The 144,179-nt window shown below is 47.7% G+C and overlaps 1 protein-coding gene and 1 long non-coding RNA gene across 2 annotated transcripts; one reads left to right on the top strand and one right to left on the bottom strand.

Moving 5' to 3' along the window:
- Nucleotides 1-24,798: 24,798 nt before the first annotated feature.
- LOC144122922 (uncharacterized) lies at nucleotides 24,799-25,308 on the bottom strand. Its single transcript, XR_013312948.1, has 3 exons — nucleotides 25,180-25,308; nucleotides 24,938-25,108; nucleotides 24,799-24,854 (listed from the first exon to the last, which is right to left on the bottom strand). It is a non-coding gene; the product is annotated as an uncharacterized LOC144122922 (long non-coding RNA).
- A 34,312-nt stretch (nucleotides 25,309-59,620) lies between these two features.
- Nucleotides 59,621-122,886, top strand: LOC144124543 (heparan-sulfate 6-O-sulfotransferase 1-like). Its single transcript, XM_077657285.1, has 5 exons — nucleotides 59,621-60,177; nucleotides 63,050-63,227; nucleotides 76,149-76,462; nucleotides 114,310-114,416; nucleotides 114,956-122,886. Exons 1-4 carry the CDS (start codon nucleotides 59,687-59,689, stop codon nucleotides 114,398-114,400), a joined length of 1,074 nt encoding a protein of 357 aa, XP_077513411.1. The 5' UTR covers nucleotides 59,621-59,686; the 3' UTR covers nucleotides 114,401-114,416; nucleotides 114,956-122,886.
- Nucleotides 122,887-144,179: the final 21,293 nt, after the last annotated feature.

The raw sequence follows: 144,179 nt of genomic DNA, 5'->3' as shown, positions 1-144,179 counted from the left end.
GCACTGCACTGGGAGTGTGTGCAAGCACCGGGTGGGGGTGGGGAGCCACAGTGCACTGGGAGTGTGTGCAAGCACCGGGCGGGGGGAGGGGAGCAACAGTGCACTGGGAGTGTGTGCAAGCACCGGGCGAGGGGAGGGGAGCCACAGTGCGCTGGGAAAGTGTGCAAGCATTGGGTCAGGGGAGGGGAGCCACGGTGCACTGGGAGTGTGTGCAAGCACCGGGCCGGTGAGGGGAACCTCGGTGCAGAGGGAGTGTGTCTAAGCACAGGGCGGGAGGGAGGGGATCCTCGATGCACAGGGATAGTGTGCAAGCACCGGGGCGAGGGTAGAGGCGCCTCGGTGCATTGGGAGTGTGTGCAAGCACTGGGCGGGGGGAGGAGAGCCGCAGTGCACTGGGAGTGTGTGCAAGCACCAGGCGTGAGGGAAGGAAGCCTCGGTGCACTGGGAAAGCGTGCAAGCATTGGGCGAGGAGATGGGAGCCTCGGTGCACTGGGAGTGTGTGCAAGCACCGGGCGGAGGGAGGGGAGCCACGGTGCGCTGGGAGCCAGTGCGAACACCGGGCGAGGGGAGGGGAGCCTCGGTGAACTGGGAATGTGTGCAAGCACCGGGCGGTGGGAGGGGCGCCTCGGTGCACTGGGAGTGTGTTCAAGCACCGGGCGAGGGGAGAGGAGCCGCGGTGCACTGCGAGCGTGTGCAAACACCAGGCGGGGCAGGGGAGCCACATTGCACTCAGAGTGTGTGCAAGCACCGGGCGGGGGAGGGGTCCCTCGGTGCACTGGGAGTGTGTGCAAGAACCGAGTGGGGGAGGGGAGCTACAGTGCACTTGGAGTGTGGGCAAGCATCGGGCGGGACGAGGGGAGCCACAGTGCACTGGGAGTGTTTGCAAGCACCGGGCGGGGCAGGGGACCCTTGTGCACTGGAAGTGTGTGCAAGCACCGCGCGGTGGGAGGGCAGCCTCGGTGCACTGGGAGTGTGTGCAAGCACTGGGCGGGGGAGGAGAGCCACAGTGCACTGGGAGTGTGTGCAAGCACCAGGCGGGAGGGAGGGGAGCCACGGTGCAATGGGAGATTGTTGAACCACCGGGCGGAGAGAGGGGAGCCTCGGTGCACTGGAGTGTGTGCAAGAACCAGGCGGGAAGGAAGGGAGCCTCGGTGCGCTGGGAAAGTGTGCAAGCATTGGGTGAGGGGAGGGGAGCAACGGTGCACTGGGAGTGTGTGCAAGCACCGGGACGGGGGAGGGAACCTCGGTGCAGAGGGAGGGTCTGTAAGCACCGGGAGGGAGGGAGGGGATCATCGGTACACTGGGAAAGTGTGCAAGCACCGGGCGAGGGTAGAGGAGCCTCGGTGCACTAGGAGCGTGTGCAAACACCGGGCGGGAGGGAAGGGAGCCTCGGTGCACTGGGAAATTGTGCAAGCATTGGGCGAGGGGAGGGGAGCCACGGTGCACTGGGAGTGTGTGCAATGACTGAGCGGGGGAGGGGAGCCACAGTGTACTGGGAGTGTGTGCAAGCACCGGGGGGGGGAGCTACAGTGCACTCGGAGAGTGTGCAGAAGAACCGACAACTGAGCTAGTTGGTGCATCTTTAAGCCTTGTCCGTCTTCTTCTGTCTTCTCTGTGTCTGTCGTCGCTGCGCTGTTTTTACCACGGCTTGGAGAGTGTGCAAGCACTGGGCGAGGGGAGAGGAGCATCGGTGCACTGGGAGTGTGTGCAAGAACCGAGTGGGGGAGGGGAGCTACAGTGCACTTGGAGTGTGTGCAAGCGTCGGGCGGGAGAAGGGGAGCCACAGTGCACAGGGAGTGTGTGTAAGAACCAGGCGGTAGGGAGGGGAGCCACAGTGCACAGGGATTGTGTGCAAGCACAGGGCGGGGGGAGGGGAGCTACAGTGCATTGGGAGAGTGTGCAAGCACTGGGCGAGGGGAGAGGAGCCTCGGTGCACTGGTTGTGCGTGTAAGCACCGGGCGCGAGGTAGGGGAACCACAGTGCACTGGGAGTGTGTGAAGCACCGGGCGGGGTAGGGGAGCCACAGTGCACTGGGAGTGTGTGCAAGCACCGGGCGGGGGCAGGGGAGCCTCAGTGCACTGGGAGCGTGTGCAAGCACCGGGCGAGGGAGGGGAGCCTCGGTGCACTAGGGGTGTGTGCAAGCACCAGGCAGGGCGAGGGAGTCACAGCGCAGTGGGAGTGTGTGCAAGCACCGGGTGGATGGAGGGGAGCCACAGTGCACAGGGAGTGTGTGTAAACTCCGGGCGGGGAGAGGGGAGCGACAGTGCACTGGGAGTGTGTGCAAGCACCTTGCGGGGGTGGGGAGCCACAGAGTACTGGGAGTGTGTGCAAGCACCGGGCGGGGGGAGGGGAGCCACTGTGCACTGGGAGTGTGTGCAAGCACCGGGCGGGGGAAGGGGAGCCTCGGTGCACAGGGAGTGTGTGTAAGCACCAGGCGGGAGGGAGGGGAGCCACAGTGCACAGGGATTGTGTGCAAGCACCGGGCGGGGGGACGCGAGCTACAGTGCATTGGGAGAGTGTGCAAGCACTGGGCGAGGGGAGAGGAGCCTCGGTGCACTGGTTGTGTGTGTAAGCACCGCGCGGGAGGAAGGGGAGCCAGAGTGCACTGGGAGTGTGTGCAAGCACCGGGCGGGGGGAGGAGAGCCTCGGTGCACTGGGAGTGCGTGCAAGCACCGGGCAGGGGGAGGGGAGCCACAGTGCACTGGGAGTGTGTGCAAGCACCGGGCGGGGTAGGGGAGCCACAGTGCACTGGGAGTGTGTGCAAGCACCGGGAGGGGGCAGGGGAGCCACGGTGCACTGGGAGCGACTGCGAACACCGGCGAGGGGAGGGGAGCCTCGGTGCACTGGGAGTGTGTGCAAGCACCGCGCGGGGAGAGGGGAGCCTCGGTGCACTGGGAGTGTGTGCAAGCACTGGGCGGGGGGAGGAGAGCGACAGTGCACTGGGGGTGTGTGCAAGCACCGTGCGGGGGGAGGGGAGCCTCGGTGCACAGGGAGTGTGTGCAAGCACCAAGCGTGAGGGAAGGGAGCCTCGGTGCACTGGGAAAGTGTGAAAGCATTGGGCGAGGGGAGCCTCGGTGCACTGGGAGTGTGTGCAAGCACCGGGCGCGGGAGGGGAGCCACGGTGCGCTGGGTGCCAGTGCGAACACCGGGCGAGGGGAGGGGAGCCTCGGTGAACTGGGAATGTGTGCAAGCACCGGGTGGTGGGAGGGGCGCCCCGGTGCACTGGGAGTGTGTGCAAGCACCGGGTGGGAGGGAAGGGAGCCTCGGTGCACTGGGAAAGTGTGCAAGCACCGGGCGAGGGGAGGGGAGCCGCGGTGCACTGCGAGCCTGTGCAAACACCAGGCGGGGATGGGGAGCCACATTGCACTCGGAGCGTGTGCAAGCACCGGGCGTGGGAGGGGACCCTCGGTGCACTGGGAGTGTGTGCAAGAACCGAGTGGGGGAGGGGAGCTACAGTGCACTTGGAGTGTGTGCAAGCATCGGGCGGGAGGAGGGGAGCCACAGTGCACTGGGAGTGTGTGCGAGCACCGGGCGGGGGAGGGAACCCTCGGTGCACTGGGAGTGTGTCTAAGCACAGGGCGGGAGGGAGGGGATCCTCGGTGCACTGGGATAGTGTGCAAGCACCGGGCGAGGGTAGAGGAGCCTCGGTGCACTGGGAGCATGTGCAAACACCGGGCGGGGCAGGGGACCCTTGTGCACTGGAAGTGTGTGCAAGCACCGCGCGGTGGGAGGGCAGCCTCGGTGCACTGGGGGTGTGTGCAAGCACTGGGCGGGGGAGGAGAGCCACAGTGCACTGGGAGTGTGTGCAAGCACCAGGCGGGAGGGAAGGGAGCCTCGGTGCACTGGGAAAGTGTGCAAGCATTGGGCGAGGAGATGGGAGCCTCGGTGCACTGGGAGTGTGTGCAAGCACCGGGCGGAGGGAGGGGAGCCACGGTGCACTGGAGTGTGTGCAAGAACCAGGCGGGAAGGAAGGGAGCCTCGGTGCGCTGGGAAAGTGTGCAAGCATTGGGTGAGGGGAGGGGAGCAACGGTGCACTGGGAGTGTGTGCAAGCACCGGGACGGGGGAGGGGAACCTCGGTGCAGAGGGAGGGTGTGTAAGCACCGGGAGAGAGGGAGGGGATCCTCGGTACACTGGGAAAGTGTGCAAGCACCGGGCGAGGGTAGAGGAGCCTCGGTGCACTGGGAGCGTGTGCAAACACCGGGCGGGAGGGAAGGGAGCCTCGGTGCACTGGGAAAGTGTGCAAGCATTGGGCGAGGGGGGGAGCCACGGTGCACTGGGAGTGTGTGCAATGACTGAGCGGGGGAGGGGAGCCTAATTGGGAGTGTGTGCAAGCACCGCGCGGGAGGAGGGGAGCCTCGGTGCACTGGGAGTGTGTGCAAGAACTGGGCGGGGAAAGGAGAGCCAATGTGCACTATGAGAGTGTGCAAGCACCGGGCGGAGGGAGGAGAGCCTCGGTGCACAGGGAGTGTGTGCAAGCACCAGGCGGATGTGGGGAGCCATGGTGCACTGGGAGTGTGTGCAAGCACCGGGCGTGGGGAGGGGACCCTCGGTGCATTGGGAGTGTGTGCAAGCACCAGGCAGGGGGAGGGGAGCCTCGGTGCATAGGGAGTGTGTGTAAGCACCGGGCGGGGGGAGGAGAGCCTCGGTGCACTGGGACGGTGGGCAAGCACCGGGTAGGGCAGGGGAGCCTCAGTGCACTGGGAGCGTGTGCAAGCACCGGGCGAGGGAGGGGACCCTCGGTGCACAGGGGGTGTGTGCAAGCACCAGGCAGGGGAAGGGAGCCCCAGTGCACTGGGTGTGTGTGCAAGCACCGGGCGAGGGGAGGGGAGACTCGGTGCACTGGGAGTGTGAGGAAGCACCAGGCGGGTGTGGGGAGCCACAGTGCACTGGGAGTGTGTGCAAGCACAAGGCGGTGGAAGGGGAGCCACACTGCACTGGGAGTGTGTGCAAGCACCGGGTGGGGGTGGGGAGCCACAGTGCACTGGGAGTGTGTGCAAGCACCGGGCGGGGGGAGGGGAGCCACAGTGCACTGGGAGTGTGTGCAAGCACCGGGCGAGGGGAGGGGAGCCACAGTGCGCTGGGAAAGTGTGCAAGCATTGGGTGAGGGGAGGGGAGCCACGGTGCACTGGGAGTGTGTGCAAGCACCGGGCCGGTGAGGGGAACCTCGGTGCAGATGGAGTGTGTCTAAGCACAGGGCGGGAGGGAGGGGATCCTCGGTGCACAGGGATAGTGTGCAAGCACCTGGCGAGGGTAGAGGAGCCTCGGTGCACTGGGAGTGTGTGCAAGCACTGGGCGGGGGGAGGAGAGCCACAGTGCACTGGGAGTGTGTGCAAGCATCAGGCGTGAGGGAAGGAAGCCTCGGTGCACTGGGAAAGCGTGCAAGCATTGGGCGAGGAGATGGGAGTCTCGGTGCACTGGGAGTGTGTGCAAGCACCGGGCGGAGGGAGGGGAGCCACGGTGCGCTGGGAGCCAGTGCGAACACCGGGCGAGGGGAGGGGAGCCTCGGTGAACTGGGAATGTGTGCAAGCACCGGGCGGTGGGAGGGGCGCCTCGGTGCACTGGGAGTGTGTTCAAGCACCGGGCGGGAGGGAAGGGAGCCTCGGTGCACTGGGACAATGTGCAAGCACCGGGCGAGGGGAGAGGAGCCGCGGTGCACTGCGAGCGTGTGCAAACACCAGGCGGGGCAGGGGAGCCACGGTGCTCTGGGAGCGACTGCGAACACCGGGCGAGGGGAGGGGAGCCTTGGTGCATTGGGAGTGTGTGCAAGCACCGGGCGCGGGAGGGGAGCCTTGTGCACTGGGAGTGTGTGCAAGCACCGCGCGGGGAGAGGGGAGCCTCGGTGCACTGGGAGTGTGTGCAAGCACTGGGCGGGGGGAGGAGAGCCACAGTGCACTGGGGGTGTGTGCAAGCACCGGGCGGGGGGAGGGGAGCCTCGGTGCACAGGGAGTGTGTGCAAGCACCAAGCGTGAGGGAAGGGAGCCTCGGTGCACTGGGAAAGTGTGAAAGCATTGGGCGAGGGGAGCCTCGGTGCACTGGGAGTGTGTGCAAGCATCGGGCGCGGGAGGGGAGCCACGGTGCGCTGGGAGCCAGTGCGAACACCGGGCGAGGGGAGGGGAGCCTCGGTGAACTGGGAATGTGTGCAAGCACCGGGTGGTGGGAGGGGCGCCACGGTGCACTGGGAGTGTGTGCAAGCACCGGGCGGGAGGGAAGGGAGCCTCGGTGCACTGGGAAAGTGTGCAAGCACCGGGCGAGGGGAGGGGAGCCGCGGTGCACTGCGAGCGTGTGCAAACACCAGGCGGGGATGGGGAGCCACATTGCACTCGGAGTGTGTGCAAGCACCGGGCGTGGGAGGGGACCCTCGGTGCACTGGGAGTGTGTGCAAGAACCGAGTGGGGGAGGGGAGCTACAGTGCACATGGAGTGTGTGCAAGCATCGGGCGGGAGGAGGGGAGCCACAGTGCACTGGGAGTGTGTGCGAGCACCGGGCGGGGGAGGGGAGCCTCGGTGCACTGGGAGTGTGTCTAAGCACAGGGCGGGAGGGAGGGGATCCTCGGTGCACTGGGATAGTGTGCAAGCACCGGGCGAGGGTAGAGGAGCCTCGGTGCACTGGAAGCATGTGCAAACACCGGGCGGGGCAGGGGACCCTTGTGCACTGGAAGTGTGTGCAAGCACCGCGCGGTGGGAGGGCAGCCTCGGTGCACTGGGAGTGTGTGCAAGCTCTGGGCGGGGGAGGAGAGCCACAGTGCACTGGGAGTGTGTGCAAGCACCAGGCGGGAGGGAAGGGAGCCTCGGTGCACTGGGAAAGTGTGCAAGCATTGGGCGAGGAGATGGGAGCCTCGGTGCACTGGGAGTGTGTGCAAGCACCGGGCGGAGGGAGGGGAGCCACGGTGCAATGGGAGATTGTTGAACCACCGGGCGGAGGGAGGGGAGCCTCGGTGCACTGGAGTGTGTGCAAGAACCAGGCGGGAAGGAAGGGAGCCTCGGTGCGCTGGGAAAGTGTGCAAGCATTGGGTGAGGGGAGGGGAGCAACGGTGCACTGGGAGTGTGTGCAAGCACCGGGACGGGGGAGGGGAACCTCGGTGCAGAGGGAGGGTGTGTAAGCACCGGGAGAGAGGGAGGGGATCCTCGGTACACTGGGAAAGTGTGCAAGCACCGGGTAGGGCAGGGGAGCCACAGTGCACTGGGAACGTGTGCAAGCACCGGGCGAGGGAGGGGACCCTCGGTGCACAGGGGGTGTGTGCAAGCACCAGGCAGGGGAAGGGAGCCCCAGTGCACTGGGTGTGTGTGCAAGCACCGGGCGAGGGGAGGGGAGACTCGGTGCACTGGGAGTGTGAGGAAGCACCATGCGGGTGTGGGGAGCCACAGTGCACTGGGAGTGTGTGCAAGCACAAGGCGGTGGAAGGGGAGCCGCACTGCACTGGGAGTGTGTGCAAGCACCGGGCGGGGGGAGGGGAGCCACAGTGCACTGGGAGTGTGTTCAAGCACCGGGCGAGGGGAGGGGAGCCACAGTGCGCTGGGAAAGTGTGCAAGCATTGGGTCAGGGGAGGGGAGCCACGGTGCACTGGGAGTGTGTGCAAGCACCGGGCCGGTGAGGGGAACCTCGGTGCAGAGGGAGTGTGTCTAAGCACAGGGTGGGAGGGAGGGGATCCTCGATGCACAGGGATAGTGTGCAAGCACCGGGCGAGGGTAGAGGAGCCTCGGTGCACTGGGAGTGTGTGCAAGCACTGGGCGGGGGGAGGAGAGCCACAGTGCACTGGGAGTGTGTGCAAGCACCAGGCGTGAGGGAAGGAAGCCTCGGTGCACTGGGAAAGCGTGCAAGCATTGGGCGAGGAGATGGGAGCCTCGGTGCACTGGGAGTGTGTGCAAGCACCGGGCGGAGAGAGGGGAGCCACGGTGCGCTGGGAGCCAGTGCGAACACCGGGCGAGGGGAGGGGAGCCTCGGTGAACTGGGAATGTGTGCAAGCACCGGGCGGTGGGAGGGGACCCTCGGTGCACTGGGAGTGTGTGCAAGAACCGAGTGGGGGAGGGGAGCTACAGTGCACTTGGAGTGTGGGCAAGCATCGGGCTGGAGGAGGGGAGCCACAGTGCACTGGGGGTGTTTGCAAGCACCGGGCGGGGGAGGGGAGCCTCGGTGCACTGGGAGTGTGTGCAAGCACCAGGCGGGAAGGAAGAGCATCGGTGCACTGGGAAAGTGTGCAAGCACCGGGCGAGGGGAGGGGAGCCTTGGTGCACTGGGAGCATGTGCAAACACCGAGCGGGGCAGGGGAGCCAGAGTGCACTGAGAGTGTGTGCAAGCACCGGGCGGGGGGAGGGGAGCCTCGGTACACAGGGAGTGCGTGTAAGAACCAGGCGGGAGGGAGGGGAGCCACAGTGCACAGGGATTGTGTGCAAGCACAGGGCGGGGGGAGGGGAGCTACAGTGCATTGGGAGAGTGTGCAAGCACTGGGCGAGGGGAGAGGAGCCTCGGTGCTCTGGTTGTGCCTGTAAGCTCCGGGCGCGAGGGAGGGGAGCCACAGTGCACTGGGAGTGTGTGCAAGCACCGGGCGGGGGGAGGAGAGCCTCGGTACACTGGGAGTGTGTGCAAGCACCGGGCGGGGGGAGGGTAGCCACAGTGCACTGGGAGTGTGTGAAGCACCGGGCGGGGTAGGGGAGCCACAGTGGACTGGGAGTTTGTGCAAGCACCGTGCGGGGGCAGAGAGCCTCAGTGCACTGGGGGCGTGTGCAAGCACCGGGCGAGGGAGGGGAGCCTCGGTGCACTGGGGGTGTGTGCAAGCACCAGGCAGGGGGAGCGAGTCACAGTGCAGTGGGAGTGTGTGCAAGCAGCGGGCGGAGGGAGGGGAGCCACAGTGCACAGGGAGTGTGTTCAAGCTCCGGGTGGGGAGAGGGGAGCCACAGTGCACTGGGAGTGTGTGCAAGCACCGGGCGGGGGTGGGGAGCCACAGTGCACTGGGAGTGTGTGCAAGCACCGGGCGGGGGAGGGGAGCCACAGTGCTCTGGGAGAGTGTGCAAGCACCGGGCGGATGGAGGGGAGCCACAGCGCACTGGGAGTGTGTGCTAGCACCGGGCGGGGGCAGGGAAGACTCGGTGCACAGTGAGTGTGTGTAAGCACCAGGCGGGAGGGTGGGGAGCCACAGTGCAGAGAGATTGTGTGCAAGCACCGGGCAGGGGAGGGGAGCTACAGTGCATTGGAAAAGTGTGCAAGCACTTGGCGAGGGGAGAGGAGCCTCGGTGCTCTGGTTGTGCGTGTAAGCACCGGGCGCGAAGCAGGGGCGCCACAGTGCACTGGGAGTGTGTGCAAGCACCGGGCGGGGGAGGGGAGCCACAGTGCACTGGGAGTGTGTGCAAACACCGGGCAGGGGGAGGGGAGCCTCGGTGCACTGGGAGTGTGTGCAAGCACCGGGCGCGGGAGGGGAGCCACCATGCACTGGGAGCGAGTGCGAACACCGGGGGAGGGGAGGGGAGCCTCGGTGCATTGGGAGTGTGTGCAAGCACCGGGCGGGGGAGCGGAGCCTTGTGCACTGGGAGTGTGTGCAAGCACCGCGCGGGGGGAGGGGAGCCACGGTGCACTGGGAGTGTGTGCAAGCACTGGGCGGGGGGAGGAGAGCCACAGTGCACTGGGAGTGTGTGCAAGCACCGGGCGGGGGGAGGGGAGCCTCGGTGCACAGGGAGTGTGTGCAAGCACCAGGCGCGAGGGAGGGAGCCTCGGTGCACTGGGAAAGTGTGAAAGCATTGGGCGAGGGGAGCCTCGGTGCACTGGGAGTGTGTGCAAGCACCGGGCGGGGGAGGGGAGCCACGGTGCACTGGGAGCGAGTGCGAACACCGGGCGAGGGGAGGGGAGCATCGGTGCACTGAGAATGTGTGCAAGCACCGGGCGGTGGGAGGGGCGCCTCGGTGCACTGGGAGTGTGTGCAAGCACCGGACGGGAGGGAAGGGAGCCTCCGTGCACTGGGAAAGTGTGCAAGCACCGGGCGAGGGGAGGGGAGCCGCGGTGCACTGCGAGCGTGTGCAAACACCAGGTGGGGCAGAGAGCCACATTGCACTCGGAGTGTGTGCAAGCACCGGGCGGGGGAGGGGACCCTCGGTGCACTGGGAGTGTGTGCATGAACCGAGTGGGGGAGAGGAGCTACAGTGCACTTGGAGTGTGTGCAAGCATCGGGCGGGAGGAGGGGAGCCACAGTGCACTGGGAGTGTGTGCAAGCACCAGGCGGGGGAGGGGAGCCTCGGTGCACTGAGAGTGTGTGCAAGCACCAGGCGGGAAGGAAGAGCCTCGGTGCACTGAGAAAGTGTGCAAGCACCGGGCGAGGGGAGGGGAGCCTTGGTGCACTGGCAGCATGTGCAAACACCGAGCGGGGCAGGGGAGCCACAGTGCACTGGGAGTGTGTGCAAGCACCGGGCGGGGGGAGGGGAGCCTCGGTGCACAGGCAGTGTGTGTAAGAATCAGGCGGGAGGGAGGGGAGCCACTGTGCACTGGGAGCGTGTGCAAGCACCGGGCGAGGGAGGGGAGCCTCGGTGCACTGGGGGTGTGTGCAAGCACCAGGCAGGGGGAGGGAGTCACAGTGCAGTGGGAGTGTGTGCAAGCACCGGGCGGAGGGAGGGGAGCCACAGTGCACAGGGATTGTGTGCAAGCACCAGGCAGGGGGAGGGAGTCACAGTGCAGTGGGAGTGTGTGCAAGCACCGGGCGGAGGGAGGGCAGCCACAGTGCAAAGGGATTGTGTGCAAGCTCCGGGCGGGGAGAGGGGAGCCACAGTGCACTGGGAGTGTGTGCAAGCACCGGGCGGGGGTGGGGAGCCACAGTGCACTGGGAGTGTGTGCAAGCACCGGGCGGGGGAGGGGAGCCACAGTGCACTGGGAGAGTGTGCAAGCACCGGGCGGGGGGAGGGGAGCTACAGTGCATTGGGAGAGTGTGCAAGCACTGGGCGAGGGGAGAGGAGACTCGGTGCACTGGTTGTGTGTGTAAGCACATCGCGGGAGGGAGGGGAGCCACAGTGCACTGGGAGTGTGTGCAAGCACCGGGCGGGGGGAGGAGAGCCTCGGTGCACTAGGAGTGCGTGCAAGCCCCGCGCGGGGGGAGGGGAGCCTCGGTGCACTGGGAGTGTGTGCAAGCACTGGGCGGTGGGAGGAGACAAGCGATTGCGGGTCGATAGGCTGGAAACGCTGATTGGCCCAAAAAAAAGTGACGTCACGCCTCTAACGTCATGGCCACGTGACTTTTAATGACGTCATGTCCGGTTGGGGACAGACACATTTTCCCTAGAGTTTTCTCAGAATTCCCCACGTTTGTGACAGCGTGCGTGGGATAAAGAAACGCATCTTTACCTCCACCCCACCCAGTTCGACCACTTTGCCCAGCGGGGTGCAGTTGAAGAACCCTTGCCTAAATGCTCCCGCCATTCACGTTCACCCCCGCCTCCCCCCCCCCCACACTACACTTTCCTGAACTCGGATGTTTTGTCGCCTTTTTTATTTTTATTTTGTGTGTTTGTGTTTGCATGCACAGCGCACGTGTCTACTTAAGCTAACTGCGCCTCTGATTCCGCATTGACTATTCCTGCCGAAGAGGCTCCAGGGAAGACTCCTGCCATGTCTGCGTTTATTCTGTTTTTTTACTCGTTTTGGCAAGGGGCACGCGAGTACACGCATCTCCGCGAATCCGCCACCGTCTGTTTCTGTACTCGCCGCCGCTCTGCCTTGAGGGGCGACCATTCTCCCCTCCCACTCCTCGTTTTCTTTTTTTTCTTTCTCTTTTTTTTTCTGCACGCTCCCAGAGGCTTTTCGGTGGACAGGGTGCGACAGCGCGTTTCCTTTTTCTATTTATTACTCTTTCTCCATTTTCTAGTATTTTTCTTTTCTGTCCATCTTCTTTCCGGCACCCGATTGCTTGTTGCTATTTTCATGTGGCGGACATGTGTGCCAATTACAAATCCTCAAGAACGGGAGGAAGATCGCTGTAACTTCAGTCTTGAGAAAGGACAGGCTCTGTCCGAAATGTCGACTCCAAATAAATCTGTCTAAATGAAGCGTCTCTCAACTTTGCATATATATATTTAGTTACCCTTGATGTAGTGTCTCTGTACACAAACATACCGCGTGATGATGGCTTCCGATTCTGGTCGCATCCTATGGAAAACACAAAAACGATGATGCTCCTAGCCAAATTAAGTACCATCGCTGCACTTACTGATCTGGTCCTCAAGCTCCACTTTTTTGAATTCAACAACTTCTTTTACCTACAAACGAGTGGTACCGCTATGGGAACGAAAATGGCCCCAAACTATGCCAACATATATATGCATAGCATTGAATCGGAGTTTATCCGCTCATACCCAACAAAAACGGCTTTTTACAAACGCTTCCTAGACAACATATTCATGGTATGGACGAAAACAGAGGACCAATTCATCCAGTTTATTTCAGCATTTAACAACGTACATCCAAACATCTGTTTCACACACCCTTACTCCACCAGTCAAATTAATTTCTTGGACGTCTCAATTCGAATGGAGAAGGGTACCTTAATCACCAGTGTCTATAGAAAGCCCACGGATAGGTAACAGTACCTTCATTAGAAGAGCTGCCACCCACGCCACTGCAAAACTTCAATTCCATATTCCCAAGCCATCAGATTCAAACGGATCTGCTCACGACCAGAAGACTTCGAGAAAAATTCTAGCCGTATGCGGGAGGTTCTGAGGGACCAATGCTATCCGGCCTCCATTATTGATGATGCCGTTACGAAAGCGGAAGCAACAGATCGTAATGAAATGTTTGGGGATCCCCCATTAGCAACCGCAAATGAACACCGCTCTAATCTCGTCTTAACCTTCGCAAACAACCTTCCTAATGTCAACAAAACTCTAAAAAAACATTTCAACATAATCGAACAAAACGATCGACTGTCAAAAATTTTTCCAACAGTTCTACAGGTTACCTATAGACTACCAAAAAACATGCAAAATTATAAAGTTCACTCTACTGTCAATAAGTAAAACCCTGTGGCTTGCCTACCTTGCAGGAAGAATCGCTGTCAAGTTTGCCAGCACATGCGGACAACAACACTAGCTCAAAGCACACACTCTAGCTTCAAACACTCCATCCGTGAAAACTTGAACTGTGACAGTAGTAACATAGTATGCATGCTCGAGTGTGGCGATTGTCAGATGCAATACATTCGCCAAACAGAGAATTCCTTCCGAATTAGATTCAACAACCAACGCGCGCACACCAGATCTTTTTCTCTCCTCCCCCTGTCGAAACATCTTTCCCAGGAAGGTCACGAGTTTCACAAACTAAAAGTTACGCTGCTACAGAGCGGCTTCCAAAATACCCGTGAGCGTGAGCAACGAGAGTCATACTTTATATATCAGTTTAATACTGTGCAAGCCGGTATAAATGAAAACCCTGGTACTCTCTCCACACTTCAGAGATCATAGTCCTAGCCCTACTGAAATTCACAGCACCCGGACTGCATCGCCGGAGGTCATGCCAATTTGCGTGCTTGCTTCCACATGCCGCCCTTCTCCTCCCCCTGCCATTCTTTCTTGCTCATGACCATAGAAAACAGTTCTGAGAGCAAAGCATATTGCCTATTCCCCCCCTCAACTTTTTATATTTTTATATTTTTTTTATTTCTTTTTTCCTGCTTTGCAGATAATAGAGCGTGATGCTCCATATAGGGCAGTAACCCATTGCAATAACGCACACTTGGTCGATTTCGCGCCTTCGTTCCCCATTTTCTTTCTGTTACTCTCCCCCCTCTCTCAGTTTTTAGGAAGGAGCCCTCTTTTTGTCTCCGCGACTGAAGGCGGGCGGAGGCACCTTCGACGCATCTTCGCGTTTTGTAACTTCACTTAATTGAGGTATCCTTCGATTTAAAATTGCGCTCGTGGCGGGAGGCGTTCCGGAATGACGCTGACCTCCGACGCCGCGCGAATGCAGAAGCATCTATAGCTTTGCGCCGGAATGCAGGAAACTCAGGCGCCAGACGCCTCTAAGTAGGTAGAAAACAGTGCCTTCCACTGGTTCCATATTATTGGTGGCTGATCCGGGGTTTTCAGGAATGTACGAGGGGGCGTAAGATCCCGTGAAACTCATAGTAAAGATTTACCTCGTCGGCACGTTGTTGTATTGTAGATGCAAGATCGAACGACACACCGGAGCGAGCGATGTCATGCTGACGCCAAGGTTCCTCCGACCCCCCCCCCTCTACTTTTCCTGCGTCACGTATACGCGGTGTCAAGCAATATGCATGTGACAGAAACTGAAACTCTGAAGAAGAGAAACTGAAAGTAAGAGAATTGAATTTGAAAATAAGAGAAGAGAAACTGAAACTGCCGCACAGTTTATTTATTTTATTTATTTATTTATTTATACACAGTACCTACAGCGCCCTTTTTGGGGCATTATTGTAGGGGGGAAACATCATAAATAAGAACAAACATCTAGTACATAATAAATTAGGCAAATGATGCGGTCTACACAGAAAATACAATAAACCCATGCACACGGAAGCAAAAACAAACAAACAAGCAAAATAAAAACCATTGCAGAAAGGCAAACATACCCTAAACACACACATACACACACAAAAAAAAGATACATATTAAAATACAGCACTGCTAAAACATAATACACTCGGACAAGAATTATTGCACTTATATTGACAGGTGGCTTTGCAAATCGGTCAGAAACGATGTAGGACGAGCGGTAGCGACCCGCGAAGGGAGACAGTTCCAATCATGCACTGTTCGTGGGAAAAAACTATATTTGAATACGTTTATACGGCAATTGTACTCGCACACCTTGAGTGGGTGGTCAGTGCGGGCGGAAATGTAGCTGGGTTCACTAATGTATTTCTCTTTTGGAATTCCAGTTTTATTATTAAGCACATTATAAAAGAAAGAGAGTCTCAAATATTTGCGCCTGTTTTCAAGTAACGGCCATCCCAAGTTCTCGCGCAAACCAGAAGAACTTTTTTGGAAATTGTAATCGGTGGACACAAACCTAGCAGCCCGTTTCTGGACGCGCTCCAGCTCCTCAATATTCAGTTTTGTATGCGGGTCCCAAACCGTGGAAGCATACTCAAGTATCGGACGTACAGTAGACATGTATAATGTCTCCTTCAGCGTAAGGGGAGCGTCCTTAAAGTTACGTCTGAGAAAGTTTAATGTGCGACTGGCTTTAGCAGATATGTAATTTACGTGTGTATTCCATGATAGGTCAGTAGAAAAAAAGACTCCCAAGTACTTATAAGTTGAAACTGCGGATAATTCAGTGCTACCAAGGAAATAGTCTGTTTGGAGGAATTGTTTCTTTTTTGTAAACCGGACCAGATTACATTTGGAGATGTTTAGCGCCATATTCCAGTTGTTGCACCAAGAGAATACAGAGTTGAGGTCATGCTGTAGTGAAATTGCATCTGCTTCAGAAGAAATATTGCGGTAGATACAACAGTCATCAGCATAAAGTCTGATTATACTTGAAATGTTACTAGTGAGGTCATTTGTAAAAATGAGAAATAGAAGAGGGCCCAAAACCGACCCCTGCGGAAAACCTGAAGTTACACCCACACTTTCCGAGCTGACACCGTCGATAACCACGCACAGTCTCCTTTCCGCAAGATACGCCTCAATCCAGGATAAGAGTGAGGTAGGAATATTTAATTTTGAAAGCTTCTGTAACAATAGGTTGTGAGCAACTAAATCGAACGCTTTTCGAAAATCTAAAAATATACAACCTACCTGACCGGCGGAGTTTAAGGAAACAGAAATGTCATGTGTGAATTCCACGAGCTGTGTTTCACATGAGAAGCCGGACCTAAATCCATGTTGTGTCGAACAGAAAAAACTATTGTTTTGTAGATGGCTAATTAACTGAGTATAAATGACATGTTCCAGTGTTTTGCACGACATGCTCGTCAGCGATATGGGCCTATAGTTACATGTTTTAGTTTTATCACCACTCTTATGAATCGGAACGACATTGGCACTTCTCCAGTCAAGGGGCAAAGAAGAATTCTCTAACGATTTCTGAAATAATGCAACGAGATACGGGGCAACTGAAGCTGCACAATTTTTCAAAACGTAATTGGAAATGTTGTCAGGCCCTGGTGCTGATGTAACGTTAATTTTCTGTAATAAAAGCATGATCCCCCGTTCAGAAATTTCTACGTCATTCATTCTGGTCAGGGTGCTGGAAGATTGAAAGTCAGTATGTGTATTAATGGGATCGGAAAACACCGATTGGAAATAAAGATTGAAACTTCTCGCTTTACCTTTTGAATTCCTTCCAAAATCAGTTGCGTCTAGTATATCAGGCGCAGAGACCCTGCTGTTTCTCTTATTTTTAACATATTTCCAGACTGCCTTTGGGTTTGTATTTAGTTGTTGGCCTAGTGTGCTGAAGTATGCCCTTTTCGCTTTACGGATTTCTTTCGATAAGTTCTTAGTTTGCTTTTTCATCTCGGAGTACAAAGTTAGTGCGGGCGTATCACAATATCTGCGAAAGAGCCGTTTCCGCCGGTTGATCATTGCCCGCAACTGTCTATTCATCCAATGCATATCGTCACGACGCTTGGCTGAAATCAAGCGGGATGGGATGAAAGTCTGCGTCAGTGACAAAATTTTAGTTTTAAACAAGTTCCAGAAGGAATCAATATTCAGGGATGGCTGATGTGAAAGAAACTCAGGAAAAAATGCGTCGAGTTCCTGTGATAGCGAAGCATAATCCCCTTTTTCATAAAAAGACACTTTGCGTGGTTGGGTGTGGTGGGTCTTCATAGCATTACAGGATACTTTTGCTAAAACTACATCATGGTCGCTTATGCCTGGCAGCGTTATGACAGACGAGACTAGGCTAGGGTCATTGCAGAAAAACAAGTCTAGCACATTAGCACTGGTAAGGCCGAGTCTGGTAGGGGTTTGAACAAACTGAAATAATGAGTGAGCACCAATTACTTCACGGAAAGCGGTATACAAGAGGGATGCAGTGCGAATTACTGGTTTAAAACAAGACCATTCTACGCTGGGCATATTAAAATCACCGGCAAGGATAATATGTGTTGCGTCTCAGGCTAATAATGTGTTGCTAAGTTCAAAAAATGGCTGTGCGCAGGTTGAACCGGGCGTCCTATAAAAAGAGCCAATTGCCAAAGAAGTACCATCGCCCAGCCGTACCCTGCACCAGACAGCTTCAGAGGAATCGTTGTCTAAGTTAACAGACACGCTTCTCAAACTGCTATGAACGAGGATGAACACACCACCACCGCGTACATTGCGATCCTTCCTATACGTGGTATAGGATGGAGGAAATATTTCACCATCACTTAAGTTGCTGTCCAGCCATGACTCGGTTCCAATTACCACATGTGCGCTCGTCAATACCTGATGGACACAACAGTATCACGTATTACTTAACGTCTTCATAAAACCACTGTTTGTTCGTCTATAACATTAGCAGCATTAGCATATGTTTGCTATTAATGACACCCAGGTAATGAACATGATTTACCAACTTAAATAGTGTTGGTTCTGGTCACGGTGTAAGAGAGAAAGCTACTTCTTACACCGTGGTTCTGGTGTAACGCACGAATAATTTATAGACATGCCTTTGTGTATACGCCAGAAATTAAATTGTGAAGCAAGCCTTGAAACTGCCTTCCTGATGGACACAACAGTATCACGTATTGCTTAACGTCTTCATAAAACCGCTGTTTGTTCGTCTATAACATTAGCAGCATTATCACATGTTTGCTATTAATGACACCCAGGTAATGAACATGATTTACCAACTTAAGTAGTGTTGGTTCTGGTGTAACGCACGAATAATTTATAGACATGCCTTTGTGTGTACGCCCAGAAATTAAATTTTGAAGCAAGCCTTGAAACTGCCTGTGCATTTCTCATAAGGAAAAAAAATTATCTTGCTTTCATAGCATGCGTGTCATCTATATCAGATGTGATTGTAATCTTGAGCTATAACTTGAAATGACCCATGCTGGCTGCCAAGAAAAATCACTTTTTTAATTGTTCAACAAACCTCATAACTCATTTATGCCACGAAAGGAATGAAATGCTTCACTTATGTCTCATTGCTTTGTTACAGTCATGGTTCATTATGCAATGTAAAATCTGATTTAGGAATATTTTATTACTTGTTGCATGGTTTGTTCCTGAAATTCAGCACATCCGCCAGTGTTGCGTTCCCGGGTGGTTTTCTTTTTTGTTAATTGAGTACAGATGAATAGCCACCGGATTCTTCGCCGATCGCCCAGTGTGGGTATGTGCCATCTTTTGATAGGCTAACAACAACAGCAACATTGGCCAGGCTATCAGGTTCCGCAAGCTAGGTTCACGCAAGCTCCGCTTCAGGTTGATCTGATCTCCTTGCAACGAGTTGCTGATACGCAGGCTGACCCCGTCTTCTATTACGACCATATTTACCCGTTCCATGCGAAACATATGCCCGCAAATATCCTAAATGGTCTTCTTTCTGAACACCTACACAATTTTCCTCATGATACTGTTCTCTCCACTGATGCCTCCGGCAGCTGTGAGAAGGCGGCGATTAGGATATATTCGCAGGATCTGGCTTGGAGCTATTCCGTTCGTATCCCTGATTACACTTCTAAATTCTTCGTAGAGTTTTTGGCTATTGGTTTGGATCTTCTCAAAATTCCCAGACATGTAGCACGGGTTCTTATTCTTGCGGACTGCCTTTCAGTTTTAGGCTCTCTCCAAAACTCCGGAAAATCTTTATTGAATCGGCCGCTTAGGTTTTTTGTTCCGTGCACAGTGCGTGAGATCCGCTTTGTCCGGGCACCTGCAGGCATTCGGGTGTCTATTTTAACGAGGTGGCTGATTTATTGGCAAGGGCAGCTCTCAGCGCTCCTGTAATCTTAATCTATCCCGTCCCTCACCTCATTCTGTTGGAAACTTCACGTTTACAGTGGTTACAACATATTTCAGCCAGCTTGAGTGATCCGTTGCTCAATACCGTGGATTTTCACCACTTAAAGTACCCATGGGATGTCCGGTGGTGTAAATCAAGGCGTTTTGAGGTGTCAATGACGCTTCTGCGATGCAGAATCCCTCACTTAAATTTGTACTTACGCAGATACGGGTTCCCTGCGACAAACCTTTGTGTCTCATGTGGGCAAGTTGAAACATTAGACCATTTTCTCCTCACTTGCCGGCGGTTGTTCAAGGAAATCAGTATTTGGAGGTCCCTCTTCCAGTCTCTTCCAGTTCTTCTCTCGTTCGGTGCGAGCGCCAAGGAATTCCCGTTAAGCAGTGTTTGTGGCTACCTTCATGATTACTGAAGTGCAACTGATCGGTTACCTTGTTACCTGTATACAAAATTCTGTCTCATGTCCGAAATGCTTGGTTCTATTCCTGGTAATTCATATTTCTTAAATTTAATTGAATTTTCCTATCTTTATCTTGATTCAGTCTTCTACGCCGCCGCCTCACGTCTTTTTTCCCGTGCAAATACTTCATTGGCAAATCTCCACTGTACCTTGGCCAGTCCCCTCGCGTGGGTATGTGCCATATTTACTGATGTGAAGAAGAAGAAGAGTGTGGACTACAAACACTATCTGTACTTGTGCTCCATGTGTTTTTTTTGTCTGCTTGCAATGTAAGCCATTACTAGGTGGAAAGGCATGCACGTAATGGACATACCCTGTGCACATGAATGCGGAAAGCTAGCCATGGTTGTCCAAGCATTGCCAACAAAGCAACGGGACCTTCAAGAAACAGGATAAGGTTGTGACCCCTCACATGCAATGATTTTCATACAATTTGAAAATGTGGCAATTTACAGCAGTCCCGTGGTTATATTGTTGCAATACAAGCCAGCTCACTTAGGCGGAAACTTTTTTAGAGGCTGCCAAAAAGGAACACGTCAAAAAGTTACACATAGCATCCTGTTTCATTGATGTTGTTTATATGTGTGGTAAACGATATGAACAAGCATCTCTTTGTTGGTTAACTGCTTTGCTATCCACGCACTGTCATGCAGTACATACACAATCACAGTTCAGTGACTGCAGAGCGGTCTGCAACCAGTAACTTGCAACTATACTATGCAGCAAGCTTCTTTGCACGGTATTTGTTATATTTATCGAACGATGAGATGGAATTGGTATGGCTATTTCTACACAGTGAATTTCCTAAAGACTCCTTTCTGCCATACTGTACTTTTTACCCAAAAAGCTTCCTACAGAGTCATTTAAATTGCTACGTATAAAGATGTTTGTAGCAGGTGTGTGAGCCCGAACAAAAAAAAATGTTTTAATTTTCCTTAATTCTTCAGTATTCCTGATTATCACGACATGGGCATCTATATGTTGGTACAACTTTTTTCAGGCATTACAACTGATGTACCGATGTGTTTGGTACTAATTCATCTTCAGACCTTTCATGTCTGTTGGGTAAAAAAAAGAAATAATAGTTGGCTGCATTAGTTTTCACTGAGATAACTAGCATCACACAGCATGCACTTGAAATTCCTCTAGCTGTCTGTAATTGGCTTCATTGTATAGCTTCATACTTGTTTAATTTAAGCACTGCACACTGCTCTTTTCACCGCACATGCGACGTGGCACGAGGAGCTCCGTGGGAATGGGCGAGGAGGATTCAGAGGTCGGCTGCTACTTCCCTGGAATCCAAACAGAGCTATAGGCACCTGCAAGTCACGGTTAATTTCGGAAAGGCAGCTTTCCCCGCTTCCTTTCGTCGTCTTGTCCGTCGTGCGTCGCGTGTTGCGGCGAACCCGACAAAGGGGAGGCCATCAACCCCCTTCCCCTCCCCTCCTGAAGCAGAGGAAAGATCCCACAAAAAGTTTCCTAGAGAGGTCCTTTTTTTCCCTGCGGTCAACGAGGGGTCAAACGACAGGCCCAAGCAGTGTGAGGCAACGTTCTCTGTTCATTCTAGAGACGCAAGCTTACACTGCAAAATGAAACCTTGTCTTTCTCTTCTAAATGCAATTTCATTTCATTTTTACAAAATGCAAGTTACATGCTACAGAGATGCAAGGGCTAAAAGCTGCTAAAAAGCAGCTTGACTGGGCCCAAGCGCCTCTGAAATGGCAGTATACGACAAACGCACTTCAAGCAAAAAAAAAATGTTTACATATACGTATAAAAAGCATTAAAAAATGTTTACGTGCTCTTAACACAGCGCTATCCACGTTCTTTTATTGATGACGCCATAAGCAGAGCTTCAAATCTGAACCGTATTCAAATACTCCAGGGCCACCGAAGAGATAACCGAAATGATTACACTACAAACCTTATTCTCACCTTTAACAGTGACGCACCGAACATAAACAAAATTCTTAATAAGCACTTTAATATTCACTAGCAAAGTCAACGACTATCGAAAATATTTACATGCGCACCCCGCGTGATTTACAGGCGTGCCAAAAACATTCAGAACCATCTAGTCCACTCCAAGGAACACAAACCCCCCAAAATATGGATGCCAGCCCTGTGATAAAGGTCGCTGCAAAGTTTGCAAGCACATGAAGACTACGTGTTCCGCAACTAGTACGAGGTCAGTTTTCCAGCATTCAATCAACGGCAAGTTTGACTGCGACTCATCAAACATTATTTACCTTCTTGAATGCACTGTGTGTAACCAGCAATACATAGGAGAGACAAACACTGCATTCCGCATTCGATTTAACAACCACCGAGCACACACCAAGTCACTCCCCAATCTTCCCGTATCCAAGCATGTAAACTCAGAAGGACTCCCATTTGACCAACTAAAAGTAACAATTATTCAAGGGGGCTTCAAAAACAGGCGAGAACGTGAACAACGTGAATTCTATTTTATCCACAAGTTTAATACTATTCAAGAATGTCTTAACGAAAAGCCTAGTATCCTTTCTTTTATTCACGACCTCCAAACAAAATAATAATGCACCTCTCGTTAATTGGCTAACTCAGATATACCCTTTATAACTCCTAGTGTATATCCCAGGCAATCATACCCCTCCTTACTAATACCCCTGTCACACGGGCATTTCGAGGGCCCTCGAACCGATAGTCTATCGACTCAAAGGCGATCGAGCGCTGCCACACGGGCAGTTTCAATGGCGATCGAGTCAATAGTCTATCGAGTCAACGGAGTAGCGCAGAACTCCATCGAGATTTCGAGGGCCTTCGAGCGCTGCCCAAGGTTGCTAGCGTTGCTTCGAGCGGCGCCAAGCGCACTTTCGTACACGACACATTCACAATGCAAAAACATGAACAAACATTATTCGCATAAAATTTAATGCAAGCAGCCTGTAAAATTATTTTAAAATTACATTAGCCTGGTTTTAGGTGCATTAAGCGCATTAATTTTGCGTTGCAGTCTTTGCGTTGCTTGCGTACTTAACGTTGACAACATGGCGGCACCCTGCCGCCCGCTTCACAGCGATAACAGCTTCGTCGCTAATCCCTCAAAGCAATATCGTGTTCCAAGCTGTTGTATTCGCCTTCAATTTGCCCAATCTTACCCTCGCATAAAGCTTCAAGAGGCAAATAGCTCTTGTTTTTCAGATATCATGGCGATTTCCCAGGTCTTAAGCCTGACGAAGCAGCGCTCCGACGCAGTTGGACTGGCTTGGTTTTGGCTCGTCTTGTATTAGTGTGGCTATAGCAGTGTATGCATATGTCCGTCGCGTACGTGCAATTAAAAGGGTTTTGAACTACTTTCGCGTATGCCTGTATTTCAGCATTTGGTATACATTTATTAAATATTTTTGTTATTTTTCCAAAATCCAAAGTAGCGATTGTGGCGCCACACATCCGTGGCGTAAGACACGAGAACCATTTCAATGGCCATTGAGATTTGCCGTGTAGCAGCGGCGAGTTCGATGGCGATTGAGAATCTCGAAGACCCTCGACTCTAGGGTGATTGAAACTGGCCGTGTGACAGGGGTATTACACTATCCTGCCTCGTGCAGTATTAATAAGCTTTGACGTTCTTTCCTTACTTTTTTCCGACAATTTGAAATATTTGTACACAGCTAGCCCAGCCCTCCTCCACTACAACCAAGTATTCCCGACGAAGTCGGTTCAACGACCCGCCCAGGGAGAGGGGTGCACCGTTCAGTGAAACCCAGACCTCCTGAGTAAGTTCTTACACATGTGCTCGTTAACGTAGCCCACTCCTTCCTTAACGTTCTAGTCCTCAGCTCACCGGAAATTAGTGAGACCACCCCAAAAGGCGCCTGGTTTGGCCTGTTCGTCGCTGCCAGTGTCATTTGCGCAGCGGCGCCTCTTTGGCGACGCATCTGCAGCGGCGCCCATCTTTGTGTTTGTGCATTTAGTTTGTGTCTTGTTTGCACGTTTTGCTTTCGTACGCCGGTGGTTGCCGCGCTGCCCATATCGCGGGCACCGTCTTCCTCTCCCTTTCTCTCGTTTCGCCATCTCCTTTTTTTACCCCGTTTTTCCTTAATAGAATAGGTCCCCCCCCCCCCTTTTTTCTTTTCTTTCTATTTTTTGCTTCCTCCCCCAATCTTGTCCCTGCCTGCTCCCCACACACCTATCTTTATTTTTTTTACTTGTTCAATTTTTTGAACTGCAATGAAAACAATGAACATGTATGTTCACTAACAATAGTTTACAGACGCATGAAAACAAAGAGAAGACACGAGAAAAATAAGGAGAAAAGAAACACTCAATAGGCATACATGGCACCGGCAGACAACAAAGGAACATTAAATGCAACCTGGCTATATATTAACAAAATACATTTTTAACTCGCTTGGTTTAACACTATCCAAAACTTTCTGCTTATTAAGAGTGGTCGGTAAATTGTGTTCAAGCGTTTGTAGTTTATAATTAATTCGAAAATATGGAATATACCAGAGATCGGTATTTCAGGTGTAGAGTCGATTCGAAGCGGTCCTTAAATGTGTAGTACGTATTAACAAAAGTAACTTCAAGGATTTTGTGGCTGTCTACAAGTTGAATTTCTTGACCTGCTTATTTAGGAGTGCGTTGTAGTTTGACTGGCTTGTTCCTTGCACGGAAAATCATTACCTTAGTCTTTGTAGGGTTTATTTGGAGGCAATTAGAAGAGGACCAGTTCTCTAGTCTCGTAAGGATTACGTTGCACTCTTCAATTAACTTGTTTATGTCGTGACCAGGGATTAGTAAACTGCTATCATCGGCGTATATAATAAATTTCGCTTTGTCATAAATATGCACAATGTCAATTATATAGATGTTAAAAAGCATCGGGCCCAGAATGCTGCCTTGAGGCACACCATTTCGTACCGCCAGAAAAGAAGACTGATGGTTGGGGATATAGACAGATTGTTTTCGATTTTGCAGGTATGATTTCATGAGGTCTAAAGGTGTTCCACGAACTCCGTTTTGAGAAAGTTTATGAGTTAAAATTTGATGGTTTAGGTAATCGAAACCCTTACTAAAATCAATGAAGAGTCCGACAGTGAGAATACCTGCTTCAGTGTTTTGCACGATACAATCCTTCAGTGATAACAAAGCCGTTTCCGTCGACTTTCTCCTTCGGAAGCCAAATTGAGCATCAGACAGGATTTGTTTTGCATTAAAAAAGTTGACTACACGGGAAAAGATTACCCGATAATTCTGCCACTACAATCAGCCTATTCTGTCACTACAATTCTGCCACTACAATCAAAGATAATTCTGCCACTACAATCAGCCCTAAAGGGCTGATTGTAATGGCAGAATTATCGTGGCCACTTTTACCCTGGACTTGCCACTGCAAAGGAACAAAGGCGCACTGGGGTCGATGCCCTGGCGTCTCGCCACGTGATATCGGTCCGCGGCAAATAAGGACAGCATCGGCTCGCCAGAAGCATCCAGGAAACGATGCTGCAAAAAAAGTTACGTTACAAGCGTCGCAATTTGGCGAGTTCTGCACGAGAAAACTTGCGAAAACGTTGTTCAACCCTTACCTCGTGATTGAGAACGTGCACGCCCGACAAGCGCTTCATCGTGGCTGTCAGACGGCGGTTCAGAAGGCGACGCCGGCGGTCCTCAAACCGCACCTTATGTGGGTCGTCGTAATGGAGTTGCAAAATTTTGAACACCAGCACGACGTGCTCCTGCAGCAGGAAAACGAGGTCCTGGAATGCGCAAGGCATGTAGGTAAGCGGTACAGCACTTCATGAAGCGAAATTTGAGATAAAATGCGTACCTTTATGTCGCTGGCGATTTCTCGCGGGTCCGCGCCTTTTGGGGGTCGTCGCAATGTCGTGGAAGCAAGAACTGTACAGAAATTTCAGCTGGCTGCGCCGACGAGCGCACCACGCAAAAAAAGCCATACCTGAACAGCTCCCGAAACGCGCGCGTCGCCGCCTACGCTCACGAAGAGAATGCCCGCAGACCAAGCACGCCCGGCGGCCGGCCGGCCGGCCCTAGCGATTCCCTAGGCACTCTAGGGACAGGCCGAGAGAGGCGCGGCGACCCCACATCCGGTTGAGAACGAGGGCGAAGCGATTAAACGTCACGCAGACACGCATCCCACCGACCAATCGGCGTTTCCAGCCCACCGACCCGCAAACGCTTCTGGTCTCAAGAGGAGCGGAATGAAAAATTCAGACACTGTGTGGAAAGTTGTAGATAACTTGTTACGTCGCAATACGAAAAATGCGCCAGCTCAAGGAATAATATATAAGGGCTCTCAATTATCCGGTCAGGCTCTTGCTGGCCATTTAAACAGCAATTTTTTAACCACCCATTTACCTATGATGCATCTACCTGAAGTTCCTTCATCTTGTAGCCCTTTCGAAAGCCTTTTCCTAGAGCCCACCAATGAGACCTTTATGAATTTGAATAATAGCAAAGTCTTAGATGTTGACAATATTCAGCTAAAACCAGTCAGATATGTACTATAATATATTGCACCTGTGCTTGCATACATCTTCAATTTGTTAATTGAAACGGGAGTTTACCCGGAATAAATGAAGAAAGCAAGAGTGACAGTTGTGTTTAAAGGGGGAGATAAAGATGTAGTGTCCAATTATAGACCAATAACTGTGATTCCAGTCTTTTCGAAGGGCTTGGAAAAAGTAATCTTTTCCCGTGTAGTGAACTTTTTAATGCAAAACAAATCCTGTCTGATGCTCAATTTGGCTTCCGAAGGGGAAAGTCGACGGAAACGGCTTTGTTATCACTTAAGGAATGTATCCTGCAAAACACTGAAGCAGGTATTCTCACTGTCGGACTCTTCATTGATTTTAGTAAGGCTTTCCATTCCCTAAACCATCAAATTTTAACTCATAAACTTTCTCAAAACGGAGTTCGTGGAACACCTTTAGACCTTATGAAATCATACCTGAAAAATCGAAAACAATCTGTCTATATCCACAACCATCAGTCTTCTTTTCTGGCGGTACGAAATGGCGTGCCTCAAGGCAGCATTTTGGGCCCGATGCCTTTTAACATCTATATAAATGACATTGTGCATATTTATGACAAAGCGAAATTTATTATATACGCCGATGATAGCAGTTTACTAATCCCTGGTCACGACATAAACAAGGTAATTGAAGAGTGCAACGTAATCCTTACGAAACTAGAGAACTGGTCCTCTTCTAATTGCCTACAAATAAACCCTACAAAGACTAAGGTAATGATTTTCCGTGGAAGGAACAAGCCAGTCGAACTACAACGCGCTCCTAAATACGCAGGTCAAGAAATTCAAATTGTAGACAGCCACAAAATCCTTGAAGTTACTTTCTCGTCGCATCTCAGCTGGGATCGACATGTGGAAAATATTTGCAAAAAGCTCACTTCAGTAGCAGGTGTTCTAACACGATGTCGATGGCTCCTTCCCACTCACGTGAAGATTCAAATTTATCATGCTCTTTTCGGTTCCGTAACTCTGTTTGGGCAACCACCACAAAAACAAATGTGATAAAAATACAGGTTCTGCAGAAGAAAATGATCCGCTACATTGCAAACCTTCCTTATCTGTCTCTCCAACGCAAACTGCTTTTAGAAATTATAACATAATTCGTTTTGAACATATATATGTTTTTCGCATTTTGAGGTTCTTTTACCATTCTTCTCCTGCTTATAGAGATTTCTTAATACGTACTACACATTTAAGGACCGCTTCGAATCGACTCTACACCTGAAATACCGATCTCTGGTATATTCCATATTTTCGAATTAATTTTAAACTACAAACGCTTCAATACAATTAACCGACCACTCTTAATAAGTACAAAGTTTTGGATAGTGTTAAACAAAGAGAGTTAAAAATGTATTTTGTTAATATATAGCCAGGTTTCATTTTATGTTGCTTTGTAGTCTGCCGGTGCCATGTATGCCTATTGAGTGTTTCCTTTCTCTTTATTTTTCTCGGGTCTTCTCTTTGTTTTCATGCGTCTGTAAACTATTGTTAGTGAACATACATGCTCATTGTTTTCATTGCAGTTCAAGAAATTGAACAAAATGTAAATAAAATAAAGATAGGTGTGTGGGGGCAGACAGGGACAAGATTGGGGGAGGAAGAAAAAAATAGAAAGAAAAGGAAAAAAAAAGGGGGGGGGGAACTATTCTAGTAAGGAAGGACGGGGTAAAAAAAGGAGATGGCGAAACGAGAGAAAGGGAGAGGAAGACGGTGCCCGCGATATGGGCAGCCCGGCAACCACCGGCGTACGAAAGCAAAACGTGCAAACAAGACACAAACTAAATGCACAAACACAAAGATGGGCGCCGCTGCAGATGCGTCGCCAAAGAGGCGCCGCTGCGCAAATGACACTGGCAGCGACGAACAGGCCAAACCAGGCGCCTTTTGGGGGGTCTCATTAATTTCCGGTGAGCCGAGGGCTGGAACGTTAAGGAAGGAGTGGGCTACGTTAACGAGCACATGTGTAAGAACATACTCAGGGGGTCTGGGTTTCACTGAACGGTGCACCCCTCTCCCTGGGCGGGTCGTTGAACCGACTTCGTCGGGAATACTTGGTTGTAGTGGAGGAGGGCTGGGCTAGATGTGTACAAAGATTTCAAATTGTCGGAAAAAAGTAAGGAAAGAACGTCAAAGCTTATTAATACTGCACGAGGCCGGATAGTGTAAGTAAGGAGGGGTATGATTGCCTGGGATATACACTAGGAGTTATAAAGGGTATATCTGAGTTAGCCAATTAACGAGAGGTGCATTATTATTTTGTTTGGAGGTCGTGAATAAAAGAAAGGATACCAGGCTTTTCGTTAAGACATTCTTGAAAAGTATTAAACTTGTGGATAAAATTGAATTCACGTTGTTCACGTTCTCGCCTGTTTTTGAAGCCCCCTTGAATAATTGTTACTTTTAGTTGGTCAAATGGGTGTCCTTCTGAGTTTACATGCTTGGATAGGAGAAGATTGGGGAGAGACTTGGTGTGTGCTCGGTGGTTGTTAAATCGAATGCGGAATGCAGTGTTTGTCTCTCCTATGTATTGCTGGTTACACACAGTGCATTCAAGAAGGTAAATAATGTTTGATGAGTCGCAGTCAAACTTGCCGTTGATTGAATGCTGGAAAACTGACCTCGTACTAGTTGCGGAACACGTAGTCTTCATGTGCTTGCAAACTTTGCAGCGATCTTTACTACAGGGCTGGCATTCATATTTTGGGGTTTTGTGTTCCTTGGAGTGGACTAGATGGTTCTGAATGTTTTTGGCACGCCTGTAAATCACGCGGGGTGCGCATGTAATTATTTTCGATAGTCGTTGAATTTGCTGGAGAATATTAAAGTGCTTATTAAGAATTCTGTTTATGTTCGGTGCGTTACTGTTAAATGTGAGAATAAGGTGTGTAGTGTAATCATTTCGGTTATCTCCTCGGTGCCCCTGGAGTATTTGACTACGGTTCAGATTTGAAGCTCTGCTTATGGCGTCATCAATAAAAGAACGTGGATAGCGCTGCGTTAAGAGCACGTAAACATTTTTAATGCTTTTTATACGTATATGTAAACATTTTTTTTTGCTTGAAGTGCGTTTGTCGTGTACTGCCAATTCACAGGCGCTTGGGCCCAGTCAAGCTGCTTTTTAGCAGCTTTTAGCCCTTGCATCTCTGTAGTATGTAACTTGCATTTTGTAAAAATGAAATGAAATTGCATTTGGAAGAGAAAGACAAGGTTTCATTTTGCAGTGTAAGCTTGCGTCTCTAGAATGAACAGAAAACGTTGCCTCACTCTGCTTGGGCCTGTCGTTTGACCCCTCGTTCACCGCAGGGAAAAAAAGGACCTCTCTAGGAAACTATTTGTGGGATCTTTCCTCTGCTTCAGGAGGGGAGGGGGAGGGGAAGGAGATTGATGCCCTCCCCTTTGTCGGGTTCGCCGCGACACGCGACGCACGACGGACAAAACGAAGAAAGGAAGCAGGGAAAGCTGCCTTTCCGAAATTAACCGTGACTTGCAGGTGCCTATAGCTGTGTTTGGATTCCAGGGAAGTAGCAGCCGACCTCTGAATCCTCCTCGCCCATTCCCACGAGGCTCCGCGTGCCATGTCGCCATGTGCGGTGAAAAGAGCAGTGTGCAGAGTTTAAATTAAACAAGTATGAAGCTATACAATGAAGCCAAATACAGACAGCTAGAGGAATTTCAAGAGCATGCTGTGTGATGCTATTTATCTCAGTGAAAACTAATGCAGCCAACTATTATTTCGTATTTTTTTTACCCAACAGACGTGAAAGGTCTGAAGATGAATTAGTACCAAACACATCGGTACATCAGTTGTAATGCCTGAAAAAAGTTGTACCAACATATAGATGCCCATGTCGTGATAATCAGGAATACTAAAGAATTAAGGAAAATTAAAACATTTTTTTTGTTCGGGCTCACACACCTGCTACAAACATCTTTATACGTAGCAATTTAAATGACTCTGTAGGAAGCTTTTTGGGTAAAAAGTACAGTATGGCAGAAAGGAGTCTTTAGGAAATGCACTGTGTAGAAATAGCCATACCAATTCCATCTCATCGTTCGATAAATATAACAAATACCGTGCAAAGAAGCTTGCTGCATAGTATAGTTGCAAGTTACTGGTTGCAGACCGCTCTGCAGTCACTGAACTGCCATTGTGTATGTACTGCATGACAGTGCGTGGATAGCAAAGCAGTTAACCAACAAAGAGATGCTTGTTCATATCGTTTACCAAACATATAAACAACATCAATGAAACAGGATGCTATGTGTAACTTTTTGACATGTTCCTTCTTGGCAGTCTCTAAAAATGTTTCCGCCTAAATGAGCTGGCTTGTTTTGCACCAATATAACCACGGGACTGCTGCAAATTGCCACATTTTCAAATTGTATGAAAATCATTGCATGTGGGGGGTCACAATCCTATCCTGTTTCTTGAAGGTCCCGTTGCTTTGTTGGCAATGCTTGGACAACCATGGTCAGCTTTCCGCATTCATGTGCACAGGGTATGTCGATTACGTGCTTGCCTTTCAACCTAGTAATGGCTTACATTGCAAACAGACAAAAAAAAAACACATAGAGCACAAGTACAGATAGTATTTGTAGTCCACACTCTTCTTCTTCACCTCAGTAAATATGGCACATTCCCACGCGGGGGGATTGGCCAAGGTACAGTGGAGATTTGCCAATGAAGTATTTGCACGGGAAAAAAGACGTGAGGCGGCGGCGTAGAAGACTGAATCAAGATAAAGATAGGAAAATTCAATTAAATTAAAGAAATATGAATTACCAGGAATAGAACCAAGCATTTCGGACATTTGACAGAATTTTGTATAAGGTAACCGATCAGTTTCACTTATGTAATCATGAGGGTAGCCACAAACACTGCTTAACGGGAATTCCTTGGCGCTCGCACCGAACGAGAGAACTGAAAGAGACTGGAAGAGGGGCCTCCAAATACTGATTTCCTTGAACAACCGCCGGCAAGAGAGGAGAAAATGGTCTAATGTTTCAACTTGCCCACATGAGACACAAAGGTTTGTCGCAGGGAACCCGTATCTGCATAAGTACAAATTTAAGTGAGGGATTCTGCATCGCAGAAGCGTCATTGACACCTCAAAACGCCTTGATTTACACCACCGGACATCCCATGGGTATTTTAAGTGGTGAAAATCCACTGTATTGAGCAACGGATCACTCAAGCTGGCCTAAATATGTTGGAACCACTGGAAACGTGAAGTTTCCAACAGAATGAGGTGAGGGACGGGATAGATTAAGATTACAGGAGCGCTGAGAGCTGACCTTGCCAATAAATCATCCACCTCGTTAAAATAGACACCCGAATGCCTGCAGGTACCCGGACAAAGCGGATCTCACGCACTGTGCACGGAACAAAAAACCTAAGCGGCCGATTCAATAAAGATATTCCGTAGTTTTGGAGAGAGCCTAAAACTGAAAGGCAGTCTGCAAGAACCCGTGCTACATGTCTGGGAATTTTGAGAAGAACCAAACCAATAGCCAAAAACTCTACGAAGAATTTAGAAGTATAATCAGGGATACGAACGGAATAGCTCCAAGCCAGATCCTGCGAATATATCCCAATCGCCGCCTTCTCACAGCTGCCGGAGGCATCAGTGGAGAGAACAGTATGATGAGGAAAATTGTGTAGGTGTTCAGAAATAAGAACATTTGGGATATTTGCGGGCATATGTTTCGCATGGAACGGGTAAATATGGTCGTAATAGAAGACGGGGTCAGCCTGCGTATCAGCAACTCGTTGCATGGAGATCAGATCAACCTGAAGCGGAGCTTGCGTGTACCTTACTTGCGGAAGCTGATAGCCTGGCCAATGTTGCTGTTGTTGTTAGCCTATCAAAAGATCGCACATACCCACACTGGGCGATCGGCGAAGAATCCGGTGGCTATTCATCTGTACTCAATTAACAAAAAAGAAAACCACGCGGGAACGCAACACTGGCGGATGTGCTGAATTTCAGGATCAAACCATGCAACAAGTAACAAAATATTCCTAAATCAGATTTTACATTGCATAATGAACCATGACTGTACCAAAGCAATGAGACATAAGTGAAGCATTTCATTACTTTCGTGACATAAATGAGTTATGAGGTTTGTTGAACAATTAAAAAAGTGATTTTTCATGGCAGCCAGCATGGGTCATTTCAAGTTATAGCTCAAGATTACAATCACATCTGATATAGATGACACGCATGCTATGAAAGCAAGATAATTTTTTTTTCCTTTTTTTATGAGAAATGCACAGGCAGTTTCAAGGCTTGCTTCACAATTTAATTTCTGTCGTATACACAAAGGCATGTCTATAAATTATTCGTGCGTTACTCCAGAACCAACACTACTTAAGTTGATAAATCATGTTCATTACCTGGGTGTCATTAATAGCAAACATATGCTAATGCTGCTAATGTTATAGACAAACAGCGGTTTTATGAAGACGTTAAGTAATATGTGATACTGTTGTGTCCATCAGGTAGGCAGTTTCAAGGCTTGCTTCACAATTTAATTTCTGGCGTATACACAAAGGCATGTCTATAAATTATTCGTGCGTTACACCAGAACCAACACTATTTAAGTTGGTAAATCATGTTCATTACCTGGGTGTCATTAATAGCAAACATATGCTAATGCTGCTAATGTTATAGACGAACAAACAGTGGTTTTATGAAGACGTTAAGTAATACGTGATACTGTTGTGTCCATCAGGTAATGAACTGTGCGGCAGTTTCAGTTTCTCTTCTCTTATTTTCAAATTCAATTCTCTTGCTTTCAGTTTCTCTTCTTCAGAGTTTCAGTTTCAGTCACATACATGTTGCTTGACACCGCGTATACGTAACGCAGGAAAAGTAGAGGGGGGGGGGGGGGGGGAGTCGGAGGATCCTTGGCGTCAGCATGACATCGCTCGCTCCGGTGTGTCGTTCGATCTTGCATCTACAATACAACAACGTGCCGACAAGGTAAACCTTTACTTTGAGTTTCACGGGATCTTACGCTCCCTCGTACATTCCTGAAAACCCCGGATCAGCCACCAATACCATGGAACCAGTGGAAGGCACTGTTTTCTACCTACTTAGAGGCGTCTGGCGCCTGAGTTTCCTGCATCCCGGCGCAAAGCTATAGATGCTTCTGCATTCGCGCGGCGTCGGAGGTCAGCGTCATTCCGGAACGCCTCCCGCCACGAGCACAATTTTAAAACGAAGGAGACCTCAATTAAGTGAAGTTACAAAACGCGAAGATGCGTCGAAGGTGCCTCCGCCCGCCTTCAGTCGCGGAGACAAAAAGAGGGCTCCTTCCTAAAAACTGAGAGAGGGGGGAGAGTAACAGAAAGAAAATGGGGAACGAAGGCGCGAAATCGACCAAGTGTGCGTTATTACAATGGGTTACTGCCCTATATGGAGCATCACGCTCTATTATCTGCAAAGCAGGAAAAAAGAAATAAAAAAAATATAAAAATATAAAAAGTTGGGGGGGGGAATAGGCAATATGCTTTGCTCTCAGAACTGTTTTCTATGGTCATGAGCAAGAAAGAATGGCAGGGGGAGGAGAAGGGCGGCATGTGGAAGCAAGCACGCAAATTGGCATGACCTCCGGCGATGCAGTCCGGGTGCTGTGAATTTCAGTAGGGCTAGGACTATGATCTCTGAAGTGTGGAGAGAGTACCAGGGTTTTCATTTATACCGTCCTGCACAGTATTAAACTGATATAGAAAGTATGACTCTCGTTGCTCACGCTCACGGGTATTTTGGAAGCCGCTCTGTAGCAGCGTAACTTTTAGTTTGTGAAACTCGTGACCTTCCTGGGAAAGATGTTTCGACAGGGGGAGGAGAGAAAAAGATCTGGTGTGCGCGCGTTGGTTGTTGAATCTAATTCGGAAGGAATTCTCTGTTTGGCGAATGTATTGCATCTGACAATCGCCACACTCGAGCATGCATACTACGTTACTACAGTCACAGTTCAAGTTTTCACGGATGGAGTGTTTGAAGCTAGAGTGTGTGCTTTGAGCTAGTGTTGTTGTCCGCATGTGCTGGCAAACTTGACAGCGATTCTTCCTGCAAGGTAGGCAAACCACAGGCTTTTACTTATTGACAGTAGAGTGAACTACATAATTCTGCATGTTTTTGGTAGTCTGTAGGTAACCTGTAGAACTGTTGGAAAAATTTTTGACAGTCGATCGTTTTGTTCGGTTATGTTGAAATGTTTTTTTTATAGTTTTGTTGACATTAGGAAGGTTGTTTGCGAAGGTTAAGACGTGAATAGAGCGGTGTTCATTTGCGGTTGCTGATGGGGGATCCCCAAACATTTCATTACGATCTGTTGCTTCCGCTTTCGTAAGGGCATCATCAATAATGGAGGCCGGATAGCATTGGTCCCTCAGAACCTCCCGCATACGGCTAGTATTTTCTTCGAAGTCTTCTGGTCGTGAGCAGATCCGTTTGAATCTGATGGCTTGGGAATATGGAATTGAAATTTTGCAGTGGCGTGGGTGGCAGCTCTTCTAATGAAGGTACTGTTGCCTATCCGTGGGCTTTCTATAGACACTGGTGATTAAGGTACCCTTCTCCATTCGAATTTAGTCGTCGAAGAAATTAATTTGACTGGTGAAGTAAGGGTGTGTGAAACAGATGTTTGGATGTATGTTGTTAAATGCTGAAATAAACTGGATGAATCGGTCCTCTGAATATGTTGTCTAGGAAGCGTTTGTAAAAAGCCGTTTTTGTTGGGTATGAGCGGATAAACTCCGATTCAATGCTATGCATATATATGTTGGCATAGTTTGGCGCCATTTTCGTCCCCATTGCGGTACCACTCGTTTGTAGGTAAAAAGAGTTGTTGAATTAAAAAAAGTGGAGCTTGAAGACCAGATCAGTAAGTGCAACGATGATACTTTGGCTTGGAGCATCAGCGTTTTTGTGTTTTCCATAGGATGCGACCAGAGCTCGGATGGCATCATCATGTGGTATGTTTGTGTACAGAGACACTACATCAAGGGTAACTAAATATATATATGCAAAGTTGAGAGATTCTTCATTTAGACAGATTTATTTTGAGTCGACGTTTCGGACAGAGCCTGTCCTTTCTCAAGACTGAAGTTACAGCGATCTCCCTCCCGTTCTTGAGCAGTTGTAATTGGCACACATGTCCGCCACATGAAAATAGCAACAAGCAATCGGGTGCTGGAAAGAAGATGGACAGAAAAGAAAAATACTAGAAAAGAGAGAAATAGTAATAAATAGAGAAAGAAAACGCGCTGTCGCACCCTGTCCACCGAAAAGCCGCTGGGAGCGTGCAGAAAAAAAAGAGAAAGAATTAAAGGAAAACGAGGAGCGGGAGGAGAGAATGGTCGCCCCTCAAGGCAGAGCGGCGGCGAGTACAGAAACAGACGGTGGCGGATTCGCGGAGATGCGTGTACTCGCGTGCCCTTGGCCAAAACGAGTAAAAAAAAAACAGAATAAAGCGCAGACATGGCAGGACACTTCCCTGGAGCCTCTTCGGCAGGAATAGTCAATGTGGAATCAGCGGCGCAGTTTGGTTAAGTAGAGACATGTGCACTGTGCATGCAAACACAAAAAAAAATAAAAAAGGCGACAAAACATCCGAGCTCGGGAAAGTGCCGTGAGGGGGGGGGGGGGGGAGGGGAGGCGGGGGGTAAACGTGAATGTCGGGAGCATTTAGGCAAGGGTTCTTCAACTGCACCCCGCTCGGCAAAGTGGTCGAACTGGGTGGGGTGGAGGTACAGATGCGCTTCTTTATCCCGCGCACGCTGTCACAAACGTGGGGAATTCCGAGAAAGCTCTAGGGAAAATGTGTCTGTCCCCAACCGAACATGACGTCAATAAAAGTCACGTGACCATGACGTTACAAGCGTGAGGACACTTTTTTTTGGGCCAATCAGCGTTTCCAGCCTACCGACCCGCAATCGCTTGTGCAGGCATCCCTCTGTTTTTGCCACGCATGCGCACGGGACGCACAACTCAAACCCAAAGCCTAACGTTAAGTGGCGCTGACTTGCTCCACGGAGCACCGTCGTCGCGCTCTAGACAGGGCTGCTCATTACTGTACTGCAAACACACACATTACTCCAGACACACGGTCAACAGATCACCCGACTGATTCGCCGCATAGCGAGCCGCCGGGCTGACCTCCGCGAGCGACACACGACTCGCCTCACCCAGGCTTGCGTCATAAGCGGCACCACATATGCCCTTCCGCGCCTACCCCTCACGCAGAAGGAGAGAGACTGGGTAAATGCGCTCCTGCGAAGTCGCACGAACACGGCTCTACGTCTTCCTCCCAGAGCATCAAACGACCGACTCTTCAAGCTCGGTGTCCACCACACCTCAACCTCAAAAATAATTTGCCGACCTCTCTCAGACTCATCAGCTGAGGTTGAGGTCTCCTTAGACGCCCTCACCCCACTTTTCCTGAGGCCACTGCTGGCCTCACTCAACCTCACCTCATCCTAATTGTGAGGTTGTGGTCGGCTGCTCGACCTCAGAAAACAAACGAAAAACAAAACAAAAAGCGATTAAGAAGTTTTTCAGTTAAAAACAATTGTGAAAATCCTGTGAGACAGGAAAGCCAAAATGATGATGGATTATTTAATAAGGTGTGTACAGACACTATTGATGTGCACGCTGTAGGAGAAGCTTATAATCTGGGATGAACCCTCAGAGAGTATATGGCCTGCGGGCAGGGGTGTCCCATACGCGGTTACCTCCGGTACGTCGGTGAGTACTTTATATGTGTCAATATTTGGCAATCTGCTTCGTGTATACTTGTTCGTATTGGAGGCCTCTCGCTCATTCACGCACGAACCGGCAATTCACAAACACAGCCCTTCAACACCATCTACCAAAAATTGGGAGGGGGAAGGTATTCACGATATTATTTTCAGGCTTGAGAATAGTTACCGAATATAAAGAAGCTGATCGTCGATGTACCTTCCAATGCGACGGTTATGCAGACGCATATCAGTATATTCAGATTTTCTAGCTATCTCCGGCATAGCGAGAATGCTCTTTTCAGTCCTCTGTATGTTGCCTTCGAAAACACTTAACAAGCTTCGACTGCAGTACACCAACAGAGGCACGTTGTATTTATGTCTATGTAGAAGCGAACGGCTTCTTTTATTAATGCGAAAGTATTAGATGGCTCACTTTCAAGGTCATATCTGCAAAAAAGTGTCCGCAAGAAACGCCGCCATGCGACGTCAGGAGCCGACGAGTCACGCGACGAAGATGATGACGTCGCATAACTAATTAACGCTAAATATTATAGTCAAGTAACACTAAGAATAATTAGTATAATTACTGATGACATCATGTGGGAGTGACGTCATACCAGGTCAAGTGACAGCGATGTAATGTGCCATCAAACCTAGTCACGTGACGACGCTGTAATATGACATCACACCTACTCACGTGGCAACGATGTAACTTCTCGTCATACCAGGCCCCCATCCACCCCCTTCTACTCCATTTCAAGATCCATATCGATCCCACATTACTACACATTCGCGCATGACGCATTACAAAGAGTGACCAAAACCCGGTCTCCATTAATGACATTCGGATTGTCCAGCAGGTAAACGCTCCGGTTCTCATGTATGACATACTGCAAAGACCATGCAACTACACATGCCTTTGGCTCTCGAGATGATAATGATGATGATGCTAACAATGTATCCTTATGAGCCCGGTGGAGTCTGATATGCCGCTACCAAATTAAATGTGATGAAATATTGTAAATTACCCAGCAACCGAACACAATTTTTGTGCGGGAAAATAGGAATACCTGCAGCTAATAATTAAGGATGATGATGTTGCTGTTCCTGGGAGGTCAAGACCCTCCCTCGTTTCCGCCACTTCCCTGCAGGTGGCGTGGTAATGGTTTCGAAATCCTGGGAATTCTCCGGTGACTCGGTGAACCCGCGGCATTATGAAAGAAAGGGCTAAACTACGTCTTCGAACACTGTGCCAACTATTAAAATCACACGGGTCAAAACAACTGGCCTAGAGTGGGCAGCGTGAGCCGCTCTCTCTGTCAAGAGCACCATGGCTCTCCTCTCAAATTTCCCCACAGCGAAATCTTTTCGTGAGCCCCCTCACCACCGTGGGGGGGGGGGGGGGGGGGAACGCTTAAATACTCATATGCCTCAACAGAATTTTGGGTACCATTTCGTCATCCAGTCTGAGACAAGCTGCTTTAGGTCAATCACTTGTTTTTCTTCAAAACTGAACTAACCAATGATACGCCAGCATCCTCGACGTTTTTTACCCATGAGCACCGAGCGAGCATTCTGCGAAGCCGTTTAAGGTGAACGATGGGTCTCTGCAATATAGGTAAAGGAAAGATAACGTGTAGTGCCTGATCGTCTGCAAGGTAGGCCGCCAACCTGATTCCATACGAGAAAAGAAAAAATAGACAATGATTAGAAACATACAACCAAAAATCGCACACTAAAAACAGAAGCGAACAACAGTGTGCCCCATTAATCGTCATAATAGCAGGTTTGAAACAGCGACTCAATTAATTAATAATTAAGCACAGCGCGAACATGTAATCAGTTCCAGTCACACATCTTCATTAAAGAAAAGGAAAAGGAATCAGGCACCACACCACCATACATTCATTATAGTTTTGTACTTTTTCGCCGCTGCAACACTGCTACGCTGGTGCGTTTGCCTCGTGTCGCGGTGTTTCAGCATAATAAGCGAATTTTCGAGAAGGAACAAGGAACCGGAGACCGAAAGATAAGTTTTTCGAAGGATAAAATGTGAAATAGTCGAAATTATACCGGAGCCCTCCACTACGACATCTCTTTCTTCATTTCTTCTTTCACTCCCTCCTTTATCCCTTTCCTTACGGCGCGGTTCAGGTGTCCAACGATATAAAGACAGATACTGCGTCATTTCTTTTCTCCAAAAACCAATTATTATTAATTATTATTATTGCCCCTGCTTGCATTACGGAACGGGAATTTGTATACAGAATTAGTGTGAGATTCGAAAGGGGAAGACACCGATCAAAAGCTTCGACGGTGTTATACAGGTTTTTCTGGCTTCGTGCTTTTTTAATCAAATCAGGAGGTGTCCATTTTAGGAACCACCTGAATCACATTCTGTCGCCTGTGCCTACTACTCCAGTTTCTATTAAGTCGGCTTGCAATGTACAGCAGGACCCCCTTTATTCGACTGCCATTCAAGAGCCATGACGTCAGCGCCGGCAACGAGCATGAACACGAAGCAGTCTTGCTTGGGGCCATCCGCGCTGCGACGAATTTATTTGCTTGTTGGAATGAACTTATTTGTTTGCGGCATCAAACAAACCTACCGCTGGTCAACGTGAGTTACGTGCTTTGCGCGCTCCCGGGAGTTTGAGCCGACCGGCAGGCAGCCGGGTGCTACGTCAGCGTGGCAATGGGGAGGGAGAGTGGCGTGCTGTGACAGTAACACTCTTTCCGGGAAGACCAGAGGGTGCGTCTTTCTGTACGCTTGGACTGAACGGACACTACGGCGCAGCACCGGAAGGTAAGAGGGAACTGTCGCATCCTGTTGTCCAAACAAGGGAAACCGAACACGAAGGGTCATTGCATGGTCACTGCGGTGATGCGCTGAAACTCCACTTCGGAAGCGGCACTCGTCGGAGTAAGACGTAGCAACTGCAACAACTCTCGACCTCAAAATTTCGGCCTCACTGAATGGAGACCTCACTCAACCTCAAACTCACGCATGAGGTTGAGGTCTGATCTGCTGACCTCACTAAGAAAATTTCGAGCCGTCGCCGACCTCACCTCAACCTTATTACATTGAAGCTATAGTATGCTTATGTGAGCTAAATTATTTACAGAGCTTATAGGAAACGCCACGAAACAGATCGCAAAAAGTCAAGAGTAACAGAGCACTATAGACGCGAGGTAATTCTGAGCACGTCACCGAGAGGGATTGCCGCTCCGGTTTAAATTCGGTCACTTTCCTCAGATGAACAGTCAGTTGGGAGAAATCTTAACATCCTGCCTGTACAAACTGCAAAACTTGTTGTTGTTGTTGTTTGCCTATCAAAAGATGGCACATACCCACACTGGGGGATCGGCCAAGAATCGGGTGGCTATTCACCTCAACGCAGTTACCAAAAAGGAAAAGCACGTGGGAGCGCAACACCGGTGAATTCTTCGTCATGAACAGAAAAGGGATGAAAGTTTTGATTTCAAAATTATAAGAATAATAATAAATAGAGGAATTAAATAATAATGTTTTAGTCAAAATGTAACAATTGATAGAAAAGAAAAGTTTGGAACACTTAGCAAGGCAGTCGGTGAGATTCTATCAGGAAATTTAGAACAGCGGTACAAACAGATCTGTGGCTGAACCCAAATATGGTGGCGCCAAATGATAGCAAGAGCGGGCTGCTCAAACTAAGGCCAAGATGCTGCAAGGAATCCTCCAGCAACCTTTTTCTCATAGAGTTGTATCGGCGACAATACAGCCAAAAATGTTCTATAGATTCAGGCTCACGGCAAAATGCACAAAGGGGAGAGAGCGCCAAACCCGACTTGTGTAAATAGAAGTTTAGAGGGGGGATGCGGCAGCGCAGCCTCGTCAGTGATACTTCAAGCTGCCGAGAGCAACAAATTTTCATGTTCCAATAATATTTAAGGTGCCCATAATCCGCCAATGTTAAAAGTGATGTGTCTTGCGTGCTTAAAAACGCACGTCGCCGAAATCTAGATGCTGTAATATAGGCTGTAGCCGGGATGATTGGCAACACGGGGCCGCTGAGGGAAGCCTTTGCGAGATTGTCAGCAATCTCATTTACTGTCACACTGCTGTGGCCGGGAACCCATACTAAATGAACAAGGCTCAAATGCGGAGGAAGTAGGGATAAGAAAGTTGTTAAAATGGGACCGTCAACATGTGCAGCGAGAGACGAACACAAAGATAAAGAATCAGTAATTACTGCAACTGCTGTAATAGAGGGGTCTAGCTTGCGTAAAGCAAGTACAACTGCTTGAAACTCTGCTTAAAAAATAGGGGTAAAATCTGGAAGACGCAGTGAAAAGGACCAGTCTAAATACGAGCAAAATATTCCCACACCTGCTTTTTCATTGCATTGCGATGCGTCAGTGGCTATTGCTATATCTGTGGGTAGGGTCCTCAGATGATCTTCTAGAAGACCATTTAGAAAACTGGGTGGCAAATGTTTTGCATTTTTTAAGAATATGTCGTCGAAAAAAATGTGGATGGCGGGCCCATTGCGAAGCGCAGGAAGGACATCATAAATGTTTACATCTAAAGGCTGAAGTAATCTTTGCACAAACACTACCTGAGGGGAATTGAAACGAGACCAGGGGACACCAATAAAGGAGGTCGACTGAGAACAGAAAATGCTTTGGGAATGGTGGAAATGGGATTCATAGATCCTGAGGTAAGTTTGCACAGTTAAAAATTGAAGTCGTGATAAGAGAGGCGGAATGCGGGCTTCAAGGTACAGCACATTGATAGCCACAAATTTTGGAAGGCCGAGGCACGTGCGAAGTGCTTCCCTCTAAAAGGACGAGAGGACGAAGTTTATATGTAGCCGAGCCTGAAAACAACACTGATCCAAATTCTAAAATTGGCCTGACATACACAGAGTAGATCATTAATAGCGCATCTCTGCGCATGCCGTACCGGGGATGGCATAATCTCCGTAACATGCCCACGGCACGAGCCCCTTTCGCCGCGACATGGTCAATGTGAGGTCGCCAGGTGAGTGTTGTCGTAAATGACCCCTAGGTATTTTAGGGATTGAACCTGCGGTATTATTTTTAACTGGCAAGTGAGAGAGACCACTGCAGGAGTGAATAGAGGGAAAACAAGAGTGGCGCACTTGCCAACATTTAACTTCAGGTGTAATGCGCTCAACCAGTGCTCAAGTGTATTCAGATATGACTGCAACAGACCATACAGAGAATGTATATCCGGCGCAGCAGCAAAAAACGCAATGTCGTCCGCATAGACGTAATTGCGTACATGGCGGTGGAGAGGAATTGAGCTCAACAGAATATTAAAGAGCACAGGAGAAAGAACAGCTCCTTGCGGTACACCTCGAGTTTGTCTGTACCTCTCTGAATGAACACCATTATGGACGCAAAAGAATTCCCTATTATAAAGAAATGTAGATATCCATGCAACTATATAATCTGGAAATTGAAGAGACTGTAGCCTATGTATCAGGATGGAGTGTTCTAAACTGTCGTAAGCTTTGGCGACGTCTAACGTAAACAAAGCCGCGACCAGGCGTTGACGACGAGCAAGGAGAATTCTGCTCTCAAGATCAGCATGTACATTCCATATCGAACACCGTGGCCGGAAACCGAGTTGGCACGGGCTGAGTATAGTTTTGCGGTCCACAATGGCTGACACCCGAATTAGTAACACCCTTTCTATCAACTTTACCACATTTTATGTTAAAGAAATTGGCCTAATAATATCCAATTCATAGCCTCCACCCTGATTTTTAAGTAAAGGGATCACCTTGGACAGCTTCCACTCAGAAGGTATCCAAGCGTGTTTGAGAGAGTAGTTTATTAGGTGCAATAAGGAGTTGGGAGACTCTTCAAATAGAATCTTGAGCATCTTTGAAGTAACACCATCAGGACCAGGAGCAGCAGCTGGCAATATCTGGACCACTTGTGAAAGCTCTGATAGATTTACTTGTGAGGCATTATCATTTGACACGACTGGTATAAACAACAATGGGCGCAAAGGTAGTAAAGACGAGAACCGCTTTTGCAGGCCTGTGGCAATTAATTCAACCGCCTGGATAGCTTCTTCAGGTGACGTAACTAATGACTGAAAATTATGAGAGGACATGAGCTGTTTCCTAGACCGTAGAAAACCGAATAGTGCACGTCGGTTGCCTGCCTTTGAAAGATAATCGAAGTGTTCTGAGTCATATTTTTCCTTCGCGCGAGAAACTGTGCGTTTAAAGGTGGCTGCAATAAATTTATAATCACTCCAGTTATACGGGCATTGGTTATGAAGAAGCTTTTTCCATGCTGCCTTCCTCCGCCTGTAATCTCCTGTACAGTCCGCATTCCACCAGTTAGAAGAATTCCTTTTTGTTGGCCTCACCAGGAACTCCGACTTTTTACGGCTTTCCTCTATAGCCAGACATATGCTTGCTGACTGGTGGACCTCGGCGATGTTAGACACTGAAGCAAGGGCAGAGCGCAACGCCGTCTGAAATCGGTCATAATTTACATGTGACCGCAACTGAGAAGACGCCGGAGTAACACGACATATGATATCAAAATGAATAGGTATATGGTCACTTGAGGTGCCGCTATCAAATGTCGACCAATTCGTTACGCCAATTCCAGGACTAATGAACGTGAGATCTAAAACAGATTGAGTGTGTGAGCGAAGATAAGTGGCCGATCCTGAATTTGAGCACATCAGGTTGTGATCAGAAACCCAGTCCCAAAGGCGCTTGCCGCATGTATTAGTCCTAAAACCCCACGACACATGGTGAGAATTGAAGTCCCCAGCCACGAGAACTGGGTTTTTACAGTTAGCGAGTAACAAGTCCAGAGGTCTAACATCCTGGACTCCATTGGGGAAATAACAATTTGCTATTGAAAAATGGAGAGCACCCAGGAAGTACAAAGTCTAGTGCCAAAATCTCACAGTCAGGAGACATTTGTTGAAACGATACCATAGCCCTGTGGCAAAACTTTGAAGAGACTAAAGTTAGTAAACCCCCGCCTCTTGACTGGCGGTCTAGGCGAAATGAACGCTAATTTTTGATATGGAAATGTTTGTCGGCTGAAAGCCACGTTTCTTGCAGAATCATGACATCCGGATTAAGCTTAGTAGAAATGCAGTGTAAATCTGTGGAAGCGGAAAGAATAGAGCGACAGTTCCACTGCAGAACTCGCAACGACGCTATGGTTGCGAAAGTCTAGCAGCAGCAACTGCCTGCTCCAAAATGGTATCCTTGGGTTTAGTTCCAAGTTGCTTCTTCTTTGATTTAGGCTGGGTGCCCAGAGAAGACAACGAATGAGACATGGAGGACTCGCTGCGCTTAAGAAGCCGCGCATCAGGCTCCACCATATCGGAATCATAAATTATACCAACATCACTCGAAGTACCCGAGGTAGGTACAGCGGAAGGGTCAGAAGTTTGTTCCTGGGGTTGTGATGCTACTGGAATTGGAGGCCGGATAAGAGGAGAGGGAATTGCTGTCGAAAGAGGTGCCAAACCGGCCTGCACGGCATGTGTAAGCGGAGTCGCTAGAACGTTTGTAAGGCACTCCGATACACTTGCGACAATCTTTTCTACCATTTTAGACATCGAAGCCTCCACAGCAGCTGCAGTTGCCTGGGACAGCGTTGAGTCTAACATGACATCTTGCCGAGCGGTCACACCGGCATAACCGTGGGCACGTTCTTTGACCTCTGAAATAGCGTCACGGCGCGAACAGCGTTTCCTGTCAATTATCTCCAGAATTTGGATTTCCTGAGCTCGAGAGGGACAATTTGAATAGTTTGCAGAGTGAGCACCACCGCAAAGGCAACACTTCTCATTCTTCTCAGTGCAGGTCCTCGTTGAATGACCATCCCCACAGTTGCAACACCTCAAGTTGGATTTGCAACCGCCGGCGCTATGTCCATAGCGCCAGCAGTTGTTACACTGCAGAGGCAGAGATGGTAATGGGTCCACCCGAAAAATTAGAGGCCATGCCTTAATTTCAGAAGGGCAGGAAGTGCCGGCAAAGGTAGCAATCACTGATTCAGTGGGCATCCGCAAGTTGTTTACATCCCGGCTACAGCGGTGCACAGCAACAACACCTGCAGCCGACAGAAGCTCAAGAGTGTCTGCCGGAGACAGGGAAGAGTCTGCGCCTCGTACAATACCTTTCGTGCACGTCAGATGTGAAGGGATGAAGGAACTTACCCGAAGGGAGGCAAAGGATGAAGAGTTTAGCAAATCTCTTACACAGGCGAGGTCTGGCGATCTGCACAGAATCCCGCCGTGTCCAATCTGGCGTACCTCTGAGATTGACTCATAATGAGAAGTCGCCGACTGGAGAGCAGCCCGAACAGCACCAGGGTTGTTCATCTTGATTGCACCACCATCCTTAGGCACCAGCGCGACAGGGACACTGCCGACACCACAGCGCAAAAAAAGCTTCCAACGGCAGGAGATCAGTGGACAAAGAAGCCGACCAGAGGGAGCTCCCCTGGCCGGGAGACTGGGTCGACATAGACCGGGCTTACTGCCTTACCACGCAATGACGCAGAGAAAAAATGCCACAACCAGCCACCCGAAACTTAGCCGATCGTTCCCAGCAGAGCAGAGCTTCCAGGAGATTCGGAACGGTCTCCCACGAGGAGTCGGTTGTCTCGGTCTGCTTCTTCTTCTTCTTCTTCTTCTTCACCCCAGGTATATGGCACATACCCACGCGGGGGGGTTGGCCAAGGTGTAGTTGAATAAACAAAGAAGTTTCCATGGAAGATGATGACAAAAAAGTAGCAGCAATCGTGAATTTTGAAAAATCAATGAATAAAAACAAGAGAACAATATTGACAGTTAAATAACAGACAGCATATTGGTGAAAAAGAAGAGCTCGTAGAATTTTAAAAGAATTAGCACATCAACCTACCAGTTGCAATTATGTAATCGTGGAGAAACCCACAAATAGAACCCAATGCAAATCCCTTGGCGTTCGCACCAAACGATAATAATACTGGCAAAGATAAAGGGTGCCCTAACCTGGAGAGAGGGACCTCCAGGTAAATCTTTCTCTGAAGTGCGAACTTTGGGCAGTAGAGGAGAAAATGGTCTAAAGATTCAACTTTCCCACATGCGTCACATAGGTTCGTCGGTGTCAACCCACACCTGCATAGATATAAATTCAAACTTGGAATCCTGCACCGCAACCGCGTCATTGTTACCTCACACAGCCTGGATTTACACAACGGACGTTCCAATTATATGCTAAGTGCTGATAGTCAGTGGTATTTAGTAAGGGATCTCGTAACCTGGCTGATATATGTAGGAACCGCTGAAACCTGGAAATCGCCAGCGGGCTGAAATTCGGGACGGGATGTGTCACTGACCCGTCAAGAGCCGACCTTGCTAAGTAATCAGCCACCTCATTTGAATGAATACCTGCATGGCCAGGGACCCAGACAAAACGGACCACCTTCAAATTGCATGGGACAAAAAATCGCAGGATACGGCTCAAAAAATCTTCTTGTGAAGTGTCAAGGGAGACTAACACTGACAATCAGCGAGAATAATAACATGAGACACATGGCATGGAATTTTGTGAAGGGCCATTCCAAGAGCCAAAAATTCCGCAAAGAATATAGGAATGTAATCTGGGATGCGGACGGAATAGCTCCATGCCAAATCCTGCGAAGAGATGCCAACTGCAGCTTTTTGGCAGTTGGAGGCATCGGTAGCAAGCACCGTATGATGGGGGTATTTCTCTATGTTATCCGAGAGAATACCGTTTAAAATGTTTGCTGGCATGTGTTTCGCATGAGATGGGAAGATGTGGTCGAAATGGAATTCCACTGCTGCCGGCGTGTCATCAACCCACTGCAAAGAACTGAGATCAACACCAATCGATGTTAAAAGGTTCTGCGTTAACATAATTTGTGGCATTTGATACCGTGGCCTATGATGAGAAAAGAATAGGGCCGGCTGAGACACAAAAATAGGAGTACTGACATCAGTCACTGGGTCCATCGACGTGAGGAAAGTTCGCACCGTGAGTATTTGAAAACGGGAAGTTAGATCAGGGATACGGGCTTCCAGATAAAGCAGGGCGTTTGAAACTGATTTTGGGAGACCAAGGCAGAGGCGGAGAGCACGCCTTTCCAGTAAGATTAAGGGTTGAATCTTGTAGCTTGCGCTACCAGAGAACAGAATGCAACCAAATTCAAGTATAGGTCTTACGTAGGCTTTGTATAGTAACAATAACGTGTCGCGGCGCATCCCAAACTTTTTATTGGCGATTCTTGTCAGCCGGCCTAGAGCGCGTTCTCCTTTAAAAGCAATGTTCTTTATATGAAGGCTCCAATCTAATGCTGGGTGATAAGTAACACCCAGATATTTTACGGATTCCACTTGCGGAATCTGGAGAGAGCGATGGACTAATGAAATGTGCAAAGGCCTGTCTGGAGGAAATACCAAAACTCCGCATTTGTCTACATTCAGGGATAAATTAATACCCTGCAACCATACTCCAAGAGCATCCAAATATCCCTGCAGAATATGGTAAAGGGAGTGGATATCCCTGGCCGAGGCGAAAAAAGCTATGTCATCTGCATACACAAAAACTGTTATATCAGGACGAATGGGGATGCCACTGACCAAAATATTAAAAAGCAGAGGGGATAGCACCGATCCTTGCGGCACACCTCTTGATTGATAATATGTATTTGAACATAGGGTTCCCTCGGCGCAGTAAAATAATCTGTCCTTCATAAATTCAGATATCCACGCATAAATGTAGGTTGGAGGATGTAACTGAGCAAGTCTGTTAAGTAAAATAGTATGCTCTACATTGTCATAGTCCTTTGCTACATCAAGAGTGACCAAAGCTGAAACTTCTCTTCTGCGTAGCGAGAGCCGGATTCTGCTCTCTAGATCCACATGCGCGGACCATATAGAGCATCCACGACGAAAGCCAATCTGGGCTGAGCTGAGACCGTTGATGTCATGAACATGTCTTGTGAGGCGACTGCGCACTATTCTTTCTATTAATTTGACTAAATTTGAAGTCAACGCAATCGGCCGAATATTATCTAAGACGTATCCTTTTCCTACATCTTTCATTAATAAAATAATTTTCGCCGTCTTCCAAATGCTTGGAATCCATGCATTTTCCAGAGAAGCATTGACCATATCTAAGAGGGCGCTTGTAAACTCCTGGGCTAAAATTTTAATCGTACCAACAGTGACACCATCTGGTCCAGGAGCTGCAGGATGCAACATTTCCAGGACTGAGAGGAGCTCTGATGCGTCAACCTCGGTATAATCTGAAGAGCGTGAAATTGTGCACAAAGGGACGTTGCTCTGCGTCTGGAAGCGTAACGCCAATCCCTGAGCAATACACTCCAGGCTCTCCTGAGCCTTTTGTGGTGATAACACTGTCGAACTAGTGAGAAGAGGGACGACAGAACTCTCGTTACGTTCCATGAATCTATACAGGGCTTTCCGATGACGAGGATTTGAAAGATATGTGTTTAAATTTTGGTTGTACTCCTCCTTGGCTTTTGCAAGTGTTCTTTTGAAAGATGCAGAGAAGAATTTGTAATTTAACCAATTAGCCGGACTCTGGTTGCAGGACAGCCTCTTCCAGGCCGCTTTTCTGCGACGATAGGCCTTCTCACATTCTTCTGTCCACCAAGGAGACGGCTGTTTAGTAGAGGCTGCTGCGGGCACAGCGAATATTGAGTGGTCTATTGCATTTTGCAAAAATGAAACCGTCTGCTGAGCTCTGTCATCCCGGCTTGTATTAACTAAAGAGGCAAGTGAGGCGGACATCAGATTTTTATAAATTTTGTGGTTGACAAATTTATGGGTTACACAACTAGCTTTAAGAGGAGATAACCGGATAGTGAAAGTTATAGGAAAGTGATAACTAGACGTACCCGAATCCTCTGTCGACCAATCAGTCACATCTAGCCTACCTGCTGATAATGTTAAGTCAATGGCTGAGCGAGCAACCCCTCGCATAAAGGTTATTTCTCTAGAATTGCAGCAGCGTACAGCATTTGCAGACAGCCACGACCAGAGAAGCTGGCCGCAGGAATCAGTACGACTTCCCCAGTCACTATGGTGAGAATTAAAATCTCCTGCGATGACTGCACTGTTTGTGCCAGTCACCAAGCTGTCTAAACAGTCTGTCCTGTGTACACCAAAAGGAAAATAGACATTAGGAATTGTAATATCAGCACAATGCGGAAATGAAATTTTGATCGCTAAAAGCTCACAGTCAGGGAGAACAATTTTCTTAGAGATAGATGCCTGATGACATAAATTTCTAGATAGCATGGTTACCAAGCCACCTCCCCTGCCAACATTTCGATCTGACCGGAAAACTCGAAATTTTCTCATTGAAAATGATTTATACGGTGATAACCACGTTTCTTGTAAAAGTACAATATCAGGCTTATGCTTGTGAATAAGTATATCTAGATCTGGAAGAGAATACAAGACGGAACGGCAATTCCATTGTAATACTTTGATACCTGCCACGATTATTGACCAACTGAAGAGGCCGAAACCGCCTCTTTAAGGATATCAACATGGGGATGAAGTTTGGGTGGTCCCTTTTTAGCTTTCATCTGTGGAGAACTAGAATTAGATGGTGATGAGGAAGCACGGCGCTTCTGCGTAGGGCACGACATTTCGACATCTGTTGTGCAGATGTCACTGCGACATTCACTGCTAGGAACAGAGATGTTAGGTGGGACCTGGGGAGCATCAGAAGGTGATGTAGAGCGGCTAGCACTAGCTGCAGAAGCTGAAGCAGATGCAGACGTTGCTGCCAGGACGGGGGTTGATGGTGACGCAGACTGAACTGCAACAAACTGCGCCAACGCCTCAGAGAAAGTGTTTAGCATTCGCTCAGCCACATTATTAAGAGCTTTTTCGACTGTGGTCACAATTGAGGCAGTCAAGTTGGACTCAATGTCCCCAACAGAAGCGCGCAAACGACTAGCATATGAATCTTTTTTCCTGTTAAGAACAGCGTAAGCATCGGCTCTTGAGCACCGCTTCTCTTTGATAATGTCCAACAACCTACGCTCTTCACTACGTTTTGCGCAGTTGGCATCATCAGCTGAGTGACTGTTGCTGCAGAGGAAACAATGAGGCTGCTCTGAGGTGCAGTGATCAGCAGAATGACCTTTTCCACATAAACGGCAGCGGGTCTCCGACTTGCATGCTTTGCCACTATGCCCGAACCGCCAACAGTTGGTGCATTGAAGAGGGCGGGGTTCTAGAGGGTCCACACGGTATACAATCGGCCAGATTTTTAGTTCAGCAGGGCAGGAAGAGCCAGCAAAAATTGTTATTACGGACTCAGTAGCAACACGCGAGCCGTTTACCTCTCTACTGCAGCGGTAGACTGAAAGGACCCCAACGCCTGCATCCTGAAATTCCTGTAGAATTTCTTGCGGGGATGATGCTGGGTCGACACCTCTTACGATACTCTTGACACATGCAAGCTGTTCGGGAATGAATGCTTTCACCGGCAGCGAGCTGAAATTTTTGCACTTAAGCAAGTCTGCAAAACAAGCGATGTCCGAGGACTTGCACACAATTCCTCAACGGCCAAATGGACGCACCTCAGAGATCTGCAGGTATCGGGCAGTCAATGATCTTAGCTCCTGTTGAATTAGTTTGGGGGTTTTCATTTTGATCACACCCTCACCGATTTGAACGATAGCCACAGGAACCGCATCAATGCCATTTTTGTGAAAGGACTCAAGTGGCAGGATTTGGGCTGTCAAGCTGGCAAACCAAGCTGCCGACCCTCCACCTGGGGAGGTCAACGACATCTCTCCGCAAAACGCACTCTCAGGTTCACATGAAGTGCCTCTTAAACTACGCCTTGGCCAAAACTCCCCAACGTAGAACGGGCTCACCAAGGATGAACAAGCCGGAACCACCAGAAGATGCAGAAAACAGCAGCGGCCAGCAAGAACACGTCAGCAAACAAACCTTATCTTCTTCTACACGAATAGCACGAGCTGCGTGAGGGGCTCGAACGGCGCGTGGTCTGCTTCTTCTTCTTCTTCTTCTTCTTCTTCTCCTCATGTAATATGGCACATACCCACGTGGGGGGGATTGGCCAAGGTATAGAGTAGAATGCCAATGAAGCATTTGCGCGGGGAAGGAAACGTCAGAAGACTGAATCAAGATAAAAAAAAATTGGAAAAATAACATGAATTCAAGAGGTATGAGTCATCCGGAATAGAATCAATCTAGCCTTTTTTGGACATGCGAAAGAATTTTGTGTATAGCTAACAAGATAATCGATTAGTTGCACTTATGTAATCGTGAAGGTAGCCGCATACACTGCTTAGCGGGAATCCCTTGGCACTCGCACCGAACGATAGAAGAACTGTAAGAGACAGAGGCAGTCCTAGTCTCGAAAGAGGAACCTCCAGATATTGCTTTCTCGCAGCTTCTTCTTCTTTCGAGCTGTACTAGCATTGTCGTCGTCTTCGTCACGTACCCGCGTTTACGCCCTGCCACTCTCTCACGCTGTAGTTTAAAAGCGTCGTCTTCATCACCTTCCATCCGTGCGCGTGGAAGCGTCATCAGACGCTTAGCACTTATCGTAACTGTCGTGGTAAACGCTACTGCTTTGTTTTCTAGATATTCTCGGCGTACATGAGTTTTTGTACACAGACACAACAACGCGCTGACTCATGTCAGGAGCGCGTTAGATAGCAATGAAATGTTATCAGTGCAGGGCATGCATGTATGCACGCATTGCATGCCAGAAGTAAAGGCAGATATATATTTTCGGGCTAAACTGGTAACTGTCCCGGTTTTGTCTCCCGTATTAGCTCAAGGAACACAAACACACGCACAGTGGTGAGCAGCCCTGTACAGAGCGCGCCGACGGTTCCCCACAGAGCAAGTCAGCGCCATCTAACGTTAGGCTCTGGGTCTCCGCGGGCATGCATGCGCGGCCAAAATAAATCGGTGCCTGCTTGTGAGTTCTCGGCCTGATTTCCGCTCAGTGCTCGCGCTTCACGCTGTCAGGGACGCGCTGAATGATCTCGAACAGCGGCCGGAAAACTAACGCGTTTCGCGATAATCACGAGGCGGCTAGGCAAGCAAGTGCAAGTCATAGCGGGCGATCGCGCGTTTCAAACACGCACCAGGCTGAGTGCGAGGATGCTCATGACCTAGTTTGTCGCTCGGTGTCTGTTTTCGTCTTGTCTGTATTTAGTTAGCGCGCATTGTTTTATGTCGTGTCTTTGCGCTCTGTTATCAGCTACAAAGAACACCGCATTTGGCATCCGTACAGATCTATAGAACTTGGATGCAGAAACGCGCGGTCGTCCGCCATCACTCGCGCTTGCTTGTCTGGCCGTTACACTCGAGAAAGACGGCGGAATGGCGACTCCTTTCTTATGAATTAAGATTATATTTGCGTTCTTCCAAGTTTCTGGTACGGTCGAGGTCATAAGGCATTGCGTATGCAGGGTGGCTACTGTTTCTAGCAGAATCTCCCCTCCGTCTTTCAACAGATCTGCTGTTACCTGAGCCTCACCAGCTGCTTTTCCCCCTTGCACTGCTCCTAAATCTTTATTTCCTCTTTCGTTACTGGTGGGATGACGCATTGCTGTGCGCTACTGTCTCCATCATTAACGTTCTGATTGCATTGGCTACTGCGTAGATTTGTGTAGAACTCTTCCGCTACTTTAACTATCTTATCCATATTGCTAATGACATTGCCCTCCTTGTCTCTTAGCGCATACATCTTGTTTTTATATATGCCTAGTTTCCTCTTGACCGCTTTTAGGCTACCTCCGTTCTTTAGAGCATGCTCGATTATTTCCATATTAAACTTCCTCATGTCGGCTACCTTGCGCTTGTCTATTAACTTCGATAACTCTGCTATTTCTATGCTGCCTGTGGAGTTAGACGGAGCAAATCAGCAGCGGGGCTGATTTATCCAAGGCATTGGGGTTTAAGGACAGTGAAAGGAAGGTAGATTTTAAGCGGGTATAAGTAAGCAAGCGAAGGTTATCTGTTTGGTGGTTGCAATCAAAACAAGAGTAAAATTTCAGAAGTCATGGCTAGGTGGCTTGAGCCACCGCCCGATTTAAATCGTTCAACCTCACCCATCCATCCATCCACCCACCCATCCATCCATCCACCCACCCACACACCCACCCACCCATACATCCATCCATCCATCCATCCATCCATCCATCCATCCATCCAATCCCATCCCATCCCATCCATCCATCCATCCACCCATTCATCCATCCATCCATCCATCCACCCATTCATCCATCCATCCATCTCATCCGTCCGTCCATCTGTCCATTCATCCAACCGAGCTCTCGATCGATCACATCATCAATCTCGTATGGGTTCCGGCTCACGCGAGTAACTCGGGAAACGACGGGGTGGACCGTCTCGTCTGAGAATTGACCAACCGGGGGACGGGAGACCTCTCGGTAACGGACACCCCCGCCGAGGAGCCTCGCTCGTATGCGAAGATACAAACTTTTATAGCGAGCTAAGGTGCACGTATCCCGCCCCTCACCCCGACCTAGACAGGGCGCAAGCCACGACACTCAGACGCCTACAGAAAAAGGCCGTTGTTAGCCCCTGCCGATTATGCTTAATCACAAACGGTGAATATGACCCTACATGCCTGCACTGTGGTGACGGGACCCACGCCACCCAAGACCATATTCTATGGGAATGCGCTGGCAAATTCCCTCCGACGGCACTCTTGCCAGCTCCCTCGGCGGAGGAATGGGACAAGCTCTTGGCCAGTTCAAGAAAAACAACGCAGCTGGCCCTCATCACGCGAGCTCAAGAGGTCGCCCCCGACTGGAGGCCACCCTGGACTCACTCTAGCCTCAGCTAATACCTTCCATTTTGCGGCAGTAAAATTGTAACCACCACCATCGCATTGGTGCAAGAGGAGGAGGAGGAGGTAAACTTAATTAAAGAAAAGGTCTTTGGCGCGGGTTGGGGTGACGTTCCCCTCCCCGCGGTGGGCACCTCTTCTAGGCCGGACGCCAGGTGGCCGACCGACGATGTCGCTCGGCGACCTCTTCGGCCCGCTCCGTGACTCGGAGTTGAACCTCCGGGTCCGAGCTGAGCAGCGCGGCCTCCCACTGCGATTGGGTAGAGAGCTGCAGACTGTTCGACGGCTTGTCTTGAGGACATGAGTGTAGGATGTGGGGTGTCTGCCTTATGGTGCCCACAGAGAGAACAGATGGGGCTGAACTGCTCTGGGAACCATATGGAGTACATGTACGGATTAAAGAAAGTGTTTGTTTGGAGCTGCCGCAAACTGACTTGTTGTGTTTTACTTAGAGATCTGTGTGGGTCTGGGAAGATTTGTCTTTCTTTCTTGAAGTGGGTAGTAATTTCTTTGTAGGTCGTCATTCGCTCCTTGGCCGACCTGAGCTCGGGGTAACGCACCTCCCGGTTAACTACGAATCCTCGGGCAAATTGGTGCGCCGCCTCGTTTCCAGGATGGCCCGAATGGGCGGGGACCCAGATCAATGTGATCTGGCGGGTATTGGAGATTTTTTGTAATATATTGATGGCTGCTGAGTAGGCCCTTCCTTTGCAAAAATTTCGAATTGCGGTTTTAGAGTCGCTGATGATGTATTTGGCAGTGGTGGAGGTAATTGCTAAAGCTATGGCAGCTTCTTCGGCCTCCTCCGGAAATTTTGTTTTATCGATCGTCGCCGATACGACGGGAGAACCTCGATGATCGACAACTGCCAGGGAAAAGGCGTCTCTGTCCGCATGTTCTGCCACGTCCACATGCGCCGTGTATTTCTGAACTGAAAATCTTTCGTGAAGTTTTTGTGCCCTAGCCTTTCTTCTGTCTGTATCATAGTGTGGATGCATGTTTTTGGGCAGAGGATGGACTATTAAGTGTTCGTGCACGAGTCTTGGAATTGGCAAGGTGTGCGCACGGATTCCTTCATATTGTATTCCTGCCTTCTTTAGGATGAAACGTCCCGTTTCAGTGCCTGATAGTCTTTCGTATTGTGCGGTGAGGTGTGCTTCCATCATTTCCGCTAAGGTGTTATGAATTCCTAACTGTATTAGTTTTTTCATTTGGGGTATGACGAGAGAGGTTCAGCGCAATTTTGTAGGATTGTCGAATTAGAGAATCCACTTCGTCCCTTTCTGTGACAATGAGGGTGACGTATGGTGTGGAGTAGATGACTCTGCTAAGAACGAAGGCCTGGATTAGTTTCCTGGTTTTGGCTTCTTTAACTCCTCCTCGCCTATTCGCGATGCGTCTGATGAGGAAGGAGATTTGGTTGACGGTGTTTCTCAGCTTCTTAATTAGTGTGTCGTTTTTTCGGTTTGACTGCATCAGCATTCCCAAGATTCTTAGTGTTTCCACTTCTGGGATGGCTGCCCCTTCCGCGTATATTTTGATCGCAGGCGCTTTATTTTTTTTTTTTGACGCTTTGGGTGTAGGATGAGGAGTTCAGATTTTTCGGGGGAACACGCAAGTCCCGCGGCTTGTGCCTCCTCTACTACTACATCTGCCGCTTGTTGTAGCGTATCTTGTATCGTGCCGATACTCCCCTTGGTTGTCCAAAGGGTGATATCGTCAGCGTACAAGGAATGTTCTAGGTCTGGAATTTTGGCGAGTTCGCGTGCCATTTTGATGAGGGTTATATTGAATAAAAAGGGGGAGAGGACCGATCCTTGCGGCGTTCCTCTGTCTCCTAAAGTGAAGGTGTCGGATTTGATTGTGCCAATTTGAATTTTAGCCGTTCTATCGGAGAGAAAGTCCTTAATGTAGTTAAACGTTATTTCGCCTACATTCAACGGTGAAAGAGAATCTAGGATTGCTTTGTGTTTGAAGTTATCAAATGCTTTGGTTAAATCTAGAGCTAGGATTGCCCTTGTGCTCCTTTCTTGCTCCTGAGATAGGACCTCGTTTGCTAGTCTGAGCCATGTATCCTGTGTTGATAAATATGGTCTAAAGCCGACCATAGTGTTTGGATATAAATTCTCTTTGTGCATGTGGGACTGCAGTCTGTCGAGTATGACGTGCTCAATCATTTTTCCTAAGCACGAAGTAAGCGAAATAGGTCTGATATTTTCGAGCGCGAGCTTTTTGCCCGGTTTTGGAATGAATTTAACGATGGCGTGTTTCCAAGACGCTGGGAGTTTTCCTTCCCTCCAACATTCATTCATTCATTCATTTTTATTTGTTCTTCACAACATGACGTACACATTGTGAAAGGGGCCAAGAAGAAAAGCCGTTCCTTTACGGCTTAAAAAAAAAATCTTGGTCCCCCCTGGCATTGACGGCAACGAAGCAACACAATCCAGAAACAAATGTACAGAAAAAAATATACAGAAATATACAGAGACAAACAAAATTATAACTTGGCATTTTTATGAAAGGTATGGCGACAAGCTCATGGAACGGTCGGGAAATAAAGACATGCAGTCATAATGAAACAGTGGCTAAATATCTGTACAAGGTGTTTTGTTTATGAAATGTGTGGTGTGTATTAGGGACATGCAAATTAATAAAACAACGCCTTCAGGTTCCGGAAATTTAGTCCTAAAATATCTGTTCCCGCTTTAATATGTTCATTTAGTAATCGAGGCAGGTTATTCCTAAGACTCCGTTCGCAAAGTCCGTGAGGGCTGTGATGGAAGCGTCGTCTAGGTTTCTGCGTGTCTTTTTGTTAATGCAGTCCTCTCCCGGAGCGGATGTCGTGCGTATCTTAAGGAGGGCTGCTCTTATTTCCGCCATCGTTATCTCAGCGTCCAGGATGGGGTTAGGTTGTCCTTTATAATCGGGTAGGGACTGCGTCTCTCGGGTTGTGCAGAAGTATTTCTGCTGGAGCGTGTTTATAATATCTTGATCCGTGCCTGGGTCTGTATTTAGAATTTTGGTGATTTCCTTTTGAGTCGTAGCTTTGTTCGATTCTGGATCAAGGAGATGCCGCAGAAGATTCCACGTCTCTCTCATGCCTAGATTGCCATTTATATTTTCGCAGATATGGTTCCACTGCTGTCTCGCGAGTTCTGCGGAGTGGTGTTGAATTTCTTCCGTGAGTGTGACTATCCTATTTCTAAGCTTTTTGTTGTATTTTTGCTTAAGCCATCTTTTTTCCAGGCTTTGCCTTGCCTCCCACATGTGTGTGAGGCGGCTGTCAATCATACTTACGCCTAGGTCATGCACTACGTCTTTAGTGGCCTTTCCCACGTCTGATAGGAGGGTTTGTGTCCACTGTGCTAGGTCTGTGATCGGTTCCTGATTTTGGTCACGCATCGTCCTAAATTTGTCCCAGTCAGTGATTCTGTTTTTTTCTGGGTTGGGGTTTGAGATTGCCAATGACGATTTTTGACATTATGATATAATGGTCACTTCCCAGATTTTGTCTTGTGTTGCTCCAGCTTAAGTCTGGGAGATTTTTGCCCATCGTGAGGTCTGGGCACGTGTCCCTGTTCACGCTGTTGCCTATCCTGGTAGGCTGCATGGGGTCCGTATATTGGGTTAGCCCTTTTTGCTGGATAAAATCCATTAGGGCCGTGCCTTTCCTGGATATGGTTGCGTGTCCCCATTGCACGTGTTGAGCGTTGAAGTCGCCCACAATTAGGATTGGTTTTTGGCCTGCAATTTGTAGGGCTTTGAGTATAGCGGCTTTCGCTGCTCCAGCCTGTGCCCTGGGGTGGCTGTATGCGTTAAGTATGAACAGAGAAGAGGAGTTTCTTTTGCTAGGTAGAATTTCGATTAATATACAATCGAGCTCTACGTCTTCAATCTCGTGGTTAACCACGGTAAGGTTTCTACGTACCATTGTAGTGGTTAATGGCTGTTCTGCGATGTGACATGGCAGAACTGCCCGGTACCCTGGCAGTTTTAGTCGAGACATTCTGGGTTCTTGGATCGCAATTACGTCAGGTTTTTCGGATTGCGATTGAATGTGTAACTGCAGATGTGCTTTTTTGTTGCGCATAGACCTGCAGTTCCACTGCCAAATTGTTATGGTTTTAGGATTGGCCATTTTGCTGGGATTGATCGATTGGCGCCCCTTGAGCTGACGGGGGAAGGCGACGTAAAATTTCCTGTAAAACGGTGTCGAGTACTCCAAACTTGTGATTTACATCTGTATGTGTTGTTCGAGGCTTTGTGTTAAATTGTCAACTCTCTGGGTTAGATTATCGAGTTTCTGGCTGTGCTCTTCCACTTTTTGTTCGAGTTCTGGGACTCTATCTTCCAGTGAGGTATTTCTTACGTCAGCTACTGCTCGTTTTTTGCGAGGTGTTTCTTCCTTGCTTACTACGCTTACTGGTGTTTCGACTGATGCGGCCACAGTAGTTTCCATTTCTATGACCTCCGGCATTGGGAGTGGTTTTGGAAGAGGGTCCTTAGATTTTGCAGGGGCTTTTAGTTTACTATTTTCCTGTTCCAAGTGTTTAATGCGGTCCGTGAGCATTTGAATGTGGTGGAGTGCCTGATCGAGTTTAGACTGTAATGACTGCAGCTCCGTCCCCTTTCCGTGAGAGGCCACTCCCGCCCAGCTCACCTGTTTCGGTCCGGGACTCTGAGTCCGGCTGCTGGTGCTGTTGCCACCTCCGCTGCGACTGCTGCTGCGCCCGCTGTCCAAGGACTGGAAGGAGCTCGAGCGGTCCTTCCTTCGGGTGGATGGTGGGTCGTCGCAGGTCCGGGATTTGGATCTTGACTGGTGCTCCGATGTTTTCGTTTGGGGTCGTTGAAATCGTTTCTTGCAACTCTTATCGCCTGTGCGGTGCCCTCCTCCGCAGACAATGCAAACTGGGTCGCAGATTTCTTCCTTTATGTGCTGGTTGCCGCAGTACGGGCACCGTTGTTGCGGTGGCTCCGGACATACGTCTCTTCTGTGTCCGACTCTTCTGCAGTTCGTGCACGCCTCTACTTTCGGAATGAAGGGGTAGACTGGGCACAGGACCCCGAAGTAGACGATGCTATCTGGTAGTTCGTCCGCGTCGAAGTGGAGCAGAAGGGACTTCGATGTTCTTCCCATGGTTCGTGCTTGTACGATGTCAGGGTTTCTTTTGCGGAATTCTGTCATCATTTCTTGGGGAGTTTCGCCATTGTAAGCCCGATAGATGATGCCTTGCAGGGCCCTGTCCGGAGGGGCGATGTACGACGTCATGACGACGTCTTTGCCTTCTAACTTGATTTGCTTGACTGCGACGTAGCGTAGTGAGTTTGCCTGCGCCGGCGTCGATATGGTGAAAACATTTTTTGCAGAATTTGTTCGAGATTGGTCTTTATCAGCCTCGGTCGCGGTGATGCCGCTCGCTGTCGCGATCGCGTGCCTGATAGACTTCTCGGTGTAGCGCGTGAAGTCGACGCCACCCGTTGGTCTGTAGATGATTTTATAGTCCTCCTCCGGGAGTCGGGGAAGCGGTTTCTTAGGATGCAGTGGAGGGAGAGGTTGCGCCTGCGGCTTCTCGGTCTGCTTATTTGGCTTCTGAGCTGTTGATGACTCAGCTTTGGGGTTCTTATTGCGGTAGGAAACAATAGTTTTCCAATCGGTCGTATTGAATTCGACTGGGGAGGCGTTAGTCCCAACTACGGCGTACTCCATGACTGCCGCCGAGGCGTTCGCGCCGCGCTAGGCCTGGCGTTCGGGTAAGTTAGAGCGCCGGGGCGACGCTGGCTTGAGACCGTCGGAGCTCGGTCGCCCGAGCTCCGATTTGCTTAAAAGAGGTCTTGAAAGGTGCCTTATACATTCACGCTTCTTGTCCGTGTGTCGGCGTATCCTGGTGTTTTCCTTTGCAGCAGGTGCTCGAACACGGAGCCCAAACGAAGCACATGCGTCGCCGTTGGCCCCCCTTGGTGCAAGAGAGAAGAGCAAACGCGGTTAATTTGAAATTGGCGCCATGGGCGTCTCGTACCATCTCGCACGTCCTCTCGCGTGCGGGACGCCTTTATTGCGACGGCGCCGCTCTCGCTGGCGTGCCGCGCCCGTTGATGTCGGCGGCGGCGGCGCGCTGGCATGGCCCGTAGCGTGGCCTTGCTGTGCGCGCTCGCCGTGCTTCTGCTGCTGGCGGCCGCGTACCTGTGTCCGCGGCTGCCGTCCAGCCCCGAGCCGGTGGGACCCGCGCCGCAGGGTTTGGGGCCTCCGCGCTACGTGACCCGCGAGGGCCGGCCTAGCAAGCTGTCGTTCGAGGACATGCTGCGCGACGACTTCGAGTTCGACATGCGCGGCTCGGACGTCATGGTGTTCCTACATATCCAAAAGACGGGCGGCACCGTGTTCGGCCGGCACCTGGTGCACGACCTGGAGCTCGAGCGGCCCTGCCAGTGTGTGCGAGGCCGCAAGCGCTGCCGCTGTGCCCGGCCACCGGGCAGCGGCGGCCAGCGCTGGTGGCTCTTCAGCCGCTACTCGACGGGATGGAAGTGCGGCCTGCACGCCGACTGGACCGAGCTCACGGGCTGCGTTGACGGAGCCATGGATCGCGCCGAAAAGGCCCCTGCCAAGCGCAGGTGAGCGCTCGTGCCGCGAGGAGTTGCCACCGTCTGCAGTGCGCTTGCGAGGGACCCTCCGTTAAGCAGTCTAGAGTGTGTCGGCGCTCTTGTTCACTCAGGGGTTGGAGTTTTCTGTTTAAAACGAAAAAAAAAATAAAACAGTAAAAGTACACCGAATTCAGTTTTCCACAATCGGTTTTCGAAAATGTCAATATTTTTTACATGCGAAGACAGGGGCGTCATGAGATGGTGTTTTTATTGAATAACCAATAATAATAATAATAATAATAATAATTGGTTTTTGGCGAAAGGAAATTGCGCAGTATCTGTCTCATATATCTTTCGACACCTGAACCGCGCCGTAAGGGAAGGGATAAAGGAGGGAGTGAAAGAAAGGAAGAATAGGTGCCGTAGTGGAGGGCTCCGGAATAATTTCGACCACCTGGGGATCTTTAACGTGCACTGACATCGCACAGCACGCGGGCGCCTTAGCGTTTTTCCTCCATAAAAACGCAGCCGCCGCGGTCGGGTTCAAACCCGGGAACTCCGGATCAGTTGTCGAGCGTCCTAACCACTGAGCCACCGCGGCGGGGTGAATAACCAACGCAGTTGTGCGATTCGGGATATTGCCCGTAGCTTACTCTTCTCTACAGACTGGAAAGCACCTTATCCTCACTACCTTCAAGATAAGAACTGTTCGCTATCATCACCCACTTAGATTTGTCAACTGCATGAAGGGTACTGACACGAAGCCGCGCATGGGCATCATGAAAAGGCATGTTTTGGCTACTGCAACCATTGAGTAGGAGTTCTATCCTTGCTGTCAACACGCAGACCACATGATTCCTGCCCTCTTGCTCAACCCATTGTGACCATCCAATGATAAGATGTCAGCCAAGTTCTAAGAATTAAACTTGCACTTTTTTTTTTTGTCTGCTGGCTATCTCATTTACTTCCAATACTTTTTTTTTATTGATAATAGTAATTCCATCTGCAAACCAAAGCTCAAATTACCATTTTTATGTTAATTACTTGTAACTAAACAGTTCACGCTGACAAAAATGCTAAGATAGACTCCTAAGTGAGTTTTTGACCACGCAGGATTACTGTATTTGGTGTATGCAGATTTAACGTCCCAAAGTGACTCGGGCTATGAGGGGTGCCGTAGTGAAGGGCTCTGGAAATTTAGACCACCTGGTGTTCTTTAACGTGCCCAGACATCGCACAGTACACGGGCCTCTAGAATTTCGCCTCCATCGAAATTTGGCCACGGCGGCCGGGACGTCTTTCGGGTCAGCCAGCAGCCGAGCGCCATAACCACTGAGCCACCGCGGTGGCTCTGTATTACTGTATTAAATCGCCAAAAAAAGTCATTCATTCGTCGAAAATTATATTAATCTCCTCGAAAAAACTAAAGTTGCATTCTGAAATAAACACAAAAAGAAAGTGCTGAATATTCAAAAAATAAAAACCTAATAAGTCCAACTGCTACTTATGAAGTGGTAACGGTAGCTTGCACATCTTGGCCCATCCTCAAGCAAGCATGTATGCCTTGTTTTCTGACTGCATTTCCTAGCTACCTGTTCACAAATTGTCTGGTGATGGCGATGGATAGTTTAATGTAAAGTTTTGCTATTTATACAAGTTTTGCTTATTAATTGAATCTGCATTCAATATTTTTGGTACACGAACCATAAATTATTTAACTTTCAAACTTAAAATTGCTTAAAAGAAGTGGGGATAATATTACTGTATTTTTCATGCAACAAGTGCAAGTTCGAGAAATTTTTCATTTTTATAGAGTAATGAAAGAGTATTCATTGTGGACTGTTCCAAAATCCGTGATACTCAATGAGAGTGAATACAAACAACTGCATCTGGTGCAGTGGACAGCTATAAAAGGCAGAGGGATGAAAGGAACTAAGCTGTGATATGAATGAGATATTGCATGACATTTAAAACTGGATCTTTTGGCTTTTCATGTTAACGAATGCTGACATTGATTGATCAAAAGAAATTTCTTTCTTTTAGCGGGTTCATTTCCATATGATGGGATAATGGAAGTGTTCAGTTTGATCTTACTGAGAGTTGAGTGCAGAGAGTTTTTAACCAGGGAAAGTCATGAATATGAACATTCACTTATATTGACTATTAGGAGAGTAGCTGGCTATATCGTCAGAGCATTGGAAACATTTAGAAAAGTCCTTGTGATTAGTTTTGTTCTGGTATATTCAGGAAGCGATTAGGACTCCTTCATTTACCAGAGCAACCCTGCAGGTATCTGCAGAACTGGACCAGTTCTGTGAAAAAAGTTGAGCTGAAATCACCCCTGTCTATTTCTACGAATCCTGCAGCATCCTTAAGTTTTATAAAAAGTGGGCGCAAAACTTGGACAAGGACAGAGGAAACACAAGTGGCGACTGACAAGCGCTTGTCAGTCATCGTTTGTGTTTCTTCTCGGTCCTTGTCCAAGTTTTGGGCCCACTTTTTATATCATGCAAAGCCAACTTGCCCTGCAACATGCTCTTCTGAACGTAATCAGTTTGTGGCACTGAACTTACGTTGTGTTTGCTAAACACTGAAATGTCTTGCAGGTGCACATCTGTTGAGTGGTATATCACATTTCTTGAGTGCAATGTTGGTCTTGAAATATTGCTCTGGAGTATTCCAGAGCGCACGACACAACGGCACGACACAACGGCAACTGGCAGCTAAAGCTTTGTTGAGAGCCATTCTAATTGAATTGAAACTTCTTGGAGCGGGTCCTCATAATCCAGCTAAAATGGTTTCGTGCAGCCAGAATGTGCTGTTTTATTTCCAGAATGCAGTACTGCTCCCCAAAAGGACTGACATCAAAAGGGTGACTGACAGTATGGGTGCGGGCCTGCAGGTACTTTTATGTGACGCTACTGCGGGAACCTGTGGCCCGGTTCCTGAGCGAGTTTCGGCATGTTCAGCGTGGCGCCACCTGGAGGGGTTCACGCCACCTGTGCGGAGGCCGCACCCCCACAGCTGAAGAACTGCCACCCTGCTTTAACGGCTCCGACTGGCGAGACGTCACTTTCCAGGTATGCCCAGAAATGCTTGGCATGTATGGGATTGGGCTGCTTTACTGGACACCTCCAAATTTGGGGCACGAAAATGCACTGCACAAGCAGGAAAAAGGGCAAGACAAGTGCAGACTAGCAACTAGTGGTTTGATTTGCAGAAGGCTATTCTTTGCTTTGTGGGAGTGCTTGTCATTTTGTTGTTCTTTCTCGTGACGTGTATTCCATGGGTGTAGTAGGCGGGCACCAAACTGTCCAGGGCTGCATTTTGCTTGCAGGCATGGCCACCTCAGCAGCTGTGGTATTACGCATTATATGTGGGGCTGTTGTGTCAGACTTCCTCAAGTGAAAAAAATACCAGGTACTGCGCATGCTGAATTGCCACTGCCGCCTTTGATTTGAATGATGGTAGAGTTGCAGCATATAGGCATATTTAATCCCCCCAGGGGGGCGCCTGCAGCTTGCAAACGTCACGACGGTGTGTAGCGACACCGCGGGTTCCCGAGCATCCGCAGGGACATCCCCGCAAGGGGATGATGGTGAACAGTGCATCACCACGGACCCGAGCACCCACGTTTCGCCGTGCGTGGCTTCGCCGTGTCCGGGGAAAAGGGGATCCTGGTGGTTGAGCCGATGCCGAGCGTTTGGACCTTTAAGGCCCCTCGGCGGAGGCAACACACCACTTTGGCCCCAGCTTCCTATAGACGGCACCTCCGGCCTGACCAGACCGGGGGAAATCGACCGGGGGAAATCGGCAGTCGCCTTTTCCTATTCTCCACTTCATCTTTCACTTTCCTGCCCCTTTCTCACAACTCTCCTATCTCCTACTCACTTCTTGGTTTTTTCCTTTTTCCTGGCGGCGAGGGTTAACCTTGTGTGGCTGACAAACCTTTGTTACGGCATATTTGGTTATAGTGATGGTGTACAGCTGGCGCGGACTGGGCTTTTTAAAGGCACCTGTCCCGTCCCCATGTAGGGCTCCATGGTGGGCGGCTGCCACCATTGCCGAACAAAGAACACATTCCATGGCTTCTCATTTTTTTCAACCCAATCTCCCTCGAAAAAAAGGGCGCACCGAGACAGATAAATTCTTCAAAAAAACGCTACAAGCTTCCCTCGATTCCACGTTGTTCACAGCGAGACAGATAAATTCTTCAAAAAAAACGCTACAAGCTTCCCTCGATTCCACGTTGTTCACAGCGAACACGAGGAACAGACTGCTAGACAAGTGTCACCATTCATTGTTACCAGGACTTGACAAGTGCCATAGGAGAAGGGTACAAAATCAAAAAACTAGCAAACGGAGACCTTCTTTTAGGAGTTTTATACACCCACCAACAAGAGAAAAAGAGAAATTGTCAGAAGTGAAGTCATTTGGAGATATACCAGTCAACCAGTCACAATCAGCACACACTGATCTTTGAATACTGTTCGGGGAGTTATCTCAGATGATGACCTCAAATATGTAACTGATGAAGAACTTCTGGAAGGTTTGAAGGAGCAAAATGTGACCAACGTGTACAGGATAAAAATGAGACGAGATAATAAAGAAATCCCCACAAAGCACATTGTCCTGAAAAGAAATCCCCACAAAGCACATTGTCCTGAAAAGAAATCCCCACAAAGCACATTGTCCTGACATTTGCATCTAGTATCCTCCCCGACTCCGTAGAAATAGGCTACATAAAGCTCCAACTAAGACAGTACATGCCAAACCCACGACGCTGCTTCAAATGCCAACGTTACGGCCACAGCTCTCAGAGTTGCCGGGGCCAACTCACATGTGCTAAATGCTCTTCCCATGAACACGATTCCGAAAACTGTGCAGTTGAACCACACCTATGTGTAAATTGTGAGGGCAGCCATCCTGCATACTCACGCGCATGTCCAGTTTGGAAACAAGAAAAGGAGATTGTCACAATCAAAGTCAAAGAAAACATAACATTTAGGGAAGCGCAGAAGAGGGTAGCTTTGATGCACAAACCTACTTTCTCCAATGTGGTGCAAAGGGGGCACAGCACCACAGCCGGTTTCGGCTCCCACTCAGGCCACACGCAGTGAGCCTGTAGCGGGGCCACCCGTGCCCAAGGTGGCAGCAGCTAGCGCTGCGCCACCACCCACAAAACAGGACGCGCGGGCCTCCAGGTCCGCGGGCCCTAAGGTCCCCCCCCACACGGAGAGGCCGAACATGGAAACAAACGTGCGGCTCGCACGTTCGTACAGCGTGTCAGAGGATGCGATGGACACGATGGACACAAGTCAAAGTAGTCCTATTGTGTCGACGCCGGAAGGGCGGCGGGGCTCTATAGACCGAAAAAAAAAAAAGCCCCGAATAAGGGCGCCTGAAAACCCAACCTAGTTCCTTTCAGTACCCACATAATACAAGATGGCTTTTATACACTGGAACTGTAGGGGACTCTTACATAACCTAAGCGACATAAAAGACATATTAGCCACATACTCACCTGTCGCCTTGTGTTTACAGGAGACAAATTTAGGCTCTAAACACGAAAACATTCTAAAACACTATAAGGTCTTCCGCTGTGACCGAGAGCAGGCGAGTCGGCTTTCGGGTGGCGTAGCCATCATTGTTAACAGTGGAATCGCAGCCCGAGAACACAAGCTTAAAACCAAATTAGAAGCTGTGGCGGCCATCCTGCACACATTTAAAACACTCACAGTGTGCTGCGTTCATATAGATCCACATCTTAAAATAACACTCCAAGACTTACAAGACCTTTTAGTGCAACTACCAGAACCGTTTTTGATGGTCGGAGATTTTAACGCCCACTCCAGTTTTTGGGGCAGTAACAAAACCGACACTAGAGGCCAACTGATTGAGGATTTTATACTCTCCAATAACCTTTGCCTCCTGAACACTGGCAAACAAACCTATTGTTCCCCTAGCTCAGGAAAATTGAGTTGCATAGATTTGTCTTTTAGTTCGTCCTCGATTTTTACAGATTTTAATTGGGATGTCTTAGATAACCCATATGGAAGTGATCATCTACCCATACTAATTAGCTTAGCACATTCACCCAAAGTAATCCCAACTAAACCACAACGATGGAAACTGCACTTAGCCGACTGGGCACTGTTCCGTGAAAAAGCCAGCCTAGATAGAATAGTATCTGACGACGAGAGTGTAGACGAACTAAACGAATTTCTCACAAACTGTATTATTGCTGCTGCACGCCAAGCTATTCCTCAATCCTCTGGAATAGTAAAACAAAATCACAAATACTAGTACACAAAAGAATGCAAAAGAAGCAAAAAGGAAACATACCAAAGCCTGGGGCATTTTTCACAGATACCCTACTCAGGAGAATTTTATAAAATTTAAAAAGGCAAGAGCAAAAGCTCGTTATATCCGTCGTAGTGCCGAAAAATCTTCTTGGAAAAATTACGTGTCGTTGATAAACTACTCAACCACATCAAAACAAATGTGGGAGAAGGTCAGAAAGCTAAAAGGCAACTACTCTCCGTTCACAGTCCCCCTTCTTACTGCTCCCGGTGTACAGACTAGTCTAGAACAACAGGCAGATATTTTAGGCAAATATTTTTCCGAAGTTTCCAGCTCATCCCATTACAGCGATTCACTTTTAAAATACAAAAAGACAGCAGAGAAACAAAGACTGCCGACAGGTTGCGGTACAAACGAACCGTACAATAGTTTAATTACAATACAAGAAATCCAAACAGTACTTTCTGCCGGTAAACATACTGCCCCCGGCCCAGACCAAATACATTACCAAATGCTAGCCCATCTTTCTGAACCTGCCGTAGAGGCACTTCTAAAGTTCTTTAACAAAGTTTGGGTATCAGGAAAAATACCCAAAGCTTGGAAAGAAGCTATTATTGTGCCGTTTCTTAAACCCGGGAAGCCACCAACCTCTCCGAACAGTTATAGACCCATAGCCCTTACCAATTGCCTCGCCAAGTCATTTGAAAGTGTCCTAAACATAAGATTAATTTTTGTCCTTCAATCCGTGAACTTCTCGACAGCCATCAATGTGGTTTTAAAAAAGGATGCTGCACAACAGATCACCTAGTCTGCCTTGAAAGTACTGTCATAGATGCGTTTATACACAGACAACAATGTCTTGCAGTCTTTTTTGACTTAGAAAAGGCATACGACATAACCTGGAGGTTTGGGATTCTGCAAGACCTTGCCGAGCTTGGCGTGCGCGGCAGGATGTTAAATTGCATAAAAGACTTTTTATCCAATCGCTCATTCGATGTGCGCCTAGGCTCGACTTTTTCAAAGAATTTTATTCAGGAAAATGGGGTACCCCAAGAATGTATTTTAAGTACAACTCTCTTTGTCATAAAAATGAATTCTATTAGGAAAATAATCCCAAGGTCCATTATGTATTCTGTCTATGTTGACGATCTTCAGATAGCATGTACATTCTCAAACATATCCACTTGCGAAAGACAAATACAGCTAACAATAAATAAACTGGCAACATGGGCAGACAGGAATGGTTTCCAGTTCTCTCCACAGAAAACAGTGGCCTTACTTTTTTCACTGAAACGGGGTCTACAGACAGACCCCACATTACACCTAAACGAAACCCAGTTACCTTTAAAAACTGAACGCAAATTCTTAGGCATAGCATTTGACCGAAAACTAACTTTTCTACCTCACATAAATGCGTTGAAAAAGAAAGCTTCTCGATCGCTGAATATACTCAAGTGCTTTCACACAAACACTGGGGTTCTGACAGGGCAAGCCTTCTACACATCTATCGCTCTGTAGTACGATCCTGCTTAGACTATGGTTGCCTGGTGTATGGTTCTGCAAGGCCATCCTACTTGAAACGACTAGATCCAGTGCACAATTTGGGGTTGCGTCTTTCCACTGGCGCTTACAGGACGTCGCCCATAAACAGTCTTTATGTCGAAACAAACGAACCATCACTTACAGATAGAAGAAGCATGCTTGCATACTTACATGCTCATACGTCCTAAAAATCCGTTCCCTTCCAAAACACATCTGTTATGAAATAGTTACAAAGTGTCCATCCAGAACAATCTTTAACAACAAACCGCAAACCACCAGGCCACTGCTCTTACGCTTTGAAGAGATCTGCCAGAATCTCGGCGTACTGAACACATTACCCAGCATTGCGCAAAGACGAGGTCCACTGCCTCCATGGTACGATTTTCCTACATTGTGCTATTTCACTCTCACACAGTTCCGCAAAAAGCAAACTCCACAACACCAAATAGTACAAGAATTTCTGGCACTTGAGGAAAAATACAATGGTTTCACAGCCTTTTATACTGACGGTTCGAAAACGGATACTTATGTAGGAAGTGCAGTGGTGCGAGGGAATTCGGAGACAACAATACGACTTCCACAGTGCGCATCCATCTTCACTGCAGAATGTTACGCAGTATATGTGACCGTAGAAAAAATACTCGGTGAGAACCTCAAAAACACTATTATTTAGACAGACTCTTTAAGTATACTTACAGCTCTCCACTCAAGAAACGCAATCACTCCTATACTTGGTGACATTATACACAACATAGTAACAGCCACAGCTAGAAGACAAAACATTAAACTCTGCTGGGTCCCGAGTCATGTCGGCATAAAAGGCGATGAGCGAGCAGATTTCTGTGCTGCTCAAGCTCGTGGCAAGGAAATAAAAAAAGTAAATATACCCTTGAATGACTGCATGAAATTAGTACAAAGGAAGTTAAGGAAAAAATGGCAGTCGGCTTGGAACAGAGATGTGGAAAATAAACCACACTTGGTAAAGCCAGTTATAGGTGAATTTAAGTCACGTGTGCACCAGGAACGTTTTAAGGAAGTGATTGTATGCCGTCTCCGGATAGGCCACACGCACCTTACGCACAACTTCCTGCTAACAAAACAAGATAAACCTGTTTGCGAGGAATGCAGAGATGAACTTACGGTTAACCACATTTTATTCTCATGTATAAAACTAGAAAAACTGAGAAAAAAGTCCTTCACTCATTTTTATCATAATTGCATTCCTTTCCACCCTACATTGCTTTTAGCTGATAATGCCATTGTTAACATACCTTCCATTTTTAGCTTTTTAAAAGTAGCAGGCGTACTTGAAAAGCTGTAATTTTTTTTACCCACTGGATTGCTTTTATACATGATACACCTCAGCCACTTTCTCATTCTTGAGAAGTAGGCTGAGGCTGTTTATTTGATTGGTTGGGAGCCTCTGGATCCTTGCTAGCCAAGGAAAGCCGCTAAGGCTGCCTGACCTTCTTTAAGGCTTCTACCATTAGCCATTTCCAAATTTCTTCCCTTCTTTTATTACTAGGCAGTACAATCTTTTTAAGTCATCTGCACCATCGCCTCTTTTTCATACTCCAAAACATTCTGTAGAAAAGCAATTCTGTACCTTGTGCTTGGCGCATGATGGCCTTAGCTGCCTATGGGCCATAAAACCCAGCACAACACACAACACAGGCATATTTAACCAGTAAATTGTTTTATTTGTATTTATATTATACATGTTATGTTTCGTGCAGATATTCATGCTTGTTCTGAATTTGAGGAGTTCAGAATTATCCACCTGCAAAAATGAAAGGCCCTGCATATAGACCAGAATCCAGAGCCGTTCTCCAGTGCCGCCATTTTCTGCCATCTGGCACGCCACGGTGCAAGCATTTCTTTGGGGAATGCGGGGTTGCAGTAGCCCTGCGCTGCTCCCCGCCTGCATGAAAGTTGCAATATACTAGCATTCGGGAGCAAGAAAACATCGCCGAGCATATTTCCTCAGCGCTGTTGTGTTGCAGCTAGTTTTGCGTTATCAGAAAGGTAAAATATGTGCAGCATAACAACGCAGTTTCTCCCGTTTCATCAAATCTGGAATATATATTAGTAGAAAGTCAGCCTTCACTTCTGCAGCCAGCAGATCAATACAATTTTTTTGGAAGCTCTCGGTGCATTGCCTAGCCATTCGGGCCTGTGTCATAGAATCTATAGTGAAATCATGTATATTTTGTTCTGACTTACTTATTGTTAGCCCTTCACTACGCTGAGTGTCCTCTAACATATGAAAAAAGCAATGTAAATTGATAGTGGTCGTGCCTACATCCCCTTACAGGAAATGTGTTTAATGTGAGCACTAGTTACCTCATCACTCGGATGCTGAAGACAAACCACGTGTGATTGAGAACACACATTTCACTCACTGAACAACCTTCATTCTGGAGCTCACTCATCCGCCAACCTCTTGTGTGTCACTAAATCATTGTGTCAGATCACTAAGTCTACATTCTGATGCATAAAGTTGTCAACCCTTTAAGAAAAGCAGACACTTATTTATCACTGACGGTAGGACATGTAAAAGGCAGAAACAAGGTAATCACCAGCACAGAAGTCTCCTTTTAAATACCGTTTTCCATTTCGTAGCCTGCCTGATTGACTGCCCTCGGATATCGCCTCAACCAGGAGCAATGCACACCAAATAAATGCAGCACTGTCTGGTACAGGAAAACATGAGTAGTGACGCACAGTTCGATGTGCGCCGCCTATGCAGCCCACAGTCCACCGGGCCACGTACGCCGAGAGGTGGTGCCTGGTGTAATGAGTAGGAGTACACCCGCAGCCCCTGAATGTGAGGGTACAGAAATCTCGTCTGCAATGCGTGTAGTCCATTGCGCAACATGGTTGCTATAGTCTTCACTCAAGTCCACTCATTGATCTGTGCCCACTCTTATATTAAGCCCAGAGATCAGAAATCTCGTCTGCATTGCGTGTAGTCCATTGCGCAACATGATTGCCATAGTCTTCACTCAAATCCACTCATTGATCTGTGCCCACTCTTATATTAAGCCCAGAGATCAGAAAACTCGTCTGCATTGCGTGTAGTCTATTGTGCAACATGATTGCCATAGTCTTCACTCAAGTCCACTCATTGATCTGTGCCCACTCTTATATTAAGCCCAGAGATCAGAAAACTCGTCTGCATTGCGTGTAGTCCATTGTGCAGATTGCCATAGTCTTCACTCAAGTCCACTCATTGATCTGTGCCCACTCTTATATTAAGCCCAGAGATCAGAAATCTCGTCTGCATTGCGTGTAGTCCATTGCGCAACATGATTGCCATAGTCTTCACTTAAGTCCACTCATTGATCTGTGCCCACTCTTATATTAAGCCCAGAAATCAGAAATCTCGTCTGCATTGCGTGTAGTCCATTGTGCAACATGATTGCCATAGTCTTCATTCAAGTCCACGCATTGATCTGTGCCCACTCTTATATTAAGCTCAGAAATCAGAAATCTCGTCTGCATTGCATGTAGTCCATTGCGCAACATGATTGCCATAGTCTTCACTCAAGTCCACTCATTGATCTGTGCCCACTCTTATATTAAGCCCAGAAATCAGAAATCTCGTCTGCATTGCGTGTAGTCCATTGCGCAACATGATTGCCATAGTCTTCATTCAAGTCCACTCATTGATCTGTGCCCACTCTTATATTAAGCCCAGAAATCAGAAATCTCGTCTGCATTGCGTGTAGTCCATTGCGCAACATGCTTGCCGTAGTCTTCATTCAAGTCCACTGACTGATCTGTGCCCACTCTTATATTAAGCCCAGAAATCAGAATACTCGTCTGCATTGCATGTAGTCCATTGCACAACATGATTGCCATAGTCTTCACTCAAGTCCACTCATTGATCTGTGCCCACTCTTATATTAAGCCCAGAAATCAGAAATCTCGTCTGCATTGCGTGTAGTCCATTGCTCAACATGATTGCCATAGTCTTCATTCAAGTCCACTCATTGATCAGTGCCCACTCTTATATTAAGCCCAGAAATCAGAAATCTCGTCTGCATTGCGTGTAGTCCATTGCGCAACATGATTGCCATAGTCTTCATTCAAGTCCACTCATTGATCTGTGCCCACTCTTATATTAAGCCCAGAAATCAGAAATCTCGTCTGCATTGCATGTAGTCCATTGCGCAACATGATTGCCATAGTCTTCACTCAAATCCACTCATTGATCTGTGCCCACTCTTATATTAAGCCCAGAGATCAGAAAACTCGTCTGCATTGCGTGTAGTCCCTTGTGCAACATGATTGCCATAGTCTTCACTCAAGTCCACTCATTGATCTGTGCCCACTCTTATATTAAGCCCAGAGATCAGAAAACTCATCTGCATTGCATGTAGTCCATTGTGCAACATGATTGCCATAGTCTTCACTCAAGTCCACTCATTGATCTGTGCCCACTCTTATATTAAGCCCAGAGATCAGAAATCTCGTCTGCATTGCGTGTAGTCCATTGCGCAACATGATTGCCATAGTCTTCACTCAAGTCCACTCATTGATCTGTGCCCACTCTTATATTAAGCCCAGAAATCAGATATCTCGTCTGCATTGCGTGTAGTCTATTGCGCAACATGATTGCCATAGTCTTCATTCAGGTCCACTCATTGATCTATGCCCACTCTTATATTAAGCCCAGAAATCAGAAATCTCGTCTGCATTGCATGTAGTCCATTGCGCAACATGATTGCCATAGTCTTCACTCAAGTCCACTCATTGATCTGTGCCCACTCTTATATTAAGCCCAGAAATCAGAAATCTCGTCTGCATTGCGTGTAGTCCATTGCGCAACATGATTGCCATAGTCTTCACTCAAGTCCACTCATTGATCTGTGCCCACTCTTATATTAAGCCCAGAGATCAGAAATCTCGTCCGCATTGCGTGTAGTCCATTGCGCAACATGATTGCCATAGTCTTCATTCAAGTCCACTCATTGATCTGTGCCCACTCTTATATTAAGCCCAGAGATCAGAAAACTCATCTGCATTGCGTGTAGTCCATTGCGCAACATGATTGCCATAGTCTTCATTCAAGTCCACTCATTGATCTGTGCCCACCGTTATATTAAGCCCAGAGATCAGAAATCTCGTCTGCATTGCGTGTAGTCCATTGCGCAACATGATTGCCATAGTCTTCACTCAAGTCCACTTATTGATCTGTGCCCACTCTTATATTAAGGCCAGAAATCAGAAATCTCGTCTGCATTGCGTGTAGTCCATTGTGCAACATGATTGCCATAGTCTTCATTCAAGTCCACTCATTGATTTGTGCCCACTCTTATATTAAACCCAGAAATCAGAAATCTCGTCTGCATTGCGTGTAGTTCATTGCGCAACATGATTGCCGTAGTCTTCATTCAAGTCCACTCATTGATCTGTGCCCACTCTTATATTAAACCCAGAAATCAGAAATCTCGTCTGCATTGCGTGTAGTTCATTGCGCAACATGATTGCCATAGTCTTCATTCAAGTCCACTCATTGATCTGTGCCCACTCTTATATTAAGCCCAGAGATCAGAAAACTCGTCTGCATTGCATGTAGTCCATTGCGCAACATGATAGCCATAGTCTTCATTCAAGTCCACTCATTGATCTGCGCCCACTCTTATATTAAGCCCAGAAATCAGAAATCTCGTCCGCATTGCGTGTAGTCCATTGCGCAACATGATTGCCATAGTCTTCATTCAAGTCCACTCATTGATCTGTGCCCACTCTTATATTAAGCCCAGAAATCAGAAATCTCGTCTGCATTGCGTGTAGTCCATTGCGCAACATGATAGCCATAGTCTTCATTCAAGTCCACTCATTGATCTGTGCCCACTCTTATATTAAGCCCAGAAATCAGAAATCTCGTCTGCATTGCATGTAGTCCATTGCGCAACATGATTGCCATAGTCTTCACTCAAGTCCACTCATTGATCTGTGCCCACTCTTATATTAAGCCCAGAAATCAGAAATCTCGTCTGCATTGCGTGTAGTCCATTGCGCAACATGATTGCCATAGTCTTCATTCAGGTCCACTCATTGATCTATGCCCACTCTTATATTAAGCCCAGAAATCAGAAAACTCGTCTGCATTGCATGTAGTCCATTGCGCAACATGATTGCCATAGTCTTCACTCAAGTCCACTCATTGATCTGTGCCCACTCTTATATTAAGCCCAGAAATCAGAAATCTCGTCTGCATTGCGTGTAGTCCATTGCACAACATGATTGCCATAGTCTTCACTCAAGTCCACTCATTGATCTGTGCCCACTCTTATATTAAGCCCAGAAATCAGAAATCTCGTCTGCATTGCGTGTAGTACATTGCGCAACATGATTGCCATAGTCTTCATTCAAGTCCACTCATTGATCTGTGCCCACTCTTATATTAAGCCCAGAGATCAGAAATCTCGTCCGCATTGCGTGTAGTCCATTGCGCAACATGATTGCCATAGTCTTCATTCAAGTCCACTCATTGATCTGTGCCCACTCTTATATTAAGTCCAGAGATCAGAAAACTCATCTGCATTGCGTGTAGTCCATTGCGCAACATGATTGCCATAGTCTTCATTCAAGTCCACTCATTGATCTGTGCCCACCCTTATATTAAGCCCAGAGATCAGAAATCTCGTCTGCATTGCGTGTAGTCCATTGCGCAACATGATTGCCATAGTCTTCACTCAAGTCCACTCATTGATCTGTGCCCACTCTTATATTAAGGCCAGAAATCAGAAATCTCGTCTGCATTGCGTGTAGTCCATTGTGCAACATGATTGCCATAGTCTTCATTCAAGTCCACTCATTGATTTGTGCCCACTCTTATGGTGGGCACAAATCAATCGTGGTGTTCGTCTCTCGTCTCTTGTGTCCTCGTCTTTTGCTGCGCTACACAGTGTATTGGAACTATGTACCAACAAGCCCAAAAAGCCACGCTACTGATCTTATATTAAACCCAGAAATCAGAAATCTCGTCTGCATTGCGTGTAGTTCATTGCGCAACATGATTGCCATAGTCTTCATTCAAGTCCACTCATTGATCTGTGCCCACTCTTATATTAAGCCCAGAGATCAGAAAACTCATCTGCATTGCGTGTAGTCCATTGCGCAACATGATTGCCATAGTCTTCATTCAAGTCCACGCATTGATCTGTGCCCACTCTTATATTAAGCCCAGAAATCAGAAATCTCGTCTGCATTGCGTGTAGTCCATTGTGCAACATGATTGCCATAGTCTTCACTCAAGTCCACTCATTGATCTGTGCCCACTCTTATATTAAGCCCAGAAATCAGAAATCTCGTCTGCATTGCGTGTAGTCCATTGCGCAACATGATTGCCATAGTCTTCATTCAAGTCCACTCATTGATCTATGCCCACTCTTATATTAAGCCCAGAAATCAGAAATCTCGTCTGCATTGCATGTAGTCCATTGCGCAACATGATTGCCATAGTCTTCACTCAAGTCCACTCATTGATCTGTGCCCACTCTTATATTAAGCCCAGAAATCAGAAATCTCGTCTGCATTGCGTGTAGTCCATTGCGCAACATGATTGCCATAGTCTTCATTCAAGTCCACTCATTGATCTGTGCCCACTCTTATATTAAGCCCAGAAATCAGAAATCTCGTCTGCATTGCGTGTAGTTCATTGCCCAACATGATTGCCATTGTCTTTATTGAAGTCCACTCATTGATCTGTGCCCACTCTTATATTAAGCCCAGAGATCAGAAAACTCGTCTGCATTGCGTGTAGTCCATTGCGCAACATGATTGCCATAGTCTTCATTCAAGTCCACGCATTGATCTGTGCCCACTCTTATATTAAGCCCAGAAATCAGAAATCTCGTCTGCATTGCGTGTAGTCCATTGCTCAACATGATTGCCATAGTCTTCATTCAAGTCCACTCATTGATCTGTGCCCATTCTTATATTAAGCCCAGAGATCCTCATCATTGTTACCACTTAGACGTATTGCACAAGTATGCGTTGTTCTTGTAATCTCAGCTTGAACATGGCGAACCGTGGTTCACCATGCTCTGTCTGTCTGTCTGGCAGGGTTAATTGAAGGTCACTGGATGTAATTTGGCTGACGATGATTATGAATATCTTGCTTCTTTGGTTCTTGTCTGCAGGAGTTCCTGTCGTGTCCATGGAATTTGGCAGTGAACCGGCAGACGCGCATGCTTGCCGACCTAACCCTGGTAGGTTGCTACAACCGGTCGGGGCTGAGCGAGCACCAGCGGGACCTGCTGCTGCTGGCCAGCGCACGGGAGAACCTGCGCCGCACGGCCTTTTTTGGCCTGACTGAGGAGCAGTGGCGCTCCCAGCACCTGTTCGAGAGCACCTTCGGTCTGCGCTTTGTGCGCCCCTTTGAGCAGCTCAACGAGACACGTAGCGCCGCCGCCCAGGGGCGGGTGCCCCCTGCTGACCTTGAAGCAGTACGCAGGTGGGTGCCCCCTTTCTTGCCATCGCTCACATCCGTGTTTTACGAGTGATCAATATTTGGGCACGGAGCGAAACTGGCAGAGAAATCTGATTTGAACATGCTGCAAGTAGTTTGCAACACTGTGAATTATATGGGGATTTAAGCCAGTCTGAACGACGTGTGCTGCAAACTAGGTTCTTTCTGGCTCCTCACCTCGCACCTCGCATCTGGCGGCCAGGGTAGAGTGGTTGTAGGATAGCCGTGGCCAGGCCTGCAGCTTTGTGCACATGTGTATACAGTTAAACCTCGGTGTAACGAAGTATTCCAGTTTTCATAACTTCACGCCCATAGAACACCATGTATTTTTTGCCTCAATATAATGAAGTAGAAGATTTTTCCGCATTTTCAATGCAACGAAATTTTATTGATGGCTGGAAAGAAACCAGTGGGGAAAATTGTATCGCAGCCACGAGTGGTTGAGCAGAGCGCATGCTGGAGCACGCATTGGAATGCATGCGTCATATGGGTGCCGCCCGGCTTTCACATAAGGAGTGCATATGCAGACACAATACGGCGACGGTCGTATTGGTGAGTGCGCCGCTGGCATGAGCAGCAGCAGAGCCTTGGCATGGTGCCAGGCAAGCCTGCAGCTCTCGCTTCTATCTTGCCAAAATTGGCGCCGAATGCAATGTGCTGCCTGTGCTCGAAGGCAGCATGCCTGCGTTTGTCACGTTTACAGGTACCCAAAGCTAGACAGACAGAAGGCCTGGAAGGCCCAGTGCCGTTAACGCACCCATTAGCTGAGAAGCCCCTCACGCGCTTCACACCCAACAACCTCGCTTCTCGCTCAGATGGTGCACTTTTGGGCAAAAAGACACACACTCGGACCAGCGGCAAAAAACATGAGAAGTGGAACGGGCCTGATTTAATTTCATTGTTTGATGTTTGGAGGACACTGTTCTTGCTGGAGAGAGAGAGAGAAACCTTTATTGCTGGAAAAGAAGGATTCCTGGATTCTTAACGGAAGGGCCGGGTGGCCGTTAGCTGATCACTGGCGGCAACCTTTTCGGCAGGAGAAAGAAAGGAGAGGAGAGAGGGGTGGGAAGGGGCAGTAGGCGTGGCCCGCCGCAAGGCCGCCACTGACGGCCACGAGGTCGCAGCTATAGCAGCGATGGAACGCGTCCTCGTGTTGGCAATGTGCTCGGGGCACTTACAAGAGGATGATGACAACAAAACCAAATCCCAAGTCGAGTGCATCATTGCCGTCACCCACAAAGTGTTTGGCGCTACAGACGTGCCGAGGCAGTTCACGAGCTCACAACATAAGCGAGACGCGCGTAATGCCGTTGCTGCTGGCGAAGAAAGGGCAGCAGTAAAAGACCACTTTAATCGCAAATAAAGGTTTTTCCCCTGAGTTATCCGTAGCGCATTTTTGGCAGATTCTTAGCATGCTAACAGAATATTGATGCTTCAAAATTTCAGTTTCACGAAGTAAAGTGTCGATTTTACTGACCTTGTTAAATCGAGGTTTAACTTAACTGTAGTTGCCTGTCTTTCTGTTGTGGAATAGGGGCATGTGGACAGACAACGACACTCACGATGTGAAAACAAGGGAACTAGAGAATACAGCTACAGTCGATCCCGTAACTCGGAGGGGATCGCGAAATAGTTCGATATATCGATAATTCGGAATATAAAATATGCATGTCAAAAGCCTCTCCAACAACTCCACACATCTCAAGGCAGTTTCCTGATGTCGTGACTGACGGGAACTTACCGATCTGTGCCTCAAAGGCGCGTAAAAAAAACAAAAGCACAGCGCGATGACCAGAGCACTTTATTTCGGAAGAAAAAGATCTGTGACCTTTGCTTGCTTTTCCTTCTGCACCAAGTTCATTAAGCTGTCCTCAAGCTTGTTGACAGTGTCCAAATGAGAAAGGCCAGCTCCTTCCATTCTGCCACAACAGCGGCGAATGACGCTGAATGCTCATGCAAGTTCAGCTGCAGTGTATGGTGGTTGGTCCTCTTCGTCGGAACCTTCGCCGCTGCTCGAGTCTGCGTCCTCGTCACCCATGATGTCAGCCACAATCTCCACATCAGCGCGATCCGCTACAGCTTGCACGCCATCGTCTGCGCTGATGAAATCGCGGGCTCTAACGCCGCTTGGGATGGCGCCTGGGAATGCCGAGAGCTCGCGAAATTCGCTGTCCAGGCATCCAGCGTCATCGTCTTCACCGTCAAGACATCTGTCACCTGCAGCTACCACAAAGCCTGCTTGCGGAAGCAGTTCACAATTGTGCTTTTCTTCTCGTCGTTCCAAGCACCAGCCAGCGTTTGAATGGCTCCAAGGAGGTCCACCTTGAGTTCGATTCCTAATCGAAGGTTGATTAGGAGCCTCTGCACCAGTCGTCATCTGTACCCAACCTTTCACAATGCCTTGGTCGAGAGGCTGAAGTTTTGCTGTTGTGTTTGGCGGCAGAAACTTGAGGGTGACCTGCTTTAATGGGCAGACGACATGATGTGCCGAACAATTGTCAAAAAGAAGACAAACTTTGCGGCCAGACTTCTCCAGTTTGGCATCCCACGCCTGTAGCCACTCAGCGAAAAAATCGCGTGTCATCCAAGCTTTCCTATTGGACGCGTATCGAACCGGGAGGCCTTTCGCGTTCTTAAAGCAGCGTGGCGACCTGCTCTTTCCGATAAGAAATGGCCGTAGTTTGCATGTCCCATCCATATTTGCAGCAAGCAAAATCGATACACGCACTTTGCTGTTCTTTCCACCATGGCATGCAGTGCCCTTCAGATGCAGAGTCTTGTTTGGCAGCATTTGCTAAAACAGTGCCGTCTCATCTGCGTTGAATATTTATGACGGCGAAAAGCTGCCAGAAATATTTGGCCACTCTTCGGACAACCACTTCTCTATGTGGCTTGTGCTAGTCGCCTCGCTTTCGCCCGAAAGGGTCTTTCCGACGATGCTGTAGCGACTTAAATCGCTGCTGCCAACCAGTGCCACCAGTGAAGCTTTCTTCTCCGAAGGCCACAGCAAACCATTTGGCCTTCTCCATGAGCATTGGGCCGTCAACAGGTATGTTCTTGGTACATGTCTCCAAAAACTAGGCGTGCCTTCTCGACCTTGTCAAAGGTTGGGACGCGCTCCAGGGCGACTGGACTGCGCTGCCTTCAGCTTAACATCGGCTTTGTTCTTGAGGAACGTACTCAGGGTGCTGCGAGGAATTCCGAATGCTGCGGCGACCGACGACTTTTTCTCACCAGCCTCCACCCGTCGAATGATGTCCACCTTTGTTGAAAAATCCAAATTCTTGCGTTTTTTCGCGGCCATGGCTCCGGAACACATGCCAAAAGCGGAAAGAAAAACGCACTGCACCACACGAGTCTCAAGCCTTCGCGTTGGCCTCAAGCCACAAGCCCAAGCTGCTCTGGCCTCGTTCGTCTCTCTGTGCCAGCGGTGTCAGCCAACCAAAACACAGGGAACGGGCGCCTGCGGTCAGCGTGGTTCCTCCCTCCCGCTTCCCTTTCACACCCAATCGCACTCCAAGTGCTCCTCGTCACGTGCCTTTTACCCATATGCCCCTTTCTCAGGGTGCGGGGCGGCGTGCGTGAGAGGGCGGGAAAATCGCGAGAGCTTCAAGAGAAGCACACTTGCCTTGCGGGGGTGGGATGCGGTGGGAGAAGCGCACTTGCAAGGGTGGGGTATGGTGGGAGAAACGCACTTGCTGGGGCGCAGCTCAGCACGGAGTTCGATGCATCGACATGCGGTGCATAGGAGTTCTATATATGCGAACAATATCGCTATACTTTTGCATGGGATTTCCAAAGGGATTTTTCAACTGTTCGATATAGACAATGATTCGATATATCCGGGTTCGATATATCCGGGATCGACTGTAGTGCTGTGAAATACGCAAAACGATTGCTTCTTGCGTGGAATGGAGCTATTGTTGGCGACATATACAGAGAAAAATGAAATCACTATGTCACGAAGGTACATTTATAGATTGGTACATAAACTCTTATGGGGAGACTCAGTTACGACGTACAAAGTTTGAACAAACTAGCCAAGAAGCACATGTCACAGTGCTTAAGGCAGTCAGTGGTGACTTGAACTGTGCGCACCATGCACCTGAAGGCATGAGCCACACAACTCATCTCACTTTGCAATGCAGTGTGCCAGGTTTATTGGCTTGGTGTAGATGGGCCTATCTACACACAGTACACTGTATATTTGTGTGCTTGTCATGGTCCCTAGGTTCCCTTGGGCACATCTAAGCCAGACACAGCCATAGGCAAGATTGGATGGTTTAAATTTATCGTGCCTAGCTGAGTGCAGTGTGTTTAACTCAATTGTTGATTGGAGTTTGGAGACATTGTAAATTAGCCCGGGCATCGCATTCTGCCCTACTTTTGGAGAGGAGAGGGTTCTCCGTTCAGGGCTGCCACAGGAGGCCATGGGGGGGGGGGGGATGGTGCTCCCGTTGTCTGCATGCGATGTGCAGAGGTCTGTGGTATCTATCATGTGATTACACGGGGGTGTGCCAACATATATGGCAGCCCCCAGGGACTGGAGAGCTATACCTCAGATGGATCAAAGAAAGCCATGCTGGGAGCGGTCATTTGCAGAGGGCCAAGAAAGAGGTCGGAAAGGGATGTGGTGCCAGTGAAACGGTTTCAGTGTTAGTTGTCCATAGCGTTAGTTTTCTTTAAAAGAGAGCACAAAAGGCTCAAATTTACAGAATTAAGCGACACGCAAGTTTTGTGTCCTTCTGAGCTTACAAGATCTACCTGGGCAGTTTAAGGTGGCAGGTCAGCTTTTCACTGCCATCAGTTTGTCTTTTATTGTGCTGTTCCTGGGTTGTTGAGTGGCAGCTCTAGTGTTCCTCGCACTACACACTTTAACTACAAAAGCATACTCGAAAAACAAAGACTTCCAACAAGTGGCAGCACAAATGAGCCTTACAATAGCTTAATTATACTGCTAGAAATCCATACCTTTTGTTCACCGGCAAACAGACAGTACCCGGTCCATATAAGATACATTTCACAATGCTTTCCCACTTCACTGAAGTTGCTGTAAAAGCTCTTCTACAATTCTTAAACAAAATATGGGAATCTGGAAAAGTACTGGAAGCTTGGAAAAATACAGTTCTTGTGCCTTTCCTAAAAGCTGGAAAGTTGCCAACCTCTCCTGATAATTATAGACAGATAGCACTAACGAGTTGTCTCGCCAAACCTTTCGAAAGTGTGTTGAATATGTTAGCTTGATAGTTATCAATGAATTCCACAAACTTCTTGATGTCCACCATTGTGGATTTTAAAAAATATGTTCTACAAATAACCATCTCGTCTACCTTGAAAACGCAGTCCATAATAATAATAATAATAATAATAATAATAATAATATCTTTTATTCACTTCAATTCGCAAGTACATGCTCCAGCCCGCGTAAGCGTTATCGCTTGTGTGCGTGGCTGGGTAGCCGGGGTGTGAAGTACATGACTCAGCAGTGAATAAAACAAAAAAAGAGCTCGAGCCAGACAGACTAAGAAATTGCTTCCGTGACGCGAGGCGAACACATGTGCAAAAACCGTTGTCACTTTCATGTACGAAATGGCAACACTGAGAACATGGAAAAAATAGATTAAAAATTTGTCATTCAATATATTACTATTCAACCACGATCGAAGAAACTTGTTAAGTTGTTTTAATCCATTAATCCATTAATAAGGAACATAATGACTGCGGGTTTTTCTTCCATAATTAGTGTAAATCCGTGGTATGACGTATTTTTCCGACTGACGGAGAGACCATACTTTAATGTTATCGATTTTAAAGACGCTGTGGAAGAAATTTTTGCGCAATATGTCAAAAATAAATTGCTTGTGTACCGGTAGCATCTCAAAATGTTCCATACTAGCTATTACTGCTTTATCATGACAGCTGGTTCCGTAGGCTAGATAAAATGCAATTCTGTACAGTATGCGGCTTAGTATGTTTAGTTTATATAATGATGTGGTTCCGTAAATTGTTATTCCATATCGCAATATGGATTCTCCTAACCCTTTATAAATCATTTTTCTAACCGACACATCGCAAATAGATCGTAGGGCATACATATAAACACACACCAGGCGCAAACGTTTGGCTAGCTCTTGAATATGAAAGTTCCATAACAGAGTTTCGTCAAATGTCATGCCAAGATACTTGAAGCTCGATTTAAGTTCCAAAGGTGGGCATGAACAGCATGTACAATTCTTATCATTAAGATATATATTAGAGCATGTTTGAAGTTTTCCGTATGGACTATGAAAACAAAGAAAGCAGGTTTTTGAGATATTAGTATAAATCTGATTAGTGTTAAACCATTCTATCAAAAAATGAACATCCCGTTGCATCCTGCCGCATGCTTCTTCATAAATTTCACTTGGTATCACCAGAGCAGTGTCATCTGCATATAAAAAAATCTGAGAGCTTAAAGAAAGATCGGTCATGTCATTGACGTAAATATTGAATAATAAGGGTCCTAAAACTGAGCCCTGAGGAGCACCAGTAGAAACGTGTAACATTGTACTATATGACTCGCCTATTCGAACACATTGTTCTCGATCAGTAAAATAGCTCTTAAAAAACGACATGTAAGGACCTCTGAAACCAAAATGATAGAGTTTAGCTAATAGTAAATTATGGTTAATAGTATCAAACGCTTTTTGCAGATCAATAAAAAGTTTAAGGACAATGTTATTTTTATCTATTTCTTTACAGATTAAATCATGAAAATCTTCTAGTAGGCTTATGGTTCTTTTACCTTTGCGGAAACCATACTGGGCGGCATTTAGTAGATGGTACTTATCACAAAGGGACGTCATGCAGGCATGTACAATTTTCTCTATGATACAAGCGATGGCAGACAAGATAGCAATTGGCCTGTAATTGTTAAAATCTCTTTTAGAGCCTTTTTTGTGCAAAGGTCTTATTAAACTTATTTTCATGTACCTATGAATGTGTCCAGTTGTGAAAGTTTCGTTGATAATATAAAGTAATATGGTTTTAAATCTGTCAAAATGCACTATGAGATCCCTCATCCTAACACCATCATACCCTGGTGTTTTTGTGATTGACATTGTTTTCAATACATTCCGTAATTCTAGCCATTCTAGCGTAATTTGTGTATGAAACATTCATACACAAATAACACTGTTTGGCAGTATTTTTTGACATGCAAAATGCATACGGTACCACCTGGAGGTTTGGGATTCTTCGCAACCTAGTAAACCAAGGTATCCATGGCAGGATGCTTAACTGCTTGAAAGATTTTCTGTCTGACCATTCATTTCATGTGCACCTAAGTTCCAGCCTTTGGTGAAGATTCATTCAGGAAAATGGGGGTACCGCAGGGGTGTATCCTAAATACAGCACAGTTTATTGTAAAAGTGAATTCTATACCTAAAATGATTCCAGAGTCCATTATGTATTCCGTCTATGTCGATCACCTTCAAATTGCATGCACATCCTCCATCTTATCAACATGTGAAAGATAGATACAACTCTCATTAAACAAACTAGTGATCTGGGGAGGCATAAATGAATTTAAGGTTTTCTCACAAAAAACTGTTATGTCCTCCGCTATGCCCTGCCTGACTATGCCGGGAAAGCCAGAGAACTTGGAAGTCAACCACCACCTCGCCTCTTGAACAACTCTCTTTGTTCTTAGTCTGCGATGAGTATATATACAGATGCATGTGTCAGCTGACATGATAATGTGCATGCCTAGTGCCATCTAGGTTATATGAACATAACTTCTGAATACCACATTTTCCCCCCTCAAAAAGAGTCACTTGGTGTAACTAACAACAGCTGTTAACACTATAAACACTCAATGTTTTTGATAGTCTTTAAACCACGATTGTGGTCTTTGCCTTGTCGGACACCTCAGTTCTGGAACGTCCCTTCCAACTGGTGTCCGAACAGATGGCTGTTGAGTTTGGTCATTCTTTTCCTGCTGTGGCTCGCCAAACGGTGTTACTGCTTCAGGCGAACAGCTTTTTGCAACTGTAGGTGGTGTAACTGTTAGAGGGCAGGGTACCAGCCGATTCCGATTCCAGGGGCGGCCATCATTAAGTTTGTAGGTGTCTTGACCACATTGGTCAACAATGGTGAACGGACTTGAGTAGCTCAAACCGCCCTTAGACACATGACCTGGCAACTTGACTCACACCAGTTGACCTGTTGTTAACGCAGAATGCTTTGCAGCTCGTCGACGGTCAGTGTAGGCCTTACTTGCTTGTTGCTTTTGCTCTACTCTGCTGCGGGCAGACTTCATCACTGCTTTTAGGTCTTGGATACCTGGCACTCCTAGAAGATCAAGATTTGTCCTGGGATCATGTCCGTGAAGAAGGACGAAAGGCTTCACTTCTGTGGTGGCATGTGGTGTGAAACGGTAGACTCCAAAGTATTTGGTGATAGCTTCCTTCAAAGGCCGATGTTCTTGTGTGCAGACTTGCACGTACTCTTTGAGTACTCAGTTAAACCTCTCTACCTGGCCGTTAGCTTGCAGGTGGTAGACTGCCGAATACGCGTGGGCGATGCCACGTTCCTTAAGAAAACTGTCAAACTCACATGCTGTAAACTGAGCACCATGTTCACTCACAATCTTGTCTGCATATCCTTCCCTGCTGAAGATGCTTCGCAGAAAGGAGATGACTGTTGCAGCAGTCACTTTCGCCGAGAAACAAACCTCTCGCTATTTGCTGAAGTAGTCTATAGCCGTAATGGCAAAACAACAGTCTGCAGGCACATTGGAAAAAGGCCCCACAATATCGATTCCTAGCTTCTATCATGGTGCCGATGAGAATGCAACTGGCTGCAGAGGTGGTGTCACCGGATTTGCAGACTTGGTCAGCAGATTGGCATACCCCGCAAAATGTAAGCCACCAGTATTGTTCATGTAGTCGCTGCTTTGTCCTTGTTATTCCTGGATGGGACTTGTGTGCTGCGTCAAAAAGCCACGAATGTGCGACGAATTTGTCTCCACAAAGCAGGAGGTCTCCAACAACTGAGAGCTCAGTCCGCACCCGGTAGAAGGTAACTGCTTCGGCAGACAACATCTTCACTGCAGGCCATGCCGAAGTCGTCTACTTCATAACCTGTTGCAGCAGTGGGTCTACACTGTGTGAACGACAAACTCCGAATCATAACGCATGTTGAGACAACACAAACGGTCTCCCCTCTCTTCATCCTCCACACAACCTGGGAGGGGCATCCTTGAAAGAGCATCAGCAACAGTATTTTTGTCACCCTTCTGGAATTCAATCGTAAAGTTGTATGCCAGCAGCCTGGCGTGCCACCTTGCAATCCGGAATGGTCAGTGACCTACCCCCTTTGTGCTTAGGAGTGTGATCAGAGCCTGGTGGTCGGTGCGTAATATTGTCGCATATGTAAATAGCCTTGTGTGTGAGTCAAAGACGAAGCCCAAAGAATTAGGCCCTGCAGCAGTCAGCAAGAATGGCCGAGGAGAAAACACGAGCCGTGCACTTCTTCCTTGGGAATCTTTGTTGCCCTCTTCAGAGCTGGTGGCATTAGCCCCCCCGTTCGGGAAGCATCGACCCGATGCTGAAGAGGACTTGCCGTGGCACAAGATCAGTGCGTCCTAGCTTGCTAAGGTTTGAGGCGGACCACATGAACCACCTTGGAGCGCTTGCGTCGTCGGGATTCGGGCATCTCATAGTTGAGCTCGCCGACACGACGAAGGATTCTATAGGGACCGAAATAACGGCGCAGGAGTTTTTCGCTCAGTCCATGGCATCTGATCGGGTACTAAACCCAGACAAGGTCGCAGGCCAGAAATTCGGCATCTTGTTGGTACACATTGTAGCGGCACGCATCTCGGTCTTGCTGATCTCGGATATGCACCCTGGCGAGCTGGTGAGCATCTTTGGTGCATTGGATAAAAGTGGCAACATCGTCACTCATGTGGTCATCCAAACAGGGAAGCATGGCGTCGAGCGTTGTCGTTACCATGCGTCCGTAAGCTAGAGAGAATGGTGTCATGTTGGTGGTTTCCGGGATGGCGCTATTGTACTCAAACGTGACATATGGTAAGATGTCGTTCCACGTTTTATGCTCTACGTCCACGTGCATCGACAGCATGTCAGCAAGTATCTTGTTGAGGTGCTACGTTAGTCCGTTTGTCTGAGAGTGGTAAGCGATCGTCCTGCAGTGGGTGCTGTGTGTGACTTAGAACAAGAGTGTGCTGCATTAGTTCAGCAGTGAAGACAGGCCCCCGGTTTGTAATCAGAAAATCTGCTGCGCCTTGCCGCAAGACGGTTTAGTGAACGAAGAAGTTGTTGATCTCGATGGCAGTGCCACCGGGGGGAGCTGCCGTTTCTGTGTTGCGCATCAGGTAGTCAGTAGCTACTATAATTGCTCTGTTTCCAGAGTTTGATGTCGGGAACGGTCCAAGCGAGTCCAAACCAATTTGTTCGAATGAACTGGGCGGGCGTGGAGTGGGCTTGAGAATACCGGCAGGCTTGAGAGGTGGAACCTTGCGTCACTGGCAGTACATAATGTGTCACAGCGGCAGATAGACTAGGCCAGTAGTACCTTTACTGAATTCTGGCGAGGGTTCAAGTGACCCTGAGATGGCCAGAAGAGGGTTCGTCGTGACAGGCTTGCAAAATTTCATCGCATAGGCTTGTTTGGGACGACAAGTAAGTACTGGCGACTGTTCAGGGCAAAATTCTTCTTTGACAAGAATGCCGTCGTGGAGGTAGAGAGAAGACAAAGCGCATCTGAAAGTCTTAAGGAGCATGGCGCGTGCACCTTGATAGAAGTCAAGTACGGTTCGGATATCCGGGTCGGTGCGCTGTTGTTTGGCGAAGTCGGTCGGACTGAGGGCGTTCACAAAGGCGCCATCGTAAACAGGAGCTTCCGGAGCTGTGTGCATGGGAAAGGCAGTTGGCGTCTAAATGTTTACGGCCAGACTTGTACGCCACAGCAATATAATATTCCTGAAGGCATAGGCTCCATTTTGCGAGGCGCGTTGTGGGATCCCGGAGGCTGGCTAACCAACAAAGTGCATGATGGTCGGTCACGACACTGAAATGTCTCTTGTAGAGGTACAGACAGAACTTCGTAATTGCCCATACGATGGCGAGGCATTCTTTTTCTGTGGCAGAATAGTTGGCCTCCGTCTTGGGCAAAGCCCGACATGCATAGGCGATCACACGTTGTTTTCCCTTCTGCACCTGAACCAGAACAGCACCCAAACCAACATTGCTCGCATCGGTCTGTACCTCTGTGTCGGCATTTTTTTCAAAATTCGCCAGAACTGGTGGCATCTGGAGGTGACATTGAAGTTCTTGAAAAGCCTGCTTCTGCGGGATTGCCCAGGTGAACAGCACACCAGCCTTGGTCAAGGGGATAAGAGGTGCGGCAATTTTTTAGAAGTTTTGGCGAACCAGCTGTAATATGCACTTAAGCCGAGGCAGTGGCGAACTTCTTTCAGATCATGCGGCACCAGGAAATCCGCAATGTCAACGGTTTTCTCTGTATCCGGGCATGTGTTCCTATACTGTGTAGAACGTGCACATTCCCGTGGGCTGAATCAAATGGCCTCCGGCAGTACATATTGCCACACTGTTAGCCATTTACTGGCGCCGCCATGCGGAGCTGCTGCCTTCCTTGTCTTCCCCGGCTCGTGCGTTGGTTCACTGAGTGTGTGTGCTTTGCTAGACCTGGTGGGCCCTTCTGCCCTTCCTGCTGGCTTTCAGTGACGTTTTGGTGGAGTTGCTGGGCATTTTCCCAATGCACGAAGAGCTCCCGGGAGCCTCCGATGACGCCCAGCTACACCCCGTTGACACGACACCTGTCCACAAGGCAAGCCGCCGCTTGCGAGGGTTGGATCCTGAGTTTCGACCCCTGACAGCACCACCCCGTGCAATGACGTCCACTGTGGCGAGCCAGACCACCCAGAATGCTGTCAGTTCCCCACCGCTGCTTCTCCATGCGAGGCACTCCCGCGTCGTTTCATGGCAACAAGTTCTTGTGCCATGCAAGTCCTCTTTAGCATCGGGTCAATGCTTCCCGAACGGGGGGGCTAATGCCACCAGCGCTGAAGAGGGCAACAAAGATTCCCAAGGAAGAAGTGCGAGCTCACCGCCCAAAGGGTAATGGTGCAGCACACAAGTGATGCAACGCGACTCAGTGGAGCCCTGGACTAGGGGCCCAACCCTGCTTTGAAGGTCAAGAGTCTGCAGCGATGAAGACGAAGACCGAACGCTAAGCCCTTAATGGACCAAATAAAGCTTTTTCTCTCTCTCTCTGTATCTGGAAGGATGCCGTCCTGGTTTACTACGTGGCCTAAAGACTTCAGCTTCTCCTGAGCAAAATGATGTTTTTCGGCTTTAAGTGCAAGGCCAGAGGACTTTATAACCTCCAGGACCATGTCGAGGCGACGAAGGTCTTCCATGAAATTTTTGGGCGATGACATTCACGTTGTCCAGATACTCAAGACAAGTGTACCACTTCAGATCGGCAAGATTAGTGTCCATGAGCCTTTGAAAAGTGGCTGGTGCGAAGCAAAGGCTGAAAGGCATGACCTGGAACTCGTATAATCCGTCTGGTGTGATGAAAGCAGTCTTCCCATAGTCCCTCTCGTGGACCTCGATTTGCCAGTACCCCGACTTCAGGTTCATGCAAGAGAAATATTTGGCGTCGCAGAGGCGATCCAAGGAGTCGTCGATTCTTGGCACAGGATAATCATGTTTTCTTGTGATGTTCAGGCGACAATGGTTGATGCAAAACCGCAATGTCCCATCTTTTTTCTTTATAAGGACCACAGGGGCTGCCCATGGGCTCCGAGATGGGCGGACAACGTCAGTATCCAGCATTTCCTGAACTTGAGCCCTGATTGCGGTGTGTTCCTTAGGCGAAACATGATAGGGTGAGTGATGAAGGCGACGGACAGTGTCATCTGTAATAACGGGGCGCTTTGCAAGATGTGTGCATCCGACACGTGCTGCCGACGCAAGGGAACTACGGTAGCGGTTGAGCAGGGTCCGGAGTTGTTCTTGACAGTGGCGAGGCAGGTCCGGATTCACGTCGTAGTTCAAGTCAGTAGGGGTAAGCAAAGCAGCAATGTGGGCTAGTTGCGTGTACATTTGGTTTGAATAACGCGCTACGCACTAACAAAACGACAACTGGAACGGGGGACACAAGACAAGCGCGCACTAACAACTGAGATCTATTTTGGTACGAGGGTACATAAAGAATTGATTGTTTCAGCATGTTCATGAAATGTATTTATGTACCCTCGTACCAGAATAAATCTCGCTTGTCAGTGCGCGTATGTCCTGTGTCCCCCGGTCCAGTTGTCGTTTTGTTAGTGTGTAGCGCGTTACTCAAACCAAATCAGTAGGGGTGTCGAATGCAATTGGCGGGCGCGCTAGTTAAACTATGTGCGCACTTAGCTTAGTTTCTTTGATGGCTTCAAGATACAAATCACAGTCATCCCTTTATTCAGGTGTTGGTGTTCATTGCTGAAGTTGGTAAGCAAGACATCAACCTTCCCATTTGCGAGGAGAACAACTGCCCGGGCAACAGCAATGCCTCTTTCCAGAAGTAAAGCCTGCTTGCTCTCGACGACACCTTCTGTTGCTTGGAGTGTCATTGTACTGACGGTCACCATGGCACTATAACATGGCGGCACGCTCACATGCTCACGTGCTCGTCAAGCTGGCAGTGTGCTGTTGGTTTGGAAAGCATTCTCAATCAAAAATGTGACAGACTTCACCTGTAGGTCGATAATTGTGCCGTATTCCATTCGGAAGTCCATACCGAGGATGACATCACGGGAGCACTGGGCTAGCACGACGAACGTTGCCAGGAAGGTTTCCCCTTGCACTGTGACTCGCAACATGCACATTCTTGTGGGCTGAATCAAATGGCCTCCGGCAGTACATATTGCCACACTGTTAGCCATTTACTGGCGCCTCCATGCGGAGCTGCTGCCTTCCTTGTCTTCCCCGGCTCGTGCGTTGGTTCACTGAGTGTGTGTGCTTTGCTAGACCTGGTGTGCCCTTCTGCCCTTCCTGCCGGCTTTCAGTGACGTTTTGGTGGAGGTGCTGGGTATTTTCCCAATGCACGAAGAGCTCCCGGGAGCCTCTGACGACGCCCAGCTACACCCCGTGGACACGACACCTGTCCACAAGGCAAGCCGCTGCTTGCGAGGGTTGGATCCTGAGTTTCGACCCCTGACAGCTCCACCCCGTGCAATGACGTCCACTGTGGCAAGCCAGACCACCCAGAATGCTGTCAGTTCCCCACCGCTGCTTCTCCATGCGAGGCACTCCCGCGTCGTTTCAGGGCAACAAGTTTGACGACGTGAAAGACAAGGAAGACCAGCGGGTGCTGTCGCACCGCTTGGTGGTGCCAGTAAATGGCTAACAGGGCCTTCCTAAGTGGTAACATCCTTGAGCGCCGCGGCAAACTGCCGACTAAGTATGGAATAGTCGGCGCCAGTATCTACAAGGGCGGTTACGTCGGTTCCGTCGACTGAGATCTGCGCGTCTGCAGTGGGTGGCGTCGTGTTTCAACAATGTCGAGGTGTTCGGTCGTAACTTTGGTGCGTCGAAGCGGTGCTCTGTCGCCGTTTGGCGTTGGGGTGACGGCGGGGATCTGCGAGTCGTCGTGGCGTCTGGTCAACCGGTTGTTTAGTCATCTGGAGTTCCGTGTTGCGCGGCAGGAGTGGAGAAGTGTCTTGCGGCGTTGGAGAATCCTTGTGTTGTAGAGCAGCCAGAATGGAACTAGCAGACCTATCGAAGTTAATAAATAAATGGGGAAGGGGGGGGCTAGCCGACATAAGGAAGTTTAATATGGAGAGAATCGAACATGCTCTAAAGGTCGGAGGTAGCCTAAAAGCCGTGAAAAGGCAACTGGGCATAGGTAAAAACCAGATGTACGCTTTAAGAGACAAAGGGGAAATGTCATTAGCAATATGGATAAGATAGTTAATGTAGCCGACAAGCTCTACACGAATCTATACAGTAGGCAATGTAATCAGAGCGTTAATGATAGAAACAGTAGAACACAGCAATGCGTCATCCCGCCAGTAACGAAAGAGGAAGTAAAGAAAGCCTTAGGAGCAATGCAAAGGGAAAAGGAGCTGGTGAGGATCAGGTAATAGCAGATCTGTTGAAAGACAGAGGGGAGATTCTGCTAGAAAAGCTAGCCACCCTGTATGCACAATGCCTTATGACCTCGACCATACCAGAAGCTTGGAAGAACGCAAATATAATCTTAATTCATTAGAAAGGAGACGCCAAAGACTTGAAAAATTATAGGCCGATCAGCTTACTGTCCGTTGCCTACAAGGCATTTACTAAGGTAATCGCTAATAGAGTCAGGGCAACATTAGACTTTAAAAGGGCCATGCCATGGCCGTTCTTCATATTGCAGTTTTGTGCTTCAGTAACTAATACAAGAGCTTATGATTCAATTTCCGAAATTTGGCTGCCCTGGACACGCTGTATATTCCAAAAAATGTGATCGAAAATAAGGCCGGGAGACTTCTCCCCCCGGCAGTGACCGCCATATTGAATGCTGTCGTGACGTCACCAGGGCATGCATGGTGCAACGTCGTCTGCTCTCGTTGCTGCAATATGTGCTGCGAGGTCTCATTCCACCCTGTGCTTTCGCGGGTGATCGAAGTAGCAGTCGTCCCCCATATATGAGCGACTGGTGCCGCAAAAGCGATAAGAACAGTAACGCAGTTTTTCTTCGGTATAGGTAGGGTCCGGTCACACTATAGGCCAATGTGACAGCGATCGACGGTCGGTGGGCTGGTCGGTATGCAAATGCCGTCGCTGACGCCAGACCGACGATGACGCCAGCACAATCAACGACCGCGTATCGTAGTAATGTTAAGAGTCAGCTTAGTGGGAACTGGCAGAGTGGTGGGGGACTAGTTGGTATGACATTCTATAAACTTAAGAATTCTAAAACTTATTGGGCCTCATGCTAGCCACGGCGACATACGCGATAAGCTTTCAATCGGTGCCTGCGCATAGAACCGATCGGTGAGGCAATCGACACGGGCAGAAAACGCCGCACGACGGTGCCGCTCGTTGCTCACCGCCGTCGCCTGGGTCTGTGCAGCCGAGCGAAAGCTACGCCCGGTGAGGCGACGACCGGAGAAACTGCGCTTGTGTACCTTATCTGTATCGAAAAAAGCAAAACAAGCGGCTACATATCATATCTTCACACTTTCTTACTAATCAGTGAGGAACTTTTGCCATATTCTTGAATTTCGCTCGATGGACCACTGGCCCCTTTCGTGACGAGGCCTAGCGAGTACGCAGGATTCGTTTGTGCGATTTTGGCGATTGCAGGGAGCGAATTCGCAAGTTTTAGTGCCTGCAAATAGCTGTCGAGCGTAGATTTGGCTACAGTGCCCTCAAAGCGACGACTGCCTACATCGCAGCTGACGCGAGTGCAATTAGGGGGAAGTGCCGATATGTGACACGGTCTGCATAACATGTGCATGAGGCAGCCAGCAGCAGCCATCGGCGTCAACTGTGGACAACAAATGTGGTTGTTTTCATTAATTCAAGTAATGTCCGAACGTATTTTTAGCTAAAGCAATCTAAAATTAAATTTGGTTATATAAGAGAAAGCAGATACAATTAGCGGGAAGCGCCAGTATCCTATGCGAAGCGTTTCCCAAGCAGGCGATATAGCATCATCGGCGCTTATTGCAGTGTTATCATAGTGTGATAATGAGTAAAAGTGCGATTTGTGAGCAAGAGTACGTAATATTTAAGATAATGAGAACCACCTAGCGTTTTATGCCACACAAACGAGTAGTACTGTTTGCGCACAGCCATGTAAACAACCTCAGTGCGGGACTGCAGTTGTCGTAATCGTCGCACTCCTGGGGCACAATGCGCAAGCACAGCAAAATGCTGTACTATTATTTTGAAGCACTCATTTAGACGGCGGTGACTATTCATTGGTGCGGCCAGTGAAAGCATTTGAGTCGCGTAGGGTTTTGCAAGCAGCTTGGTTTCTGCAAAAGTGTTCTACGAGTTGAAGGAAATGTATGTTCGACTTACAAACGTGTACATGCAGCGGGGAAGTCGTCGCATTCGGCACTTTTCTCTGCTCCTTTCGTGCCTCAAGGTTACTCTAGTGCCACCTTGTGATAATTTGGGTTTAATTATCGAGCCGATGAATAGCAGACAAGAACTTGGTAGCTAGCTGCAAAACGCCGTGGCTTTCACGGCGCACATTGGCGAAGGCATGCACGGCACGTGCCGCTTTTCACATACGGGAGCACTTGACTGCTCAAAATAGACACTACTCATAACATATGAACAGCATGCTTCTAAGTGTAAATAATAAAGGGGGGGTGCATCGATTTCTGTTTCCTCAACAATCGGAAAACGGGTGCCACAAGCGAGTGCGCTTTCCCGCGGATCACTCAGCTTGCATACTAAGTTGAAGGCTTCCCAAAAGAGAACACGGAAAATACATTTTATTTCGCTAAGCTAAAAAAAAACTTTTCGAGCGACCGCTGTCTACGGTGTGCATGCAAGCACCTCAACCGCTCGCAGCAGACGACACGGGGCGTGTATGCACTCGTAAGGTCAGGGATCAGAGGTTGCCAGACCAGCAAGCAGTTCGCAGACGAAACGAAAAAAATTCGTTTTAAAAATATTGACCGCACGGAATCAACTGAAATTTTGGGGAATTGTAATTTAACCTGTTGGGAATTAAAGGCGATAAGCAGGGTATGCGTGAAAATAGGCTGTCATGGCACCTTTATTCAACCAAATGATCAGGCAGGCTTTCGTAAAAGATATTCCACGGTGGATCATATTCACACTATCAATCAATTGATAGAGAAATGCACAGAATATAACCAACCTCTATATATAGCCTTCATTGATTATGAGAAAGCATTTGACTCAGCCGAAACCTCAGCAGTTATACAGGCATTGCAGAATCAGGGTGTAAATGAGCCTTATGTCAAAATACTGGAAGATATACCTGTATTGGAACTGCACAGCTACCATAGTCCTTCATAATGTGCATTAAAATTCCAATAAAGAAGGGTGTCAGGTAGGGGGACACAATCTCGCCAATGCTAAAAGATGACCCTCAATGGGAGCAACGTGGCTGGGAGCTACAGCGACTACGTCCGAAGCTAAGTGTTTTTGGTATTTACACTTGTATACATGCTGTCGGGCGGTAGTTTTAAACCGAGTTAAGGGTAGGGAGGCCAGCGGAGGTGTGTGAGAATAATTTTTAGCGGGTTTTTACGTTGCGCAGGGTCGAGGGCTATCGGCATAGGAATTTTGGCGGGCTTTCACAAGGCGTAGCCGGCCGGACGATGGGTCGGCAAGCTAGGAAAGTTAAGGAGGACGAGGACGGGGAGTTAGTACAGTGCCAGGAGTGCGGCCGTTGGTGTTACTTAGATGAGACTGGGTTCGGGAGCTTAGCCGAGGCGGATGAGGCTAGCTTCGTGTGTAAGATGTGCAAGCGGTTTAGGGACGCCGTTCATGCGTTAAAAGGGGAATGGGAAGCTGGGTTTAATGCACTTAATGCGGACTGGCAGGTCGAACGAGAGGCACGGATTAAGCTGGAAGCTCAGGTCGCCGATTTGATTAAAAAGGAGGAGAATAATGCCGCCCTGTTGAAGCGAATGGTGGGCGAGATTAAAGAAGAGCGGGAAAAGCGGATCCAGCTAGAAAAACAGGTTGAAGCGCTCAGGTCGCGGCCGGCTGGGCACCCCAGTTCGGAGAAGTGTCAGATGGGGGACGAGGCTCGTCAATCGTACAGTGCTGTAGTGCAGCGAGCATTGAGTGAGAAAAATGAGAACGAAATGAAAAAGGTTAAAGCGGGCATGGAAACTCGCGACAATAGCGTACAGCGGCAGGAGAGGCAGCTAGAGCGATCCGGAGGCCAACAGATGGAATTAGGAAGCGAACGTTTGGGGCGCAGGAGAGTTCTGGTGGTCAGGGACTCGAATGTAGCGAGGGTTGAGGGAGGCGTTCTGACGGCAGTGAAGGCAGACAGGCGGGTGCAGGTGGAGGCTCAGTCGGGAAAGTGCATGGTGGATGCAATGGCCAGAGCCCGGGAGGTGGTGGTGGGCAGCATGGATGGCGAACACCTTGTGGTCATCCATGCTGGTCTCAATGACGTACTGCAGGGGAGGAGCCAGAATCTTGAGACGCAGTTGGAGGTGGGGATGCGTAGGCTTAGAGAGGCCTCTGAGAGTGTGCATGTGACCATATGCACAGTCCCAGAGGTCCAGAGACAGGCTCGCGAAACGGAAAGGAGGGTCGTGGAGACTAATCGGGTAAGTAGGCTATTGAGTCGACGACTAAGATACGAGGTGATGGAGGTGAACAGGGAAGTGTACGAGGTTAGGCCCCACCCTTTTGCACAGGATGGCATCCACTACGGTGGTGCCACTGGCAAGAGGGTGGGTAGTAGGATAGGTCGCCAGGCAACAGCTTTTTTGGGGGGACCCAGAGCTCTGAAGGAACCAGTGTAGAGAAGGAAGAATTAAGATCAAACGGACAATGGAACCATAGGGGAAGAAAGAGACGCAAGCGCCAGGGCCAAGTTAATTCAAATATAGGTTTCATTAACATGCAAGGTGGCAGGAATAGACTGAAATGGGAGGAAATAGAAGAACAGTTAAGACAGGAGGAATTAATGGTATATGGTTTAGCGGAAACACATCTTAGAGACATGGAACAACCACCCTGTAACCCAGACTACGCATGGGAATATTGCAATAGAACAGAGGGCAGCAGAAAGGGAGGTGGAATTGGGGCATTCATTCATAAAAGTATGAATTTTCAAAGGGTTAGACTGGGATGCAGGGAACATTTATGGCTAAAAGGAACAGTGGCAGGCAAGCTAACACTCCTTGGCTTTGTATACCTGTGGACAGGGGTCAATGCCAAAGAGGAAAACAGGAAAATGGTAGAATGTATTGCAAGCGACATTGATGAGCTAGGAGGACAGGGCGAGATAATTATATTAAGTGACATGAATGCACACATAGAAGACCTGGATGAGTACACGGATTCGACAGGAAGCATGCTGCAAGCCATGTGTGACAGGCATGATTTAGTTGTATGCAACAGCACCGAGAAGTGTGAAGGGCTCATAACATGGGAGGCGGGGAGTCTGCACTCGACGATAGATTTTGCACTAATGTCACAGAGGATGTATAACAGATTAGGGGTAATGAGCATAGATGAAGATGGTTCCAGAAGTCTAGGTAGTGACCACAAGCGTATCAAGTTGAGCTTCAGAGGAAAAAGCAATGTAGGACTGAAGCAAGATGAACAATCAGGGGGAAATTTTTACTCAGAAAAGCAATTGGAAGTAGCAGCCAAAAGAATCGAGAAAGTAATTTTTGAGGATAGTGAAACAGAATGGACTTATACCAAATTAACTCGATTGCTGGAGCTAGAGCTAGCTAAGGTGCGAGTAAAGCTAAAAGGGAAAAGATGCAAACCCAAGAGTTGGTGGGATGAGGAGGTCAAGAGGGCAATAGAAAAGCGCAAGGAAGCATCCAGAGAACACAGATATTCCAAGAAGAGGGGGGAACCAAAACCCGAAATAGACAGAAAATGGGATACCTTCATAAAGTGTAGAAGGGACGCATCCTATTTGATTAATGAGAAAATTAGAAGAAAGGGTGCCCAATGGATGTCAAAAGTAAATAAAAAGGATAGAAAAGCAGCCCAAAAATTCTGGAAACATCTAAATGCAATGAGTAATAAAACTAGGCTAGAACAAAGGTTTATTGTTACAGATGAGGGTATTCGACTAGAAGGGGATGAAGCAATAAAACACATAGGAACAAGGATGACGGAAAAATTTTCAGCAAAGCACGTGGTACATAGTTTATCGAAGGAGGATAGACCGGTTACAGCAATAGCTTCACTTGAGCAAGGAGAGTGGGAAAGGGCAGAGAAGAAGGTTCCTAGTGGCACATCAACAGGACCAGATGGTATCCCGATTATGTTGATAAAGAAGTTAGGACCAAAATCCAAGCAAACATTAATACAGGTAGTGAACAAAATGATAGTGGATGAGAAAGTCCCTGATGAATGGCGATTAAGTAGAATGAACATGATATATAAGGGAAAGGGGGACAAAGCAGACGTAAGTAACTATCGCCCCATAACAGTGACATCTGTGGTTTACAGGGTGGTGATGCAAATTATAAAGGATAGACTGCAGGCTTGGGTGGAAAACGAGGGGGTGTTAGGGGAACTACAGAATGGGTTCCGGAAACAAAGGAGGTTGGAGGACAATCTATTTTCATTGACACAGTGTATAGAAATTGCAGAAAAGGAACATAGGCCCTTATTGCTAGCATTTCTGGATATTAGGGGAGCCTATGACAACGTTACTCAGGAGCATTTGTGGGACATATTGGGCACATTGGAGGTGGAAAATGGAGTAATTAATCTTTTAAAAGATATATATAGAGGTAACAGAGTGCTCATAAAATGGGAAAAAAATGTATCAGGGCCTGTAGAGATACAGCGGGGTCTTAGACAAGGATGTCCTCTGTCCCCTTTGTTGTTCATGTTGTACCTGCAAGGTTTGGAAGCCAAGCTAGAGGGGAGCGGACTAGGCTTCAACCTATCTTTTTTCAAGCAAGGGGAATTGATTAAACAGACATTACCGGGACTAATATACGCGGACGATATAGTGATAATGGCTGACAACAAGGAAGACCTGCAGAAGTTGTTAGACATATGCAGTACAGAGGGAGATAGATTAGGCTTCAAGTATAGTAAGGAAAAATCTGCAGTCATGATATTTAATGAAGAGGGCGGCGAGCATAGAATACAGGAGTTCGTGCTAAAAGTAGTGAATGAGTACAAGTATCTTGGGGTGTGGATAAATAACAGTGTTGAGTATCTGACAGAGCATGAAAAATATGTAATGAATAAAGCTAGTAGGAATGCAGCTGTCATGAAAAATAGGGCACTGTGGAATTACAATAGGTATGAGGTGGTAAGAGGGATCTGGAAAGGGGTGATGGTCCCTAGCCTGACCTTCGGGAATGCGGTCCTGTGTATGAGGCCAGATGTTCAAGCAAGGCTGGAAATTAGGCAACGGGGAGTAGGGAGGTTAGCTTTGGGAGCACATGGCAATACACCAAATCAGGGGGTACAGGGGGATATGGGATGGGCGTCTTTCGAGAGCAGAGAGGCTAGCAGTAAGATAGCATTTGAGGAACGATTGAGAAGGATGGAGGAAAAGCGGTGGGCTAGGAAAGTTTTCAGATACCTGTATATAAAGAATGTTGACACGAAATGGAGAAAGCGAACTAGAAAATTGACAAGCAAATATCTGGACAGCAGTAAGGGGGCAAATCAGCATTTATCGGTTAAGAAAAAGGTTAAAGGAACAGAGAGAGCGTTGTGGAAAACAGGGATGCTGACGAAATCGGCACTGGAAACATACCGGACCTTTAAACAGGAAATTGTCAAAGAAAATATCTATGATAATTGTAGGGGAAGTTCTTTGCTGTTTGAGGCCAGGACTGGAGTTTTGCGGACTAAGACGTATAGAGTCAGGTACCAGGAGATAGACACTTTGTGCATTGCGTGCGGAGAGGAGGAGGAAACGGCTGAACACTTGATACTTTTCTGTAAAGGGCTTCACCCTACAGTGGAAGGCAGCGGGGCTGACTTACCCAAGGCATTGGGGTTTAGGGATAGTGAAGGGAAAGTGGATTTTAAGAGGTTAGAAGTAACCAAGCGAAGGTTATCTGATTGGTGGCTAAAAGCAAGACAGGAGTAAAATTTCACAAGACATGGCTAGGTGGCTTGAGCCACCGCCCGATGTAAAGGGTTCAGCCGTATCCATCCATCCATCCATCCATCCATCCTATTCACTGCCTGTTTACAGGAGGTATTCTGTGGCCTGAATTGGGAACAGTTGGGGATAAGAGGTAATTTAATACACTTGAATAATCTGTGATTCGCTGATGACATTGCCTTGCTGAGTCGCTCAGGAGATGAACTGCAAATCATGATCACTGAGCAGTATGGTGGTCATAAAAATTAACACGCAGAAAACCAAAGTAATGTTCAACAGCCCACCAAGGGAACAGCAGTTCACAATTGGCAGCGAGATGCTGGAAGTGGTAAAGGAATACAGTGGAACCCCGTTCATACGTTTTTCACCGGACCGCGACAAAAAAACGTAACAGCCGGGAAAACGCAACAGTGAGGAAAGGTCCGAAAATTAATGAAAACAGTGCAGCTTTGCCTTGAAACAATTTATTTTGACATCACGTGAGCATAGGTCTTAAAAAAATCAAGAATGGTCGATTGCCGTTTTTTCCGCTCGCTGGAAAACACCATGCGTTTCTCAATGGCCTGGAAAGCCCCATCGCTCTCAGCGTCGCTTTGAGGTGCGACGTACCTGCGGAGGAGGTCCAGAGCCGCGACGGCTTCTCCAAAGCTCGGGTCCGCCAACTCCCCGGAATCATGCGGCTCGTGCTCCTCGTCGTCATCACAGTCTGAGGCTTCACTCGCGACCGAGTCTGCAACGATCTCGGCAATACTCTGACACTCGGACGTCACGACAGCAGCATCCACGGCGACGTAGTCGTCATACGTGACTCCCGTGGCACCCAGCGCATTCAAAGCTTCACTCAGCTCTTGATCATGAGAGGCCGCTTCCGTCTCTTCAGCTTCCGAGGCAGTTTCCTCTCCGCCGTCCATGCGAAAGCCACACCGCGCGAAGCAGTGCTGTGCAGTTGACGCGCTCACTGCAGTCCACGCTGAAGCGACGTAGTGCATAGCGTCCAGTATTGAAACGATCGTAAGCTGCTGTCCGCGATCAATACGCGCCAGACAGCGCTTTACGATGGACTTCCTGTACGAGTGCTTTAAGTTCTTTATGATGCCGGCATCCAACGGCTGCAAGTGGCTTGTAGTGTTTGCAGGAAAAAAAACAAGCTTAACGTTCCGAAGAAATGACGGGTCTCTCGGGTGGGCAGCACAATTGTCCAGAAAAAGGACAACACTCCTACACTGGGAGCCCATCTTGTTGTCAAAGTAACGAAGAAATTCTTCGAACAAAGAACCCGTCATCCATGCACGACTGTTGCTTCTATAGTGACATGGCAGCAGGCGAATGTTCTTTAAGCACCGTGGGTTTCGGTATTTTCCGATTACCCATGGCTTCAGCTTGTCCGAGCCATCCGTGTTGCAGCAAAGGAGCACCGTCAATCGTTCTTTGCTGCATTTGCCTCCATGGCATGCTTCGCCCTTCAGGCTTAACGACTTGGATGGCTGCACCCGAAAGAAAAGACCCGTTTCATTGGCATTGTAAATGTCACGAGGCTCATACCCCTCAATTATGACAGATAGTGTGGCCTTTCAATCGTCGACTGTTTCCAACTTTACACTTGCTGCTTCCCCGGATACCGTCTTATACGCGATGCCGTGCCTCGTCCGGAAACGGTCGATCCAGCCATTTGACGCCGCAAAGTCACTGATGCCCAGTCGGTCCGCTATTTCCATCGCCTTCTCGCGCAAAATGCTGCCGTCGAAGTTAACACCGGCAGCGCGAGCTTGTTTAAACCAAGTAAGAAGCGACTCGTCGAGGTTTCCATACTTGGCACCACGAGCCTGCTTAGCTTTCGGGCCGAAGAGCGCGGCATTCCCTTGGGTGGCAGACCAAGATCCTTGGCGATGTCGACTCTTTTCCGCGCTGGCTGCCTGTCGACTGCGTTGAGAACATCCAGCTTTTCCTCGAGGGAAAGCGCCTTGCGCTTGCGCGACGCCATCAAAGGACGACAAATCGCTCGCGGTGTTAGCGAGGCCCGATAAGGCGTAGGCAGCGTAGGTGTTGACGGGAGGACACGGACAACTCGAATGGGTTGAACCGCACAAACAAGAAAGACTGGATTAGCGAGGCCTGACGAGGCGTAGGCAGCGTAGCTGTTGATGGAAGGACACGGACGACTCGGATGGGTTGAACCGCACAAACAAGAAAGACTGGATTGCTGCGGGCCCGTGGGTTTTACCATAGCCTCCTTTATACTCTCTGTGCCCGTCAGCTCAGCGCGATAACAATAGCGCGGCACCGTCGCGGATGTTGCGCGACGCCGCCGTTCTCACTGCTGGGGGCGCCACTGACGGAGGGTCAAGGCGCAGACAGCGTGGGGTGTACCGCGACGTTGCTGTTTGCCACAAGCGGAACGTTTGCTACTAAACCTGTGTTACACCTTTCTATTCCACTTGAAAGCGGACTTATCTACGCGTAACGGCCATTTAACGCATTTTGTTGCCGAGACGTGAAAATTTCAACATTGCATGCAGTGTGCGCACTGCACATAACATTACAAGATTCATCAACAGTGTTCTGCTTTTTCTGCAGATGCAGCTCGAATAAATTAAGATTAATAACTGCACATACCATTACAAGATTCATCAACAGTGTTCTGCTTTTTCTGCAGATGCAGCTCGAATAAATGAAGATTAATAATATACTCATATAAAACAGAATTCAGGAACACAGGTACCAGCGTTTATTTACAGGTAAAAAAAAAGCAGCTGAGAAAGCTAGAAATAATAAATGATTCAATTGCACTCATCTAAATCAAAACTGAGGAGCATGCATAGCAGTATTTATTGGCAGGTTTCAGGTCAAAAACAGCTGCTCTACAGCTTCATGCATTTCTGCGAAAGAGGCTTCTGGCTGAATGGCTTGTACAAGTCATGTTTGTCCGTTACTGCACTTGCATAGTTGGTTAGTAGTGGCCTGATGAACCTGGTGGTCATGAGTTCAGCCAAAGTTTCACGGTGCCCTCTGTCATTTACAGGACACTTCAGAAGGTGTGATCTGCAGACAGCTGACACTGCTGCCTCTGTCAGGGTCTTCAGTGGCTTTTGAAGTTGTGGTTTCTCCTTCAAAGCTGCTTCCACAAACAGTTGCAGTGTTTCCAAAATGTATAATAGCTGATCTGAGGGGTAAAGTAGTCCCCCTCTGTCCTGCAGCCGAGTAAACTGCTGAAGTGGCTGATTAGTAGGCGGCTTTGTAGTGAGCGCACAACACTTCTCACAATCTATATGCTCACTTACAACGCGAGCTATATACCCCCCTATATAGACTGCTGCAGACAACTGCAAAGTGGGGAGAGCTGCAGGGACACTCTGCACATTTAAACGTTTTAATACTTGCACAGCTGCCGCTGGCAGCTCGTCAGTGCTCTCAGATGACTTTGGCATTGCAGCCGTAAGCGCTTTGCTGTGCTCTTCATCTTCACGACGTAGCACATTGCTGTATTCCGAGGCCGCTGCGATACCAGTATTCAAGATTTTTTGTAATCCTGACAGTACTGAGCGCACATCCAGTTGGTCATTGCAGCCCAGTGACCGCCTCAAAGTTCCAAATAAAGATTCAATAGGGTCACTGCTGAATTTCCTAGTGAGAACAAAGAAGAACTGCTCCTCAACTAATAAGTAGCGAATGCAGGCAGCAGTCGAGTATGTGGTCAGCAGGAGAGCTTCATATGTTTCAGCTGTCAGAAAGCCGCGTGCATAAGTGGCACTTTTTTTTAATTTATCTATATACAGTGGAAATGTCACTTCGAGCCATTTAAGCCTCTCGTCGTTTGCATCATCGAAGTGCCTGACATCAGGGCATCTTTTCTCAATATGTTGCTGCTTGTTGCTCGTGTCATGTAGCAGGAACCAACGATAGACATTTTTCATGAACACTACTGTTGGTCCAGCATAACCAAACGATGGATGGCAACTGTGTCCTGCTTGTTCTTTTAAAAACTCGAGGGCAGAGGTAACGTCTGGTGAAAGCACCTCCACAGCACGCCTCACGTTCATTTTCTCAATGTTGTTGGGAAACACATGCTTCCTAGTTAAATTTCTCACTGGCTTTACTATCCATTCCTTCTGCATTTCATATAACTTCTTCAAGTGAGATGATGATATCTCTCCCTTCTCTCCAAGGTCCCGAGCAAGAAACTGCGAGCGAATGTTCTTCAGTATGTGGCAATAGTCGAAGCTTAAAAAAAGCAGCCGTTCTGGATCACATGGATGCTCTATCCTGTAGGTCAGGAATCCACCGCTGAGTTCTTTCATCGCACTGACGTTTACTTTATGATTGTCGCTGACAAGACGCACCACCTTGAAGCCGGCCTCCTCAACCTTGTTCAGAACAAAGAGCATCAGTTTTGACAGTTGCTTGCCGTTGAGGCCTTTTGTAAAAAAATATGACACAGGTATCCTGTATGAGGTGGACAGCCCATTAATAATAAAACAAAGCAAAGAATTTGCCAGTACAGATTTGCTGTCAGGGTCATTGGCTACACCCATGTCTACATGGCCAACAAAGAAATCTTGTTGCTTATTATATTGCAACTTTGCTTTAATCCTCATGTCGTCCACAATCAGGGAACAAACTCTGGACTGTGCAGAGTTAAGGTTCTCCAGCTCAGATTTTAGTCGAGCTTCTACAAGGCCACTAAAACCTGTCTCTCCAGAGGTATTCCCAATGAAGTTTTGAAGCGTGTTCCTGCTTGGCAGCTTCAGAAGTCTTTCCTTCCTGATGTGCTCATACGCCTTGGTAGAAAGGTGCCTAAGCACAATGCAATGGCGTACTACATCTTCCGACCACGTTGGCATTTTTCGCTTGTAGTTCACAATTTGGTTTAATAGGAATATTGCAGCAATGTCCTTCTGACTTGCCTGTTCCTTAATATACGTAATATCACCAAATCCAGAGTCCTCATTAAATCTTTTGAGCTCTCTTTTGTAATGGTCTACTGTGGTGCGGAGCCTCTCTATTTGCTTCTTCAGATCTCTTTCCTTCCTCTTCCATTTTATTCTTTCCACGGCCAGAAGGCTGGCAGGTCTGAGGTCAGCTTGTGTTGTTTTGTCAGCAAGAATTGGTGCTTCATGTTGATTTGCGCTAATGGACCTTGAATGCTCTTGTGCCACATCAAAAAGGTTGTCACTTGACATTGGGGAGCACTCAGCTATATGACTAACTAATGTTTTGTCAGGAAGAATCGGGGCTTCATGTTGGCTTGCACCAATGCAGCTTTGCTCTTTTTCCACGTCAAAACAGTTTTCACTTGGCATTGAGGAGCACCCAGATATTGACACTTCAGGAATTGTATTTTCGTTATTCCTCTTTCGTTTTTTCGTGGGCTCATCTTGGCTGTGGTGGCTCTCCAAAGCTGATCTTTTCCTGATTGTTTCACTATTTCTTTCAAAGTACGGGGTTGCATGTACGGCGGGTAGTCGGCAAACACAGAGGGTACAATGCCCTTTTTCAAACGGCGCCGTTTGCCCTCTAAGAAGTCCGAGTCTGTGAAGTGTTTACTACACACCTTCGAATAGTTCGAGGTGCAGTTCGGGACCCAGTCATCTCTTCTTATCTTTTTCATCCACTGCTCGCGTAGCGAAGCTTCGGCAGGAATCTCGTGGAAGGAGACGCCAGGTTCCTTCTTTTTCCCGTCTGATCGGCACAGTGGCACACAGCAGTATGCCATCGGGATCTGTAAATTGAATATTCCTATTCTTAGTAAAATGTTCCAAGTTTCTGCGCTTCGTGCACAAACTAACTTGCTAATCACACTTGACAAACAAATGAAGCTGAAATACGTATTATAATATTCGATTTCGCGGACATGGTAACGTATGCTTACAACTGTAACTTATGTAACGTTGAACACACAGTCACTTAATTAAATAGCTGATAATGCGATGCGCTGCAAAGAAAACTTGCATAGAAACACGTGCATCATGCTGCGCACACGTGCTTGAGCATCACAGTAATGCAAATTCACGCGCAAAGTTATCGAAACTGTAATACTGACGCATATGGCTCTTCCGAATGATATCAATCTTTCTTTTTGCGTCTTAATGAAGCAGAGTATGAGTTATTACTTGATTTAGTTCACCGAAAAACACGGCCCGATCGCTGAACAATAAAGTAATTGCTGTCACTCAGATGTCTGTAACATGAACAACAAAAACAGCAACTTACAGGTTGTTCCAGCGGCGTAGTCCTGCTACATCCAAATGCAGTAAGAGTAGCACCAAAATCTAGATGCAACAAGCAATGCTGGTGCACGAAATGAAAGCAGCACGACGGAAGAACGTACGCCAAATGCGACTTTCTGCTACACTACGCACGATACGCCAGCGGCAGGGCACCCTCCGTCGCCGTCGCCATCTGTCGGCAGCTAGCCGCGTAACCTCTCGATGGTGGAGGAGGATGGGAGGAGGGGCAACGACGGCCGCGGAGCGCGCCGTTGCCAGGCACAGAGAGTATAAAGGAGGCTATGGTTTTACTCACTTCGGCTGACGAGGCAGTGGCCATCTAGTGGCAATCTCTCCAACTCGCGTGCGGCTTTTTACGGCCTCCGAGATCACCAACACACGTGCAAGGGGGTGATCTCGGAGGCCATGGTCTTGTAGCCAATTCCGTAGCCAAGCCTGGCCAAGACTCGTCAAAATGGCGGTTGGCGCGCGTTGCCCGGCCAGGTTCGGGGTGCCAGGTTGCGACGTATCATGTGGGAACGTTTTCACAGCTACAACGTAACAGCGGGGTACCCAATACATTGGATCCTATGGGAGCTATGCCGGGACCGGACGAAAACGACGTAACAGCCGGGAAAATGCAGCAGTGAGGAACGTAACAGCGGGATTCTACTGTACATCTGTTAATGGCTGGTAGTGACAACTGATACGAATCATGAGAGGGAAATAAAATAAGAATGGGGTGGAGCGCATATGGCAGGTTCTCTCAGATAATGAATAGCAGTTTACCAATATTCCTCAAGAGAAAAGTGTACAACAGCTGTGTCTTAGCAGCACTCATGTACGGAGCGGAAATGTGGAGGCTAACGAAAAGAGTTCAGCTTAAGTTAAGGACAGCGCAGCGAGCTATGGAAAGAAAAATGGTGCGTGTAACGTTAAGAGACCGGAAGCGGACAGAGTGGGTGAGGGAACAAACGCGTGTTAATGACATCCTATTCGAAATCAAGAAGAAGAAATGGGATTGGGCAGGGCATGTAATGCGAAGGCAAGTTTACCGCTGGTCCTTAAGGGTACATAATGCAAAAAAACAGCGCGAACAAACGGGGACTAGACGAAGAATACACAGGAACAAGCGCTGAACCACAAGAACTTTTGCATTATGTATCACCAACTCGCCCGCTTATCTATCCTTAAGGGTAACGGAGTGGATTCCAAGAGAAGGCAAGCGTAGCAGGGGGCAACAGAAAGTTAGGTGAACGCATGAGATTAAGAAGTTTGCGGGGGTACAGTGCGCGCAGCTGGCAAAGGACAGGGTTAATTGGAGAGACACGGGAGAGGCCTTTGCCCTGCAGTGGGCGCAGTCAGGCTGATGATGATGACGATGTAGGGCAGCTGCACTTTGCTGCATCTAGCTTCCCCTGTGGGGACATTAGGGTTGGTTCCTCTGCCCACGAGAGCTGTATCGGTGAGGCGAGTGGGAGAAGCAGCTGGAGCTGAGGTTGTCCTGCTCAATGTAATCCACGATCTGCCAGGGCCTCCGACCAGGCAGCGGACAGCACACATCGAAACGGTATCTTTGTAGACCCAGTTTCTTGTACGGGGAGCGGCGACAGATGTACCCAGCTTCGCCACATTGGTAGCACAATGGCCGGCAATCTGCAGTTCACCAGATGTCAGTCCGTTGAATAACTGCGCGCTGTGTGACATTCGACCTGGAAGGTGAAACATGAACAGCTGGGGGGGGGGGGGGGGGGGGTTGCTCGCAGTGCGGGGTTCATGATTGCATGTAACGGTTTGCGACGGTGGCATAACTTAAGGTCTGGGGTGGCTTGGAAAGAGTGGAGAGACGCCAGTGCCTGCGGCACTTCTTCACGTATGACATCAGAAAACCTGGCAATCTGTGGCTGCGCAGCGGTCGACAGGTACTTGGCTACCTCTTCCCTCACTATGGCCCGGATCAGCTCGCGCAGCGATTCTGCGGAAGGGGTCGCAGTTCCCTCAGCACTGGTGGCGGTCATTGATGCAGTTGGGCACTGGTACTGCCGGGCTCGCATCTCAAGAGACTTCTCTAATGTGGCCGTCTTACTGACGAAATCTGCTACGGTCGCCGGAGGACTTCGCATTAGGCTAGCGAACAGCTGTTCCTGGACACCCATCATCAAGAAACGCACGTTCTTATCTTCCGACATGCTTGGGTTCGCGTGACGGAAAAGCTGTTTCATCTCTTGAGCATACACTGTCACGCTCTTGTTTGGATGCTGGATGTGGTTCTGGAGAAGTAGTTCGGCCTCTTCCTTGCGAAATGTACTAGTGAATGTGCGTAGTAATTCCACCTTGAATGTGTCCTATGTGCGGAGGCCGGATTCAAGATTCTCAAAAAAAGTACTAGTGAATGTGCGTAGTAATTCCACCTTGAATGTGTCCTATGTGCGGAGGCCGGATTCAAGATTCTCAAACCATGTCCTCGCAGAGTCTTCGAGTGCGAAGTAGACATGGCGCAGCTTAGTGTCAGCATCCCACGCATTGAAAACGGCCACTCGGTCGAACTGCTCCAACCAGTCCTCGGCATCTTCGTGTGGAAAGCCATGGAAACGAGGTGGGTCCTGTGGATGGTGAAGCAGAACTGGCGTTGTTGATGCTGGCGGATTCATTGTGTCAAAGCCAACACTCCTTGTTACCTTGCGGTCAGGGAGAGGTCCGAATTCTGGAGGCAAGCCTTTCAGTCAGCGACTGGCCTGATGAACTGGGGTGTCTACTGTTGCCGTGCATCCTAGGCTTGATTCTCAGCTTGTAGGGGTCGTCCGGTACATGAAAGGCACGCCCAGCCCGTCCACCAGATGCCACATAGGCTCTTTACGTAGGTAAATAGCCTTGCAGGTGTGTTCTTGGATGAAGCCCGAAGAATTAGGCACCACAGTGGTCAGCAAGAACGGCTGAGGAGAAAACACGAGCCGCGCGCTTTTTCCACGGAAATCTTCATTGCCCTCACTAGTGCTGGTGACAGTATGTATGGGCAACCCCAAAGGTATACACTCCATTATTCGCATGCCCACAAGGAAGCAAGGGCTTCCAGTTCCGCAATGTACTTCTGTTCCTGTGGGGTAAGCCTGCGAGAAGCAGAGGCAATCGTTACTAGCTCATCATTTCTGGTCTTTCGCAACACTGCTCCTAAGCCAATGAATGAGGTGTTCGTAGTGAAAATAATGGCACCCGCAGGATCGAATAGCTGTAAACATCTTGTAGCCAAGGAACTTTTCAGTGGCTTGAAACAAGCTTGTCTCGCAGGATTCCAAGTGAATGTGGCATTCTTACCTAGGTTGCAAAGAAGCTCGACAAGCACCCCATAGTCGGGTACAAACTTGGCGTAATAGCCTACCATGCCCAAGAATGAGCGCAGGCTACCGATACCTGTTGGTGGTGGCGCAGCCTTGATGGCGTCGATGCTGCTTTGTAACGGGCATATCCCCTTGTGACTGATCCCGTGACCAAGGAAGTCTATTTCTTTTACACTGAAAATGCATTTGTCATTCAACTTCAATCCAGACTTTGCAATCAAGTGCAAAACTTGTTTCACATTCTTGAAGTGTTATTCACGTATGCTTCCATTCACAATGACATCATCTGTGTAGCACAAAGTGTTTTTGCAGTTCTTCAAAATAGTGACCATAATTTTCTGAAAAGCAGATGGTGTCGATGCAAGGCTGAAGCAGACACGTTTCAATCTACGATCCACTATCAGTTATGAAGGTAGTCTGTTATCTGTTTGCAGGGCTCAGCAGGACGTGGTGGTATGCGGCTGCTGAATCAATCTTGGAAAAATACTTTACGCCGTGAAGTTTGTGCAGTAGTTCTTCCGTGTGCGGCAGCAAAAATTTGTCAACGACCATCGCTTTTTTCGGTTCACACAGATCGACAGAAATTCTTATTTTGTCATTTTTCTTTGCAACTACTACGATTGCCGACACCTATTCAGACGCATCAACCTTTTCTGTGACATCTTCTTGCTCAAGGCACTACAGCTCTTCATTTACCAGATCTCACACCAAAACTGGCAAACGGCGTAACGTAGCAGTGGCAGGCATGATCCCTTCTCTTATCTTGACCTTATGAACTAAATTTGTTGCTAGCCCCAACTTTTCATCGAACCAGTGCGAAAATTGGCAGAACAGGTCAGGATCAAGGCCTTGTGGAGCTTGCGTAACATGGGTGCATTGCATTGACATACCATCGATGTGCAGCTGCAGTGCTTAGATAGCGTCGATGTCGAGGACGTCAGTACCGTCCTTGACCACATAGAAAAGTATCTTGGCGTGCCAACCCTGGAAGATGACTGGCGCCGTGAAACCCCCTCAGTGCTTATTCTGCGGCAAGAGAAATCGTAAAGTGATGCGGATGTTGTCTGCATAGGTAGGCATTTCTACCTTGAATACATGACGGCCGACAGAATCGAAACAGCAGAGCCCGTGCCTACGAAAAAACTTATGGGTACATCTTGTACGAGGACTTCTGTGTGTATTCCTCCTTTCTTCTGCCAGGTGAGGAGCAACACGTTGCGATCGCCGGATGTACTACAGGTATCGACTTCTCAGACATCGAGGGCCACTTGTTTGACATGCCGCTCCTACAGACACACTGAAAATGCCCTCGTTTGCCACATTTGCTGCATGTTTTACCTGCGCCTTGCATGTCTTGGAATCTGCAAGATTCCATGAGGACCCGCATCGAAAACAGGACTTTTGCTCCTGCGGCAGCGGTAATCGCGGTTCTGTAGAGCGTGGCATCTGATGTTTTTACACCTTTTGAACGCTTGCAGGCGATGACTGCAGCACAAGTGAGTATTTCATAGCTTCTTCGATATTGTTCGCAATAGCTAGTGCACGTTCAAGAGTGAGCAAGGTGCCTTTTAGAAGTAGGCATTCCCGAAGAACAGGTCTCTGTAGCTGTATGCGGATTAATCAGTGACAGTATTGAAAACGGCATAGTCTACACAGATTCACTTAGCCTGCCCATGGCACTACATTTAAGAAACGTAGTCGAACCCTTAGTAGGAAGCATCATTCACAACATAGAAAAGGTTACAACACAAGGATATGCCTTAAGATTCTGCAAGGTGCCAAGCCATGTTTGAATACATGGCTGCACAAGCTCGCAGTTGTGAAATCAAGAGAGTCAGCGTGCCCATAGAGGCTGCATGAAATTAATGCACAGTTATTTGAAGTCTGAATGGCAGAAAACTTGGGATAATGAATGAAACAACAAGCTGCACTTTGTAAAGCCCTGGGTGAATGGAAGACCTGTGAGCATCAGGAACTTTTAATAGAAGTAATTTTGTGTTGTCTTTGCATTGTACATGCACACCTTACACATAATTTCTTACTGACAAAACAGGACAAACCTGTGTGTGAAAAATATGGAGACGAAATCATAGTAAATCATTATTTTATTTGCATGCGCGAAACTCGAAAAACTAAGGAAAAAGTACTTAGCTTAATTTTACAATGAATGCATCCCTTTAACCCAATGCTACTCTTAGGTGGTTATGCAGTTGTTGACATGCTTAATGTTATTAGCTTTTTAAGAGCAGGATTTCTTCAGAAACTGTAAATTCTGACCCGGTGCTTCGCTTAATTTTACGATACTCCTCAGCCACATTCACATTCCTAAGGAGAAGGCTGAGGTGGTTTGGAGCCTCGAGATCCTTGCCAAGCCAAGGATGGTTGCTGAGGTTAATTAACCTTCTTTAAAGCTTGTACTATTAGTAATCTCTGAACTTTTTTTCCTTTGTTATAACTAGGTAGTACTAACTTTATAAGCTCTCTACACCACCATTGTTTTTCACATTTTATAAAATTCTGCAGGGAACAGTTCTGTTTACAGTTGACCCCCTTTATAACAGACAAGTATTGGAGAGGAGATTTTGTCTTTTATATGAGAGGTCTCTTATAAGCTAGGTTTCATGTTTTCTTTACTTGCTATCTCTTGCTGTATTTATGTTGTCACCCAGTGGGGAGTTTCACAAAAGAAGTCCACAGCTTGTTACACAAGCTCATTAGCAGAAAAAGCGGCTGTTCACTTCTGTTTGATTGGCTTATGGTAATGTTCCATATGCCTTCTACTGCACATGCAGCTGCACTTTTTGGCAATCCGTGTTTAAGCTATTTTGTTGCAGAACAGTAGTACTCTTAGTGCTCAGTAACTTGAAGTCATAAAAAAAAATTTTTTTTGAGATAAATGCAATTTAAAGATATGCATAGTAATAAAATTTTTTTAGCTTACTGATCGTGAATTGTAAAATTTTTTGCCTTCTGTCCAGCATTATTTTGTAGAGCGAACTCCATTACGCAAAGCGGCACTTTAATTATACTGAAAGGAGCCCCATGTAGCAGCACTGCACACACGAAACACGGCTGACAAAGAGCGTGCCTGCTTTGAGTGCTTGACCATATTGATAAGGCAACTGCGGCTGGCCCTTCTGAGGACGAGGGGTGGACTGGAGACTTCCCGCGTGCCACTTCTTAGGTTAGCATGCCCATTGTTGCCTTGGGAAATGGACTGGCTTTACATCCTGCTTACGTTCTCCAAAGCTTCCGCCATATATTCGGCGAGCTTCAAAGCCAGGAGCGGACGCCGCATGTGTCGGCTATCAGCTTAGCGCCGAAGTCATACCAACTAGAGCGGCGGCTAGAGCTGCGTATTGCAGTGCGCTAGCTGTGCGAATTGCTGACTGACGGCCCTTTTATTGGGTTTCCAGCTTCTTGATTGTGCTGATACCTGCACTCGGGCCCATACCCTGCCGGCAGTTTGGAAGCCGCCCTTCACATAGCAGTAGCAATTAATGTGCACTCATTGATGTTTTACATCTAACTTGCCCAAGCTATGTTAGTTTCAGTCGTAGTAAAAATCACGGGAGCGATCATGCCTTGCTGTCTCCCGGTCCACGGATGCTACGGCGGTTTGTGAGCGATGGCACTGCATCTGAGGCATGAGGAAGAAACCCTATAAGTTGCATATTTACGTAACATACATGGAGAAAAAAGTTTCGGCAGTTCTTTTGCGAGGCAAAGTTTTTATCATACGTCTACCTGCACCCGCCCATCCATCCGTCCATCAACAAACGCACTCGGTCAGCTGCGTTCGTGTCGCCGGTGTTTAGCTTCGTTCGCTTCAAAAGGCGCTTGCTGTATCCTGGCATGATCCAACAATTTTCCAGTAGTCGACGGTGCCGGTCAAAATGAGACAAGATAAAGCGAACATGCTGAACACTGCGACCCTGAAGATTGGGTACGCGTTTTTAACATGAGGTTAAAAAAAAACGCAGGATAGTTACGGGTGCGTAACGCAAATGTTTGAGCATTTGGTGTGGTGTGAAAGGGGTTATTTCCTCCTTATCTCGAGCTCGCCAAACCTGTCAGTAAGGGGGGGGGGGGGGGGGGGGGGGGGGCTGAAAGTCTTCTTCATAGCATTTCAGTGTAGAGGATGTTTTATAGCATTCAGGTTTAAATGGTTACCCTCGTCTTCGAAGCCCAAGTGCTGGCCAACTTTTTAAGCGTACACTGGCGCAGCCGTGCACGCAGTGCACCGACGTCCCTGTCAAGGCAGCGGTCAAGGGCTCACAGCGTCTAGGTGCTCTGCTAAGTTCGCCGAGCGTGCTACCTCTTCAGGGAGCACTCATCAAAGCTAATTATGCCATTATGTTATTGGGGCACAGCATCTTGGCATGCTGCCAAGGTCGGTGCTATGGACAGCTCGAAACTGAGGAATGTGCTACGGAGAGCTAAAAAAAAAAGCTAATTCTCAAAGATAAAAGTGGGTGATGGGTTCATTGTGCGAGTGAGTTTGATACTTGAGCAATTAGGTTTAGTTTAGTGTGGTTTATGGAGGCTTAACATCCCAAAGAGACTCAGGCTATGAGGGATGATTTAGTAAAGGGCTCTGGCAAGTTTGACCATCTGGGGTTCTTTACCGTGCACTGACATCGCACAGTACATGGGCCAAATAGTCAAGTTAAAATATCTTATATGCGAGGTTCTTAATCAGAATTTGAACATTACTTGTCCTTTATTACCGAATGTCTACTATACCGATGTCTATTATAAGTGAAATCCTCAAATGTGCGGCCCAGCAGACAACAGACGAAGAGTGTACGAGACACACACAGTCTTCGTCTGCCAGCACTGCATATTTGAGAATGCCTAACCAGCTTCCCCAGCAATACACCCTGCTCAAAAGAGGTCCACTTAATGGGGAGATAGGGTGGCCAACCAAGTGAGTGACAAGTGTCTTTTATTTGTGATTGTCTCTTACATTCACGTTTTTTATAACGGGGTTCAACTGTATTTTGAGCTTGTGCCACTAAACTCAGCACAACACGGTGGCAGCGGGAGTGAATGCCCTCACCGCTTTCACGAAGTATGCAACGACTATTGTCTACCTGTGGACCAACAAGAGGTCACTGTGCATTAGCAGTGCACATTCATTTTTGCACAGTTTGAGCACGATGCAGGTGGCCCTGCAGGAGAGGAGTGAGTGGCCACCTTTCCTTTCACAGGCCAGGTGCCTGCTGCTTTCATTGGCAGCTTGACACTTGTCTCGTTACCTACTGTCGCAGTCCCAAAGCATTGTGCCAACTGGCGGTGCGGGCAGGGCACTTTTCTTGCTTCTTTTTCTTGCCCTTTCTAATATATGTCTGCAGTGCTTTATCCGAGGGAGGGAAAAATTGATGGCTATGACCTGTGGCCATGTTTCCTCTGTGTGGCTCTGGTTAGCATCTTAGAGGGTGCGCGGTTGCAGGCTGAACCACCTGGACGTGCAGTTGTACGAGTACGCTCGCAAGCTGATGGACGAGCGGCTGCGGCGCCTCGAGGAACGGGGAACCAGCTAGCAGTCACCTGAGAGAGGTATGTTGCTGTACTGCGAAATTATGTACGGAGGATCCCACGGTGGCTTCCATAGCTAAGACTGTCAGCATCCGGTCATGTGGGCCTATTGCAATTGCCGTTGTAGCCGACTGCCACAATGTTTGTCGCTATGAAGCATTAGCAAAAGACAGACAGCAGCAGCAGCACGCCAACAGCTTTTGCCAGATTTCAGTGCAGTGCACAGCAGGGTGTAGACATTCGGCAATTTTATATCTTTTTTCTTCTTTTTCTTCTTTTTTCAGTTTGTCTGCAGTTAAAACCTAGCTATTGACCCTTCATGATCCATGCAAAAATAAGAGTAAAAGTACTGTTTTCCTCATGATTTCGTTGATTTTAAAAGCCTCTGCATCTTTGCCAGGATGAGCAGAAATAGTGGCGAACGAGTGCACTTTTTCCAATCTTGTTGTCTTTAGGATTTTTATTTTCACGAACTTGTGTAGCTCCAAAGTAAGCAGCCAATATTTTTTGCTCTTGAGCCCCTGTGCCATGTGCAAGCTGCCACTGCTGCTCTTACGCAGTTGCAAGTGGCTTTCCTGAAACCCTCCAGATGGCCTGAAAGGGGCTGATGTATTAGCGCCAGTGATGGGCACCGCCTGGTGGGAATTCCCCAGCTGTTCTCCATTCTCTTGGGACTGCGTCCTGGGGCTGCTGGTGACTGCAGAGGGCGTGGCACCGGGGTGGAGCAGCAGAGCACTCCTGCCATTTGGCATGTGACGAGGCATACCTTGGCACCACCCAGCAGCATTGCAGCCACTTCTTTGTTGGCCTCTCTCAGAAAGATACCTGTGCTTGTTGGCCACTCTTCTCTGTGGCATATGAGCTGTACAGGCCGGCACACTACCACTTTCGGCAGCACCTCCTTGAGAAAAATGCCTGCCAAATGGCTCACTGTCCCATTGAGGCCATCGTGTTGCAGGTTGGTGCCATGAAATGGCGCCAACTGCAGTTATTATCCCTGGCCACACAGCTTGCCAGGAGTGGTGGCTCCAACCAAGCGTCAACGTTGTTTGGGAAAACCATTTGGTTTCACAGTTTCCATTGAAATTTTTAGTGTCTTGGCAGAGTGCAGTTGTTGCTTATTTCACTTCAAATGCTCACAATGCATGCAGCATTGACAAATGTTGAAGCAGCTTTCTAGCATTTGTTTCAGATATTTTTGCTGTTGCATGTTTTGTGCAGCACAATTACTGTTCTGTGTAATTTTAATGAAAACTGCATTGTGGGAAAACTCACCCAGTGTGTTCAACAACGCAGAATAGAGTGATTGGACATAGGTCCCTGCTTGGTGAATAGAAATTTCTTTAGGCCACTTTTGGGACATAAGCTTATGGCCCAGGAACTTGATGGTAGCATTCCTGTTGGTTGCACCGACAGCAATAGTAGTTGAGCAGTGCCTTCTTTAACAACTGCATAACAAGTTCCAAGAAAATCCCATGGTGGTTGTTTGTGTATCACAGTTGAGGGCATCCATTTCTGTATATAACTTTACAGCGACAGCTGTTAAGGGCATGTTTCCCACTTCTTGCTGCATATAAGTCGACTTTATTTTTTGCAAAAATGGCCGCCTGAAATCTGGGGGGGGGAGGGGGGGGGGGGGGGGGGGGTTGACCTACACGCGGAGCCGACATATTTATAGACTGAGCCATAGGTAGTACTGTATTTCCCCGAATGTAAGTCGACTTGAATGCAAGTAAACCCTCTAATATTTTTGCTTGTCAGGAATAAAAATACATTGAGGTCGCTTAATCTTCTCCTTTAAGAGTAGAACGCGATAGCATTATCCGGCCGCCACCGTTTATTGTCAGCTGGTATCGGCTGCCTCACGCGGGCGTGCCTGTGGGCACATTTTGAAACAAAAGTGTAATAGTCACTGGACTGCTCGTCCACACTTACGCCATCGTCCTCACTAGCGCTTCTGTCATCACTGCTACAGTCCCGGAGCATGTCGTTCTGATTGTTGTCCAGCGAAATCCCCCACTTCGCAAACAGCCGCACCATGACATTGCGTGGAAGAACTTACAGTTTTGCCTCATTGCAGCCGCTTGCCTATATCGGCCATTCCGAGATGTCAAACTTGTAGCCCGGCGCCCATTTGTTTGTTTCTTCGGCGTAAAGAACGACAGCAATCATGAATGTAGCCGTAAACAAGTGCTGGACATTTACTGGACCCGGAGCATAAATGACAATTGACAAAGCACTACATTCAAAACTAGTAAAACTTAGCCGGCAGTCGTCAAATGCGTCAAACAGGGCCAAAGAGAAACTACGCGCAAGCGGCGTTGGCTCTTCCATCAGCCACCGACACTGCCCTGGAGCACTGCCGTTTCAAGTGGCGGTGCCGCCCTGATTGGAATAGCGGCCCTTCCATCAACTGTCGACACTCTCTTGAGCGCCGAGTGCACAATTGAAAGCAAAAAGAAAATGAAAAATCCTTTCAAACAAGCGCACAGAATAACCGAATGCTACTGGGTAGAGCTTTAGAGCAAACATAAAATTGCAACCACGCTGTAGCATCCCAGATGTCTCGTTTCTATAGCCTTTATTTATGGTACCATGCTTTGGATTTGATTGTAGGTCGACCCCATCACTTTGGATTTTCAAATTAAAAAAAATACGTCGACTTACAGTCATGTAAATATGGTATGTGCCCTGTACAGGTGACTGTTCCCGGCAGAGTGTATAGAACTCCATGTTTCAAAACAAAAGAATTGTGGATTCAAATACAAATTGGTTCTTTCCAATGAAAATTCTAATTGTGCACCATTTACCTAGGTAGCTTGTGCTGGCGGTTGTTTTCTCACACAAGCGATATATTGCGTGAGAACAAACTTATGGCAGCCTCCAGTGTGTGTGTAATGCTGCAAACAGTTTTTGCAGTATTTCATGTTAAACTGTGGTGACCATCCTGTGAGCTTTTTATAAGAGATTCAAACTTCATTTAAAGAGGCTTTGAGCAACATTTGAAAGGTGGAAATCACTTTGTAAATTTTTTACCATGGGTCGTTATTGTATATTGTGCCATAATTCGCAAGCAGTGTATCTTTTTAAATTGCTGAAAACACCTAGAAGAGAATACGGTCACAGGTGCCTTCTGCAGTGGTTTGCTGAAATGGGCTCATGTGTGCATTCACTTGCTACTGTTTATAGTTGAATAGAGGCAAAGAACGTGGGAAGGCCAGTGAATTTCCAGCTCACTTGGCAGGCATCCTTTAAGAGGCTTTGGATGCTCAGCAGAGATTGTGGTGACCAGTTTCTGGAAGCCAACTGTGCAAGCCGTAGGAATTGTAGCGCAACCAACTGAGGCCTCCCTGAAATACTGCTGTTTTGTTTACGTCATTCTCCTCGTAGTAGTGCCTTCTGTTGTCATTGGCTTTCCAGACGTCTTCTTCATTGTAAGGTAGCGTAAGAAAATGAGGACTGTGCTTAGGTTAGGCAGTCTCAGAAATGAGCAAGTTAATATCTTGTGAGAAATCTGTGCGTTGTGTAGCATGTTAGTGTGACATTGGTATGATCCGTGGATGTATGAATGGTTTAGGTTCTCGACAGGCACACATTAATCAGCATTTTTCTTGAAAGTGCGTTCCTTTTTTGTGTACGCAGCAGATTGAAATTGGATGCATGCTTGTGTGACGTATGCTTGTCCTCAGTGATTGTTGTTGTATCAGCTAGCATTTTGGCCAGCTCCAGCATGTGGGGCTGGTTGAAAGACTGGCCAAGTGCCTTTGTGACTTTCTGGTCGCAAATCGCAATTTCCTGCATGAATGAATGACGGTTGTAACTTGTCATCTGTGACTTCTGCGGCCGACTCCTGTAGATATGCCACGTGATAAGCATGCAAGGTGAACAGAGCTCAAGCAGCATCCGAAACGTTTGTGTGAAGAAGCTGTCGTCCAGCTGTAGCAATGTTTTGCAAGAAGGGCCCATGTGTGGTCCCTCGAAGTGTTCACAGCACTCACAGATTGGTTGAAGCAGCAGAGCAGTAGTGGCTCTCCATTGCGATGAAGAGAGCAGTGGTGCAGTTTTTGTCCATGGCTTGAAAAGGCCTGAATTGTGTCGCAGTTTTGTAAACCACTTTTGTTCGCAGAAAGCACCATGAGCCTAGAAGAATCATCTAGATAAAATCCGTGTGGAATTGTAATTTTGCTCTTGAGCGAAAAGAATCGCATTTTTGGCAGTGATATCAAAGTTGCTTAGGCAGGCTCAGCGTTTGTGAACTGGTGTGCTTCTGAAACTGTCGACGCTGTAACACTTTTTGTGGTATCGGAGCCCATGCTGCGAGAATTGGGGTCACCGACTCAAGCATGTTTTGGTTGACTACACACACCTTCACAGCTGGTGCAATTACACTCTGTCGTGCAGCTGAGCAGCACATTTTCCTCTGCTGCTTCAGCCCATCAGTGAGCACTTTAAGGGGGCAGTCTTTTAGGTGTAGAAGTTGGAATACGTATTGGCCAAGGAACAGCACTGCTATTGATGCTCAGTGTTGACTACACTTTCTGTGTGCTGGATGAACAGCTTATAAATTTTTCCAGTAACATAAAGCATTGTGCAGGCCGTCGGCACGAGTTTACATCAAAGAACTGCATTTCATGCAGGTCTGTCCTAGCAAAGTGCTCCTCTGGATGATTTCTGAATATTGTGTGTTTTTGTTTACCTTGCGGAAATTCCCAAGTCTGGCAGCTAATCGGGCATATTCAGAGCATTGTTGCTGTATGATCTATGACCATGAAAGCCTTTGATGGCAGCCTGACAGTTGGCTTCAGAAGTAAAATAGACTTGGAGTAGGAGTGAAAGCTAGCAAATGACACGTGTTTCTAGTCTGTTACTCAACTAGTTGGTCATAGTTTTGTTGTGCACAGTTTTCATTTGGCAAGATAGTAGAGCTCTTCTACTGCAGTTGCAGGCATGCTGTGTTCAAGATAGTCACCTGCAAATATTACTCTCTGTCAGTGCCATATATAAAAGAAATCAAGATTTTCATTTTCCAGCCGTTTGTGTCAAATGTTCTCAGGCAATGTTCTCCTGAAGCTTTGTGTAGAAAACATTTAGGAGTATTGTGTTTGCAAAGGTATCCCACAGGGGGTGCTTGGCACAAGCCACTTCTGCCACGCGCTTGCTGTTCTGTGTTGCTGTGCATCCTGGGCATCTGAAGGGCAGATGCATGGAGGCCCCGCAGTCGGATTGCATTTCTGTGGACGGACACGCAGAGGAGTCCAGGAGTTTTCATTTCAGTGTCATGTGGCCCTTTTACGTTTGCATTCTGATACCTAAAAACATCTGGGAAAAAACAGCAAGGGCAGCAGCCTGGGCAAGTTGGTGGTGGCAGCCCGTGCTGTAAATGTCTCGTTTGTAACAGCCCAGCCTCATGAAGGCAGTGTAATCACACTGATGCTAGATGGAAGCGGGCAGCATACTGTGCCTTTCCTGGATTTAATTTTTCATCGTTTTTTTATTTGCATTTTCATCACCCTGCCACCAGCATAGGCATGAAACTGTTTAAACAAGTGTTGGCTCGGCTGGAACTTATGGAGACTGGTCACATGTACCAACTGTCTCTTCTAGACTGTGTAATGGCGTAAAGCATAGGGAACAAAGCTATGAATGTGAGGTGTTTTGTATGTGTATAGACGCGTACGACCTTAAATGTAAAAGTTCATGATAGTTGGCACTTGTATCGTCTGTGCATTGTATCCTCATTTTTGGTGCTGTTTAGGGCTTCAAAGTCCAGGTTAGTTTGTTGCATTCTCATGTATTGACTGGTCGCACTCATGTCGTCCACGCCTGCTTTTGTTCCGGGGGAAAAAAGAACTGCGAGGTTTGTTTGGCAGCTGCCAGTGCACTCTGCTCGTTCGAGTAAAAGGGCATTTATGCAGCTCTGCTCCTCTGAAGCATAATGTGCTTGCTTTCGAAGAATTTATTGAGACCAGTTTTTTTTATGCAACATTTTAACGAGGCCCTTTTGATGACCCTCAAATTTCGCATCACTTGCAACACGCCCAAAGTAGAGACAAAGCACAGAAAAACACTGAATTGCAGTTTTGGGGTGAGGGGTTTGAGTCAATAGCAATTTGGAACACCGGCAGTATTCCCCCATTAATTAATGTGCTGCATGTTCTGTCACCTAGTAATAAATTTAGAGGAGTCAGTTTGCTTCTGTTGGAACTACTCATATCCATCTGCCTGGAAAACGAGGAGACAAAAGCCAAGAAGTAAAAACACAGTGGAGGTTTCTATGCCAAGTTAAATTAACAAGTTGTACTACTGTAGAGTGGAAGTTGGATGCAACTGAAACTCAAGTTTTCTTGTGCCTGGTGCATTCCTGTCAGTTCTGTGGCAATGACATATATATACATAGAGCCCTTTTCTTTCGGGTAAAACCTAGTCTTACATGACTCCTGCACCCTGAGCACAATTCTTAAGCGGTGGTTACACCCAGTTTCCCCCCAAAAATGCCCCTTCTAGAGTACACGCAAGGGCAAGGGAATGAGGGGCACATTAAGATATACGTATATATGAAAGGCCATAGAAAACACTATACGCTTTCCTGAACAAAGCTCAAGACACCAAAAGAAAATTAGCGGATATTTTGTGCTTATTCCAGGGGACTGTTTGTTCAACTGGTGGTCTTAAACCATCCTCAAAGGGGCTCTGATAAGGGCTCTAATAAAGTTGCGGTATGCCTAGGATGTTAAAGAGTGTCGATTCACGAATATCTTCCAGCAAGAATTTTTTTTAATTCGCTTTGTAGAAGCTGAGTTATCTGTAGTCAGAATTTGAATTTCAGCATCATCACACTTTTGGCGCGCTGAAAGGTTGGCGCTCCACCACCGGCAGTGGCGGAGCTTCCTGACCCACAGGAGCTGCGCAGCTTACTAGCCGTGGCCATGGTAGCTGCGGGATGTCTGAAATAATCTAACCAATAGCCATCTCATCTCTGAACTGGTATACGCAAGAGTGCACGACAGGGGAAGGTGCGACTATGAACAAGTCAGTGGAAAGGGCTCGCCAACTTTTGTGCATGATTGTGGGTTCTCTGCTGCATGTAGAAGTGTATTACTTGGCTCAGGTTTGCATAAAAACACTGTGCAGTGATTGAGCTAGTTGATGTGCTGTCCTGGGAAGATGTTTCAGAGCCCCTTTAACACTTGTTAATCATGACATGACTTAACTTGAGAATGTGTTTGAAGAGTAACTTTTAGAAGCGCGGCACCAAAATACAGGTACTAACCAGGCATTTATTCAGCATCATTGTTTCTAACACTATCTGAGCTAACATCTTCCTGTTCCAGGGCTCTTACCCATTTAAAATAGCTTCTGTGATGTTTAATGACTGTTTTTGCAGTGTACAAAGCAGACAGGTCTTGCTTGCACACAAAGTGCTGCATAGGAGATTGACAGTTTATGAGACAAAATGATTGTAATAGATAAGGAAAAATGTAATTTGGGAAACTGTTTATTTCTTTGCAACCTGTCATTTCCAAGTTTTTGAAATATTGAGCATAAATAGGGCATTTTGTGTCCCGCACAAAAAATAAGCACTTATATTAAATTGTATTTTGCTGCAAAAAAAAGGATGCTAAGAAACTCAACTTATGGAATTTTCTGCTGAATAAACCAACTTGTACCTGAATTTGAATGAATAAAATATTGCCCGAATTTTACCCCTGAATTCTGGAAAAAAATAAAACAGGAAAATGGAAGGCCTTGCATGTATGTACTGAGGCCCAAACTGCAGTGCCTCTTGTGAGAAATATTTCACCCGGCATTTTGCCAGCACATGTGCAGGATTGTGTCACATTTTGGCCTAGTGATTCTTCCCCCTGTCTTTACTGGTGGGAATCCGCCCCTACCGTATTATTTCAAGGTTTGCTTACCTGCTTAACTACGCAGTTTTCAGTCCTCCTTGCTCAAGTGGTGTTCATTGTGGGCCCGGAGATCTTTTCTCCAGTGAACTGCATTCTGCTGTTCAGAAACTGTTGCTGGGGAACTCTGCAGACCATAGAACAGAACCAAGAGCCCAGAGCACCACGTTACATAGGACATCTTGGCCAGTTTCACTGGTGTCATTTGCAGCTTTGGCACTGACCCCATTCACCAACATTCTATGACCGCCTGAAGTGGTCGTTTCAGTTTTGAAGGATGTTGCTCCGGCCTGTTTAGGTCTGCACGTTTCCAAGTTACATGCACGCCTCCATGTTGTAAGAGCTAAAAGGTGCACCATGCAAGTTGCTCAGAACTGCTGAGGACTTGTGACTCTGGATGATGGGGCCAAAATTAAGTGGCTTTGCGTTGTTCTAGGCTGCAAGGAAGAATTGTTAGGTGTTGCAAAGGTTAAAACAGTTCTTTGGTACGTTCATTCTTACCTTCAGTAGAGCCTTGCCAATTTCCCTGTGCATAAAGCAGGTCTGTGCGAGTGGTGTTCCTCATTAAATGTGCCTCATGATTCTGATGCATGATTGTCTTTTCTTTTCTTAGTGTTAGTATGTTGAGACAGCGCAAATGCATCAAGATCTCCGATTGCAGTCATTGTATCTCAGATCTTGTTAGAACTGACGGCGGAAGTCACCTGCTGTCTTTGTGAAAAATAAAAAGGCTCCATGATTTGCTTCTCAGCCATATAGTCTAGTACTTATGCCACCCCACGCTCAAAACCTGTAAGCAAAGGAGAAGGAGTTTTTGTCCATGGCTTGAAAAGGCCTGAATAGTGTCACAGTTTTGTAAACCACTTTTGTTCGCAGAAAGCGCCATGAGCCTAGAAGAATCATCTAGATAAAATGCGTGTGGGAATGTAATTTTGCTCTTGAGCGAAAAAAATCACATTTTTGGAAGTGATATCAAAGTTGCTTAGGCAGGCTCAGCGTTTGTGAACTGGTGTGCTTCTGAAACTGTCGACGCTGTAACACTTTTTGTGGTATCGGAGCCCATGCTGCGAGAATTGGGGTCACCAACTCAAGCATGTTTTGGTTGACTGCACACACCTTCACAGCTGGTGCAATTACACTCTGTCGTGCAGCTGAGCAGCACATTTTCCTCTGCTGCTTCAGCCCATCAGTGAGCACCTTAAGGGGGCAGTCTTTTTAGGTGTAGAAGTTGGAATACGTATTGGCCAAGGAACAGCACTGCTATTAATGCTCAGTGTTGACTACACTTTCTGTGTGCTGGATGAACAGCTTATAAATTTTTCCAGTAACATAAAGCATTGTGCAGGCCGTCGGCACGAGTTTACATCAAAGAACTGCATTTCATGCAGGTCTGTCCTAGCAAAGTGCTCCTCTGGATGATTTCTGAATATTGTGTGTTTTTGTTTACCTTGCGGAAATTCCCAAGTCTGGCAGCTAATCGGGCATCTTCAGAGCATTGTTGCTATATGATCTATGACCATGAAAGCCTTTGATGGCAGCCTGACAGTTGGCTTCAGAAGTAAAATAGACTTGGAGTAGGAGTCAAAGCAAGCAAATGACACGTGTTTCTAGTCTGTTACTCAACTAGTTGGTCATAGTTTTGTTGTGCACAGTTTTCATTTGGCAAGATAGTAGAGCTCTTCTACTGCAGTTGCAGGCATGCTGTCTTCAAGATAGTCACCTGCAAATATTATTCTGTGTCAGTGTCATATATAAAAGAAATCAAGATTTTCATTTTCCAGCCGTTTGTGTCAAATGTCCTCAGACAATGTTCTCCTGAAGCTTTGTGTAGAAAACATTTAGGAGTTTTGTGTTTGCAAAGGTATCCCACAGGGGGTGCTTGGCACAAGCCACTTCTGCCACGCGCTTGCTGTTCTGTGTTGCTGTGCATCTTGGGCATCTGAAGGGCAGATGCATGGAGGCCCCGCAGTCGGATTGCATTTCTGTGGACGGACACGCAGAGGAGTCCAGGAGTTTTCATTTCAGTGTCATGTGGCCCTTTTACGTTTGCATTCTGATACCTAAAAACATCTGGGAAAAAACAGCAAGGGCAGCAGCCTGGGCAAGTTGGTGGTGGCAGCCCGTGCTGTAAATGTCTCGTTTGTAACAGCCCAGCCTCATGAAGGCAGTGTAATCACACTGATGCTAGATGGAAGCGGGCAGCATACTATGCCTTTCCTGGATTTAATTTTTCATCGTTTTTTTATTTGCATTTTCATCACCCTGCCACCAGCATAGGCATGAAACTGTTTAAGCAAGTGTTGGCTCGGCTGGAACTTATGGAGACTGGTCACATGTACCAACTGTCTCTTCTAGACTGTGTAATGGCATAAAGCATAGGGAACAAAGTGATGAATGTGAGGTGTTTTGTGTGTGTATAGTTTTTTTTTTGGAGGAGAGTGAAAAATGAAAATTGAAAATCGGTTTTGAGGAAAGGAAATGGCACAGTAACTGTCTCACACATCTTGATGGACACCCGAACCCCTCTTATCCCTCAACCCCAGTAGGTAAGTACACCACAAGAAACTGGCCAAATTTGAATGAAAACTTGTGTCGTCTAATTAAGTAGGGCTTACATAGAACCAGTCATCTGCCTCTTCTCCATACTGAGGCCATAAAGCCTGCCGTAATAAGATTCTGTTCCCTCCAAAGCTTCAATCGGCTTTAAAACAACACCTTTGAGAGGGCAGAGATAGGACTCTTCGTCTGAGTTCCTCTTTTAAGCGTATAATTTGGACAGTTCGAGTCTTGGTGATAAAATACGTCTTGAAAAAGCATTTATTTTCATCGAAAATCTCTTTTATTCGTTATATCGCCAAAAATAAATGTTTTTAAGACCTTGCGTGCTACCTGTGGGCTATGACATAAATGTGCTGTTCGGTCTTGATATTCTCTCTTGTAGTCAATTCTTCTAGCTCACTTATCTTTTCAGCTTTTATTCTGTATGTCTTTTGATTCATGTGACATCAGGAATATCAACCTCCAGTGCTGAATGATGACAAGGAAATGACTATTAAAACTATGCATATAGCTATAAATATGATTCCCTTTACATATGGTTCATGTGTGCAGGTATTATGGCAATATATGTACAGTCAAACCACGTTGATACATTCCCAGTTAATATGATTTCCTGGTTCGTACGCTCAAAAGCGCTGAAAGCATAGGATTAGACCGTATTTCTCCGGTTTATACGGTCCGGGATAAATGATTTCCAGGGTACTACGTTTAAAATTTCGACCAACTGTGGCCGTATAATACGTTCATTGACCAACCGCACATATGCAAACATACAAGTGGGGCGAACGTGAGGGCACGCGACATGAAAAGCTGAAATGCAGCATCAATCACCTTCCGTTGTAGCTTCTCTGCAGTGGGTAGGTGCAAGAAGGCGAAGCGTCACCCGTTAACAAAAATAAAAATGGCGCGCTAGCATTCGAGACATATTAGGTTGGGGCAACCTAAAAAGATTGAAAAATAAGCCCCTGCTTTCACCACTGACGTATAACAGGCTTGTAGGTTTAACGCCTCAGGAGGGAAGGAAACGAGACCACTGCTACGAGCCGACACCAGAACAGAACTGCCAGCCGTGGCTGCACGAGCCACGACCAGGTGCCGTCTTTATTCTCTTCGCAAGGTGGCGCGCGCTAGCCAGGTTGTCGGCGCCGCCCAAGAGAGGGTGCCACAGGGACAAGCGATTGCGGGTCGGTAGGCTGGAAACGCTGATTGGCCCAAAAAAGTGACGTCACGCCTCTAACGTCATAGTCACGTGACATTTAATGACGTCATGTCCGGTTGGGGAAAGACACATTTTCCCTAGAGTTTTCTCAGAATTCCCCATGTTTGTGACAGCGTGCGCGGTATAAAGAAGCGCATCTTTACCTCCACCCCACCCAGTTCGACCACTTTGCCGAGCGGGGTGCAGTTGAAGAACCCTTGCCTAAATGCTCCCGCCATTCCCGTTTACCCCTCCCCCCACGACACTTTCCCGAGCTCGGATGTTTTGTCGCCTTTTTTATTATTATTTTTTGTGTTTGCATGCACAGTGCACGTGTCTCTACTTAAGCAAACTGCGCCGCTGATTCCACATTGACTATTCCTGCCGAAGAGGCTCCAAGGAAGTGTCCTGCCATGTCAGCGCTTTATTCTGTTTTTTTTTTACTCGTTTTGGCCAGGGGCACGCGAGTACACGCATCTCCGCGAATCCGCCACCGTCTGTTTCTGTACTCGCCGCCGCTCTGCCTTGAGGGGCGACCATTCTCCCCTCCCACTCGTTTTCCTTTCTCTTTTTTTTCTGCACGCTCCCAACGGCTTTTCGGTGGACAGGGTGCGACAGCGCGTATTCTTTTTCTATTTATTACTCTTTCTCCCTTTTCTAGTATTTTTCTTCACTGTCCATCTTCTTTCCAGCACCCGATTGCTTGTTGCTATTTTCATGTGGCGGACATGTGTGCCAATTACAACTCCTCAAGAACGGGAGGAAGATCGCTGTAACTTCAGTCTTGAGAAAGGACAGGCTCTGTCCGAAACGTCGACTCAAAATAAATATGTCTAAATGAAGCGTCTCTCAACTTTGCATATATATATTTAGTTACCCTTGATGTAGTGTCTCTGTACATAAACATACCGCATGATGATGGCATCCGATTCTGGTCGCATCCTATGGAAAACACAAAAACGATGATGCTCCTAGCCAAATTAAGTACCATCGCTGCACTTACTGATCTGGTCCTCAAGCTCCACTTTTTTTAATTCAGCAACTCCTTTTACCTACAAACGAGTGGTACCGCTATGGGAACGAAAATGGCCCCAAACTATGCCAACATATATATGCATAGCATTGAATCGGAGTTTTTCCGCTCATACCCAACAAAAACGGCTTTTTACAAACGTTTCCTAGACAACATATTCATTGGTATGGACGAAAACAGAAGACCATTTCATCCAGTTTATTTCAGCATTTAACAACGTACACCCAAACATCTGTTTCACACACCCTTACTCCACCAGTCAAATTAATTTCTTGGACGTCTCAATTCGAATGGAGAAGGGTACCTTAATCATCAGTGTCTATAGAAAGCCCACGGATAGGCAACAGTACCTTCATTAGAAGAGCTGCCACCCACGCCACTGCAAAACTTCAATTCCATATTCCCAAGCCATCAGATTCAAACTGATCTGCTCACGACCAGAAGACTTCGAAAAAAATTCTAGCCGTATGCGGGAGGTTCTGAGGGACCAATGCTATCCGGCCTCCATTATTGATGATGCCGTTACGAAAGCGGAAGCAACAGATCGTAATGAAATGTTTGGGGATCCCCCATTAGCAACCGCAAATGAACACCGCTCTAATCTCGTCTTAACCTTCGCAAACAACCTTCCTAATGTCAACAAAACTCTAAAAAAAACATTTCAACATAATCGAGCAAAACGATCGACTGTCAAAAATTTTTCCAACAGTTCTACAGGTTACCTACAGACTACCAAAAAACATGCAGAATTATGTAGTTTACTCTACTGTCAATAAGTAAAACCCTGTGGTTTGCCTACCTTGCAGGAAGAATCGCTGTCAAGTTTGCCAGCACATGCGGACAACAACACTAGCTCAAAGCACACACTCTAACTTCAAACACTCCATCCGTGAAAACTTGAACTGTGACAGTAGTAACGTAGTATGCATGCTCGAGTGTGGCGATTGTCAGATGCAATACATTGGCCAAACAGAGAATTCTTTCCGAATTAGATTCAACAACCACCGCGCGCACACCAGATCTCTTTCTCTCCTCCCCCTGCCGAAACATCTTTCCCAGGAAGGTCACGAGTTTCACAAACTAAAAGTTACGCTGCTACAGGGCGGCTTCCAAAATACCCGTGAGCGTGAGCAACGAGAGTCATACTTTATATATCAGTTTAATACTGTGCAGGCCGGTATAAATGAAAACCCTGGTACTCTCTCCACACTTCAGAGATCATAGTCCTAGCCCTACTGAAATTCACAGCACCCGGACTGCATCGCCTGAGGTCATGCCAATTCGCGTGCTTGCTTCCACATGCCGCCCTTCTCCTCCCCCTGCCAGTCATTCTTGCTCATGACCAGAGAAAACAGTTCTGAGAGCAAAGCATATTGCCTATTCCCCCCCCTCAACTTTTTATATTTTTATATATTTTATTTATTTTTTTTTCCTGCTTTCCAGATAATAGAGAGTGATGCTCCATATAGGGCAGTAACCCATTGCAATAACGCACACTTGGGCGATTTCGCGCCTTCTTTCCCCATTTTCTTTCTGTTACTCTCCCCTCTCTCTCAGTTTTTAGGAAGGAGCCCTCTTTTTGTCTCCGCGACGGAAGGCGGGCGGAGGCACCTTCGACTCATCTTCGCGTTTCGTAACTTCACTTAATTGAGGTCTCCTTCGTTTTAAAATTGCGCTCGTGGCGGGAGGCGTTCCGGAACGACGCTGACCTCCGACGCCGCGCGATTGCAGAAGCATCTATAGCTTTGCGCCGGGATGCAGGAAACTCAGGCGCCAGACGCCTCTCAGTAGGTAGAAAACAGTGCCTTCCACTGGTTCCATGGTATTGGTGGCTGATCCGAGGTTTTCAGGAATGTACGAGGGGGCGTAAGATCCCGTGAAACTCATAGTAAAGATTTACCTCGTCGGCACGTTGTTGTATTGTAGATGCAAGATCGAAGGACACACTTGAGCGAGCGATGTCATGCTGACGCCAAGTTTCCTCCGCCCCCCCCCCCCCCTCTACTTTTCCTGCGTCACGCATACGCGGTGTCAAGCAATATGCATGTGACTGAAACTCTGAAGAAGAGAAACTGAAAGTAAGAGAATTGAATTTGAAAATAAGAGAAGAGAAACTGAAACTGCCGCACAGTTCATTACCTGATGGACACAACAGTATCACGTATTACTTAACGTCTTCATAAAACCACTGTTTGTTCGTCTATAACATTAGCAGCATTATCATATGTTTGCTATTAATGACACCCATGTAATGAACATAATTTACCAACTTAAGTAGTGTTGGTTCTGGTGTAACGCACGAATAATTTATAGACATGCCTTTGTGTATACGCCAGAAATTAAATTGTGAAGCAAGCCTTGAAACTGCCTACATGATGGACACAATAGTATCACGTATTACTTAACGTCTTCATAAAACCGCTGTTTGTTCGTCTATAACATTAGCAGCATTATCACATGTTTGCTATTAATGACACCCAGGTAATGAACATGATTTACCAACTTAAGTAGTGTTGGTTCTGGTGTAACGCACGAATAATTTATAGACATGCCTTTGTGTATACACCAGAAATTAAATTTTGAAGCAAGCCTTGAAACTGCCTGTGCATTTCTCATAAAAAAAGGAAAAAAAATTATCTTGCTTTCATAGCATGCGTGTCATCTATATCAGATGTGATGGTAATCGTGAGCTATAACTTGAAATGACCCATGCTGGCTGCCATGAAAAATCACTTTTCTAATTGTTCAACAAACCTCATAACTCATTTATGCCACGAAAGGAATGAAATGCTTCACTTATGTCTCATTGCTTTGGTACAGTCATGGTTCATTATGCAATGTAAAATCTGATTTAGGAATATTTTGTTACTTGTTGCATGGTTTGTTCCTGAAATTCAGCACATCCGCCAGTGTTGCGTTCCCGCGTGGTTTTCTTTTTTGTTAATTGAGTACAGATGAATAGCCACCGGATTCTTCGCCGATCGCCCAGTGTGGGTATGTTCCGCAAGTTCAGGTTCCGCAAGTTAGGTTCATGCAAGCTCCGCTTCAGGTTGTTCTGATCTCCTTGCAACGAGTTGCTGATACGCAGGCTGACCCCGTCTTCTATTACGACCATATTTACCCGTTCCATGCGAAAGGTATGCCCGCAAATATCCTAAATGGTCTTCTTTCTGAACACCTACACAATTTTCCTCATCATATTGTTCTCTCCACTGATGCCTCCGGCAGCTGTGAGAAGGCGGCGATTGGGATATATTCGCAGGATCTGGCTTGGAGCTATTCCGTTCGTATCCCTGATTATACTTCTAAATTCTTCGTAGAGTTTTTGGCTATTGGTTTGGATCTTCTCAAAATTCCCAGACATGTAGCACGGGTTCTTATTCTTGCAGACTGCCTTTCAGTTTTAGGCTCTCTCCAAAACTCCGGAAAATCTTTATTGAATCGGCCGCTTAGGTTTTTGTTCCGTGCACAGTGCGTGAGATCCACTTTGTCCGGGTACCTGCAGGCATTCGGGTGTCTATTTTAACGAGGTGGCTGATTTATTGGCAAGGTCAGCTCTCAGCGCTCCTGTAATCTTAATCTATCCCGTCCCTCACCTCATTCTGTTGGAAACTTCACGTTTCCAGTGGTTCCAACATATTTAGGCCAGCTTGAGTGATCCGTTGCTCAATACCGTGGATTTTCACCACTTAAAATACCCATGGGATGTCCGGTGGTGTAAATCAAGGCGTTTTGAGGTGTCAATGACGCTTCTGCGATGCAGAATCCCTCACTTAAATTTGTACTTACGCAGATACGGGTTCCCTGCGACAAACCTTTGTGTCTCATGTGGGCAAGTTGAAACATTAGACCTTTTTCTCCTCTCTTGCCGGCGGTTGTTCAAGGAAATCAGTATTTGGAGGCCCCTCTTCCAGTCTCTTTCAGTTCTCTCGTTCGGTGCGAGCGCCAAGGAATTCCCGTTAAGCAGTGTTTCTGGCTACCTTCATGATTACATAAGTGAAACTGATCGGTTACCTTGTTAGCTGTATACAAAATTCTGTCTCATGTCCGAAATGCTTGGTTCTATTCCTGGTAATTCATATTTCTTAAATTTAATTAAATTTCCTATCTTTATCTGTATTCAGTCTTCCACGCCGTCGCCTCACGTCTTTTTTCCCGTGCAAATACTTCATTGGCAAATTTCCACTGTACCTTGGCCAGTCCCCCCGCGTGGGTATGTGCCATATTTACTGAGGTGAAGAAGAAGAGTGTGGACTACAGACACTATCTGTACTTGTGCTTTATGTGTTTTTTTGTCTGTTTGCAATGTAAGCCATTACTAGGTGGAAAGGCATGCACGTAATGGACATACCCTGTGCGCATGAATGCGGAAAGCTGGCCATGGTTGTCCAAGCATTGCCAACAAAGCAACGGGACCTTCAAGAAACAGGATAGGCTGTGACCCCTCACATGCAATGATTTTCATACAATTTGAAAATGTGGCAATTTACAGCAGTCCCGTGGTTATATTGTTGCGAAACAAGCCAGCTCATTTAGGCGGAAACATTTTTAGAGGCTGCCAAAAAGGAACATGTCAAAAAGTTACACATAGCATCCTGTTTCATCGATGTTGTTTATATGTGTGGTAAACGATATGAACAAGCATCTCTTTGTTGGTTACCTGCATGCTTTGCTATCCACGCACTGTCATGCAGCACATACACAATCACAGTTCAGTGACTGCAGAGCGGTCTGCAACCAGTAACTTGCAACTATACTATGCAGCAAGCTTCTTTGCACGGTATTTGTTATATTTATCGAACGATGAGATGGAATTGGTATGGCGCTTTCTACACAGTGCATTTCCTAAAGACTCCTTTCTGCCATACGGTACTTTTTACCCAAAAAGCTTCCTACAGAGTCATTTAAATTGCTACGTACAAAGATGTTTGTAGCAGGTGTGTGAGCCCGAACAAAAAAAATGTTTTAATTTTCCTTAGGATAGGATAGGAAAACTTTTATTGAATCATAAGTATTTAGGCGATCAGAAGTCTTCTTGCTTGCTTCGCGTGTCGCTGTCTTCACGCTGCGCTGCAGGGAAGGCTTCTTCAGCAAAGGGTGGTCCCTCAGTCCAGGGCTCCACTGAGTTTGGCTGTATCCCTTGCGTGCTCTACCATCCTCTTTTGGACGGCGAGCTCGCAGCTGACGAGCCGGCTCTCCCAGTGCTCCGCACTCGGGGGTTTGTGTTCTCGGAATGCGTTGTTTCGTTCGCATTCCCATGTTATGTGAAATAGTGTGGGTGTGGCCTCGCACCACGGGCATGTGCCCCTATATTGCGTTGGGAACATCTTGTTGTATATAAAGAGGTTGGGGAAGGAACCTGTTTGTAATCTACGCCAATCTGTTGCCTCCTCCTTTGTTAGTGCTTTATGCGGGGGCGGATATTTATATCTCACCCCTCTGTGATGTTGGAGTAGTTCTGAATAGCTGTCCCCGAGGATCATGGTGCTCAGACCACTGCTCTCCTGCTGCTGTCCGACTCGGAAACAAAAAGCTCGAGCTAGACCATCCGCCGCCTCATTGCCCCTTATGCCCTCGTGCGCAGGTATCCAGATTAAATTATGTTGGACTGTTATGCTCTCTGAGAGGTTGCACTCTCTGAGCACCTTAAGAGCAGCTTTGCTAATTCTGCCCTTCGTATAATTCCGACAGGTCTCTTTTGCGTCCGTGAGAATATTCAATGATTTGTTCTCCCTATATCCTTTTGCTGCCGCCAGCGCTACGGCTAACTCCTCGGCGTCCGTTATACTCCAGATTTCCGTGGATGTCCCGGAGGTTAGTTCCCCATCGTTGTTGACTACCACTGCCGTACCTATGTATTTGCTTCTGCCGCTCGCTACTTCCATAGCGCTTGCGTCCGTGTAGAAGGTGTTATCCTTCCCCGCTAGTGTTCTTTCAATGTGTTCTGCCCTGGCCTTCCTTCTGCCTTCGTGGAGCCTGGGGTCCATGTTCTTTGGAATGGGTCTGACATAAAATGTTTTCCTTATTGCGGTAGGCATGTCTTCGTACCGCTTTGTGTCGATGTATTCGCAGCCTATTCTGTCGAGCAGTGCTCTTCCAGTGTAGGTCCCTCCTAGTCTTTTAATTTGCGATTGTCGTTGCGCTTCCACCATTTCTAGGAAGGTGTTGTTGACACCAAGCTGCATGAGCTTTTCGTTGGGTGTGTTTCTTGACAGGTGTATTGCTGTCTTGTATGCTTTCCTTAGTATGGTTTCGATTTCTTCATTAGACGTTTTGGTCCTTACGTGGAAGGGAAGCGAGTACGTAGCTCTGCTTACTATGAGGCTGTTGACCAATCCTAGGGTGTCTTCTTCTTTCATCCCATGTCTTCTTTGAGAGACTCTGCTTATCATTCTGCTGACACTTTCTGTTGATTTCTTGAGTAGGGAAATCGTGTGGTCGCATTTCCTACTACCCTGCAGCCACATGCCGAGGATGCGGATCATTTTGCATTCCGGTATGAGTTGTCCTTCGAGAGTGACTTCCAGTTTCGCCTTAGTCTGGTGTCGGCCCACTCTCAGGAGTTCAGACTTTTCGGTAGAACAGTTGAGGCCTCTAGCTGTCACGTAGTCTTCTACGCATCTCGCCGCTTCTTGCAGTGCGGCTTGCTTTTCTTCTAAGGTCCCTCCGGTAGCCCAGACCGTGATGTCGTCCGCGTACATCGCGTGTCGGACTCCCTGGATTTGCTCGAGTTTTCTTGCTAGGCCAATCATCGCCACGTTGAATAATACGGGCGAGATTACGGAGCCTTGGGGCGTACCTCTGCTAGGCGTTGCAAAGATATCGCTCCTTAGTTCTCCTAGGCCTACTGTTGCCGTTCTGTTTGAAAGGAAGTCCTTCACGTAATCGTGTGTTCTCTGCCCGCAGTTCGCGTTGATGAGACCTTCCATGATGGCCTCGTGGCTTACGTTGTCGAAGGCTCCTTTGACATCGAGCGCCATGACCACGTTTTCGCCCTTTCTTGGCATAGTTTCTAAGACCTCCTTCTCGAGCTGTAGCAGGATATCTTGCGTCGAGAGGTTGGCTCTGAACCCGAATATTGAGTTTGGGTAGTACTTTTCGCTCTCCAGGTGGTATTGGATGCGTTTGGTGACTATCTTCTCGTAGAGTTTGCCCAGGCACGATGTGAGAGAGATCGGCCTCAGATTATCGATTTGGATTTTCTTGCCGGGTTTGGGGATCATCACTACGACGGCGTGTTTCCATGCCGCCGGGACTCTCCCTTCTTGCCATAATTTGTTTAAGTAGCGGACTAGCTGGTCTATCGCTTCGTCGCTGAGGTTTCTAATGAGAGAGTTCCGTACTCGATCTGCTCCCGCTGCTGTGTTCTTGGTGGCTGATCTAATTGCCTCAATGACCTCTTCCCTAGAGATGGGTCGATCCATGTTCGGGTTTTCTTCGTCTCGGTATTCACCGTGGTATCCCTCCGGTTCTCCCGTTCCGTAGCATTTCTTGCGAACCTCTTCGAGCATCTGCTCGTCCGTTCCTTGATACTGGTGTAGTAATCTTTGGATAGAATTGCTGCTTTCCCGTTTGCTCTTGCTGGGATTCATCAGGCTTCTGAGTATTTGCCACGTTCTGGCTGTACTGAGGGTGCCCTTCAGCGAGTCTGTGAATTGTTGCCACCCCTGTCTAGCCAGTTGCGTAGCGTACTCTTCCGCCTTCTTACTGATCTCCGCAATCTTCCTCTTGAGTTTCTTATTTATTTTCTGTTTTTTCCATCGTTTGGTGAGACCGCGCCTTGCTTCCCATAGCCTAAGCAGCCGCCTATCTACCTCCGGTGCTTCCTCGGTCCTGTCCACTTCTCGGGTGTACATCTCTTGGATCTGTTTTAGCTTAATTCTTCAGTATTCCTTATTATCACGACATGGGCATCTATATGTTGGTACAACTTTTTTCAGGCATTACAACTGATGTACCGATGTGTTTGGTACTAATTCATCTTCAGACCTTTCATGTCTGTTGGGTAAAAAAAAATACGAAATAATAGTTGGCTGCATTAGTTTTCACTGAGATAACTAGCATCACACAGCATGCTCTTGAAATTCCTCTAGCTGTCTGTAATTGGCTTCATTGTATAGCTTCATACTTGTTTAATTTAAACTCTGCCCACTGCTCTTTTCGCCGCACATGGCGACATGGCACGCGGAGCCCCGTGGGAATGGGCGAGGAGGATTCAGAGGTCGGCTGCTACTTCCCTGGAATCCAAACACAGCTATAGGCACCTGCAAGTCACGGTTAATTTCGGAAAGGCAGCTTTCCCCGCTTCCTTTCGTCGTCTTATCCGTCGTGCGTCGCGTGTCGCGGCGAACCCGACAAAGGGGAGGCCATTAACCCCCTTCCCCTCCCCCTCCCCTCCTGAAGCAGAGGAAAGATCCCGCAAATTGTTTCCTAGAGAGGTCCTTTCTTTTTTCGTGCGGTCAACGAGGGGTCAAATGACAGGCCCAAGCAGTGTGAGGCAACGTTCTCTGTTCATTCTAGAGACGCAAGCTTACACTGCAAAATGAAACCTTGTCTTTCTCTTCCAAATGCAATTTCATTTCATTTTTACAAAATGCAAGTTACATGCTGCAGAGATGCAAGGGCTAAAAGCTGCTAAAAAGCAGCTTGACTGGGCCCAAGCGCCTCTGAAATGGCAGTACACGACAAACGCACTTCAAGCAAAAAAAAAATGTTTACATATACGTATAAAAAGAATTAAAAAATGTTTACGTGCTCTTAACACAGCGCTATCCACGTTCTTTTATTGACGACGCCATAAGCAGAGCTTCAAATCTGAACCGTATTCAAATACTCCAGGGGCACCGAAGAGATAACCGAAATGATTACACTACAAACCTTATTCTCACATTTAACAGTAACGCACCGAACATAAACAGAATTCTTAATAAGCACTTTAATATTCTCCAGCAAAGTCAACGACTATCGAAAATATTTACATGCGCACCCCGCGTGATTTACAGGCGTGCCAAAAACATTCAGAACCATCTAGTCCACTCCAAGGAACACAAAACCCCAAAATATGGATGCCAGCCCTGTGGTAAAGGTCGCTGCAAAGTTTGCTAGCACATGAAGACTACGTGTTCCGCAACTAGTACGAGGTCAGTTTTCCAGCATTCAATCCACGGCAAGTTTGACTGCGACTCATCAAACATTATATACCTTCTTGAATGCACTGTGTGTAACCAGCAATACATAGGAGAGACAAACACTGCATTCCGCATTCGATTTAACAACCACCGAGCACACACCAAGTCTCTCCCCAATCTTCCCCTATCCAAGCATGTAAACTCAGAAGGACACCCATTTGACCAACTAAAAGTAACAATTATTCAAAGGGGCTTCAAAAACAGGCGAGAACGTGAACAACGTGAATTCTATTTTATCCACAAGTTTAATACTATTCAAGAACGTCTTAACGAAAAGCCTGGTATCCTTTCTTTTATTCACGACCTCCAAACAAAATAATGCTGCACCTCTCGTTAATTGGCTAACTCAGATATACCCTTTATAACTCCTAGTGTATATCCCAGGCAATCATACCCCTCTTTACTTACACTATCCTGCCTCGTTCAGTATTAATAAGCTTTGACGTTCTTTCCTTACTTTTTTCCGACAATTTGAAATCTTTGTACACAGCTAGCCCAGCCCTCCTCCACTACAACCAAGTATTCCCGACGAAGTCGGTTCAACGACCCGCCCAGGGAGAGGGGTGCACCGTTCAGTGAAACCCAGACCCCCTGAGTAAGTTCTTACACATGTGCTCGTTAACGTAGCCCACTCCTTCCTTAACGTTCTAGTCCTCAGCTCACCGGAAATTAGTGAGACCACCCCAAAAGGCGCCTGGTTTGGCCTGTTCGTCGCTGCCAGTGTCATTTGCGCAGCGGCGCCTCTTTGGCCACGCATCTGCAGCAGCGCCCATCTTTGTGTTTGTGCATTTTGTTTGTGTCTTGTTTGCACGTTTTGCTTTCGTACGCCTGTGGTTGCCGCGCTGCCCATGTCGCGGGCACCGTCTTCCTCTCCCTTTCTCTCGTTTCGCCATCTCCTTTTTTTACCTCGTCCTTCCTTACTAGAATAGTTCCCCGCCCTTTTTTTCTTTTCTTTCTATTTTTTGCTTCCTCTCCCAATCTTGTCCCTGTCTGCTCCCCACAACCCTATCTTTATTTTTTTTTACTTTTTTCGTTCAATTTTTTGAACTGCAATGAAAACAATGAGCATGTATGTTCACTAACAATAGTTTACAGACGCATGAAAACAAAGAGAAGACCCGAGAAAAATAAAGAGAAAAGAAACACTCAATAGGCATACATGGCACCGGCAGACAACAAAGGAACATTAAATGCAACCTGGCTATATATTAACAAAATACATTTTTAACTCGCTTGGTTTAACACTATCCAAAACTTTGTGCTTATTAAGAGTGGTCGGTAAATTGTGTTCAAGCGTTTGTAGTTTATAATTAATTCGAAAATATGGAATATACCAGAGATCGGTATTTCAGGTGTAGAGTCGATTCGAAGCGGTCCTTAAATTGTAGTACGTATTAAGATATCTCTATAAGCAGAAGAAGAATGGTAAAAGGATCTCAAAATGCAAAAAACATATATATGTTCAAAACGAATGATGTTATAATTTCTAAAAGCAGTTTGCGTTGGAGAGACAGATAAGGAAGGTTTGCAATGTAGCGGATCATTTTCTTCTGTGGAACCTGTATTTTTATCACATTTGTTTTTGTGGTGTTGCCCAAACAGAGTTACGGAACCGAAAAGAGCATGATAAATTTGAATTTTCACGTGAGTGGCAAGGAGCCATCGACATCGTGTTAGAACACCTGCTACTGAAGAGAGCTTTTTGCCAATATTTTCCACATGTCGATCCCACCTGAGATGTGACGAGAAAGTAACATCAAGAATTTTGTGGCTGTCTACAATTTGAATTTCTTGACCTGCGTATTTAGGAGCGCGTTGTAGTTCGACTGGCTTGTTCCTTGCACGAAAAATCATTACCTTAGACTTTGCAGGGTTTATTTGGAGGCAATTAGAAGAGGACCAGTTCTCTAGTTTCGTAAGGATTACGTTGCACTCTTCAATTAACTTGTTTATGTCGTGACCAGGGATTAGTAAAATGCTATCCTCAGCGTATATAATAAATTTCGCTTTGTCATAAATATGCACAATGTCATTTATATAGTTGTTAAAAAGCATCGGGCCCAGAATGCTGCCTTTAGGCACACCATTTCGTACCGCCAGAAAAAAAGACTGATGGTTGTGGATATAGACAGATTGTTTTCGATTTTGCAGGTATGATTTCATGAGGTCTAAACGTGTTCCACGAACTCCGTTTTGAGAAAGTTTATGAGTTAAAATTTGATGGTTTAGGGAATCGAAAGCCTTACTAAAATCAATGAAGAGTCCGACAGTGAGAATACCTGCTTCAGTGTTTTGCAGGATACATTCCTTAAGTGATAACAAAGCCGTTTCCGTCGACTTTCCCCTTCGGAAGCCAAATTGAGCATCAGACAGGATTTGTTTTGCATTAAAAAAGTTCACTACACGAGAAAAGATTACTTTTTCCAACCCCTTTGAAAAGACTGGAATCACAGATATTGGTCTATAATTGGACACTACATCTTTATCTCCCCCTTTAAACACAACTGTCACTCTTGCTTTCTTCATTTCTTCCGGGTAAACTCCCGTTTCAATTACCAAATTGAAGATGTATGCAAGCATAGGTGCAATATATGATAGTACATAATTGACTGGTTTTATCTGAATATTGTCAACATCTTAGGCTTTGCTATTATTCAAATTCATAAAGTTCTCATTGGTGGGCTCAAGGAAAAGGCTTTCGAATGGGCTACAAGATGAAGGAACTTCAGGTAGATGCATCATAGGTAAATGGGTGGTTAAAAAATTGCTGTTTAAATGGTCAGCAAGAGCCTGTCCGGATAATTCAGAGCCCTTATAGATTATTCGTTGAGCTGGCGCATTTTTCGTATTGCGACGTAACAAGTTATCTGCAACTTTCCACAGTGTGTGAATTTTTCATTCTAACATCAGAGAACAGTTTTTGATGATACACAATCTTAGCACGCTTAAGCTCAGCATTTAGATTATTTCTAGCTTTTTTTTAATAAGAGATTCTAGAGAGCGATTATCTAAAAAGGCATGGTACTTGTTTTTGCTCTTTATCATTCTTCTGAGCTCTGGCGTGATCCATGGTTCTCTTATTCGTTTAGACTGCTTAATGTTCTTTATATATTTCTACAAAAACCTTGATAAACGCTGAATATGCATTATTTGAGTCTTATATAGAATAACTATACTTCGTCTCACAAGATGTTTGCAGCACTACGGAAGGTAGAGCTCTCTCGTCCAATCAGGGCTGCAGAAACGCAGAAAATAGTCCCTCGAATATTTGGGGAGTGTATGACTATTAATCAAAACAATAAGCATTGCAACTAAAAACATGATTTGGACAGGTATATTTAAATGGTAGGGAGTGTTTCAATCACTGGTGAAATTACCAGACAAAGCCCGTACGGACACAGCTCTGCGGAGGCCTGCTGCGAGGTAGTGATGCGTCGCCACTTTCCAACATGGCGTCGGACGAGTCTGTTGTGTCTCCTGTGTGCTCTACACCGACAGTGCGCTGTTTCCCCAAGCAGGCGAAGCAGGTGGCTTTAAATGTTCTTGAAGCGCTTCGCGTCGAGTGCGGGGGCAGTTGGAGTACAAATGCGCTCATCAAGAGGACGGCAAAACTCACGCAGGTGAGCGAGCGAACGCTTTACAAGTGGACAACGGAGACGTTGAACGCGGGCCGAGTGTTGTCACCGAAGAAGCGTGCTGGCGGAAGAGGCCGCGAGCGGACGAAGAAGCTGGACGATTTTGACCTGAGCGTGTTGCGAAGGGTGGTACACACCTTTTTCCAGAGAGAGGAAATTCCAACTATCGCGAAGGTGGTTGCGCATTTCGAAGAGGACGAAACGCTACCGACCGTGTCCGCAGCGACAATGCAGAGGATGTTGAAGAAACTTGGCTTCCGATATAAGAAGCGCTCTCGGAATGCGATGTTAATCGAAGCGACGCACATTGTGCAGTGTCGCCGCCGGTACCTGCGCCAGATAGCGGAGCTGCGAAGCCAGGGTAGGCCTATTTTCTTCACCGACGAAACGTGGGTTAACGCCGGCCACACGCGAAGTCGAGTGTGGACTGACTGCACCATCCAATCTGCACACCAAGCGCATCGATCCGGACTGTCGACTGGTCTACAAAACCCCAGTGGCAAAGGTGGCAGGCTTATTGTGACGCATTGCGGTAGTGAGCAAGGTTTTGTCGAAGGCGCAGCGGAAGTTTTCCGAGCGAAGAAAAACTCGGGCGATTACCACGAGGAAATGAACGGGGAACACTACGAAAACTGCATGGTTCTCCAGGAGACTTCTCCCACTACTACCACCCGGCAGCGTTATAGTGATGGACAACGCGCCATATCATTCTGTGAAGCAGGGTAAAGTGCCGCTGATGAGTAGCCTCAAAAAGGACATACAGGCTTGGCTGTCCGGAAAAGGTGTCGCGTGGAGCAGCGGCATGGTGAAGGCCGAGCTCATGCAGCTTGTCAGCAATGTGAACACAGGTGGGGAGCAATACCGTGTCGACTGCATTGCTAAAGCTGCTGGCCATCTCGTTGTGCGCCTGCCACCGTACCACTGCCAACTGAACCCGATAGAGCTTGTCTGGAGCGACGTCAAGGGTTTCGTGGCCAGCCAAAACAAGACGTTTAAGCTCCAAGACGTCGAGCCTCTGGTTTGGCAAGGCATCACGCAAGTGACTGTTGAGAAATGGAAGAATAACGTGCAGCATATTATCAGTGAGGAAGATGTGATGAGAAAACTGGACCACATCATCGACGATGTTGTTGACCAGGGACCGGCCATTGTTGTCAACCTGGAGGACGACACAACCAGCAGTGCTGAATTCAGTTGTTATGAGGACGATGAGATGATCGAACCCGTTTAACGTGCGTTGCCTCTCGCGCAGCACATGGGCTTGTTTTGCATTTCGCCACCATCGACACTCGGCTGCCTCGGCACGCTGGAGTAAATAAACTTATATGCACATGACACGATTACTGAAATTTACTGCGACGCGACAACAGAGGAACTGATGAGAACAGTACCCTGGTTGTCTCACATATATCGGTGGACACCCGAACCGCGCAGTAAAGGAAGAGATAAAGGAGGGAAAGAAGCGAGAGAAAACTGAAAATTGAAAGTTGGATTTTGAGGAAAGGCGCGGCGCTGCGCGGTGGAACACCTGTGGCTCGGTGCTACTATAAATAGAGGTAGAAAGAAGCCACCTGGACATCAGGTGGATCGAGCCACAGGCGCGTAGGAACACACTAATGTAGTGCGCGCCATCCTGATTGGACGAGAGAGCTGTACCTTTCGTAGTGCTGCAAACATCTTGTGAGACGGAGTATAGGACTCCCGCCCAAAACCATTTCAGCTTATCTGGGTACCTCCAACCTTTTTCATTTGCGTGTAACTCCAGCCCCTCTTCATCTTTGTTATTGTAGCCGCTATTGTTTCTCAAGTACCATCTTGATATTAGCAGCTCCTAATTCAAGCCTTCTGCAGGGTTTGAAGGACCTATTTAATTGGAAATGAGAACACGTGCACAAGGTGGAAATCGTGTGATCTGCCAGGAAACACTGCGGCGGCCCCGAGAAGGGCCTTTATTAAGGTTGACAGCCGTTTTGTGCCTCTTCACTTGGCAGCGACGACACAGCGTGTGCGGTCCCCATGGTTTCGCCCCAGCTGTCGAAGCAATCCTCGGGCACGACCTTCGACATCTGATGTTTTTATTTAAAAAACACATGGACCAAAGTCGTGCTGTATGCAGTGCGATCGCCACGTGGTTCCACTGACGGCGAACAATCATCCACCAAGCCCGGCTCTTTGGACAGATTCAGGAAACGACTGAAAAGAACAAAAGTAACGAGCAAACAAGTTAGAACGCAAAGAAACGAAGGCGCTCTGCGCTAATGCTGTAGCGAGGTCTAATATGTAAATTTTCACGGCTAGCGTCGATGTCTACAAAGCGCGGGTAGTCGCTACGGAAATAAACAAAGGCGCACTGGAGCTGGGTAAGTCTGCAGCTACAAGCACGAGTTTTTTGTCTCTACCGCCGATTTCCACACCGCGCGATCGTCATAACTTTTCTTGGGCTTGCTGTTGAAGCTGACAGCGATCATAAAAATTAAGGCCGCCGACTATAGTGACAGAGGCTTGCCATTGAAAGGAACAAAGCCGTGCACTTTGTCAACCAGGCAACGAGGCCTAGCGCGAGTTTTAGAGCCGACTTGGACAAAGCGCGAGACGGCGCGCGCTTCTAACGCTTGCCGACGCAAAGAAACAAAGGCGCGCTGCGCTGGGATAATGCTGTAGCGAGGTCTCATAAGTAAATTTTCACGGCTGCCGTCGATTTCGACAAAGCGCGAGAAGTCTCTAAGGAATTAAACAAAGCTGCACTGCACTGGGTGAATGCTGGACACTTAGGCCAGGCGCGATTTCCACAATGCGCGAGTCGGAACTTCTGGACTTACCGTTACAGCTGATAGCGACCCTAAGGGCAGATTGTAGTGGCATAATTATCGTGGCCACTTTTACCCTGGACTTGCCACTGCAAAGGAACAAAGGCGCACTGGGGTCGATGCCCTGGCGTCTCGCCACGTGATATCGGTCCGCGGCAAATAAGGACAGCATCGGCTCGCCAGAAGCATCCAGGAAACGATGCTGCAAAAAAAGTTACGTTACAAGCGTCGCAATTTGGAGAGTTCTGCACGAGAAAACTTGCGAAAACGTTGTTCAACCCTTACCTCGTGATTGAGAACGTGCAAGCCCGACAAGCGCTTCATCGTGGCTGCCAGACGGCGGTTCAGATGGCGACGCCGGCAGTCCTCAAACAGCACCTTATGTGGGTCGTCGTAATGGAGTTGATAAATTTTGAACACCAGCACGACGTGCTCCTGCAGCAGGAAAACGAGGTCCTGGAATGCGCAAGGCATGTAGGTAAGCGGTACAGCACTTCATGAAGCGAAATTTGAGATAAAATGCGTACCTTTGTGTCGCTGGCGATTTCTCGCGGATCAGCGCCTTTTGGGGGGCGTCGCAATGTCGTGGAAGCAAGAACTGTATAGAAATTTCAGCTGGCTGCGTCGACGAGCGCACCACGCAAAAAAAAAACCCATACCTGGACAGCTTCCGAAACGCGCGCGTCTCCGCCTACGCTCACGAAGAGAATGCCCGCAGACCACGCACGCCCGGCGGCCGGCCGGCCGGCCCTAGCGATTCCCTAGGCACTCTAGGGACAGGCCGAGAGAGGCGCGGCGACCCCACATCCGGTTGAGAACGAGGGCGAAGCGAAATAACGTCATGCTCGTTTCGGTTCCGTAACTCTGTTTGGGCAACACCACAAAAACAAATGTAATAAAAATGCAGGTTCTGCAGAAGAAAATGATCCGCTACATTGCAAACCTTCCTTATCTGTCTCTCCAACGGAAACTGCTTTTAGAAATTATAACATAATTCGTTTCGAACATATATGTTTTTCGCATTTTGAGGTTCTTTTACCATTCTTCTCCTGCTTATAGAGATTTCTTAATACGTACTACACATTTAAGGACCGCTTCGAATCGACTCTACACCTGAAATACCGATCTCTGGTATATTCCATATTTTCGAATTAATTATAAACTACAAACACTTGAACAGAATTTACCGACCACTCTTAATAAGTACAAAGTTTTGGACAGTGTTAAACCAAGCGAGTTAAAAATGTATTTTGTTAATATATAGCCAGGTTGCATTTTATGTTCCTCTGTTGTCTGCCGGTGCCATGTATGCCTATTGAGTGTTTCTTTTCTCTTTATTTTTCTCGGGTCTTCTCTTTGTTTTCATGCGTCTGTAAACTATTGTTAGTGAACATACATGCTCACTGTTTTCATTGCAGTTCAAAAAATTGAACAAAAAATAAAAAAAATAAAGATAGGGG

Source organism: Amblyomma americanum, chromosome 3, assembly GCF_052857255.1.
Source record: "Amblyomma americanum isolate KBUSLIRL-KWMA chromosome 3, ASM5285725v1, whole genome shotgun sequence".
Lineage (NCBI taxonomy): Eukaryota > Metazoa > Arthropoda > Arachnida > Ixodida > Ixodidae > Amblyomma > Amblyomma americanum.
The sequence above is the reverse complement of the archived record's forward strand: the minus strand, read 5'-3'. Positions and strand labels throughout refer to the sequence as shown.

Bases quoted from the DNA above. Each gene is read 5' to 3' on its own strand.
- LOC144124543 (XM_077657285.1), top strand. From the start codon at position 59,687: ATGGCCCGTAGCGTGGCCTTGCTGTGCGCGCTCGCCGTGCTTCTGCTG. The intron at 63,228-76,148 runs GTATGCCCAGAA...TCTTGTCTGCAG, and splicing joins GGCGAGACGTCACTTTCCAG to GAGTTCCTGTCGTGTCCATG. The intron at 76,463-114,309 runs GTGGGTGCCCCC...GCGCGGTTGCAG, and splicing joins GACCTTGAAGCAGTACGCAG to GCTGAACCACCTGGACGTGC.